Genomic DNA, 140,501 nt, shown 5'->3' with positions numbered 1-140,501 from the left:
GTAGTTCTGTGACCTTCCCAGATAGCAAAAACAGAAAGAAACATAGAACAAACTTAATTTCATAGCCAGTAGTCTCAAAATTTATTTTATTAAGTGATGGACAAATAACTTGGAAACATTTTGCCCCTAAAACTTGTTTAAAACAAAGGACTATATAAGAGCTTATATTCTTCAGGGTCTTTAGGAGTTCTATTCAAAAATAATCATTAGAAAGCTTAACTGAAGGAATGGGGAAGGAATGTAATAGGCTTCAACTGTACTGGCTTTAATTTTTAGACCAAGTGGTGAACAAATGGTATTCCCTATACTGTATTTCATGGATGCACATTTTACCATATCTAAAATTGGCATGTGCCCTGCAATCATGTCATAGTTTCAATGGTCGGACTTCCTTCTTTGTGAGACATGAAATAAGGATTCCCCTCACAATCCATGGCATCTTACATGTATGTGGAATATGGTATTATTCATTACATCCTCTGTATTCCTTTATATTGCAAAATAAAGTAAAAACTCATGTACTTGTATTCCAACAAAACACAGATCCTAAATGATTTAATAAAATAACCAATTTATCTGAGAATTTCAGGCTGTGGAGAACATAAGGGCTCAAAGATTAAAAATAAAAAGGTTAAAAAATGTTAAAATTGGATCTGGGCCTTTAAAAATTTAAGGCTTCAGCCTGGACCCATCCTGGCGTATTTTAGATAAAGGGGAATAGTCGCGCAAAGGTAAAATTACTAGTGAAAATGATACTCGGAGAACTGTGGAAGGCTCTGTTTGTTGTTATTAAAAGATAATGTGTTATGTGTATTAAGACTACATCAGTCAGCAATATATATAACTGGAAGGGGGAAAATAGAGATAAAAATAACAGCCACCTAGAAGATAATATATTTCACATGGCAGATAATGAAAGCTTGGACCAGAGTGACAGCAATGAGAATAAAAAAGAAAAAGAGAGATTTCTGTTGAATATATATAATTTTCAAGAAGCCTGAGGCAACAGATTTAAGAATAGTTTCACCTCAACCACCTCAAAACATTTAAAGAGAATAAAATAGTATAAAATAATTAGACTGGACCAGTGGGTGTCAACCCAGATGCATATAAAAAATACCCACGGAGAGAACCAGCGGTATAAGGGGACATATGTGTGCAAGTATCAAGGCTGGATCTGAAAACCACTGTCCTAGGCATTTGATGACCTTATGGATGCATTTGCTGCATCAAATGCCCAAAGGAATAAGCTGTTTAACGAGTTCCTGAGAGACCAGAGGAGAGAGCCTTCTTCAAATTCACCAGGAATGGAACTCAGGTGGAGTATGAAGATTTACCACTACTTCTTTTACCCAGTCCTAGATAGTATTAAAATAAACAATTCCATCACCTTCAGGGATGGCACCTAGCAGTAATACTGAATCCCAACAATCATTACTTCATGTGACAAATGTCTCTGACAGAAAAACTGATACAGTCCTTTCTTTATAGAAACACCAGTCTAGAAGGAGTGACAGACAATATTAGGCCCCAACTGAGAGGTGGAAGCAATCAGTTAGTTGTCCAAGGAGCTAAATCTTATTGAAAAGATCAATTTGGGGTGGAAGGATACATAGAAATTCCAAGAAAGGGAATCATCATGTATAAAAAGAAGTATTTCATTTTATACTATCCACAGTGTTTTTCAATATGTACTCCAGAAACATTGTATATCATTGTATATCAAATATCATTTAATACTACTGTCCTAGAGGGTGGATCACAAATCTACAACATAGGTAGATGTTGAGGACTTAAAACTTAATGTTGATCAATAAATTTTCAGATACTATCGCATTTAAGTAGTACTATTTATTTCCCCAGAGAAATTCATATACTCCCATTCTTACAAATTACACAGATGATTAACTCCATAATGGAAATATAAGTTTACAAAGTCAAATGCAAAAAAATCTTTCACTTTCACTGTAAACCAAAAGTGCAAAAAATACCAAAATAAATGAGATAAAAAACTTGCTTAAAATAGGACAATTTTACTTTCAATGGGATTCTTTAACTGTTCCTATCTAACTTGTGAGCTAGTTCTGTACAAAGGATTACAGCAGTCAGAAAACATTTCTAGCTTTAGTATTAATAAAAATAGTGAAATGTAAAGAAATCAGGACATTATTAACAGGAGACTTCCTTGATTCCAAATTAGTCACTCAGAAAACCCATCCAGCTTGCTGGCATTGTGGAGGATTACCTTACCTTCTAGACCAATTAAAAGCAGACACCACAGCAGGGATCCACCCAATTTTGGGGGGAGTTCAGTGCATGATGGGATATGCAGTTTTTAGGGAAGCACATGCAACAATTTAAAGCAGGAAAGAATACCTTTAATGGGGGGGGGGGACTGCTTCAAACAAATAGTCTAGCCCATTAGTCTCCAGGGACTGACTTTATGTTGACCCCTATAGTCACAAAAGCACCACCCAGTTTTGATACAACCCCATCCAGACACTCTAAGTACAGTTACACCCCTTCAAAGTTAACAGTGAGGTTATATGATTGGGAAGTTGCTTCTAAGATGGAATGTGACTTCTGAAGATACATAACGAAAGACCACCTATGATGTGTAATCAATACTACCAGCTGCCCACAGGAATGCCCTGCTGTAAAATCCATCACAAGCTGAAAACAAAATCTCTTGCCCCTAACACATCTTTCCGGTTCAGGTGGTCTTCATCACCAGACTTCTAGTATTACCCCCAGCAAATCTGCTGAACCCTTGCTGAGTGAAGACAGAGTTAGAAGCAAGTAAAAGTTATACACCAACTTTTACTGATACTTTTAAATTCAAACCGTTTTTCATTAAAGGTATTGCACCAAGAGTTAAAAAATTAAGTACTGTGGGACGCCTGGGTGGCTCAGTTGGTTAAGCAGCTGCCTTCAGCTCAGGTCATGATCCCAGCGTCCTGGGATCGAGTCCCACATCGGGCTCCTTGCTCAGCAGGGAGCCTGCTTCTCCCTCTGCCTCTGCCTGCCATTCTGTCTGCCTGTGCTCGCTCTCTCCCCCTCTCTCTGATAAATAAATAAAATCTTTAAAAAAAAAAAAAAAAAAAAATTAAGTACTGTAATCAGCATGAATACATTGAGCCATCCCAGGCCTGAAAATAATCACGGCTCTCTGTGGTAAAGATTAGGGGCTTTAAAAAAAAAAAAAAAAAAAATCAGGTCTACTGAGTCAGAAATCCTATTTGCTCTCACGCCCCCACCCCCAACTTTTTGAGTTAGCTGTATCCTAAAAAATTCACACACCTGTTCAGCGATTATAGCATTTAAGCTATAATGAAGCTAACTATTTCTCCCCATAATGGTTACTTTCTCACTGGAATCTTTCTGGACATTTTTCAGAAATCCTAATTAAAACCGACACTTGAGACAGATTTCTGACGGCATTACGGTTTTCACCCACTCTTTCTGAAGGGATTCTGTTGGTGCTGAAATGTGATCAGCTTAATGGAGAAAGTGTGCACCATGCGATGGGACAAAATAATTGTCGGCCTCAAGAAAGCACTTACTACCATTCTGCAGCCACTGAGTGACCTTGGCTAGAAACCAATGGCTGCGGGGCGTGGGGCAAATAGAAAGGAAGTACTCTGGGGGCCCAGGGCCTCTGCATCTGGCGAAACATTCGCTTCTGATATAAGGCCTTGGGACGCCTCGTTTGCAGGATGGAAAGTATTAAACATTGACTCAGCCAGAAACTGTAAAGACACCGTTCGGAAGATGGAGAGCATTAACACTGACTCAGCCAGGAAAAAGATACCAATCTAAGCCGGGTAGGGGGTGGTTAAACCCTTTGCAAATAGGAAGTGCCGCAAAAGCAACGAGGTAAAGATGTGGCCCTGCGTGAGCAGGGCCTTGGGGTTTTCTTCCCGGATCTCGTTCCCAGGCAGTCCCGACTTGTCCGCTCTCGGCGAGGCAGCTCGGCTCCCCGGGGGTGGGAAATCTGCCGGCTGCAGCCGGGCCTGCTGAAATGGTGGAGGGCGCTGGCGCTGCGCAGGCCCAACGGTTCCCGCGCCTTCGCCCCCGGCCCGGGCCTCCCGCCCTCCCTCCCTCGCCCCGGCTGAGTGGCCTCACCAAGGGGCGAAGAACTCGACGAGCATGAGGCCCGCAGAGCCCGTGTCGGAGATGCGACTCTCGAAGTTGTCGTCAGTGAGTTCCAGCACGTCGGAGGCAGAAGCGAGACCGGCCGCGGCGAAAAGCAGCGCCACGCCGGGGAACAGCGCTCGGCAGCGGGGGCGCATGGCTACGAGGTGAGGTTAGGGGCGGCCGGGAGGGTCGGGGCTCGGCGGGGACTGCGAAGGCCGGCCGCGACCACGGACCCTGTGCCTGCGCTCGCGCGTCTGGCCCAGGCGGACCTGCAGCCGGAGGTCCCAACCCCCCAGCCGGGCTCCGGCCGCAGTGTGGCAGCCGCCGATTGGCTGTGAGGCGCCTGCGTCGGGCGGGCGGGCCCAGCTGGTAACCGCCGAGTGGCCGGAGCGCGGGGCGGGGCCGAGGCGGCAGGCGCCCGGGCGAGCAGGGCTGGGAGGGGTCCTGGGCCAGAGGTTGGGGCTGGGGCTGTGCCCGCCTGCGAGCCGGAACCCAGGGAGCGAGTGAGGTGGAGTGGGGCGGGGCGGACTGGGGCGGACTGGGGCGGACTGGGGCGGGGCCGAGCTAGAGATGGGGCGCCGAGGCGCTGGGACCCGACGGTGAGCTCATCTTTCGTGGGGAGAGCTGAGTTCTGGGGGCGCCAGAGCGGAGGCGGAGACGGAGACGTGAAGGCGGGGCTGAGTGGGCGGAAGAGAGCCTTGGCTGAGGTGAGGCCCAGAAGCGGGAATTGAGAGATGGAGGCTGCACCTGAGGGACATAGTTGGGACAGGACCTGTTTTCCAAATGCCAGACTGCTACAATTTGTCCAGTTCCTCTTGGTTTGTCTTTTGGGGGCAGCCTTAAGTCGTCCCACTGCTCCTCCTCATTACACTGCCCAGTTACCTCAGGTCCAGGTGCTGCTCCGATTTCCTCTTTGTCCAGCCCTGGGATACCTGCCCTGTGGTCACACAAGTGAAAGTGCTTGGCCACTTAGTCTACTGTGCAATGTCTCTCTTACGACTCTTTGCTCTTTTTGTTTCAGAAAACCTTGAGTCTTGGTACAATGTGTTTGACTTCTTTAAGGGCAGAAAGGGTGGGAGAAGGAGAAGTAAACCTCTAATCTTTGGTCCTCTCCAAGAATGAAATGACACTTGGTTTTTCCATTATTTTACAGACATGGCCACCAGTCACCCTGTAGGACACGTGCAACTGCCCCGAGCGGATGCCATTCGTTCACGTCTCATTGATACTTTCTCTCTCATCGAGCATCTGCAAGGCTTGAGCCAAGCTGTGCCACGACACACTATCCGAGAGATAGTTGGTCAGCAGCCTGTTTCTTAACTACCATAGATTTAAGTCTCCTCACCACACCCTCCAAAGTGTAGAAAGCAGCGACCATTTTAAGGGTGAAAAATTCAGGGAAGATTGGCTTGCTTGCTAGTTTGTAAATGATATCAAACTTGATAAATCAAAGGCTTTGTAAAGAAAGCTTTGAGCCCAGGAGATCGCTCACTTTTAGGCTTAGGATAACTACTAGCCCTGGCCAACTTGGAAGTTTCTATTTCCAAGACACTAAAAATTCTGAGGGTTGAACCTGCTGCCTTTATTCTTGGGCATGGACAGTGTTGGTCGTAAGTGATAAATTAGCTGGTATTCCAAACTAATGTTAATTGCAGTGAGAAAGAACAGCAAGGCAAGCCTCTGCACTAGGGGACCCATGATGTAACCAGTATCCCTGGCCCTGGTCCTGCCTGTTCTTCATATCCCCCAGAGACTTCTCTTTATATGTATCCACTGTCCCTTTTAATTTTTGGTCTAGATCCTTCCCGTCAAAAGAAGGTTATGTTGGGAGATCAACACCAGCTGGTGCGATTCTCCATAAAGCCTCGACATACAGGACAAATTACACACGGCCGGAGGCTGATGAGCAGGCTTCGAGTGCGCTGCAGTCAGAGGCCACCTCTTTCCTTGTGGGCTGGATGGGTCCTTGAGTGTATCCTTTTGTGCCCCTCATTTTTAATCGTATGCCTTTACTGCCTCTCTTGCCTTATCATCTGCCCTTAGACTTATTTTCCCTTTTCCAAACTCCCATTTTCTTCTAATCCTCACTGGTTCTCTTCTTGCCCTTATGATACCACCTGTATAAGAAAGAATTCCACTCTGTATGTTTCCTTAAGAGAAAACAGGTCCTCTCTTCACAAACTTCATCATCTTTCTCATCTTTTTGAATACGATTGTACTGATGGTTGAAATAGGTGAGAACTGAGAACTGACATTGGATGGAAGAGGAAGTGGCTGTGGGTAATTTTTCCTATAAATTGATCATTTTTAAATTTTTGAATGTTATTTGAATTGTGATAGAGACAATTATATTAAGTCTTGGAGTAGGATTTATGCAACTGCTAAGATGTTGAAATATTTGAAGGGCTCTCTAGAGTGGTAGATATAAAGTAATCTAGACACAGAGTATAATAGACTTATGGGCAACCAAAGATGTGAAGACCAGTTATATTTCTTATGTCAGTTTAGTTTAATAGTTGTTTAAATTAGCCTTTTGTATTAGAGATATTAGTGCCTATCAGTGAGTGATGCAACATTTACATTTTTTACAAGTATATTCAATGTTAAGTCCAAATAAGCTCACAAAGAATGTAAAGTTAGCTACAACTAAAATATTAGATGAGCCAAAAAATGATTAAAGAGTAAATGATTCTAAAATCAGTCCTAGGGGCACCTGGGTGGCTCAGTGGGTTAAAGCCTCTGCCTTTGACTCGGGTCATGATCCCATGGTCCTGGGATCGAGCCCCGCATCGGACTCTCTGCTTGGTGGGGAGCCTGCTTCCTCCTCTCTCTCTGCCTGCCTCTCTGCCTACTTGTCTTTTCTGTCTGTCAAATAAATAAATAAAATCTTTTTAAAATTTTTAAAAAATGAAATGTATTAAAAGCAAAAGAACATCTGAAAAATCAATGGCTCATTTGATTATCATCTCAAACTGCTCAGAATTGATGAAAAGGGAGCTCCTGGGTGGCTCAGATGGTTAGGTGTTTGCCTTCAGCTCAGGTAATGATTTCCAGGTCCCGGGATCGAGGCCCACGTTGGGCTTCCAGCTCAGCAGGGAGTCTGCTTCTTCCTCTCCCTCTGCCTCTCCTTCTGCTTGTGCTCTGTCTCGTTCTCTCTCAAATGAATAAATAAAATATGTATTAAAAAAATGATGAAAAGGACAGTAGAAATACTTACTCCTTGTTTCATCCTCATTGTTTCAGGGAATTTTCCCACTTTAAGGTTTTTTGTTTTTTTGTTTTAGACTTATTAAAAAATATATATATATATTTTTTTGACAGACAGAGATCACAAGTAGGCAGAGAGACAGAGAGAGAAAGGGAAACAGGCCCCCTGCTGAGCAGAGAGCCCAATGCAGGCCTCTGTGGGGCTCAACCCTAGAACCCTGAGATCATTATCTTAGCCAAAGGCAGAGGCTTAACCCACTGAGCCACCCAGGCACCCTGGAGTTTTCCTATTTTAAAATGGTCTTTTAATGCAATCAGCTCAAAGATATTTAAATATATACAATAGTACTTGATACCCACTACAGTGTGCTATATACTTTGAAGTACTTATTCTTTTTAGAGAGAGGGAGAAAGAGTGTGCATGCGTGTGGAGAGGGGAATGACAGAGGGAGAGGGAGAGAATCTCAAGCAGCCTCCATTCCTCAGCGATGGCTTGCAGCATGGTGTGCGGCTTGATCTCACAACCCCGAGATAATGACCTGATCAAAAGTCAGATGTTTAACCAACTGAGCCACGCAGGCACACCTGTATCTTGACGTATTTTATTTTCTCCCCATTGTGGTGAGGATTTTGAAGTAAGTCACCCTTATTTCCTATTTCTTGTATAATAACTGGCATGTATTTGTGGTGTTAAGGGTATAGTCTTAAGCCTTGGAATAAAGTAAACAACCATAAATGTCAGGATTTCCTGGATCTAATGGACAAATAAAAATAGAATAGCACTAACCATTCTAGTTGGTAAAACAGTTGGATATGAAACGTGATCACTGTGCTACAGGATAGGTAGATTCCTTGAGTGGCCATTATCTGACAAGTTCAGCAAAATTGTATCTTATTAAATACATTCTCATGGTAGAAAGGCAGTAGGGATTTTGCAAAGGCAAAGAATTTGTGACTAACAGATGTCTTTGAACAGACCAATTCATGTGATAAACATTGAGACTGTTTAAGTTTTTTTAAAAAAACAATTTTCCAGATCATAGAGAATGTTGTTATAGATAGGGGAAAAAATAGTAATTAACAAACAGTTCTATAGATCAAAGCTCCCCATCCTTTTCTTTTCTTTTCTTTTCTTTTTTTTTTAAGAGAGAGTATACATGCTGGTGGGAGTTGGAAGGTTATTAAGCAGGCTCCAAGCCCAGCCCAGGGCCTGAACATGGGACTCCATCTCATGACTCTGAGATCATGACCTGAGCTAAAATCAAAAGAGTTAGGTGCTTAACCAACTAAACCACCCAGGTGCCCCATCCCCAGTATTTATGGTCTTGTGATTTTGTTTCCCAGTAATACAACTATAAACTTGTAAACCTCCTTAGGAGTTTAATCATTCCATTAGTTCTCTATGAGAAAAAGAAGCAAGTTGAAGTAGAAGTAATATTTCAGACTAGCATATTATTAAATATTGTATTCTAAAGTGTATAATATACTTTAAAAAATTATAACGTTAGCACATTTTTACATTTGCCATTTTGTAAGTGATTCCTGCTGTTTTTAAATATATGAAAAAAATAAAGGAAATATATGATTTATCCATAAGTGAATTTTTTAAAAAAGATTTATTTATTTGACAGACAGAGATCACAGAAGGAGAGAGAGAGAGAGAGAGAGGAGGACGCAGGCTCCCTGCTGAGCAGAGAGCCCAATGTGGGGCTCTATCCCAGGACCCTGGGATCATGACCCGAGTGGAAGGCAGAGGCTTAACCCACTGAGCCACCCAGGCGCCCCCAAAGTGAATTTTTAAAGGCCATTATATATTGTTTGGCTCAGGGATCAGATATATTTATTTTATATATTATATGTTTTTTAATTTAAGTTTTCGTTCTTTTTAAAACATTGAGATATAATTGACATATAACATTAATTTCAGGTTTACAGCATTATGTATTATATGTTAAGTACATCTTATATGTTAAGGTGTGGAGAAAATTTAATTATGTTTTACGGTATAAAAAAAATTTACTTTTACAATGATATTGGTAATTCTACTATTCACTTTAAACATCAGTTGGCTTATTTTTATTATTTTCACATTTTGTTTCCAAATGATGAGAGGGAGAAAAGAAAGATTTGACTCATTTGCAATCCATTTTCTGAAAATAACACATTGCAAGTGTGAATAGTCCTTATTTCCAACAACAACAAAAAAATTCATGTATAACGTCATTATAATTTTTTACATTGATTTTGAGGTTTTAGAGATATCTTGATGTGCTATATATAAGAATAATTCTGCAAGTTTATCTCAAGATGGTCTTCATCAGAGTCTATAAATTGCATTCATCTGATCAAATACTTTATATAGCGTTAGTGTTCCTTACTTCATAATGAGCCAAATCTTCTTTCTTTTCTCCTCTCATCATTTAAAAAAAATATAATATTTGTGCACAAATGAATTTTTAAGTGACATTATTTGTTGTTTGGTGTGGGGATCAAATGTGTTTTATGTATTATGTTTTTTTTAATTTTTTTTATTTTTTTTTAAAGATTTTATTTATTTATTTGACAGAGAGAGATCACAAGTAGGTAGAGAGGCAGGCAGAGAGAGAGAGAGAGGGAAGCAGGCTTCCTGCGGAGCAGGGAGCCCGATGCGGGGCTCGATCCCAGGACCCTGAGATCATGACCCAAGCCAAAGGCAGCAGCCCAAACCACTGAGCCACCCAGGCGCCCCTGTTTTTATTTTTTTTGTATTGTATGTTTTTAAATTTAATATTATGGATATAACCAGCCAAAAAACGGTTACAATTTCAAACTATTTGACTGTCAAAATTGACAGCAGTTTGTGTTGTTCAGAGTGATTGAATATGTTCTTGTAATCTCCATTAACTGCCAAGGATATCAGTCATAGTGTACTTGGAGGCTCTCAGATTGTTCTGTTTTAAAGGGAAACATATTAGGGGTACCTGGATGGCTCAGCCATTAAGCATCTGCCTTTGGCTCTGGTCATGATCCCAGGGTCTTAGGATGGAGCCCCACATGGGGCTCCTTGCTCGGTGGGAAGACTGCTTCTCCCTCTCCTACTCCCCCTGCTTGTGTTCCCTCTCTCCCTGTCTCCCTCTGTCAAATAAATAAATACAATCTTTAAAAAAAGAGAGAGAAACATATTAAATTATTATTTAACTTTTAAGCCTATTTTGATTTCAGTGTTTTTTTTTTCCCTACCGCGTGGTATACATCCATTAAATGCATAAAAGAAATGAAGAGGGTTGAAAGATGAAGGCAGTAAACTGAGGAATAGCAATTAGCAGATAATAGGGTTTTAGAGAGAATGTATAGGATTTAATTTTCTTCCCAGGACAAAATCAGTTTTAGAGAAGAATGGGAAAGTTTTAAAAACTAACAAATAGGGCGCCTGGGTGGCTCAGTTAGTTAGTTAAGCGACTGCCTTTGGCTCAGGTTACGATCCTGGAGTCCCGCATTGGGCTCCCAGCTCCATGGGGAGTCTGCTTCTCCCTCTGATCTTCTCCCCTCTCACGCATTCTCACTCTCTCTCTCTCTCTCTCAAACAAATAAATAAAATCTTAAAAAAAAAAAAAAACTAACAAAGAACCAAATAATTTTTTAAAAGATTTTATTTATTTATTTGCCAGAGAGAGCACCAGCAGGGGGAGCAGCAGGCAGAGGGAGAGGCAGGCTCCTCGCTGTGCAGGCAAACCTATATGGGACTCCATCTCAGGGCCCTGGGATCATGACCTGAGCCAAGGCAAAGGTTAACTGACTGAGCCACCCAGGCATCCTAAGAACCAAATAATTTCTTGTTATAGCTCAGTATGTCTCATGAATCTGGCTTCTTGTTCATACTTCCTTATCAAAGACTTTTTACATATCATGGCCCTACATTTTCATTCTTTTCTTAAGGCCCATAGCTTCTTTGTGAAGTTTGGGACTGTAGTGCCAGTGTAGCAGAAGAGTGGTGGTAGTGAAGAGAGCAATCCCTTGGTTACTGTCTGACCCCCGAGTGGAAAGGCAGTGACTTGCAGCTGTTAGGCATATTGATACCAGCAGGGAGAAGAGTTGTAGCTGTTTTTCATGGTCCATTCTTTCCTTTCCTGTATTTCACAGGTTGAAAAAAAATCAATGTTAAGAAAAACAAGGAAAAATGGAACAGCAATGGGCACACTGTGGTTTATAATAGTTTCTGATCATTCTGTACCCTTTGGTTTCCCAGTTCCTTAACCTTTATTCATCCTTTGCTCTACTCTCACAGAATTGCTTGAATCCTCAAATACCAAATTGTGGTCGCTCAAGCTGACTCTGGAGGTGGCAGCTTGGTTCATCTTGCTTATTTTCATCTTGGAGATCCTTCTTATGTGGATATCCAGCTTTTTCCTCTTCTGGAAGAATGCCTGGAATGTCTTTGACTTTGTTGTCACCATATTGGTAAAGATAAATATCCTGAGGATTAGTTTGGTGGGTTAAGGAATGAGCCTAGGTCAATCAAAATGACAAGGAAAGTTAATTAGATCACAAGAAGAATGTCATTATTTTGATATTTTTTAAAAAATTTCAGTCAGTCTTTGCAGGAGTTGTTGGTAGTAGTAGCAAGACAGAATTTAACCACAACATTACCCCAGCAAGAACAGCTACCAGTTACTAAGCACTTATTAAGTGCCAGGCACCATTCTAAGTGTTTTTCATGTTCTAAGTATTTTCTCACCACTTGAGCTCCACAACAACCCAATGAGATAAGCACTGTGCTTATCCCCTTTGAAGTGCAGGGTTTTAAGTAATTTAGTAGAGGAAGGCTTAATTGGAAATAGTCCTCAGAGAATGCTGTTCAAGGGATAATGCCCAAGGAACTATGAAGAAGATGAGATAGGGGTAACTGTGAAGAAGAAGGGGTAACTGTGCATGGGTGCTTTGGGTACATTTTACTCATAATCTGTGTGTTTCCCACAGTCCCTGCTTCCGGAAGTTGTGGTGCTGGTGGGGGTAACAGGCCAGTCTGTGTGGCTCCAGTTGCTGAGGATCTGCCGGGTGCTAAGGTCTCTCAAACTCTTTGCACGATTCCGTCAAATTCGAGTCATTATTTTGGCCCTGGTGAGGGCTCTCAAGGTGATTTGACTGTTGCAGCTAAACCAACTGGGCAGGGTGGATAAATATGGGAATTTAACATAAAACAAGGCTGGGTGGATCAAAGAGGGATGTATGAAATGTCACTGGATGAGAAAGGGCTGGGGACAGGTGCTGTGGTATAGAGATAACTGGACTTGGGAGTGGAAGTGAGGGTTTTTTTTGGGGGGGGGATTTCCAGGGTGGGCTTAACTCTGCTGTAGGTAGAATCAGCCTAGTTTGGCCTGCCTCTGACTCAAGGTCATGGCCTCTAGAGCATGACCTTCCTCCTGATGTTGCTGCTCATCTTCTTCTACATTTTTGCTGTGACTGGTGTCTACTTCTTTGAGGATTACACCCGTTCAACTCGCCAGGACCTGGAGTACCCCATGTTCTTCTCGTAGGCAGGACGGGGGTGGGGGAGAATTGAGGGTGGGGGGAAAGAGTTTGGGCAAGAGACTGGAAAGCTAGTCCAAAGTAAGTAATACAAAAAGTATGGTCTATTGTAAGGAACTGGAATAGAACACAGTAAGGAGAAAAAAGAAAGCAAAGGAATACTGAGTAATAGTAGCCCTGATTTTGAGGAAAGGGTGACTAGTTCCAGGTTTGCTCTGGATTTTGAAATTGAAACATCCCCTCCTCAGCCATTTTTAGATAGTAGTATACTCCAGTGCCTAAGCTCTGGTTTCTATACTCACTTACCTCTTGAAAAGTGGAAATAATAGTAGCACTACCTCATCGGAGTATAGGAATAAGAGTAATGCATTTTTGCACTTAGCACAGATTTTGACACAATGTAAGTGATACACAGGCTACTATGACTCTGAAGTCACTGGTTTTACCTCAAAGGCTAGGTGTGGTTACACGTGCACACACCTAGATTAATTCAAAAGTAAAATCCTGATAAGATCTTTGTCTAGAGAAGGGGTGATTGCCAGTAGATAGTCAGTTGGATTTAGATGAAATAATGTTATTCATGAATTGGAATCCAATCTTGTCAGCACCTCTTAGGTATCAGACTAAGAGGTAGCTTTGTAAGAGTATTGAGTTGGGAGAGTCCTAAATTTTCATCTAATGCAGGCTCTGATATTTTCAATAAATTGTATATGGAAGACTAGGAAGGAGGGACGCCTGGGTGGCTCAGTTGGTTAAGCAGCTGCCTTCGGCTCAGGTCATGATCCCAGCGTCCTGGGATGGAGTCCCACATCGGGCTCCTTGCTCAGCAGGGAGCCTGCTTCTCCCTCTGCCTCTGCCTCTGCCTGCCATTCTGTCTGCCTGTGCTTGCTCTCTCCCCCTCTCTCTCTCTGATAAATAAATAAAATTAAAAAAAAAAAAAAGACTAGGAAGGAAAGAAGGAAAATTCAGATACCTTCCTGAGATCTTTTGTGGCACATTCATTATTATTCATTATTTGGGATCACATGTTTATGTCACATACCTATCCATTTACTTAAGAATGACTTCATACCAAGGAACTAAATAGGAACAATGTTTGCTAAATTTTTTTTTCCTTAAGATTTATTTGACAGAGAGAGAGAGAGATCACAGGTAGGCAGAGAGGCAGGCACAGAGAGAGGGGGAAGCAGGCTCCCCGCTGAGCAGAGAGCCTGATGCGGGACTCGATCCCAGGACCCTGAGATCATGACATGAGCGGAAGGCAGAGGCTTAACCCACTGAGCCACCCAGGCACCCCGATGTTTGCTAAATTTTTAAGTGATCTTCTGTTCGATGAAGTCCATAGGACAGTGAAGAATGAACTTAGAAAAAACATATGTAGCTGGTGATTCATTCAATCTTTAAAAATTCAGCCAGTACCTATTTACTAAGCACCTTCTATGTTCCAGGCAATAATGGAATAGTGAGAGATATTTATGGATTATTCAGGATAAAGGAAAACCTAACAAAACAACTGCAAACTGAAGAATGCTTAGCTAAAAAGTTGTTAGAAAAGAAGCCAAAGTCAGAGCAAACTACAAAGAAATGTTCTTATGCTGCTTTAAGAGTAAGAAAATACTGTTTCTTAGAGATTTAGATCTCTGTTCTGTCTGTACTCATACCTCCTTTCTCTATAGGGACCTGCTGAATTCCCTCGTGACAGTGTTCATCCTCTTCACCATGGACCATTGGTATGCACTGCTTCAGGATATCTGGAAGGTTCCTGAAGTCAGCCGTGCCTTCAGCAGCATCTATGTCATCCTTTGGTTGTTACTTGGTTCCATTATCTTTCGAAACATTATAGTAGCCATGATGGGTAAGCACAGAAGAGAGGAAACTTGGTTGTGAGGGGTGGCTAGGAAGAAATTAGGATGAAAGGTAGGATTGGGAGATTATGCATAGAGAGAACCTGAGGTAGCAGGAAGGCTTGGGGCCTGAAATGGATATTTCACTTGGTTTCTCCCCACCCAAGCCCTCTCTCCAGGTCTAGTCACCACAATCTCCCAACTCCTAATGGCCCTTTGGGGCAGTTACTAACTTCCAGAATATCAGGAATGAGCTGAACGAGGAGATCACACATCTGGAGGTTCAGCATAAAGCTGACATATTCAAGCGGCAGATTATCCAAAGGTCTGCTGCCCCATTTTCAAACTCAAGTTTAGTTCTGAAGGGTATCCTAACCTCATTCCCTGTTTCCATTCCTTGGCCTTGAACCCATTATTCCCTTCTCTTCCACAGAAGATTTGCCCCAGGGTTAGAATTCCCCAGCTCTCAAATATTGCCTGATTCTTTATCCACTCTTGGGACTTTCCTACTCTTTTTCACCTCTTACATCAATGTGTTCTCCTCAGTTTTCTTCACTTTATGGTCTGAATTGTTTTCTTTTTCCCTTCCATGCTCCTGCATCAGTATAACTCTCTTCACTCTTCTGTGTTTTTTGCTTTGCAGGAGACAAAACCTGTCCCCTGAGGTAATGAGGTCAAGCATAAGCAAAGTGGATACCAGGTTAGGAGTGTAAATGTGAACTGGGATGGACAAATGTGAAGGAAGAGAGGGTAGAAAACCAAAGACAAAGGTTGACTTTGAGAGATAATCCATTTATTCAATAACTATTTATTGTAGTAGGTTAAGTGGTGGCCCCCCAAAAGAAATATCCATGTTCTAACCTCTGAACCTGTGAACATGATTTTATTTGGTAAAGGGGTCTTTACAGATGCAATTAAGGATCTTGAGATGCAATCATCCTGGAATATCCAGGTAGGCCTTAAATGCAGTGAAAAAGTCCTTTATAAAAGACAGAAGAGGAGAAGACATAGACATTGAAGAAGAGAAGATGTGAAGATGGACATAGAAATTAGAGAATTGGAGTCATGCAACCACAAGCCAAAGGAAGCCAATGAATGCTAGGCAACTGCCAGAAGCTAAAGGAAGTAAGGAATCATCTCCCCTAGTAGTTCCAGAGGGAGTATGGTCCTGAAGACAACTTGATATCAGACTTCTGTCTCCCAGAATTGTGAGAGAATAAGTTTCTGTTATTTTAAGCTACCAAGTTTGTGGTAATTTATTACAGCAGTGATAGGAAACTAATACAAATACCTTCTATGAAACAGATGTTATTCTAGACCCTGAGTGCTCAGCAGTGGACGATAGCAGTGGACAAAAGCAGAAAGAAAAACAAGAAATTCATTCAAGAAATAATTATTTTAGGGGCACCTGGCTGACTCACTTGGCAGGGTGTGTGACTCTTGATCTTGGGGTCATGAGTTCAAACCCCACATTGAGCAATAATAATTATTATTTATATAAGCTTTTTTTAATTAAGTAAACTCTGCACACAATGTGGAGCTTCATCTCATGACCCCAAGATTGAGTCAAATGCTCTACTAACTGAGCCAATTAGGCGCCCCAAGAAATAAATATTGAATACCCATTAGGAGCTTGGGCTATATCAGTGAACAAAATAGGCAATAATGCCTGTTATGGAGCTTACATACCGTGGGGTGGGGGGAGATGAGACAATAAACAATATATAAATGAGTAAGTTAATATATTAAAATATGATAAGCATTATGAAAAAAATAGAATAGGTGAAAAGGGATTGGAATATAGGGTGGGGATTGCAGATGGGTTATAATTTTTTTTTAAGATTTTATTTATTTGACAGACAGAAGTCACAAGTGGGCAGAGAGAGAGAGAGAGAGAGGAGGAAGCAGGTTCTCCACTGAGCAGAGAGCCTGATGTGGGGATCGATCCCAGGACCCTGGGATCATGACCTGAGCTGAAGGCAGAGACCTAACCCACTGAACCACCCAGATGCCCCATGGGTTATAATTTTAAACAAGGTAGTCAGTATGGCTGCATTTAAAAGGTGACATTTGGGGGCGCCTGGGTGGCTCAGTGGATTAAGCCGCTGCCTTTGGCTCAGGTCGTGATCTCGGTGTCCTGGGATCGAGCCCCGTATCGGGCTCTTTGCTCAGCGGGAGCCTGCTTCTCTCTCTCTCTCTCTGCCTGACTCTCCACCTACTTGTGATCTCTCTCTCTGTCAAATAAATAAATAAAATCTTTAAAAGGTGACATTTGGTCTATGCTACCTAAAGCAATCTACATATTTAATGCAATTCCTATCAAAATACCATCCATTTTTTTCAAAGAAAGGGAACAACCCTAAAATTTATATGGAACCAGAAAAGACCTTGAATAGCCAAAGGAATATTGAAAAAGAAAGCCAGAGTTGGTAGCATCACAATTCTGGACTTCAAGCTCTATTACAAATCTGTTATCATCAAGACAGCATGGTACTGGCACAAAAAGAGACAAATAGATCAATGGAACAGAATAGAGAGCCCAGAAATAGACCCTCAACTCTATGGTCAACTAATCTTTGACAAAGCAGGAAAGAATGTCCAATGGAAAAAACACAGCCTCTTCAATAAATGGTGTTGGAAAAATTGCAGCCACATGTAGAAAATGAAATTGGACCATTTCCTTACACCACACACAAAAATAGACTCAAAATGGATAAAGGACCTCAATGTGAGAAAGGAATCAATCAAAATCCTTGAGGAGAACACAGGCAGCAACCTCTTTGACCTCAACCGCAGCAACATCTTCCTAGGAACATCGCCAAAGGCAGGGGAAGCAAGGACAAAAAATGAACTATTGGGATTTCATCAAGATCAAAAGCTTTTGCACAGCAAAGAAAACAGTTAACAAAATCAAAAGACAACTGACAGAATGGGAGAAGATGTTTGCAAAGGACATATCAGATAAAGGGCTAGTGTCCAAAATCTATAAAGAGCTTAGCAAACTCACCACCCAAAGAACAAATAATCCAATCAAGAAATGGGCAGAAGACATGAACAGACATTTCTGCAAAGAAGACATCCAGATGGCCAACAGACACATGAAAAAGTGCTCCACATCACTCGGTATCAGGGAAATACAAATCAAAACCACAATGAGGTATCACCTCACACCAGTCAGAATGGCTAAAATTAACAAGTTAGGAAATGACAGATGCTGGCGAGGATGTGGAGAAAGGGGAACCCTCCTACACTGTTGGTGAGAATGCAAGCTGGTGCAACACTCTGGAAAACAGCTTGGAGGTTCCTCAAAATGTTGACAATAGAACTACCCTATGACCCAGCAATTGCACTACTGGGTATTTACCCTAAAGATACAAACGTAGTGATCCAAAGGGGCACGTGCACCCGAATGTTTATAGCAGCAATGTCTACAATAGCCAAACTATGGAAAGAACCTAGATGTCCATCAACAGATGAATAGATAAAGAAGATGTGGTATATACACAATGGAGTACTATGCAGCCATCAAAAGAAATGAAATCTTGCCATTTGTGATGACATGGATAGAACTAGAGGGTATCATGCTTAGCAAAATAAGTCAATCGGAGAAAGACAACTATCATATGATCTCCCTGATATGAGGAAGTGGAGATGCACATGGGGGGGTTAAGGGGGTAGGAGAAGAATAAATGGAATAAGATGGGATTGGGAGGGAGACAAACCATAAGTGACTCTTAATCTCACAAAACAAACTGAGGGTTGCTCGGGGGAGGGGGGTTTTGAAAGGGGGGTGGGGTTATGGACATTGGGGAGGGTATGTGCTATGGTGAGTGCTGTGAAGTGTTAAACCTGGCGATTCCCAGACATGTACCCCTGGGGATAAAAATACATTATATGTTTATAAAAAAATAAAAATTAAAAAATTAAAAATAAAATAAAAATAAAAGGTGACATTTGAACAAAGACATGGAAGAGGGAAGGGGATTACTGTGTTGAAATCTGTGGGAAGAGTGTTATAGGCAGAGGGAATAGCTGATGTGTTTGAAAAACAGCAAAAAAACCACTGACAATAGTAGGGTTACCAGTGGGGGAGAGTGACAGAAGATGAGGTCAGAGAGATAATGGGCACCTGATCTTATAGGGCTATGAGGGCCACTGTGGAGACTTAGACTTTCACTCTAAGTGGAATGGAGAGCCACAAAGTAGAGCAGTGATATGAAGACAGATTAAGACAGATTACTCTCTCTCAGGTGCCTGGGTGGCTCAGTTAAGTTGCTGCCTTCGGCCCAGATCATGAACCCAGGGTCCTGGGATCAAGCCCCGCATTGGTCTCCTTGCTCAGTGGGGAGCCTGCTTCACCCTTTCCTACCGACTCATGATCTCTCTTACAAATAAATAAATTAAAAAAAAATAAGAAGAAGGACTACTCTGGTTGCTATGCTGATGATGCACAGTAGAAGAATGGGAAGAAGCAGAGAGATGAGTTAGAAGGCTAAAGCTATCCAGGCAAGAGGTGATGATGGCTCAGATAAGAGTGATACCAGTGAGAAAAGATGTATTTTTAAGGTAGAATCAAGAGGATTTCTTGGTGAATTGGATGGAGTATAAGAGAAGAGTTGAGAATGACTCCAAAGTTTTGGCCAGAGTAGTTAGAAGGATAGATTAGCTGAGATGGGGAAGATGTGAGTAGAAGAGGTTTGATAGGCAAAGAGTTCATTCTGGCTTGAATTTGAGATGTCTATTAGACATTCAGGTGCTGATATGTGAGTAAAAGTTGAATATTCAAGTCAAGATTGAGGAGCGAAATCTGGACTAGAGGTTTAAATTTGCATTTAGAAGACATTTAAACTCAGAAGAGATCACCAAGGAGTGACTGTAGATGAGGAAGATAAAAAGTCCAAGAGCTATGGCTTGGGGCCTCTCAAGAGATAGAACCAAGGGGGCAAAGCTATAGTTGTGGTTAAATGGGCATAGACCTGGGCACCTGGGTGGCTCAGTGGGTTAAAACCTCTGCCTTTGGCTCGGGTCATGGTCTCAGGGTCCTGGGTTCCAGCCCCACACTGGGTTCTCTGCTCAGCAGGGAGCCTGCTTCCCTTCCTCTCTTTCTGCCTGCCTCTCTGCCTACTTGTGATCTCTGTCTGTCAAATGAATAAATTAAAAAAAAAAATCTTAGAAAAAAAAAAAAGAAATGGGCATAGACCTACAGAGCAAGGAGTTAAAACTTAGCAAAATAAGGTGGAGTGTAGAATGTGGAAGCCTGAGTAAAATGGAACACAGAAGCTATGTGGTGAGGGGCACTAATAGATACTACACGGGATCGTTGAAGTCAGAGGTGCTTAAAAGCTCGAATTTTGGGAGTGGTTGGGCCCTCATGACCTTAAGTCCCAGCTTCAGGGGATGGCAAGGGTCATGGCCAGCATAATGAAAGAACTAGCCACATCTCATAAACGTATTTGAAGGAATAAAATTTCTCCTTTCACTTATAGAGATCCCAATCAACAAAGGAAATCTTTGGTCTTACCAGCAGCTTTTGAAGAAGAGTCTAAACACAGTGCTGATGAAGAGGGTTCAAGAACATCTGCACTGAAAATAGAAAAGTTTTCATCAAAAATGAAAAAGTCCCCATCTTCCTCCTCCTCCTCCTCTTCCTACTCATCTTCATCTTCCTATTATTCCTCCTCTTCTGAATCCAGACATCTAGACCCCATCGGTAAGCAGAGTCTCTTTCATTTGAATTCAGACTCCTCGAGGAGACATCCCAGTCTTAATAGGAGTTCTCCCACTGTATCTACTCCCAGTTTTCTCCACTAGTCTGATTTTCTGGTCTTAATTGCTTTCTTTGTGCTTTTGTTCATTTCCCCTGTACTTCCACTTCACTTTGGGTAAGTGTGGCTGTGGCTGTCTTTGCTTACTATAAAAAGCAGTCTCTTGGTGATGTTCCCTTTTCCTTCCCTGATTCCTGTTTACTCTTGCATCCCTGCTTTCCCCCCACATGATAGGATCTATTAGCTCTTACCCAACTTCCACAGATCTAGACATGTGTTTAAGAAGCATTCCTCCCTCCAGGTCAGTTGGACTGGGAGACTCATGTGCACCAGAATCTGCCTGGACTAATGGAAATGGATCAGGATGACCGTGTTGTTTGGCCCAGAGATTCACTCTTCCGATATTTTGAGTTGCTAGAAAAGCTTCAGTATAACTTAGAGGAGCGTAAACGATTGCAGCAGTTTGCAGGTATGGATTTAGAGCAGTCATGGGACCCAGGGGTTAAGTACATTAGAGTAGCATGGTGGAATAACATATAACTGGGGAGAAGGAGAAGGGTGTCCACTATTTCAGCATTTCAGCCTGTGAATTTCCACCTCACGCTTAAAAATGTGATTCCTTGGTTTGATATGTCACATTCTTATGTCCTGATTTTTTATAATCTAGAGAGAACCTGAAGCTTTGCTTCTCCAGTAGGGAAAACCTAAATGCTATGAGGTCTGAGAGTTTGTTTCCCAATTGCAGTTGTTGGATGCTAGGATAAGGTGGGCTCTTGCTCCATTTGTGCAGTCCACTACCTTTTGGACCTGTTTCTGCTCTCTCAAGGGCATATTTCAGACCTGAGTGGTAGGGCCTCAACCTCAAATTGGGTAGCAATGGGGATTAGACAGTGAGCAGAGAGCTCACAAGTGCCCACTGCTCCCAGCTCCCAAAAGAGGTTTATGAATTAAATATTTTTCTTCTTATCAGCCCCTTCTAGTGTCAGCCTAGGCAAAGAGAAGTATGTACATTATTTAAATAGTAGAGTTAATTTAAGTGGAAAACTACTTGCTCAAAATTCTTTCCCCTAAAGTTTACCACTGAGAGATGAATTGGGGTTAATAAATTCTCCCTCTAAAAATACAAAAACTGGAAAAGTTAAGGGTCATTTTTTATAACTTAACAGAGAGTATTGTTGTCTTACTCATATCTAATTGAAATTAGCTCAATGTGAAAGTAACAATAAGGGAAGAAGAATGTGTGCGTGATAGGCACAGGAGGGCAATTAGAGGAATTTACACCAGTGAAATATGGAATTTAGAGCAGGATGTCACTGACAGGCTTTGCCTGCTTCAGGTTAATCCTACTCGTTCCAATTGTCCAACCCACTTGTTCTCTGGGTAGAAACAGGGTGAAAGAGAGGAGAAGGAGCAAAGTAGCTTCTTTAATCTGGGTTAATTCATCTATGGCAAAGAGTACTGACTCATAGAGCTTAATGAAAGTAAAAGGTTTTCTGTGGGGACCTAGAACCCAGAGAAGCAGGGTCTACAGGCATTTGGATGTCCTGAAGACTGCCTCACAGTCTTATTTCTTTACAGTGCAAGCACTGATGAACTTTGAAGACAAGTAAAGCTGACAATGGATGGCTTCAATTTCTTTGGCAAAAAATTAATGAAAAGAAGAGTTGGAAGTGGAGAATTCAAAGTATACCTGTCTAATAAATACTGTTGGTAATTAGTGGTCTGTTTCTGAGATGAAAGGGATACTGTAAGGTATAAAGTCAGGCTGCAAAGGTTAGTTCAGGTGCCAGTGGGGCTCATGATGCTTGGTTTTCTACTCTTTGCACAGCTCCTGAATCTCATTTTTTTCTTGACTTTGTTCTTGTAACCCCCACCCTTCCTGCAACCTCTACTTCTGGACAGAGTCCTAATTTTACCATCTCCTTCCCTGACGGGTATGGGCCTCTGGGGGTGGGAGGGTAAAGAGATCCCAGGAGCTATAGGGTAAGTAATGGAGAACTATTGTTTCCATTGTGCACTATGATCATTGCTTCTCCTATGCATCATTAACTTTCATCAAATATTGGGGCACTTAGGTGGCTCAGTTGGTTAAGTCTCTGATTCTTTGGTTAAGTCTCTGCTGAGCAGAGAGCCCGATGCAGGACTCGATCCCAGGACCCTGAGATCATGACCTGAGCCGAAGGCAGCGGCTTAACCCACTGAGCCACCCAGGTGCCCCAGCCTCTGATTCTTGATTTTTGTTCAGGTCATGATCTCAGGGTTGTGGGATCAAGCCCCTTGTCAGACTCAGCACTCAGCACTCAGCACAGTCTGCTTGTCCCTCTTCCTCTGGTCCTCCCTGCCACTCATGTGTGCTCTCTCGCTTTCTCTCTTTTTCAAAAAAATAAAATAAAAATAAAATCTAAAATAAAACCCCATTAATCAAATATCATTTCATTAAAGGGTCCCTTTATGGGACACCTTGGTGGCTCAGTCAGTTGAGCATCTGGCTCTTGATTTGAGCATCCAGGTTAAGCTCGGGTCATGACCTCATGGGTCATGAGATCCAGCCCCAGATTGGGTTCCTTGCTCTGTGGACGGCAGCAGGGGAGTCAGCTCTGCTTGAAATTCTGTCCCTCTGCCCCTCCCCCAACTCACTCACACGTGAGGTCTCTCTCTCTCTCTCTCCCAAATATTTTTTTTTAGCAATTTTTATTTTTAAAATATTTTTATTTATTCGACAGAGAGAGAGAGATCACAAGTAGGCAGAGAAGCAGACAGAGAGAGAAGGGAAGCAGGCTCCCTATAGAGCAGAGAGCCCAATGTGGGGCTCCATCCCAGGACCCTGAGATCATGCCTTGAGCTGAAGGCAGAGGCTTAACCCCCTGAGCCACCCAGGTGCCCCTCCCAAATAAATATTTTTTATTTTTAAAGATTTTATTTATTTATTTGACAGAGAGCACAAGTAGGCAAAGAGGCAGGCAGAGAGAGAGAGAGGGAAGCAGGCTCCCTGTTGAGCAGAGAGCCCAATTTGGGGCTCGATCCCAGGACCCTGAGATCACAACCTGAGCCGAAGGCAATGACATAAACCACTGAGCCACTCACGCGTCCCCAACTAAATATTTTTAAAAGATTTGCTCTCAGAGAGAGAAAGCATGGGGAGGGGGATAAAGGGAGAATGGACTCCCCTCTGAGTAGAGAGCAGAACCCTGGAATCATGACCTAAGCTACAGGGAGACACTTAACCGACTGAGCCACCCAGGCACCCCTAAATAAATAAATCTTTTTTTAAAGATTTTATTTATTTTTAAAAAGATTTTATTTATTTATTTGACAGAGAGAGATCACAGTAGTCAGAGAGGCAGGCAGAGAGAGAGAGAGAGAGAGGGAAGCAGGCTCCCTGCTGAGCAGAGAGCCTGATGCGGGACTCGATCCCAGGACCCTGAGATCATGACCTGAGCTGAAGGCAGCGGCTTCACCCACTGAGCCACCCAGGCGCCCCTTAAAGATTTTATTTATTTGACACAGAGAGAGAGAGATCACAAGTAGGCAGAGAAAGAGGATGAAGCAGGCTCCCTGCTGAGCAGAGAGCCTGATGTGGGGCTTGATCCCTCTCAGCCTCTCAGGTGCCCCAATAAATCTTTTTTTAAGAAAGGGTCCTTTTATTCCAGTTCCTTGCCATTGCTCCAGACAATGATTCCACTTTGTAGGAGTGTTCAAATCAGTAACTGTCCCATAGATTTTTAGTGTTAGAAGAGGGACTTCAGAGTTCATTTATCTCCCATCAAATCAGGAACATCACTGAAAGGGGTGGGGGATACCCAATTTATGCTTACATTTGATAACATTTCTAGTTACTGAGGATTTATTATCTAGACAGGATTCCAGTCCACTGTTGGATGACTCGTCTTTACAGATATTTATTAGACATCCTGTCATTTATTCAGTGCTTAACATGAATGAAGATATATATCATATGTATATATATATTCATACATAAAAAACACTGAGTTGGGGGCATCTGGGTAGCTCAGGCAGTTAAGCATCTGCCTTCAGATCAGGTCATGAATCCAGAGTCCTGGGACAGAGTCCCCCATGGGGAAATCCCTGCTCAGTAGGGAGTCTGCTTTTCCCTCTGCCCCTCTCCCTACTTGTTCTCTCTCTCTCCCTCTGTCAAATAAATAAAATCTTTAAAAAAAAAAAAACCCACTGAATTGTACACTTTAAAATGGTGAATTTTATATTATGTGGATTAGATCTCAATTTTTTAAAAGATTTTATTTTTTAGGAATCGCTACACGCAATGTGGGGCTCAAACTCATGACCCCAAAATCAAAAGCCACATGCTCCACCAACTGAGCCACCCAGGCACCTCTAGATCTCAATTTTTAAAATGAAGTAAAGAGGGGCACCTGGTCGGTTAAGCGTCTTCCTTCAGCTCAGGTCATGATCCTAGGGTCCTCCTCCCTACTCAGCTATAAGTCTTCTCTCCCTTCCCTCTACCTGCTGCTCCCTCTGCTGGGCTTTCTCTCTGTCAAGTAAATAAAATCTTTTATTTATTTATTTATGTATTTTTAAAAGATTTTATTATTTACTTGACAGACAGAGATCACAAGTAGGTAGAGAGGCAGGCAGAGGGTGGGGGGAAGCAGGCTCCCCGCTGAGCAGAAAGCCTGATGCGGGGCTCGATTCCAGGACCTTCAGACCATGACCTGAACTGAAGGCAGAGGCCCAACCCTCTGAGCCACCCAGGCATCCTATAAATAAAATATTTTAAGAAATAAAGTAAAAATTGTCTAAAACCAAGAACCAACATTGTTACAAGGAAAACCATTTTAGGCATTCTCCATAAAATGAGAAACAAAAATGTTTCAAAATAAACATCAACATATAATATTGTATTAAAAATTCTATCATAAGAAATAGGGTATAACTATTTGGAAAGAAGAGAGGGATGCATGAAATATGTGAAAAAGATTAAGAGTACACTTATTGTGACAAGCACTGAGTAATGTGTAGAATTGTTGAATCATTATATCGTACACCTAAAACTAATATAACACTGTTAATTATACTCAAACTAAAAAAAAAAATCTAAACAGGAATTTAAAAAACCCAAAAATTTATTTGGAAATTAAAACTAGAGGGGTTCCTGTATGGCTCAGTCAAATGTCTGACTCTTGATTTCCGCAGCTCAGGTCATGATCATGATCTCAGGGTCTTAAAATTTAGCCCTGCATGGGGCTCCTCGCTCAGCAGAGTCTGCTTGAGATTATCTCTTCCTCTGCTCTTCCCCTGCTCTCTTGCTTTCTTTCAAATAAAAGTCTTTAGAAAAACTAGAAATACCATTTTTATTTTTTTTAAAGATTTTATTTATTTATTTGACAGACAGAGATTACAAGTAGGCAGAGAGGCAGGCAGGGAGAGAGGAAGAAGCAGGCTCCCCACTGAGCAGAGAGCTGATGCGGGGCTTGACCCCAGGACCCTGGGATCATGACCTGAGCCAAAGACAGAGGCTTTAACCCACTGAGCCACCTAGGCATCCCTAGAAATGTTGTTTTTAGACATGACTGTATACCTAGAAGCCCCAAAAGAATCAACTAGAATTAGAGATAACAGAAGGATTTCTGTTGAATACAAACAGAAGAGGATTGGAGACAGAAACCGGGGAAACAGGTACATTTAAGGGATAGAAGGAGGAAAAGGAGCTGGAAGAGACTGAGAGGAAAAACCTGAAGAGACAGAGGATAATCATTGTGCAGTACTGTTCTAAGAGCCAAGATAGACTTTCAAGGAAGAAATGGTCCAGTCAGATCTGGATTAGAGAGCATCCATTGAGCCTGGTAATCAGAATTCAACAAACCTAAAAAACAGAGTAAGGAAATATTATTATTATTAAAGATTTTATTTATTTATTTGACAGACAGAGATCACAAGTAGGCAGAGAGGCAGGCAGAGAGAGAGGAGGAAGCAGGCTCCCCGCTAAGAAGAGAGCCCGATGTGGGGGCTCGATCCCAAGACCCTGGGATTACGACCCGAGCCGAAGCCAGAGGCTTTAACCCACTGAGCCCCAGGAAATATTATTTAATAAATCTTACATATGCTATCCACAAAGTAGGTGCTCACTGAGTATTTTTGAGTAGCTTTGCTCAAAGTGAATCTGAGGACCAGCAGAAGTTGTTTCATCTGGGAACTTGGTGGAAGTGCAAAATCAAGTTCCTGTCCTTACAGCCTATTGAATCAAGTGTTACTTATGCATGTTAAAGTTTCCAAAAACACTTCTTTATAGGTATTTAATGACATTCCCTCTTGGCATTCTACAGTTGACTCACTCTTTCTTTCTTTCTTTTTAAGATTTTATTTATTTGACACACAGAAAGAAAGCACTCACATAAGCAGGGGGAGAAGAAGGCAGAGGGAAAAGCAGGCTCCCCACTGAGCAGGGAGCCTGATGTGGGACTCAGTCTGGAGGTTTCAGGATGATGACCTGAGCCAAAGGCATGCTTAACCAACTGAGCCACCCAGGCGTCCCTAGAGCTTACTCTTTCAAATGAGTGGTCTATGCAGGCTGCCTCATTCTTTAACTTCTTAATGAAAATGATCTGGTTTCAATTCTACCAGAATGGAACTTTATTCAACAAATATTTGTTGAGTTCCTATGTTCCATACACTGTTCTAGCATTAGTATACATCAACGAATGAACAGGACAGAAATCCCTGCCCATCCTAACTGGGTCCTCGTAAGATCACTGGTAATAAATGAAGACTGACTTTACTTCTTCTCATTTCCCCCCAAATTATCCTTCTAGCAGCCCAGAGCCATGTGATAATAGCTGCACAAAACCAAAAACAAGCAAAATCTTTTCTGACTAAAGACAAATATTCTTAGGTTGAAAAACCAAGCCCAATGGTAATGAAGCCATTACTCCTCTCCCTCCCTTTTTATCCTCGCCCTGAGTATCCCTTCTGTAGGAATACCCTGCTATTCCAAAGGAAGAGATTGAAGCTCTATGCCAAATAATAATGAGCATTCATCAGTAACATTTTGCAAGTGAAGTTACAACTTAGATATTGCTGTGATATAACAAAATTAAAATTTTTTCATATATGGTTTGTATTAAGCTTTTATTTTATAACATAGTTTCTCCCTTTGATCTCTTAAATCTTCAAATACCATATTGGAACTCAAGCCAATGCATTGCCACTTGGAAACAGAAAAATTAATATTTGCTTTATTTTATCATAAGGTATATAAAAATAAATCAAGGAAAGAAAAGTTTATAATAACAGTATAGCTTCTATCTACTGTATTACTGTAATAACTTTGACTTTCACTTTTTTAATGTTCAACGTGGATTTTTAGTTATGAACCTACATTAATTTTGTTTTATTATAATTCTCTGTATATTGTCACTGTGTCTTAAATTTAATATGAATGTTTAAAATTAAAAAAAAATTTTATTATACTTTCAAGGGTTTAAAACGTCAGAAAATCAGTAGGTCTCAATCCATCTCTTTCTTGTGACTTTGTACTAGTTGGCCTAATGTTCACAAAAGCTTTCATTTATTTTTTCAACAAGTGTTTTTTAAATATTTTTTCTTTAAAGATTTTATTTATTTATTTGTCAGAGAGAGGGGGAGAGAGCACAAGCAGGCAGAGTGGCAGGCAAAGGCAGAGAGAGAAGCAAGCTCCCCACCAAGCAAGGAGCCTGATGCAGGACTCGATCCCAGAACCCTGGGATCATGACCCAAGCCAAAGGTAGCTGTCCGACCAACTGAACCTCCCAGGCATCCCATCAACAAAAGTTTTAAATTTCCTTATGTCCCGGCCATGATGCTCAGTTTTAAGAATAGAAAAACTGTTCAGGGGGCACCTGAGTGGCTCAGTGGGTTAAAGCCTCTGCCTTCAGCTCAGGTCATGATCCCAGGGTCCTGGGATCAAGCCCCACATCTGGCTCTCTGCTCAGCAGGGAGACTGCTTCCCTTCCTCTCTCTCTCTCTGCCTGCCTCTCTGCCTACTTGTGATCTCTGTCTATCAAATAAAGAAATAAAATCTAAAAAAAAAAACTGTACAGTATATGAATGCAAACCTTTTTATAAGTCACTTTTGGAGAGATTTCTGTTTTTTACTATGACAAGTAGAACTCTTCACAATGTTTTACAGTTGTATTTTTCCTATTTAGGTGACTTACGGTAGAATAAACATTTTTAACTTTTTTATATTTTATTTTAAAGAAAGATTGAGAGAGCACACACTCATGAGCTGGAGTGGGGGCAGGAGAGGGCTAAGGGAGAGGGAGAGAGAGAATCTTAAGCAGACTCCACACTCAGTGCAAAGCCTAACACAAGGCTTGATCTCACAACCTTGAGATCATGACCTGAGCCAAAATCAAGAGTTGGATACTTAACTGACTGAGCCACCCAGGTGTCCCAAACATTTTTAACTTTTTATTTTAAAGTAATTTGAGATTCACAGAAGAGATGTGAAGATATTTCCTAGGTACCTGTCACCCAGCTTTCTCTAATATTAACACCTTACATAACCAAGATATAATGGTCAAAATTAATAAATTAACATTGGTAATATGCTATCAATTTAGGTACAGACTTTACCAGGATTTAATCAGTTTTTCCACTAATGTCTTTTTTCTGTTCTCAGTTCCAGACCAAGATTCAACATTGCATTTAGTTGTCATATCTCCTTAATCTCCTCTGGTTTCAATAGTTACCTTAGTCTCTTCTTATCTTTCAAGACCTTGATATATTTGAGGAATTCTGGTCAGGTATTTTGTAGAATGGGTTCTTCTGATGTTTTCTCATGATTATATTGAGGTTATGAACTTTTAGGGAAATACCAGTGAGATGAAGTGGCCTTGCCAGACCACATCAGGAGGTACATCATAGTGATATAGGTCATAACTGGTGATGCTAACCTTGATCGTTTAGTTAAGGTGATGGCAACCAGCCTTCTCCACTGTGAAGTTAACTCTTTTCCCCCTTCATCAGTAATAAATACTTGGAAGGAGATACTGTGTGGTTATGCAAATTTCTCATTTCTTCTTAAAACTTTACCCCAATAATTATAGCTCATCAGTGAATCTTGTTTGCAGTAATTACTAAAGTGGTGTTCTATTTCTCTTGTTCCTTCTATATTTGTTAGTTGGAATTCTTTTTTTTTTAAAGAATTTTCCCTACTCTGAGGTGAACATTTTAAGTCTTTATCTCAGTGGAAGTAGCAATCTCATCACCATGGTAGCCCCTATAATATAGGTCAGGAATGTGTGTGGTAGAATGAATTTATATATTTAACTATATATATATATATAACAAATATTGTTATAAATAAAAAATTGTTATAATAAAAAATTATTAAATATTGTTTCATATATATATATAAAACAATATTTAACAATTGCTTAATACTATGTGCCAGTAACTGTTAGGCATTTGGGGTACAATAGGTGTAGTCTCTGCTCAAGACTTTATATTCTAGTCTAGCATAAGATGATACTTAGATTTCTGTATTAAAGACTGGTTTCCACTGAGCATATAACATATGACCCCACAAAAGCCTCCATAGGACCAAATAATACTTTATCTGACTGACTGATGTCCTTATTTTTCATATTCTCTTCATTGAGGACAAAACTGGACTTCCTCCCTTCAACCTTTGTGTCTCCCCCTCAACACTTCTAAATGAAAGTCTTCACTGCTTCACCTCCCCCACCTGAATCTCATACAAGTTTCTCTTGTTGGCTAACCATCACATGGAGCCATACAAGGAAAGGAATTCTGGGAAATCAGTTCCAGTTTAGCTAAACTGACAAAGTTCAAAGCTACTATAGATCATTTGACCATTGTACCTTCATTGAAAATTTCTCCTCCTTTGGCTTCCTGACAGCACTCCCTTCAGGTTTTCCTTTGGATTTCTTCCCTTCCATTTTTGTTGCTAGCCATCTTCTTCCCAAGCTTTAAATGTGTGGTCCGCTGTTTTTGCTTCAAACTCCACAAATTCTCACTTACTAGTTTTGTCCACTTTTATGGTTTCCACTACTGTTTGTATGCTAATGACGTCTAATTCCATTTCAACCCAGACCTCTCTTAGAAACTCCAGGAAAAATAATCATTTGTCTATCCTTAGGCATTTCATTTGTCTATTCTTTGGAGCTTCATTTCTAATATGTTCAAAATTGAATTATTACCATCCCTTCAAATCTGTTCTTCCTCTTCTAACCCCAATAAGGCCTGCCAAGCAATTTTCTTGGATTGGGGGATCCCCAATGACCCCCTCCCTGCTTTACTCAACTAGTTCTCTTAAAACACTGCTTCTTGGGACACCTGGGTGGCTCAGTCAGTTGGGCATCTGCCTTCATCTCTGGTCATGATCCCATGGTTCTGGGATCAAGCCCCAGGGATCCATTCCTGTGGAGGACCCTGCTTCTCTCTCTGCCTCTGCAGCTCACCCTGCTGTGCTCTCTCTCTGTATCTCTCAAATAAATAAAATCTTAAAGAAAAAAAAGCACTGCTTCTCATACCAATTTTGGCATTAAGATTCTTAGTGGCAAAAAAATTTATTTTAAGCTAGTCTAATCGTAGTAGTAGTAACATTTAGTGGATTTGTACCAGTGCCTGGTACATTATAGGCACTTTAAAATGCAAGAGCACCTGGGTGGCTCAGTTTGGTTAGGTGTCTGACTCTTGGTTTCAGCTTGGGTCCTGGTCTTGGGGTTGTGGGATCAAGCCCCTCCCCCCATCCAGCACTGTGCTCAGAGCAGAATCTGCCTGAGATTCCCCCTCTCCCTCTTCCCCTCCTCCTGCTCATGCATGCACATGCTCACTTGCTTTCTCTCTCTCAAATAAGTAAATAAATCTTTAAAATGCAAGGGAATTAACATAATTGGATTGATGAGTAATATCTCCATTTTACAGATGGGTGAATTATATAGACACTTCTGATTACAGGGGTAATAAATATCAAATTGCAAACATAATTTAAAAAAGTATCTTAATCAAGAGAAGCCTGGGTGGCTCAGTCGGTTAAGTATCTGCCTTCGACTCAGGTCATGATCCCAGGGTGCTGGGATGGAGTCTCTCATCAGGCTCTCTTCTCAGCAAGGAATCTGCTCCCCCACTTCTCCCTCTGCCTGCTGCTCTTGCGGCTTGTGCTATCTCTCTCTCTCTCTGGCAAATAAATAAATAAAATCTTTTAAAAAAAAGTGTCTTTATCAGGAAAGTCAAAGACTATACTGCAAAAACAAATTAATCCCCAAACCTTAGTGGCTTAACACAAGAAAGGTTTATTTCTCACTCACTGGGCAACTAACTCTTCAAAACAACTACTGTTGATTTTTATTACTTGCAATAGTTATGTTCTATAAAGAAACTCTGAATTAACAAATACTAAACCATTGCTCTTAGGGAAGATATGAGGTTAGGTTCCTACAAACCTCTGGTCACAGCATTTTCCTCAGTAGATGGATATATAACCTTGCTTTGTATATTGTGTTTTATATAAGGTGTTTCTGTTTGAGGACTCCTTATTTAATGTATGTTGTTGATTCATTAGCACTGGCTTCTTTTTGTCAGCAGCACTGCAACTCACGCCTGAATAAAGTTCATATTTTCTCTGTAAGTCACATCACAGGTTTCCTGTGCTTAGGAGCACTAGAAAGAACCTGAACATTAAGCGTGAGGGCCATTTTAAACAGCAAAATCACCAACAAAAAGAACAAAAATGCAAAACTTGTGGCTCTAAACAGATCATGAAAAGGACATGGATTTCTAGTATGAGAAGGCAGTGGAGTATTGCCTTGAGTAATCTCAGCTGGGAACACACACATCAGGGGACTCAAAGTTTTTACCACTCTGCCTACATCTGTGAGTGATTATGAAAAAACCCAGAAGTTTTGATTTAGGTTCACAAATTTTAATGAGTAGGCTAATTCACAAATACAGAACTCATAAATAATGAGAGTTGATTATACATGTTCTGTGATAATTTGGAGTTTAAGGCTAGTTGGTCTTGTGACACTGCCATCTCAGCCTGCAGTTTCTAGGAAGAGATTACCAGAGTAACATTCACTAACTCTTAAGTTCTTTGGTCATTTACTAGTCACTGGCCAAAACTAGTCACCTGCCCCTACCCAACTGAAAGACATCTGGAAAATGTGGGTGGGAACTTCTTGGATATCTGGTGAACAACATATAACTCAGTTACAAAAGGCAAATCAAAAAGGGAGAAAAATAATTGTAATTTTCAAAGGGAGGAATGTGTTTTTATCAGACAGAGTACCATAGGACAGGTTTGGGGCAGTGAGGATGTTTCAGATTTCCCAACTTCTCTGGTTCCTTCTGGGTACCTCCATTTCAGTTGCCAGATTACAAAGCATTCCAGTCATCCCCACCAATCTTATCCATTTCACTTTAGCAAGAAATGTTAATTTCCTATTCTGGACCTCTGTAATTTCAGTTTGTTTCCATTTTTCTCTCTTTCTGTTTGATCATTCATAGATTGGAACTCTTCTCACTCTTGTCACCAGAACACAGCTGACTGCGTTTGAACTGTGCAGTCTACCTACATACCATTGTTTGGTTTGTTTGTTTGGTTAGATAAATATAGTACTGTAAGTGTATTTTCTCTTCCTCATTATTTTGTTAATAATATTTTCTTTGCTCTAGCTTATTAGAATAATATGGTATATTATATATACAATATATAAAATATACATTAATTGATGGTTTATGTCATTGGTAAGGCTTCCAGTTAACAGTGGGCTATTAGTAGTTAAGTTTAGGGGTAGTTAAGATTTTTAACTGCACGGTGGGGTTGGGTGGTCAACCAAGGGCAGAAATTCAGATGGATTGCGGGATGGGCTGGAACCAGGAGATAGAAAGCTATTGGGAATCCAGGTCTTATTCTTTGATTCTCCTCTCTGCTTTCCAGACTGGATGTGGTAACTTTGATGGGTAAAGGGAAAATATCAGCTAAGGGGTACAATAGATCATTTCACTAATCCTGAATTTTTATTTGTCTTGGAAAATTGTAGCACTATCCTCAACTTTGGAGGCCTGCCCAAGTCATTCCATTCTGTGTGTGGGGGAGGGAGGGGTCTCAATTTCCTCATTTACAGAATGAGAAGTTTTTGCCACAGGATTCCCTCAGGTCCCTTCCAGTTCTAAAATTCTATGATCCTAAGTGAACCTCCTAGGGCAGAAGCTCATTAATAATAGATTTGAATGTGTGGGTTTGGGGGATAGAATAGAGGAGGGTTCTGAGGAAAGAGGGACAGAATAATTGTTTAAGTGGAGCCTCAGTGTTGAATTACTATTTAGAGTTGGTATCAGGTAAAAGCCTTCGGGCTTTTAAATGGAGGACAGAAAAGACTTCTCGTCTTGACCAGACCCAGTTATTCTGAATGGGATCTCTCTGATCTATGAGCAGTACTCTCTCTTTCTGTGTGTGTGAGCCTGTGTGAGTGTGTGCATTCCTGTATGTGTGAGCGTGTGAAGTAGCCCCCTTGCACACTGATGTAATCTGGCTTATATCTCTTTTCTCAGCTCAGAATTTTCTAGGGGCTTTCACCTAAGCCACAGGAAGAGAGCCAGAAGGCAAACCCAAACAGTTGAATGGCCCCTTGAGCAAGTCGTACATCCATAAAATGAGAGGTTTTGTCTACGTAACCTCTGAAGTCCTGCCCCATTCTGAGCATTTTGTGGTTCTTGCACTGAATTGAAAGCAGCTTTCCTTTTCCTAAATGTTATGTCCTTGGACCAAACCTTGGTCTTTATTCCTCTTCTCTGTTTATACCTGGCTGCCCGGTTTCTTTTTCTGGGTCCCCTTTCTTCCTTGACTCCTCCGAATCCTACTTGCTTTTTTTTTTTTTTTTTTTAAGTTTTTTTTTTTTTATTTGACAGACAGAGATCACAAGCAGGCAGAGAGGCAGGCAGAGAGAGAGGGGAGGAAGCAGGCTCTCTGCGGAGCAGAGAGCCCGATGCGGGGCTCGATCCCAAGACCCTGGGATCATGGCCTGATCCGAAGGCAGAGGCTTTAACCCACTGAGCCACCCAGGCGCCCCTCCTACTTGCTTTTTAACTCCTTTGGATCTTCTTTGTTTTCTTACATTTTTCTGCAGAATGCCACCCCCCTACAAGATTACACCCTTATCTGTATCCTGGCTCTTAACTGAGGCTGTCTCCTTAGGCTCCACCAAGGGCCCCCTGGGATCCCCTATAACTGGTCCCTTTCACAGAAGCACACCTTTTTCCAAAGCCAGAGGATCAGGTATTCAGAGGCTCAGGTGACAAACCTGTCAGGTTACAGATATTGTTTCCTGAAAGACCACACTATAGTGTCAGTGGCAACTCTGGCTGCCTGTGGTGCTCTGCCCTTACCTGGCTATCCCACGCAAAGTGAGAATAACCAGAACTCACCTCTTACCGGTGCTCACCTGGAAACATGGCTCTGAGCCTCTGGCCTCTGCTGTTGCCGCTATCCTGTGCAGGTGAGAGGAACAGCGAGCAGGGCTGGGGATGAGAGGGATGGTTGCTAAAAAGAGACTTAAGAATGCAGAGATTAACTGGTTTCTATAAAAGACAAAGGAAGGCGTACCTGGGAGGCTCGGTCAGTTAAGCATCTGCCTTCTGCTCAGGTCATGATCCCAGGGTCCTGGGATGGAGTCTGCATTGGCATTGGCAATTGCTAACTAAGCAAGGAAGCCTGCTTCCCCTTCTCCCCTTCCCCACTCCCCCTGCTTGTGCTATCCTGTTTTTTCTCTGTCAAATAAATACTAAAATCTTAAAAAAAAAAAAAAAAAAGATAAAGGAAGATGGGCAGAGACTGGAGCTAGGGAGAAAGCGAAGGTTAAGAAAGCAGGTCAAGGGGAACCGGGGTGGTTCAGTTGGTTAAGCAGCTGCCTTTGGCTCAGGTCATGATCTCAGGGTCCTGGGATTGAGCCCAGGCTCCCTGCTCAGTGGAGAGCCTGCTTCTCCCTCTTCCTCTGCCTGCCACTCTGCCTACTTGTATTCTCTATCTCTGTGTCAAATAAATAAAACCTTTAAAAAAAAAAAGAAGAAGAAGAAGAAGAAAAGGAAGCAGGTCAAGACTTCCTGTAGGCTGATTCAGTAAAGGGACTCAGCTCACCAAACCCTGAGCTTCATCTTCAGATCTAAGCTAGGGCTGGCTTCCAGGGCAAGGCTGAATTGGGTTCTAGGCTCTTCCCCTTGAGTGAGCTCCTGTTTCTCTCTTTACAGTGACTCTGGTCCCTACTGGGATTCAGTCCCTGGACCCTGGGCTCTCCCTCCTGAAGTCATTGCTCTCCACCATGGACCAGGCTCCCCCCGGGTCCCTCAGCCGCTCACAGTTCTCTGCACTCCTAGCCAACATTTCTTCTTCCTTTGAGCCTGGGAGAATGGGGGAGGGACCCGTGGGGGAGCCCCCACCTCTCCAGCCCCCTGCCCTCCGGCTCCACGATTTCCTAGTGACACTGAGAGGCAGCCCAGACTGGGAGCCAATGCTAGGGCTGCTAGGGGATGTGCTGGCACTGCTGGGACAGGAGCAGACCCCCCGGGACTTCCTGGGGCACCAGGCAGGTGTGCTGGGTGGACTCGCAGAGGCGCTGCTAGGAGCCTTAGTTCCTGTGGGACCCCCTACCCCTACCCGCCCCCCATGCACCCGTGATGGGCCCTCTGACTGTGTCCTCGTGGCTGACTGGTTGCCTTCTCTGCTGCTGCTGTTAGAAGGTACACGCTGGCAGACCCTGGTGCAGGTGCAGCCCAGCGTAGACCCCACCAATGCCACAGGCCTTGATGGGAGGGAGCAAGCCCCCCACTTTTTGCAGGGTCTGTTGGGTTTGCTCACCCCAGTGGGGGAACTAGGCTCTGAGGAGGCTCTTTGGGGAGGCCTGCTGCGCACAGTGGGGGCCCCCCTCTATGCTGCCTTCCAGGAGGGGCTGCTCCGTGTCACCGACTCCCTACAGGATGAGGTTTTTTCTATCCTGGGGCAACCAGAGCCTGATGCCAATGGGCAGTGCCAGGGAGGTGAGTGCTGCCAGGTCTGCTGGGCTGTGGCAGGGCAAAGAAGGGGTGAGACTGGGAGAGTCCTCTTCCTTATTGTTTCCCTCCTAGGCAACCTTCAGCAGCTGCTTTTATGGTAAGTAACTCTCTTGCCAGGAAAGGAGTTCTGACTGGGCCTGGGAAGTCATCAGTCTCCAGGGTGGAGGAGAGAACTGACAGGAGGGGTGTTGTTTAGTGGCTTTAGAGCGTGACTGACTAGGTTGGTGTCCCAACTCTACCTTTACCTAGCCATGTGACCTTGGGGAGATTACATTCTCATTCTATGCCTCAGTTTCCCTACTTATAAAATATAGATAGTATTAGCCCCCATAGAGTGAGATTGAATGGGTTAATACTGTACATATAAGCCACTTAGAACTGTGCCTCGCACACGTTTCATAAATTTTACCCGGTAGAGATGGGATATGGGAAGAAAGGACAAGACTGGATTCCTCCATCGCTTACTATTTCAGCACAACAATGCCAGAGCATGGTCAGATTTCCTCAATTGCTCGGCAGACTTCCTGAAATGAGGCCAACCAAGGGTTGGCCCTAAGCTACCTAAAAGCATATGAAGAAAGGAGAAAGAAAGGAACCAGGTGGACAGAAGGGACTCCAACTGGGGCTCCTCCTAGATGATTTCGTGCCTTGGCAGGACAGATCTCTCTCCCATTTCCACCTAAACCAGTAACATCTATGGTCCCTGGGACCTTTTGGAAAAGCCTATGCTTGCTGCCCCCCTTGCAGGGCTCTGGGCCAGGGTCAGAATGTTCAACTGGAGGAAATGTAAACTGACCAGATGCTGCCTGCTCCTCCCTCTACACTCAGGGGCATCCGGCACAACCTTTCCTGGGATGTCCAGGCGCTGGGGTTTCTGTCTGGATCACCACCCCCACCCCCTGCCCTCCTCCACTGCCTGAGCACGGGTGTGCCTCTGCCCAGGGCTTCCCAGCCCTCAGCCCACATCAGCCCTCGCCAACGGCGAGCCATCTCTGTGGAGGCCCTCTGCGAGAACCACTCGGGCCCAGCACCACCCTACAGCATTTCCAACTTCTCCATCCACTTGCTCTGCCAGCATGCCAAGCCGGCCACCCCGCGGCCCCCTCCCAGCCCCGCTGCCATCTGCCAGACAGCTGTGTGGTATGCAGTCTCGTGGGCACCAGGTGCCCAAGCTTGGCTCCAGGCTTGCCATGACCAGCTTCCCGATCAGTTCCTGGAGGCAATATGTAGCAACCTCTCCTTTTCAGCCCTGTCTGGCCCCAACCGCCGCCTGGTGAAGCAGCTATGTGCTGGCCTGCTCCCACCCCCCACCAGCTGTCCTGAAGGCCTGCCCCCTGTACCCCTCACCCCAGAGATCTTCTGGGGCTGCTTCTTGGAGAACGAGACTCTGTGGGCTGAGCGGCTGTGTGGAGAGGCAGGTCTGCAGGCTGTCCCCCCCAGCAATCAGGCCTGGGTTCAGCATGTGTGCCAGGGCCCCACCCCAGATGTCACTGCCTTCCCACCCTGCCACGTTGGACCTTGTGGGGAGCGCTGCCCAGATGGGGGAAGCTTCCTGATGATGGTCTGTGTCAACGACACCATGTATGAAGCCCTGGCACCCTTCTGGCCTTGGCTCGCAGGCCAGTGCAGGATAAGTCGTGGGGGTAATGACACTTGCTTCCTAGAGGGGCTCCTGGGCCCTCTTCTACCCTCCCTGCCGCCACTGGGACCATCCCCATTGTGCCTGGCCCCAGCTCCCTTCCTGCTTGGCATGCTATCCCAGTTGCCACGCTGTCAGTCCTCTGTACCAGCCCTTGCCCATTCCACACGCCTACACTATCTCCTGCGCCTGCTGACCTTTCTCCTGGGTCCAGGGGCTGGGGGCACTGAGGCCCAGGGAATGCTGGGGCAGGCCCTGATGCTCTCCAGTCTCCCAGACAACTGTTCCTTCTGGGATGCCTTCCGCCCAGAGGGCCGGCGCAGCGTGCTGCGGACGGTCGGGAAGTACCTGGAAGAGGAGGAACTGCCAACCCCGCTGGGCTTCGAACCCACTGAAAGCGCCAGCTCTGTTACAAACAAGATGGAGCTGCTGGCTTGCTTCAGTGTGAGTGATCTGCCAAGGTGAAAGCCCTGGGAACAGAGGGAAGGACCTCCAAATGATTTCTCTAATGCTGAGAGGATAATAGTATAGTATACTCTAGTGGTTTAAGCACATAGCTCTGGAGTCAGACAGGCTTGGGTTCACATCTTAGTTCTATGATCGACCTTGGACAAGTTACTTAACCTCTCTGGGCAATACTTTTTTTTTTTTTAAATCTATAAATGAGGGTTAATACTCATGCCAATTTTTTGGTAGGGTGGCTGTAAGGATTACATAAGATAAGACATGTTGTGGGTTATGTATATAGCAAGATACAGAAACATGCGATGAATGTTATTTCATTATTCTGACTCTTTGACTCTCGCCCTTTCTGCTCCAGAAGGGAAAGGGATCAAGTTGGAGGGCCCTAATTCTGTCCCTAGAGAGTGAGACTGGCAAAATAGAGGAAGATTAGGCAGAAATGAGAAAAATTCAGGGCAACTACAAATCGGAAGACTTGGGTTCTGGGGTCAACTATGTTACAAATTAGGGTGGTGTTAGGCAAATAATTTAATTTAGGTTTTCTGGGCTTCTGTTTCTTCTCTGTAGAGTGAGGGGACTAGAATACATAAATACCATAAGTCATTCATTGGTTCCCTGTTTTATGAAAGGCACTTTGCTAGGTTCTGCAGGGTATGTAAAAATTCCTTACTCCACGCTGGGGTCCACCTTTCTCAAGCCGTGCATCCAGTGAAATGATTTTAGACAGATTCATAGCAATTTGGTTCCGATCTCCAAGTATTTATTTATTTATTGAGCCAGCAATGAGCCTGGCATGGAAAGGGATACAGGAGAAGTTAGAGACATTGTCCCTGGCCTAAAAGAATTTAATATCTGAGGAGACACACATCCTAGCTTCAGACAAAGAACAAGCATCCTAGGAAGAGGAGTTGGAGTGACTGGGGAAGCTTCAGGAGGGACAGAGGAAATATCTCTTGGCATCCTATCTGTCTCCCCACCAGCCTGTTCTATGGGATCTGCTCCAGAGGGAGAAGAGTGTTTGGGCCTTGCAGATTCTAGTGCAGGTAACTGTTGGAGAGGCACATGGGTGGGCTGGGTCACAACCCCATGAGGCTGTGTCTACCATAACCTCCCACTCCTAGGCATACCTGCACATGCCGCCGGAAAATCTCCAGCAGCTGGTGCTTTCAGCAGAGAGGGAGGCTGCTCAGGGCTTCCTGACACTCATGCACCGTTCCTGGGCCCAGCTGCAGGTGGGTATTGAGAGAGGGGGAACCAGGGTGGAGGGAGAAATCTAGGAATCAAGGGCACTTAGGACCCGGTGTGCAGCGGGCTTGCCCAGTGGAAGGAGGATCTTGAGAGGAGATCGCAAGGATACTGAGCATTTCCAGAGCCAGCATCCATTCCTGTGCCCCCCACAGGTACCACCATCGGAGGAGCAGGCCCTGGGTCGCCTGACAGCCTTGCTACTCCAGCGGTACCCACGACTCACCTCCCAACTCTTCATTGACCTGTCACCACTCATTCCCTTCTTGGCTGTCTCTGACCTGATGCGCTTCCCACCATCCTTGTTGGCCAACGACAGTGTGTGAGGACCCCGCACCACCCCTCCTGATCCTGCTGGGGTCAAGCTGACCCCACCGGCCTAGGGCAACCCCTTTCTGAGATCCTCTCTGTTAAAATTAGGGAGAGTCTCCTTCTTGCCTATGATTGTAGGGCTGCAGAGAACTAGGGGACAACTGTTTGGAACAGGGCCAAGGGTTGAGAGCCATTTCTCTCCCCAGCCTGGCTGCCATCCGGGATTATAGCCCAGGAATGAAGCCTGAACAGAAGGAGGCTCTTGCAAAACGCCTGCTGGCCCCTGAGCTTTTCGGGGAAGTGCCTGCCTGGTCCCAAGAACTTCTGTGGGCCGTGCTGCCCCTGCTCCCCCACCTCCCTCTGGAAAACTTTCTGCAGCTCAGCCCTCACCAGGTAGGACATGACCCTCTTAACTTGACCAGCCCATCTTGTGCTAGGTGGGACAGGAGTCCTGGTCGGCTCCTCCCCACAAGAGTCCCACATGACCCCAATACAAGCTGCACCTCCTCATCTCAGATCCAGGCCCTGGAGGATAGCTGGCCAGCAGCAGGTCTTGGGCCAGGGCACGCTCGACATGTGCTACGCAGCCTGGTGAACCAAAGCGTCCAGGATGGAGAGGAGCAGGTGCGCAGGTGAGTGGTTGTAGGGTCGGTGATCAAGGTCACATTGGGAGAGCGGCGAGGATGGCTGCTGGATAGGTTGGGGTCCTAGGAAGGCAGGGGCAAGAAAGTAGGCAAGGGACACAGGCAGTATTGGATTCCAGGACAGAGTCCTATCTATGGCACCCATATTTCCTAGTTTAGTGGTCAGAATGCCCACTCGCTGTACCCACGTGGTCCCCACCTTAGTGCCAGCTTCCGTGACCACATGAAGGCCAGCTTCGTGCCCTTCTCAGGCTGGGGTCCCTCGCCTGTTTCCTGAGCCCTGAGGAGCTGCAGAGCCTGGTACCCTTGAGTGATCCAATGGGGCCGGTGGAACGGGGGCTGCTGGAATGTGCGGCCAACGGGACTCTCAGCCCACAAGGACGGGTGAGCCCCTTGGCACAGGCCTACAAGACCCCAGGCTCTTCTTGAGTCAGTGTGGAGGGCTCGCCCAGTCATCTCAACCACACGTGAGCACAATAGTGCCAGCCCTCCTGGACCTCTGCCACCTCTGTTCCTTTATCCATGGTCATTCTTATCTGTTTACCACCTCTTCCAGAACTATGCCATTTGGTTTATGAGACCCCACACATACCCTCTGAGATCTTCAACCCAATCTGTTCCTATCCCAGCCCTGGTTCTAAGTCCCAGACCAGGCCCTAGGAAATCCAAATCCGGGATCAGACAGGAAGTTTAAAGTTCACTTATCTTTTCTCTCCAGTCCCAAAACTTCTTTGGTTACAGGTGGCATATGAGCTTCTGGGAGTGTTGCGCTCTTCCGGAGGGGCTGTGCTGAGCCCTGGGGAGCTGCGAGTCTGGGCCCCTCTCTTCCCTCAGCTGGGCCTCCGCTTCCTGCAGGAGCTGTCAGAGCCCCAGCTAAGAGCCATGCTTCCTGCCCTGCAGGGAACCAGTGTCACACCCGCCCAGGTGGGCCTGTCTTGCTCTCTGGTGTCTACCCTCCAGCCCTGGGAACACCAGTCAAGAGAATTACGGTCAGGGATACCATTAGTTCCTCTAGAGCCTCCTCCTTTTTCTCTGTCCCAAGGAGGGACCCCTCATACCCCCTTCTTCAGATCAAGAAGATCCATGGCCAGGCTAGTCAGTAGGAGTGGTAGAGAGGGAGCTACAAGTTTTAGAGAGTAGGCCCTCGGGACTTGTTTCAAACCTGGCCGCCAGGACCTGAAAAGCTGCTGTTTCCTGTCTACTCCCACCTTAGGCTGTTTTACTGCTCGGTCGGCTCCTCCCCAGACATGATGTGAGTAGCAGCCCCTTCTCAACATCCTCCAGAGGTCCTTGTCTCCCTTTCCCTGCCTCCTGCATCTGCCCCTTTCTTCCCTCCATGCTTCCTCACCTGCCACTTACTGTTCTGGGTTTGCTGCTCTTCTTCAGGACTCTTGTCTCTCTTGCTCCCCAGCTGTCCCTGGAGGAACTCTGCTCCTTGCACCCTCTGCTGCCAGGTCTCAGCTCCCAGACACTCCAGGCCATCCCTAGGCGAGTTCTGATTGGGGCCTGCTCCTGCCTAGCCCCCGAACTATCACGCCTCTCAGCCTGCCAGACCGCAGCATTGTTGCAGACATTTCGGGTATGAGAGTGGCAGGGAGGATGAGGCCCTTAAGGATGTGGGCTCTGGGGAAGGAGCAGGGAATCTTCCCTTTGGCCAGGGAAGGTCTCCCACACTTCCCCACTTTCTTACACACACACACACACACACACACACACACACACACACTGCCAATTCTCACGCAGGGGAAAGATGGAGTTAAAAACATAGGTACGACAGGTGCCGGTGCAGCTGTGTGTATCCCTGGTCAGGTACGTGTGGCATCTCCCAACTAAACTCTTCTCCCCATCCAAGGGCGGTTTCATACGGCTGGTGCTGCTTCACACACTCCCCCCAAGAGTCCAGGCTGGCTCTGTGCCCCCCCCCCCAAGACATTAGTTGCCCTCCCCAGTTCCAGAGAACAGGAAAGCATGATCCACACTGGCCTAGAATGTCAAGGCCAACCACCCTGCTTTCAGATAAAGAGACCAAAGCTCAGAGAGGACTTTAGTCCACCAGGTGCCCAAATAGCAGCAAGACTTGCCCGCAGCCGCCTTGAGGGCCCTCAGGCGTGCACCGCTCTAGTGGCACAGATCATCCAGTCTTATCCTAGCTGTGGTCCTTTCCTGCCCCCATGGCTCCCTTTACCTACTGCTGCACTGCGACACTCACATGGCCACTGGCAGCCTATCCCCACCACCTGGCCAGACTGCCTGCTTCCCCTACTCCCGCTGAAGCTGCTGCAGCTGGACACCACGGCTCTTCTGGCTAACCGGAGGCGCTACCGCCAGCTGCCCTGGTCTGAGCAGCAGGTAATTCTCTCCACTTAGCCTAGGACTACCCACTGTGTCCCACCTCTTTTACCCAGCAGCCCTACATTGGGCACTTTAGCCTGAGCATCCTTTATATTTTATAATATGACTTGCTTGGCTCATTTCTTCTCCCTCCTCCCTAATCCTCCATTTCTCTGTCTCTGTCTCTGTCTCTCTGTCGGAGAGGAATGTGCATTTGGGAGAGCAGGAGGCTAATGGGATCTACACGGTGGGGAGGCAAGACTGGGTCCAAAGCATCTTAAGTTCTTAGGCAACTATCTCTGCTGGGGTGCTGCTCCTCTTTTTTCTCTTGTAGGCACAGTTTCTCTGGAAGAAGATGCAGGTGCCCACCAACCTGACACTCAGGAATCTGCAGTGAGTAACCTGTGTTGCGCAGTGAGTTTAATTCAACTAACAATTTTTGAGCACTTACCATGTGCCAGATACCATGTGATGTGTTGGGAGATGTAGGGATGAATGACACATGGTGCCAGCCTGTGGTCTCCCTCTTGGCTCTTTCTCCCTTTACCCTCCTGCCCTCCCACAGGACCACAACTACCCTGATGAGTCTATCTGAATCTACCCAGATTCAGAAAACCTGGGTTCATGTCCCAGCCCTGACATGTATTTGCAATCTTGGGCAAGTCATTTAACCTCTCTAAGCTTCAGTTTTTTCCTTCTATAGAATGAGAATTAAAATGGTACCTACCTCATAGGATGTGGTTATAAAGATTAAATGAGATAAGGCATGTAAGGGACTTAATAGAGTGGCTGGCCCTATGCAAGCTCCCAATAGACATTTGCTGTTGTTAGTTTGATCCGGTTAGTTAATCAGAACCACTGGCCAAGGAGAATAAACAGGAATAAGTAAGTAGAAGAATCATGGTCTTCAGAATCTAAAGATCTAGCTCTAGGCTCAGTTTAGCATGTTTGTAGGAGAATAATGTGGGGAACTTCGCTTGACCTCTGTGAATGTTTATTTTCCTCTCTGATAAACAGTGATGATGTGGGGAGCCAATGAGAACATCCGTGGAAAATCATATCTCAAACTATAAGTTACTGTAAATGAGCATCTGTACTTGTGTTGATACAATGAGCAGACAGACCATGGCATGTGATGAATGAGCATCTGTCCATTCACACACCTACAGGGCTCTGGGCACCCTGGCGGGGGGCATGTCGTGTGAGTTTCTGCAGCAGATCAACTCGATGGCAGACTTCCTTGAAGTTGTGCACATGATCTATCAGCTGCCCACTGGGGTTCGAGGGAGCCTGGTGAGAGGGGGTGCTTAGGCATTAGTTGGAGCAGGGAGGCAAGGACCCTGGATACAGAATCCGGTTCCCAAACTTAAGTCTGTCCTGACATGTTTCCCTACCCTGTCCTACAGAGGGCTTGTATCTGGGCAGAGCTACAGCGGAGGATGACCATGCCAGAGCCAGAGTTGGCAACCCTGGGGCCAGAACTGAGTGGGCTAGATGCAAAGCTACTCCTGGATTTACCGTAAGTGCTCTGACTAGAGAAACTGGCTCCTTAGAAGTCTCAACTTGGGGTAGAAGATCTGCCCTTAGGAAGTGCCCTTAGGTGGTGTTTTTTTGTTTGTTTGTTTGTTTGTTTTTCTTTTTTTTCCTGATGGTTCCCTGATACCAGTTATAGCCCAAAGTGGAGGATTCTATTCAAAGTTGCTCTATGTCTTGACTGGTTCCCAGAACATGGTCCCAACATGGGACAGCTGAGGGTGGGTAACACGATGCTGTGGCCTTCCAAGCAGTCATAATATAATAGGCTACATTAATAGAGATAGACTATCTAAGCTGAGGGGGGCAATGGTCCAATTCTGCCCTAGAGGATTATAGTCTGTTTAAGCAACCATGTTGTCAGTGTGCCAGTGGAGTACAGAAAGAAAACATGTATGAAACATGCATGATAAATGCCTTCAAATACCCCAAAGGCTATCAAATAGAAAATAGATGGGCATGTTTCTGAAGGGCCATATTGGGCATTGCAAGGACAAAGGAATAAAAATCAGAGTCTTGCAAAATATAAGGAAAATTGATGTAGTGAATTCCCAACATCACAATTCAAGAGGTGTTCAAGCCTAGGCTGGATGGTCCCATGGCAGGAATGTTGTACAGCACATTCAAGTATGGGTAAGGGTCGTGGGGAGAGAAAACTCATGAACCTGAGTCCTCCTAACACAGACTCTGGGAGTTTATGAGTATCTCTCATAGGCCTCTTTTTCCATTTTACCCCCATCTCTACCCCACTGCCATCTAAACTGTAAGTCAGGGTAGAAAAAGGCTGGTGTTAGCCTTCCTAGGGATGAGGTGGTGGTCAAAGTGGTTGACTCCATCCTTACATTTTTATAGGTCTTTCCACAGATTTTGGCCCTTGTGCTACACAGCCTAGTTCCAGATTTGGCAGCCCTAGAGTATACAATATCACTCCCAATTTGGGGGCAAGAGGGCTTAAAAATAAAGCCATTCAAATCTTTTTAATTTAGATAATTTTAGAATTCCAAGGACCTAGATAAGGTGAAAGATCCTAGACCATGAGCTGGAAGACCTGAGTCCCTCATCTGTGAAAGAGTAAGAAAAATACCTTTCTTACCTCAAAATCTTGTCATAAGGATCAAATGAGAGAACACCCAAAAGAACTTGGTAAACTGTGTAGCATGATACAAATGAGAGAGGACCCCCTCCCAACAGGTAGAGGAAGGGTGATGCTGTAGAAGAGAGGAACTGGGAGTAAGATCCCACCACCTCTGGGAACCCGTCTCCTAATCTATCAATGGGGTTGATAACTAAAGATAGTTGATATTTGGTGTTTTGGGTTCCATTAGATGGTAGGATCATTGGTCATTTCTTTTCGGGAATACTAGAAGTATGTCATTCCTTTTGTTCCCTCCCTTTAAACACTATGATGGGAATTGCATCTGGGGCAATTTAATATCAGATCCTGTCAGGGACATAAGGTTTATTCTGATGTTACCTCTTTTGTCTGGGCAATGTGGTGTTCTGTGGTCTCTTTTCAACAGGGCTCATTTCTGAGGGCCCCTGTTGTCAAATTGTTATAGGGTCCGGTTGATGGAGAGACTGTCCAATGAATCTATTATGTTGGTGGTGGAGCTGGTACGAGGAGCTCCAGAGCAGCTGCTGGCACTGACCCCACTCCACCGTATAGCCCTGGCAGAGAGGGCCCTACAAAACTTGGTAAGAGTCCAACCTACCAGACTCAGAGTTGCTGGCTGGATCATTTTTACCTCTCAGACAATGCTCTCTGTCTTCTAGGCCCAGCCCCACACTTTTGATGCCAAACAGGTTCTTGTCCACAAGGCCCTAGCCCCTAGATCTACCTCCAGGTTCTATTCCTTGAGAACCTGCTTCCTATTTCCTATCCACATTCACTGGAGTCCCAGAAATCCTTTGGATTCCATCGCTTAGCCTTTCTGCCTCCACCTATCTGGGCTCCTGATTTAAGAAAGTAAACAATGGCAGTGAACATTATAGGGTTTTGAGTTGGGAGCTTGGAGGGAGAGAAGAATCAAAGATTTTGGTGTCTTGATCAAAGAGTCTGGTCGTCTGAGTCAGAGATGCATTGTCCCAAGGCCTGATGCCCCTCTCTAGGCTCCAAAGGAGACAACAGTCTCAAGGGAAGTGCTGGAGACATTGGGCCCCTTGGTTGGATTCCTGGGGATAGAGAGTACACGACGGATCCCCCTACCGATCCTCCTGGCCCATCTCAATCAGCTGCAGGGCTTCTGCCTAGGAGAGCCATTTGCCACAGAGCTGGGATGGCTCCTGTCGCAGGAGCCTGTTCTTGGGTATGAACCTTCGGAAACTTCCAATTCTAACTCATCCTACACCCACCCTCTTAACCACCATCATCAGTGGCAGCTCATTTAATACACTCAAGGGTCCTTGGAGCCCTGAGTCCCCAATCCTAGCATGTCCTCTTTCCCCCTTCCTTTCCATCACAGTTCTCTCAGCATCCCAGCCCCTGATCTTCTTCCTGTCCCCCAGGAAGCCAGAGTTGTGGAGCCAGGGTGAAGTAGAACAAGCTGGACGCCTAGTACTCACTCTGTCTACCGAAGCTATTTCCTTGATCCCCAGGGTGAGGTGAAGGAACAAGGGAGGGAGTAAGGGCAGAGAGGGGACTGGTGAGCTAGTTCTGGGGAGCTAAGGCCAAGGAGGTGTGGGGCAAGGGTTGTAAAGCCTGAATCTGGGGAAATTGCTAAAAAGAGAAAAGACTTTAGAATTAGAGCTGCAGCAGCTGGCCCTGACCTTCCTAGATCTCTGCACTCTCCATATCACTTCTCACACAGGAAGCCTTGGGACCAGAGACCCTGGAGCGGCTCCTAGAGAAGCAGCGGAGCTGGGAGCAGAGCAGAGTTGGACAGCTATGTGGCGGTCCACAGCTTGCGCCCAAGAAAGCCGCCTTGGTAGCTGGGATTGTACGGCCTACTGCAGAAGATCTCCCAGGTGAAACTACCCAAATATTCTTAAGTCTATTAGAGTGTATAGAAAAGAATATTCAGCAATGGAATCAGAATTTTAGGCTTTAGGTATGATGTGCCCTTTGGGAAGATTTACACACTTTCTGTTCTCTGGGCTTGGTTTTCTAATCTATAAACCAAAGTGGTTAGCGGGATGATCTTCAAGGTCTTTTCTAGTTCTAGGGTTCTATAGCCCTAGAAATTTAGAACCCATTGCACTTTGAGCCCAGGATTTCCCTTTTCCTATTGTCTTATCCCTGTTAACAGTGACCCAGCTTGTAGGCTCGGCTCTGTGCTAGAGTATGGAGCTGACTGCTGGGAAGATGCTTAGGATGTAGGCAGGGGACCCTCTGGGACCTGAGACCTGGGTTCTGATCTAGACCTGCCATTAAATCCCTAGGCAACCTCTTTCAGTCTTCCATTTATATAATGTGGAGCTTGTCCTCTCTAATCACTTACTTCTTCTAATGTCCTTTGAGTCCTGTAATTCTCACACTATAGTAATCCTTTGGCCCATAGTGTCCACATTGCCCTTTCCAAAGGTTGGAGGGGTCATTCCATCTGTAGATATCTCTCGGGGCGTAGTTTAGTTCCACACTGACTCCCTGTGCCTGCCTTACCTCTTCAGAACCTGTGCCAAATTGTGCAGATGTACGGGGGACATTCCCAGCAGCCTGGTCAGCAACCCAGATTGCGGAGATGGAGCTCTCAGACTTTGAGGACTGCCTGGCATTATTTGCGGGAGACCCAGGTCTTGGGCCTGAAGAACTACGGGCAGCGATGGGCAAGGCAAAACAGGTTAGGGATGGAGAGGCCAACATGAGGAAGCTGGTTGGGTGCAGTGTGGAACACAAGGAAATGGATAGCCGGGTAAGAAGTGGGAGAAACAGAAGATTAAAGAATTAGAGAGTTTGGATCCTGAGTAGGGAGTCAGAGGAAAGGAAGCTAGTTCAATGGGTAGAGGGAAGAAAGCAGTGGTTACCAAACTTTACTGTGTATCAAAATTATCCAGGGAGTAGGTTTTTAAAATGCTGATGCAAGGGTCCCATGCCGCTCACTGAAGAATCATCTTAATGCTATAGGGATCTACATTTTAACAGGCATTCCCAGTGAATCTGGTGCACATAAACGTTTAGAAATCATGGACTAAGAGTGTGCTATTCTTCCCTACTGAGACTCTAGCATCTTTCAGTAATGGCCTAGTCAGAGGAACCTTAAACCATCCTCATTTTACAGCTGAGGAAGCTAAAGACCTAGAGATGCAAGTGACAGCTAAGGTCAGAGGCATGACTAAGACCCAGCATTCTGACTCCTAGAGCAATGCTTTTCCATTCACATTGTTCTTCTCTTTCTCCTAGTTGTGGGGTCCTCCCCGGGGATTCCGTCCTGAGCAGATCCTGCAGCTGGGTCGGCTCTTAATAGGTCTAGGAGAGCGGGAACTACAGGAGCTGACCCTAGCGGACTGGGGAGTGCTGAGCACCCTGGGACAGATAGATGGCTGGAGCTCTGTCCAGGTAACACCTTCCCTTTTTCTACTACCTTCCAAACATCCATTCCACAGGTCCAGGCTTCTAGGTCACCTAACGCCCAAGGAATGTTTTCCTGTCACCCTCCCTGGCCATTCTTTCTATTTTTAAATACCCCATATTTGCGGCACTAGAAACTCTGTGATTTATTCACTTCGAGCCCCTGCACAGGTAAAACTCCCTCCTGCCTATTTTCCCTGGCCTAGTTTTGGATCCTCAACCTTCCCCATGCCTAGTGGAACTTCTGGTCTTAAGAATAGAAGTATATAGTCCAGTAGCACTTGTCACTTCCCTAATCACTTCCTCTTCCAAGAATTCCCCATGATTTCTCTCCTTATTCTCTGCCCTCCATCCCCATATCAGCTCCGGGTTGTGGTCTCCAGTTTCTTGCGGCAGAGTGGCCGGCACGTGAGCCACCTGGACTTCCTTCACCTGACTGCCCTGGGTTATACGCTCTGCGGACTTCGGCCAGAGGAGCTACAGCATATCAGCAGTTGGGAATTTAGGTCACCTGTGGAGGGGGGTTGTGGGTGGTGGTGCTGAGGTAAAGGTGGACTCACTGGGGTTGGAAGGCTCATGAAGGAGTGGCCCCAGGGAGGAAGGGACCTCACTTGAAGCAGTCTCTACTCCCATCTCACAACCATGCGCCCTATCACCGTGGCTGAATCTTCCTCCCTCCCACCCCACTCTTCCACAGCCAAGCAGCTCTCTTCCTGGGCAATCTGCATCTCCGGTGTTCTGAGCAGCAGCTGGAAGTTCTGGCCCAGCTCCTTGTGCTGCCTGGTGGTTTTGGTCCCATCAGTAACTGGGGGCCTGAGATCTTCACTGAAATCGGCACCATAGCAGGTAGGGAGGCCGGACCACTGCTGGTTCTGGTTGTCATGGGTTGGTTTCTGTACCATGGCTGGACTGGGTGGAGTACTGCTCTGGAATTCTTCAAGGTGGGAGTCTGAGAAGATATTTAGGTAAGAGGTTGAAGATGTGTTGGGGAAGGTGTATGGTACTTTGGGAGAGGTTGGAGAAGGTCTGTAGGTTTGAAGAGAAGGGGGGAGGGAGGTATACAACAGTGTTTGAATGTCCATCCCACTTGCTTTAACAGCAGGGATCCCAGACCTGGCTCTTTCAGCACTGCTGCAGGAACAGATCCAGGGCCTTACCCCTCTTGCTATTTCTGTCATCCCTGCTCCTAAATTTGCTGTAAGTATTGATGGGCTGGCGTTTGGGGTGACCATGAAGAGCCAGGGCCCAACAGGGGCTACAGTGGATGCACTGATTCCTGTCCCCACCCCCAGGTGGTGTTCAGCCCCACCCAGCTATCTAGTCTCACAAGTGTTCAGGCTGTGGCTGTCACTCCTGAACAAATGGCCTTTCTGAGTCCTGAGCAGCGACGAGCTGTGGCATGGGCCCAGCACGAGGGGAAGGAGAATCCAGAACAGCAGGGTGAGTTCCCAAATGCACAGCCTGACCTCCAACTCCTGACCCAGAATCTGACCCTGGACTTAGTTCTCTCTGGCTCGTAAGACTCACTCAGGGAGATCCCTGGAATAAAGGGATCTAGGCAGATAGCTGCCATCTATTAGTGGTTCCTGGGGAACAGAGGTATAATATTCCTCCCATTCTCTGTCTCATTATAGGTCGAAGCACAGCCCGGGGCCTTCAAGACTGGTCACAACCCTCCTGGGCCATGGCGTTGACCATCTGCTTCCTTGGCAACCTGCTACAAACCTGTCTCTACAGTTAAAGAGAGAGATTGTTGGGAAAGAAACTTTAATAAAGTGCAAATGGAAATGCATTCTAATTATCTTCAGGAAGCCGATGAGGAATATGGGTAAAATGCTAATGCCTTCCACCCACCTGAGAATCAGTGTTCCTGGCATGCCATATCTGGAGACTTCTTTCCATCATAAATAACCCCACTGCTTCTTTTCCTTTCCTGGAGGCTAGTCCCTCTTTACCCCACCCATGAGAAATAACACAGACAGCTAGAGCACAGCAAGGAGTCTTTACTAGGACAGAAGGGAGTTGGGGGCATCCAAGGCAAGTAGAATGGGCCACATTAGAACAAGCAGAAGTCTTGGGGATCTTGAGTCATCTTCTGGGGAGGGGGATTTAATGCTTATTGTGGACAAGAGGAGGAGGGATGCGGATATCCTGGCCTCTCTCCAGACGCCGTTCACAATCAATCAAATAGTTCACGCCATCGATGACCAGCTGCACCAGCTCCACCTGAAGGACACTAACCCTTGATCTCTGCTTCCCATAACTTGAGTTTCCTTCTTCAGCACTGATTTGCCTGCTCTAGGAACTCCTTTCCAGTTGCCTCCCCACTCAACCTGAATTTCATTTCAGATTCCTAGGGCCCATTCACCACCATATTTCAACCCCCACAGACCTATACCTCTCCTCACCCTAATCCCTAAGGATCTCACCTCTGACTTGCCCAGTCGGTCCAAATTAGAGATGTCAAAGACGCTGCCTGTGGCAGCTGTGTCCACTCCTCCAGTACCACGTTTCTGGAGCCTTAAGTTCTCCAGGATCTTTGGGAAGCGGCTATCCTAGAGGGGAAGATATAGGGGTTGGGGGCAGGGTCAATAGGGGCAGAGACTGGTTATGACTGGAACGAGCTCAGAGCCCTTTCCCCTGACATTTCTAGCCACAATATGTCTGGCACCTTTCCAAAATGCTCACCCCCTCCCAACCACACACAGCCACTGTCCTCACTCATGCTCCACTCTAACCCCACAATTCCTTTACTTTGCTTAGCAGAGGCAGTTTGATGTGCACTCCTGCCCGAAGTCCAGTGCCCAGGTTAGACGGACAGGTCAAGATGTATCCCAAACGCTCATTCCACATGAACTCCCAGCCACGTTCCTGGATCAGCCGCTCCACCTGAGTCCATAAAGGCTCTGTTAGTGAAAAGTCAGGGATATGTGAACCCTCCCTTAGCCAGACCTACAGGAATTCTATAAGTATATCTAGAACCAGAAACTTGGGCTGTGAGAGAATGACACTGTGGGGTGTGTGTGTGTTTGTGTGTAAATGGTTTGTCATTATCATGCATACAAGGTAATTTTGATGTTGCAAGCCCATAATGGTGTGATTACAGCAAAATATCTTACATGTGAAAGAGGAGAAACTTGGGAGAATGATGCATTTGGGATGATCTAGGGAAATGAGTGGGGGTGGTAGACTGAACTGAGAAAGGGATGATTATTCAATGAGCTCAGCATACATGGATTATCTTTGCTTTGCTAATGAGCCTAGAGTTTGGAAGGGTTCTTTCACACATAAAATGAGGGTGTAGGCTTTGCAACAGGAAGAGGCAAGAAAGCCTTCTGTTAGCTGTGGAAAAAGCACATGTGAGAAGGCAGAGAGAAAGGTGCAAACAGTCCAGAAGAGCCGGACTCATAGTTAAGGGTGTGCGTGAGGGGGTTTGGAGGGAAGTAAGAGAAGGGTATTTTGTTTCACTTGAGCATCCTAATCATGGAGATGGCCATTAGAGTTCAAGACACAGGGGATCTGCCAGAGTACTGGACATGAAAACTACCTGAGTAAAGGGGACTCTATTCATAGTTCAAAAACAAAACAAAACAAAACAAAACTATGGTATAGGGGGCATATTTAACAGGCTGGCCAAGGGGAAACCCTTCCATCTAAAAAAATAATAATAGGAGCTAACATTTACTGAACATTTATTATGGGCCAAGCATTTCACATGCATTATCTCACTTAATCACCACAATAACATAAAAATGTAGGAAGCCTTATTATCCCAATTTTACAGATGAGACACCTGAGGCATATCATTTGAAAAGTACTTCCCTACCCACTGAAAGAATATGTTATCTGTTATTTGCCAAAAATAATAAAAACTTCCCAGCTAGAATCTAAAAGAAGAGGAGCTGTCTTTACAAGTTCAAAATAGAATTGAATATAGGAAAACATACAATAAGAACTGGGTTTATAGGGATTTCTAATCTAGAATAGAATATGGAGACCTAATCCATATAAGACTAAGGAATTCAGTAGAGCCACACATTCTGGAACTTATGCCATTCCATCTTCCATTTTCCCCAGTCTTCCTCCTGCTCTCAGCTTAAAATCTAGACATGATACTTTAGTGAAAATGACAGAATCCAGAGCCAAGACCTACCTTGGCTCAGAACTGGGTGGTTACATTGGAATCATGGACACGCCAATCTTTTACTCCCTACCATGATCCAGGCTCAAACTTTTCCTTATTTGAACACTCCACAAATCCCAGGCACTGGGTTACTCCTTTGTTTATATGGCAACTGCTTTATTTACTACCTTGTACTCATGACATTCTTTCTCTCTTTCTATTCTTGTGTGACCATATATCCTGGTTTTCCCTCGAGAGAGTCCTGATATATTGTCCTGGAGTGACTGATGATAATCCCCTTTGCTATCAAAAGTGTCCTGAGTTGGTTGATAAATTATATAGTCTAGTCTTTGGTTTTTCCTTATGTCCTCCCACATAGTTCCCTTATACACTCTTCTCCAACCTCTTTGAGGCCTCGACAGAATCTTTCAAACACTTTCTTCATGTTGCCACCCTTCTCCATAGAGATGACCCTTGTATGATCCTCCTCATTCACCCAGATCAAGAAGCTCTTCTCGTTGTTGTGCCTGAGAACGGAAAAGAAGAAAAGACAGGGATCAAGAGGCAGGTCCAGAACTGGAGGAGATAAGAGGGGAAAAAAGGCACTTAAGGGACATGGGGACAAAAGAGGTAAGGTAAACCTCATACCAGATCCCACGAGCATCTGGCCAGTCTCGAGCCATTCCTGCTGCAGTCAACAATGGGGACACAGGCTTATCAAATAGGAAGTGATCCTGAGGCAAGTAAAAGGACTTGGTTTAAGAATCTTCACAGTAGCCCCTAGGCCCTCTGGTCCACCCTCCCCCTGGTTCTTCTTTCCATCTGCTTCTCAACCCTGCTCCTTCTCAAGGCCCCTCACATCAATTAGCTGCTGCTGTTCAGCCTCAGTCATCTCACTGAGCCGATAGTAACGTCCAGCCAGGTCACCCTTCAGGCCACTCAGTGCATCTACTACAACACGTTCCACCTCTCGTCGCTCTGCCCGAGTGCAGGCTGGAGGAAGACTGAGTCCGCGGATACTTCGGCCAGTTCTGACTCTTGAGGACAATACATACCTCTCATCAAAGTAGCCAGAACGTATCTAGGGAATAAGAGGAATTAAAGTCACAGGAGCACAGTGGGAACTGAGGGCCTTGGGGAAGGAGAGACCTTCAACTGTAAGGATTCTGCATGCATTGGTAGGAGTCCAGTCAGCAAGTACTCCAACGGAAGGGGAAGGGGGCATTAGGAACCCTCCCTCAAACCCCCTACTTTGGGGTATGGTCATTCTCATTTTATACAATTCCTCCCTGCCCCCCCACCAAGACAAAAATCTCAACAGTTTAATGACTCCAAGTCAGGAAATGATTAAGGTGAAGGGATTAGAAAACAGAGTGTTTTACATAAGGCAAAGCAAATCAGAAGGGGAAATGTCTGACCTACCTTGCTGGCATCCAGGTCAGTGGTATGTTTCATTGTTCGGGGGTCATATCCATTGTGTCGCTCTTGTATCACAGGATCAAACAGCTCCGCAAATACCTGATGAGGAATTAAGAGGGAGAGGGTGGTTAAAGAGAGGGGATCCCTTTCCAGGCTTTAGCTATGGACTCATTTCACTGGGTCAGAAAACGTGCGTATGGAAGTGGTCCAGCCTTAAGGGAAAGTGAAGGGTCTGTAGGGGGAAGGTGCTGGGATTACTGGGAAGATGAGTTGGGTCACCAGGGAGACTCTGGGGGCCCCCTACCTCATAGGTCTCCTCATCTCCAGCTACCATGCCCACAGTCTTGATGAAGGGGTGGCCGGGGTTGTCCACGCCAGTCTGGATACACTGATCTAGCGTCCAACCAGTGGGTGTGGTCTTGTCGCAGAGCCGGGCATAGACTGCTGGGGTCAGGTGACTGGCCATGCAGTTGTTGTGCTTTCGGAGGTCTGGGTACTCAGCGCTAGGGAGGGGGCACCCAGTAACCATGGAGGGAGAGCACAGGGGGCCTAGACCCAGGGCAGTCAGCAGGGAGCTATCCAGTTAGCCATGACTGGCTTTGCTCCTTGGGAGGAGGGGAGATTAGAGGGAGCCTAAACCTTGGTAATCTCTTTACGGACTTTCAGGGTCTATTCTTTCCCAACAGTTCTAGCTTCCTCTTGCTAACCAGCTCAATTCCCCCAGATTTGCTCAGTTCTTTCCTACCATTAACACAACATTAGGGATGGGGGAGGGGAAAGCCCATGGAGGGGAATTCAGGAAATGGTGGGAAACAGCAGGAAAGCGAAAAGGATAGTTCCTGGTTTCTCAATTAGTGATTTGGGCAGAGTGGGTGCAGCCAGAACTCACAGGGCCTGAGCGGGTCTTGGGGGCGGGGACTGCGGGTTACAGGTCCCCAGGAATGCGTTTAACCTCACGGTTTTGGCCTCAATCCCTAACCCACTGAGGTCTCCAGACTGTACAGCACTCCACTCCAGAGCCTTCGTGATTATAACCCTTCTCTGTTGCCGGGGTCCTCATTTCCATCCCCATCTACGTTCCCGTCACCACCTACCCCCCCCCCCACCCGACACCCCTGCGCCTCAGACACTGATACCTCGGGGGATACAGCCTTCGTCGTTCACTGGCGGCTCTTACAGGTTCCGGGCGGAGCAGAAACCCAGCGGCTAGAGACCCAGCTCCAGCCAAAGCCAGGAGCCTGAGCCCCGGGCGGGCGGACAGCAGACGAGAGAAGGGACCAGCCATGCCTTGAGGGTCCGGCTACTCAATCCCGGAGCGGGAGCTGGCGGAGGGCAGGAACGGGAGGGAGGATGCAACCCGGAGGATTGAGGACCAGAACTCGATGCGAGGCTGGAGCCGAAATGGGGGCCGGAGTGGAGGCTGGAGCGGGAGATGGAGCGAGTTCCAACCAGACTGCAGGAGAGGCGCAATGAGCGAGCGGCGGGTGGTGGAAGAGAGGGAGGCCCCAGCCGCAGTCTCCAGGGGTGGGGCTCACGCAGGCTCCGCCTTTCCGCCTGCGACCCGGCTAGGTGTGCGGGGGCAGAGGAGGTAAGCTCCGCCAGGTAGATTAGGGGACCGGAGCTCCCCAACTCTAGGCCGGGGATGCGGGCCCACTTGAGAGGAGGTCGCCCAGATTTCAGCACCAAGTACAGGACAGCAGCCGAGGGGACCCGAGAAAGCCGAACACCCTTCCCCCAAGCTTCTCCACTTAATCGGGAACCCGATTCGTCGCTCTGGGTGTGAAGGGGTGACATTGCACAACCTCTTCTCTAGTTTTTGGCCTTCCCCAGTAACCTCTTCATATCCTCAGGGGAGGCGGCCGCCAGGAGAAACCGCAGAATAAGTACAGATACCAGAGAAAGACAGGAAGAAAACACACAGAGGCAGACACTGGAAAAGACGCTGGTGGCTCAAGGTCACCTTTTCCTTAGAACCAGGAAGAGGACTAAGGAGCCCTTCTGCCACCCCTGTGCTATTCTTACAAGATTGTGAAAGCATTCCCTAAGAGGAACCAGAGAAACATTAACTCTTGCCCATTTATATTGTGTTTCCTACCCCCACTCAGCCCCCAAGCCTGAAGCCCTGTCCTGCCTCCACTTCTCAAGATCTCCCGCTTTTCTCCATACACCCCCCCCCCTCTCCTCCCCAACCTCTACTTCACCTTTGATCTTTTAATTCTTCATGCTTTATTCAGGTTCAGAAGTGTTTGCTGCCCACGGGGCTCCCTCTGAGTATTCTCTGCAAGCTTGCCTACCTGTTCGTTGTACTGGATATGGAGCTTGGGGTTGGGCTGGGAATCCTTAGTTTCCTCTTTCTCTTCTCCCTTCTCTTCCTTCTTTGTAGCTTCAGTTCCTGGGACGGAGGAGAGTGTAAGGTGAAGTGAAGGGTGTGGTGAGATGACGAGGTGTAGGAATGGAACAGGCAGGCACAGGTCTCCAATCACCACAAGTGTTACTTTCTTGGCTTCCTAAGGCTATTTAATACAGTGTGTAAAGGGGAGTGGTGTTTAAGGGCCTAAGGTTGCCAGGGAATCTCTCCCTTCCTACTGGTCCTCTGTCTTCTCTTCTCAAAAGGTGTATATTCTGATTTGAGAGGGTGTGTTCCCACAGTTCAAAGTGTGACTTGTTGACTTAGGTGTAACTTGACCTTTGATCTGGCAGGAAAGAGAATGAATGCTGGAGCCAAAATAGAGGTGTGGGGCTTCAGTATGGAAGTCAGGTAAGGTGGGGTGGGTATGGTGGTGTTAGTCCCTTATCTCAGCTATCTTGGTGTGCCCACAAGATAGCAAGATACTTGGAAATCTTATTTGAGAAAGAGAAATTCCCTTCACATGGTCCTCTGGCCCCACTGAAGAGGCCCTACTGAGTGAGATTCCCTTCATTTCTCTCAGACTTTCCTTGTGTTCCTTTTTCTCCCCTTCTCATTTGTGGGTATCTTTAGAAGCCATCCACCTTTCTTTTGTGTCTGTCATTTAATTTTTTCTTCTGGTAAGAGAGCAAGTATCGGAGAACAGATAGAGTTCTACAGTTAAGAGTCTCTTTTGGAGAGATGGAAAATGTTACCTGTGGGCTCATTGTCTAGGTTAAGGAGTAGTCATGAGCAAGCAAATATAATTACTTGGAATGGTGTATATTTACCCAGATAAAGAAGGGACATAATTTTCCAGAGTAGTAGGGTTGTTATTTGATTGAGAGGGTGGTTACTATGATTAAAGAGGTAGGAAACAAGAAGAGAGAATTACAGAAGGAAAAATACGACTTGCCCAGAAGAATAGAGAAAGCACTCAAGTTTGGAGACTAGCCGTTCAAATTTGAATACTAGCTCCACTGAGAAAAGACATGATGTGTGTACTTTTCTTATTCCCTGTGAGCCTCTAACAGCCACATTAAAGCTCACTTTAAAAAATTATCCTATGGCATGCAGGAGGTAATTGATATATATGTATTTGATTTCTTTAATGATAATGATACCAATACTACTTAACATTTATAAGGCACTTTACAATTATAAAGAACTCTTGTAAGTGTTATTTCATTAAATTGGATTGTTCCAATGGATAACCAGGGACTCAGCCTACATTTTTCAGGGTGGGGTGAGAAAGACAAGTTAATTACCTAGAAGATGGTTTAATAACTTGATTGAAGGGTTGGAGTGGTGGAGAGAACACGAGCCTGAGTAGAACTCGGGAGGATTCTATTTCCCTTAGGGATGGTCCTTAGAATCATCCCATTTTCATTCAGGATGCCTTGGGGGTCAATATAATGAGGCACCTGACTGAAAAAGTGGTAGGTGAGGTTGCAGAAGAGAAACAGGGAACTTGGAATTGTCTTGGCCAAGGAAGCCCAAGTAAGGACGAAAAGATAAGAATAAAAATGCAAACACATACAAAATGCTTTCATATAATCAGTACTGTATGATTAGTTGTTTTTGTTTGTTTTTTTAAGATTTTATTTATTTCACAGAGCAAGAGAGAGTGTGAGCACAAGCAGTGGGAGTGGCAGACATAAGGAGAGAGAGAAGCAGGCTCCCCATGGAGCAGGGAGCCTGCTGTGCTCCATCCTAGGGTCCTGGGATCATGACCTGAGCCAAAGAAGACACTTAACTGATGGAGCCACCTAGGCGCCCCTGATTAGGTTTTTAAGCCACTCTCTTTCAGATGAAGAAATGGAGGCTGTTAGAAGTTCCGTGGCTTGTCCAAAGCTGCACAGCTATTAAAGGCAAGGCCAGGATTCAAACCCAGGTTTGTCTGGTTCCAAGGCTGGAGGAGGGGTAAAGAACGAGCCCAGTGTGGAGATCAGAACTATCTTGTCCAGTCTTCTCTGTCCATCCATTTTCTTGTCTCCTCCATAATAAGTCTCTTTGTTCCTTTCCTTAACTTTCTGATTTGTTTTTCTCTTTGTCTCTTTTTGTCTCCAGTCTACTCCTCTATATCTGTTAACATTTATCGGCTAAGTATGTCATACTCCTTTTGTTTAAACAAACAAACAGAAAACCTGGTTTTGTTTTCAAGGACGTGCAGTGGCACAAAATGTACCTCTTCCTCTGCATCTTGCTTCTTTCCTGCTCTTGGTCTCCCTGTAAAGTTTCTGTCAAAAACCAAGCATCCGGGCTGTGCCGTGCCAACGCAGTTAGAAATCGGAGGAAGGGGAGCATCAGGTTGCATTCCCTCCCCACTGCCGCTAGGGGCCACCCTCCTCCACGCAGAAGTGCGGGCCAACGCAGCCTGACTCTGTTGCCGGTGCGCGCCCTCCGCTGATTGGTGACACCGCAGGGAAGCCGCGCTTTGATTGGGCTGCTGTCAGGTGTCGCTGACGGCAGGTTTGGCTGCGCGAGCGCAGGGAGGCGGGTGAGCGAGGGCCGGGGGCGGTGGGGGAGTGGCTGGGGGCTGGGGGCGGTATCTGAGGGGGTGGGCTGGGTAAAGTGGGCTCGGTTGGTGCTGAGGGCAGTGTTTAGTACCCGCTGGGGGCAGCTTCGGAAAGAGGCCGGGCGGAGAGGCCTCAATGTCAGCGTAGGGAGAGTAAGGCGGGGGCGGGCGAAGGCTGGTGGAGTCGCATCGGAGGGCGGTATTCGTGACCGGGACCTGTGTGAGGAGAGACACCCGAGGGGGTCAGCGAGAGAAGAGCCGGGTTTGAGGATTTGCGGGAGGAAGAGGGAGTCCTGCGTGAGGAGCGGAGGCAGCAGTGGAGCGGGTCAGGGTGGGGAGGTCTGCGTGAGGAAGGGTGGAATGGAGTCGACGCGGGAGAGGATCGCTAGAGGCAGGGGTTGTTGCAGAGAAGAGGGGACCCTGGAGAAAGCTAGTGTGAGGACGGAACGGATCGTAGGCATTCTTGGTGGGGAATCACTGAGCGTTCGATATAGATATGTTACCAAGTGTAGTGACGACTCTGCGGGTTTCGAGGGCTGCTTAATGCTGGAGAATGACGGAGTGAGAGAGGATTAGTTGGATTATTAATTGGATTAGTTGGTCAGTGGTGGGGGAGGGGCAGCAGTGTTGTGAGTGGTTGGGGAGGGTCAATGGAGAGTCATTTTTAGCAAATTAGGGGAAGAAAGAAGTATGGTTGGGTTGATAGAACAAGGGCATCGGCACAGTACATCAGTGTCAGAATATGGGTATGTATGAAGGAGTAAGCATTGCAGCTATAGGGAATTTAGGTGGGAAGAAGATCGTGTTGGTGGCCTGAGGAGTTTTACCTTGTTGGAAATATTCTGCCTGAACTGTGTATTAATGTTTCCCCCTTTAGCACTAATGGTGCCCTGTATTAAGTGCGTGTTGATTAAGGAAATTAGAGGACTCCTGCAAACAACCCCGAATTCTAAGGGATAAAGAAGTTAGACAGTTTACCCTCTCTTCTGCCTTTTTAGATCTGATTTAACATCCGTGTTTCTGAGATTACCCATCCGCCTCACCCTTTCTCCTTACCTACCTACCTTCTCCCCACCTCTGACCCTCCCTTTTTTTCCGTCCATTTGCATTTATTCAAGCGGGCGTTAGACTGCCCTTTAGCCCTTTTGTAGAGCTTGAAGTTTTCTTTTGTTTCGCAACAAAGTATTGAAGGAGAGGGGGATGGGGAGAAGGGCCCAGAAAACGGGAATAGCTCTTGGAATACCACATCAAATCCCAGCCTCTCAGAGGTACATCTAAATAAATCCTGGCTTATATCATAGCTATTTCTGTCAGGCTTCTATCTTTGCTTTGTTAACTATAAATTTAGGCCTTTCCATTTCTCTTTAGCCCCATGCTTGTGAACAGACTCTTTCCCATTCTATTACACTCCACCCTGCCCAACCCCATTTTAAAGTTATAATAGAATTTCAGGAAAATGACTATACATTCAGTAGAAAACCAGGAAGGACTTAATGGGAAAAAAGGGTGAAGGATTAGGACTCTTAGACATGAGGGAAAACCCCTGCTTCAGATAAAGGATAAAGGGTGCAAAAAAATTCAGCTTACTTAAACTATACAGGGACCTTGGGAATGCCACAGAGCATGGAAGTTGGGTCAGTTCACTAAAAAGGAGTTCAAGGAAATAGTGTATTAATCAGGAGGGGGAAGTGTATGTGTAAGACCTGCAAGAGACAACTGGAAATGTGGCGGTGGTGGTGTTTCTTTTAAGATTTTGTTTACCTGAGACAGTGAGTGAGAGAGCATAAGCTGGGTGAGGGAGAGGGAGAAGATGATTCTCCACAAAGCAGGGATCCCTATGTGGGGCTCAGTCCCAGACCCTGGGATCATGACATAGGGCTTGGTCCCAGAATCCTGGGATCATGACCTGAGCTGAAAGCAAACGCTTCACTGACAGCCACCCAGCCTCCCAAGTCCTGGAAATGTTAAGTCCTGGAAATGTTAAGTCGAAGGAGCATGTTGTAGTTGAGTAGTGGAGTTAAGCAGATGGTAAAGACTAGAAAGGTCAAGGTCTGCGTAAAGGTTAGCTCTAACTTTCTAATTGCAATGGAAGGATTTAAAATAAAAATACAAAGTAATTGTTAAAGACTATTTTAAAAGTCCATAAGATGAAATCCATTTACTTATGGTGTTTGTGGCTTTCATTAGAGTCATTGTTTAGTATTTCTGAGAACTTTTAGAGAATGTGAAAAATTGCTGCTGGGTGACTCAATTATATTTTTGGAAAAAAGCAGCATATACTTATCCCTGCAAGTTAGTATTAACAAATGTTAACCTTTTGTGTATTTGCCTTAGATTTTTTTGACATATTTCAAAAAATTGAAGTAAACATTACAGATAAATTTGTAAAGTTCCATTCAGATCCTTCTCACTTCATTTTCCCCTCTCAGAGGTAACTATTACCATGACTTTAATGTCTTTCTTTTCCAGTCCATATTTTTAGGCTTTTACTAATTATGCATACAGTCCTAAATTTATGTAATATTTTTTACTTATGCAAACTGAATTGTACTGCATGTGTATTTCTGCAGTTTGCATTTGGAAATTGTCCATATTGTTACAGCTTTGATTCATTTTTAAAAACTGCTGTTTTAAAAATTGCTGTTATCATTTGTATTACCACACTGTATTTATCCATTCTACTTGTGACCTCTGAATTTTCAGTTCTTCCTGTTACCAGCAGTAAGGTTATGAACATCTTTGCCCATGCCTTGTTATGTGGAAGAGTTTTTTACTGCAGAAATTCTCAGCCTCGACACTACTAACATTTTGGACTGGATAATTCTTTGGTGTGAGGGAATATCCTATGCATTTTAAACTGTTAAGCAGCATCCTTGGCCTCTACTCATTAGATGTCAATAGCACTAGTTGTGACAACCAAAAATGCTTCCAATCAAATGTCCCCTGACCAGCATAATCACAATTAGTTAAGAACCACTGTGGTAGGTGTATGTATGGAGAAGTGGAGCTACCAGATTGTTCTAACTCAAGTGTAAGTTATAAGAATCTCTACTGATAATGGCTCTAGACAAAATTTTATCCTACTTGAGCTTCTGGTGTAAGGAACTTGGCTTAGAACAGATTTGGGTCTGTAGTACCAGGACATGGTAGAGAGAAAACTGATGTTTCGGTCTAATAATGGGTTAGAGGCTATTGTATGGATACCTGTATCCTCAACCTCCCAGTCAGCACTAGACCTCTTTCCTTGGCAGATTTTTCTGGACTTGGGCATTTGTCTTTTAAAGTAGAACACGTGAGGGAGGGACAGAGGTTATAGAGGATTTTAATGTTCTGATATAATGCTAAGGACATAAGGTTCCCTCAATAAATCTTTTTTGAGTTAATCCTTGGTAGGAATGAAGATGGGGCTTAAGGTCAAAAGCAGTAGAGCGCTCACATTCCCTCTGCCCTTTAATTAAATTTCTGAGTTCAACACTACTGTGGGGAGATGGTAAAGGGATAGGGACATTTTGGAATGAATCCAAAATGTGAAATGTCACTCTAATCTTTTCTTCTGGTAGGAATCAACAGTAGCCTTCCATGAGGAACTGCCTTTTCCACTTGCTGCTGGAGTTAATGGTGTTTCCTGCTGGCAGAATCGGGGACATGCCAGCACTGTAAGGGTTAACCTGCTTATTCTCTCACCAGTCTCATGGTTGGGAAAAGGAAAACCTTCCTTTTCTCTTAGGCATCTTTAGTCATGTAAAGTCATAGTCTGTCAAGTCATAACTCATGTGCCTCCTTTCCTGTTGCTCCTTCCTTTTTTTTTTTATTTTTAAAATTTATTTGACAGAGAGAGAGATCACAAATAGAGAGGGGCGGGGGGAAGCAGACTCCTTGCTGAACAGAGAGCTCAATGTGGGGCTCAATCCCAGGACCCTGAGATCATGACCTGAGCCAAAGGCAGAGGCTTAACCCACTGAGCCACCTAAGCAACCCCCTGTTTCTCCTTCCTATCATAGTTTTGTTTCGTTTCCCCTAGTCTCCTTGTGGTTCCCTCTTTATCACTCCACATGCCCCATTCCCACCACTATAATAGTGTTTGGATTCTGAGCTAATGGGATACCCTCCATTGCAGAGCGGGATGAGTGGGTGCTCCGGCGGGGATGTGGTCACTGCCGGCCAGTGAGGGCGAGAGTGCCACAGCCCACTTCTTCTTGGGAGCTGGAGATGAGGGCCTGGGCACCCGTGGAATAGGCATGAGGACAGAAGAGAGTGACAGCGAGCTCCTTGAGGATGAGGAGGATGAAGTGGTAAGACTAAGGAAAATGATATAACTTGGTGTTGGGACCCTTTTCATAGAGAGTTGAGATTCCATTGGTTGGAGACACTTCTCTGCTCTCTTGAGATGCATAGGTTTCCTGTTATAAACAGACCTTATCCCGATTAAGTGGAGAGGCAGTAGAAATTGGTTAGATTACCTCTCTTTCAATCCCCTGCCATTATGCTCTCATCCTGTTGTATCATTGTTATTGGTTCTCTGGCCCTTTTGCCTGACCACATATTTCCTGCCATGGAAAGACTCCTATTCTTTAGGCAGTAGGAATCCCTACATGCACTCCATTCTAGACTGAGTTAGGAGACAAAATTTACTCCATAGTTAATGTTACTACAAAGTCCTGACAAGGAACTCTGTGCCCAGAGGAGATGAGATGGGGTTTCTTAATAAAGATGGTCTCAGTGGAAAGTTCTTAAGTTCCTGACAATACTTCTTCTCTATAGCCTCCTGAACCTCAGATCATTGTTGGCATCTGCGCCATGACCAAGAAATCCAAGTCCAAGCCAATGACCCAAATCCTAGAACGACTCTGCAGGTTTGACTACCTAACTGTTATCATACTGGGAGAAGATGTGATCCTCAATGAACCTGTGGAAAACTGGCCATCTTGCCACTGCCTCATCTCTTTCCACTCCAAAGGTTGGAGTCTGGAGGAAAATAGGAGGGAATAGAGTTGGGAATGGTGGACTGGGAAATTACTGTCAAATAGTACAGAGGTCATCAGCTCTTCCTGACCTACTGGAGAACAGTGCGGAGAGGTTTGCTTTCCCAATATCATGGAAGAGTTGCTGGAGGTGGTTTAAAGGTCTCATGTGAAGCTCAGAATCTAAGTCTCTGAACATCTCTGACTGCACTGTGTCTCTGGAAGGACTCTAAAAATAATATCTTTTTCACTTTTTCCTGATTGATATTCTAGACTTGGGAAGTTGGGCAGAAGGACAAGTAGTTGGTTGGATGGGTGGAGGAGTTTAGTGGGAACTTTAATACATCTATTTCTCTTGATCTTTTCTCTCTCTCTTTCACATTTTTTCTTTGATCTATTTCTTTTGTCTATCCCAGGATTTCCTCTGGACAAAGCTGTTGCTTACTCCAAGCTTCGAAACCCCTTTCTTATCAATGACCTGGCTATGCAGTATTACATCCAGGATAGGTATAGCTTTCTGTTGATTGGTGGGATGGTTGGCCCTGAGATCATATCCGTTTATAGAGCCCTCTCTGGGAGGAGCAAAGTCAAACAAACATGCCTAATTTTTGTATCATGCCCTCTTGAGTTCTCTACCCTGATATCTACCAGTTCCTCAGCAAATGAAATCCTTAGCCTCTTCCCTTGGTCACCATTGCCCACCTCTCCCAGCTAATTTATTTGGGGGCAACAGGAGGGAGGTTTACCGGATCCTGCAGGAGGAAGGCATTGATCTGCCTCGGTATGCTGTGCTCAACCGGGACCCTGCCCGGCCTGAGGGTGAGTACTTGGCTTTGTCCAGTCCTGCCCTGCCTTGCATTCTATGACTTAACCCAGTTGTCCATCCTCTAGACATCTCCATATACTACTTATCTCAGTGAGCCTTTGGTTATTGGGTTATGTGAGAGTTAGAGCTATGGGTCTTTTAACAGAGCCTTGGACTTCTTATGTAGGTACTACTATATTTATATGCCACATAAATATTGCTGTACCCATTACTAACATGGTCATAGAAATTGGGGGATTATGGAGATTAAAACTCAGAGAAATGGGAGTTGGAGGTATTCTACAATTCTCAACCCTGGAAATGACCACATACCTTTCAGAATGCAACCTGATAGAAGGTGAAGACCAGGTAGAGGTAAATGGAGCTGTCTTCCCTAAGCCATTTGTGGAGAAGCCAGTGAGTGCAGAGGACCATAATGTTTACATCTACTATCCCAGTTCAGCTGGAGGAGGAAGTCAGCGCCTCTTCCGTAAGGTATGGGAGACATTTGAGCATTTGGGGAAGTCAGATAGGTAGAAGGACAAGAATGTGGTTGTGGGGAGGGAAGCTGGAGGATGTGAGGACAATGTGGAGGCAACACTTTTTTCTTCCTTTTCTTCCTGAAGATTGGCAGCCGAAGCAGCGTTTACTCTCCTGAGAGCAGTGTCCGAAAGACAGGATCATACATCTATGAGGAGTTTATGCCAACAGATGGCACAGATGTCAAGGTTATGGTGGATATAGGGATTTAAGAAGTCATAAATGTCTGGGTGGGATGGGGTGCTTGGGAAGCAAGTAGAGGTGTATGGAGAGAGTCATAGAAAATAAAGCGTGAATGTGATTTGCTTTTGTATTCGGGTGAAGATAGTGACAGAAGTGGACCTTTACATGTTACTATCAGAACAAGGGCAAGGGTAGTATGGAAAATGGTATAATGTTGGTAAGTTATTTCTTAACGAGGACTAGATAATAGATCTGGAGGCCCAAAGAGAAACTTTCATAAAGATATTTTGGTGGGACTCAGTGAGAAAAATGTTGGTCTCCTTGTTCTTTGTACTCAGGGTTTTTTATTTTTGTTTTTACTCTTAAAACTAGTTTTCAGACCTAGTGCTCATATTATCTTCTCATATGCAGGATGAGCAGTGGGCATACTCAGTGATGCTATGTACCTGCAGGTATATACAGTGGGGCCTGATTATGCCCATGCTGAAGCCAGAAAATCTCCAGCTCTGGATGGGAAGGTCGAGCGAGACAGTGAAGGGAAAGAGATTCGATATCCAGTCATGTTGACTGCCATGGAAAAGCTGGTGGCCAGGAAAGTCTGCGTAGCTTTTAAGGTGGAGGAAGGCCCATGGTGGGTGGTGCTGTGGAATGAGGGCACGAGACAGGAGCAGGGGTCTGGGAAGAAAGAGTGGCTCTCTTGTTTTCATCTTGCCTCTTTCCACTGCAGCAAACAGTTTGTGGTTTTGACCTTCTTCGTGCCAATGGTCACTCCTTTGTGTGTGATGTCAATGGCTTCAGTTTTGTCAAGAATTCAATGAAATACTATGATGACTGTGCCAAGATTCTTGGGTAAGGGGCACAGTGGTCTGGACCGGGCAGAATGGGCTTAGAGAAGAGAGTTAGAAAGCTTTTGTTTTATTTTAAATATTGTAAAAAGGACTTACGAGTGAGAAAGGAAAACAGGAAAAGGGCTCCTTACCTTCTTGCCTTCCTAACGTTGCACTCCCCAGTTAAAACTGTTAACAATTTTATACATACCAGTGTGTCTTCTTCTCCCATATATAAGCAACTATATTTATTATACTAAATGTGATCATACTGTAATACTGTTTTGAAACTTTTTTTTAAAATTTACCACAAGTTATTTAAAAATGTGGAAAGAATGATGAATATGGTGAGTATTCATGTGTTCACTGTCAAGCTTTAGAAATAGAATATTAAGAATTGGGGTACCTGGGTGGCTCAGTTGGTTGAGTGGCTGACTCTTGATTTCTGCTCAGGTCATGATCTCAGGGTCCTGGGGATCGAGCCCTGTTTTGGGCTCCACGCTCTGTGGAGAGTCTGCTTAAGGATTCTCCCTCTCTCTGTGCCCCTCCCCCGTTACATTCTTTGTCTCTAAAATAAATAAATAGACCTTTTTTTTTTAATGAGATTTTATTTTATTTTGTTTGATAGAGAGAGACACAGTGAGAGAGGGAACACAAGCAGGGGGATGGTGGGAGAAGGGAGAAGCAGGCTTCCTGCCAAGCAGGGAGCCCAATGTGGGGCTCGATCCCAGGACACCAGGATCACGACCTGTGCCAAAGGCAGCCATCTAACAACTGAGCCACCCAGGCACCCCTAAATAAATAGATCTTAAAAAAAAAAAGAATATAGTTGAGGCCCCTACCGTCCCCTTGCTAGTTACATCCCTTTCCTTCCCACCCAGATATAACCACAATCCTTAATTTGGTGTTTGTCATTCCCATGCAATTTTTTTTTTAAAGATTTATTTAATTTAGAGAAAGCGAGAGTGTGGGAGAGAGAAAGTGGGGGAAGGGACAGAGGGAGAGAATCTCAAGCAGACTCCCCAGTAAGCACAGAGCCTAATGTGAGGCTCAGTCTCAAGACCCATGAGATCATGACCTGAGCCAAAAGTGTCAGAAACTTAACCAAAGAAACTGTCCCTATCATTCCCATGCATTTGTTAATACTTTACTACATCTTTGGGGAGTTTGGGGGGCATGTTTTTAGACTTTATATAACGTATTCTTCTATAACTTGCTAATTTTGTGAGCTTTATTCACATGTGTGGTGCCAGTTCATTCATGCAATTCTTCATGTTTCTCCTAGGAACACCATCATGAGGGAGCTTGCTCCACAGTTCCAGATCCCATGGTCCATCCCCACAGAGGCTGAGGACATTCCCATTGTCCCTACCACATCTGGCACTATGTGAGCAAAAGTATAAAATCTGGAGTAACCTACTTAAGGCACCTGAGTCAGACCAGTGGTTACTTTCTGACATTACCATCTGACTAGTGGAGCCTGGATATCTTCCAGGCATTTTCCTTGACTTTGCCTATATGCCTAATCTCAGATAGTTTTTCCTCTGTTCTTTGACATGTTGAATAAGATGAAATGATGGGAGTTGGCATGAGGTGGGTTAGAGGAGAGGCTCTAACAACATTCCCTATCTTAGGATGGAACTTCGTTGTGTCATTGCAATTATCCGTCATGGGGATCGTACCCCCAAACAGAAAATGAAGATGGAGGTGACACATCCAAGGTAGGAAGAATGTCCTAATTTAGACAGATACATTCTTGTGAAGGAGATGGGGATGGGGCAGCTCCCCAAGGTTTTAACTGTCTCACTCCATACTGAAGCTTTTCCTTATTTCTTCAGATTTTTCAGTCTGTTTGAAAAACATGGTGGCTACAAGACGGGTAAATTAAAGCTGAAGCGGCCTGAGCAGCTACAGGTAATGTGGTGACTCTAGATGAGAAGGAGCAGAAAAGATCGAGAAAATAGGATTGGGTGCCTCAATGAGAGGCCAGGATGGAAGAGTAACTTGCCAGGATTTGGGCTCCAGCATGGATGTCCTGTCATTTCCTCTAGGAGGTGCTGGATATCACAAGGCTGTTACTGGCTGAATTGGAGAAAGAACCAGGTGGTGAGATCGAGGAGAAGACTGGGAAACTAGAGCAGCTGAAGTCTGTGCTGGAGATGTGAGAAAGGGAATAGGAAAGGGGAGCCAATGACAGTGAGAACTGGATACTGGGGTACAGAGTAAACTGTGAGTTTATCTTACAGGTATGGTCATTTCTCTGGGATCAACCGGAAGGTGCAGTTGACCTACTATCCTCATGGAGTAAAAGCTACTAATGAGGGGCAAGGTAAGATATAATACCCCCTTCCCATTACCATTCAAGTCTCCTCTTATTCTTAAACCTTTAGATGACTTCTACCTCAAATCACCTTTCTGGGCTCCTCAGAAGTCCTGACATTTAGATATCTCCACTATTTTCTTTAGATGAGACCTATTCTTTGCCCCTTATTCCTGCAGACCCACAGCAGGAGGCCCTGGCCCCATCTCTACTGCTGGTACTGAAGTGGGGGGGAGAACTGACTCCTGATGGCCGTGTTCAGGCTGAGGAGCTGGGGCGAGCTTTTCGCTGCATGTACCCTGGAGGACAGGGTGAGTATTTTGGAGGTAAATAGCAGGGCCTGGGTAAGATGGTTAGAGAATAAGTTGATGGAATGAACATTTAGAGGCAATGGGGAAGTTAATGGGGGAAAGAGCATTCTTTCTTCCATGTGGGTATTTATAGCAGTCCATTGCTGTTCCTCCCCTTTACCCTCAGGTGATTATGCTGGCTTCCCCGGTTGTGGGCTACTTCGTCTCCATAGCACTTTCCGCCACGATCTCAAGATCTATGCCTCTGATGAAGGCCGTGTCCAGATGACTGCTGCTGCCTTTGCCAAGGTGAACACTTAACAGTTCTCCCACAGTCCCAGCTTCCATTAGGTAGAGGAACCAAGAGTTTGGAGATGTAGTTGGAAAATGTTAGGATGTTTATGTGCTGTCTCAGAGAAGTTTCTGCTTGTGTCTAACACATTTTGTACTACTGAGAATAAGCTGAGAATAATTAGTGGGGATAGGCCCTTGACCTATAACCCTCCTCTCCAAGCCAGCTCCCATTTGATCTCTGGGATCTAGGCCTTCTAGGCCTAGAGGAAGTAGACTGGAAGGAAAACTAATAGATGTCATGCTTCCTCTCCAGGGCCTTCTGGCTCTAGAAGGAGAGCTAACACCCATTTTGGTACAAATGGTGAAGAGTGCCAACATGAATGGGCTCCTAGACAGCGATGGTGATTCCTTGAGCAGCTGCCAGCATCGGGTGAAGGCTCGACTGCACCATATTTTGCAGCAGGATGCACCTTTTGGTCCTGAGGACTACGATCAGGTCAGGCTCTCCCTATTTTTGTGCCCAACCTACCCCCATCCCAAATTCCTAGAATTCTAAGTAGTAGTGATCGATAATGGTAGGCACTGCTTTCTGTACAATATCTCCTTTAATCCTTACCCTTTGAGGTAAGTATAGGTCTATAATCTCTTATCTACAATTTCAGAAACAAAAGATTGGGCACCAAAACCTGACATGATAAGACTATTTCTAATTCCTGTTTATTTTGTTTAGTGTAAATAGTCATATATTGTGCTGCAGAAATATAAATGTGTTTAGTTATGCCCTAAGGCCTGTTGGAGGTATTATATAATATGTGGCATATGTACTGTATTAATTTCCTGAAGTTTGAAAATTCTCAGTTCTGAAACTCAGCAGGTCACAAAGTTTCTGAATGAAATAATGTTTCAGTTGTTTATTGATGCATAAAAGACTATCCAACTCACTGACTTAAAATAATATCCATTCTATTATCTTACTCATAATCCTAGGCTCAGCTGGTCTTGACTGGGGTGTCCCCTTAAGGGACAATTTTAATTGCCCTGCTTCTGGCCAGGTTTTGGGGCTGAAACCATCTGAAGGCTCGACTGGATTGCTAAGATGGCTGGACTATCTCCTTCTTGTTCTCCCTATAGTCTTCTCCTCCTGCTTGCTCTCCCTATAGTCCCTATAGGGGATCAAGCCCCTGCGCTGGGCTCCCTGCTCAGCAGGAAGCCTCTTCTCCCTCTCCCACTCCCTCTGCTTGTGTTCCCTCTCTCACTGTCTCTCTCTGTCAAAGAAAAAATCTTAAAAAAAAAAAGATTTTATTAATTTGTCAGAGAGACAGTACAAGCAGGGGGAGCAACAGGCAGAGGAAGAAGTAGGCTCCTCACTGCACAAGGAGCCTGATGTGGGACTCAATCCTAGGACCCTAGAATCATGCCCTGAGCCAAAGGCAGAGGCTTAACCGACTGAAAAACCCAGGCATCCCATAGCCAGACTTCTTAAATGGTGGTGTAGGACAGACACCACAGAAGCAGAAGCTTCCGAGCTGGTTTTTTTTTTTTTAAGGATTTTATTTTTTTAATATTATTTTTAAAATTGTATTTATTTATTTGAGAGAGAAAGCACACATGCACATACTTGGAGGGAGGGGCAGAGGGAGAGGGAGAAAGAGATTTTTAAGCAGATTCTGTGCTGAATGTGGGGCTCAAGCTCACAACCCTGAGATCATGACCCAGCCAGAACCAAGAGTCAGATGCTTAACTGACTCTGCCACCCAGGCGCCCCTATTTTTTTTTTTTTAAAGATTTTATTTATTTATTTGACAGATAGAGATCACAAGTAGACAGAGAAGCAGGCAAAGGGGGAAGGAAGCAGGCTCCCTGGTGAGCAGAGAGCGCAATGCAGGGCTTGATCCCAGGACCCTGAGATCATGATCTTAGCTGAAGGCAGAGGCTTAAAACCGAGCCACCCAGGCATCCCGGTGCCCCTATTTTTAAGGTTGTGATCTCATGTTTGTGAGATTGAGCCCCACATCAGGCCACCCTCACTAGGGAGTCTGCTTGAGATTTTCTCTCCCTCTCCACATGCCCCTCCTGCTCATGCTCGCTCTCTCTCTCAAATAAATTTCAAAAAATACTTTATTTTTAAGTAACCTCTACACCAAATGGGCTTGAACTCACAGCCTCGAAATCAAAGAGCTGTATGCTCCACCAACTGAGCCAGCTAGGTGCCCCTTCCAAACTCTTTTAAAAAAGTGTAGGCCCAGAATTAATTAATATAATGTAACTTTGTGGTTCTGTTGTTGTTGTTGTTTATTGGTTGCAAGCAGTCACAGGGCCTGTGCAGATTCTAGGCAAGGGAAGGTGACAAAGAATTAATGACTGTATTTAATCCACCATAAGAACTGTGGACTTGTACTACTTTTCTCCCATTTTGCAGATGAGAAAACCTAGGCTCAGAAGAATTGAAGGAACCTTTCCAAGGTCACTCAGCTAGTATGAACCCAAGAAGTCTAACCTGAGAGCCCAGGCTGTTAGCCATTATAGTACATTGCCTCACAGTATTAATCACAGTGGGTGCCATTACCCAGTGTCATCTTTTTTCTATCTATCCAGCCATGATTGACTAGAGATCACATGCCAGACAGTGATTTTATGCCATCCTACTACTGGTATCTTATTTCTCATGAGTTCTTTTTTTAAAGAAAATACCTTTTTTTTTTTTTTTTTAAGATTTTATATATTTATTTGACAGACAGATCACAAATAGGCAGAGAGAGAGCAGGAAACAGACTCCCCGCTGAGCAGAGACCCTGATGTGGGGCTCGATCCCAGGACCCTGGTATCATGACCTGAGCCGAAGGCAGAGGTTTTAACCCACTGAGCCACCCAGGCATCCCAAGAAAATACCTTTTTAAAATTGTAGTACCACTTGAATCATTTTTTTAAACGATTCTTTTTTAATTTTTTTTTTTAAAGTACTCTTTACACTTAACATGAGGCTTGAAATCACAACCTTGAGATCAGGAGTTGCATGCTCTTTGAGCCAGAGGAATAATTTTTAAGCATACAGTTCAGTGACATTAAGTATATTCAGAGTATTACGTAACCATTTCTGATAGGTTCTTCAGTGAGCTAATAGCTGTGCACATTGCCTGGAGAATGTCATCTTTTGTGTTTTTCTCTGAGCAAGACTTGATAAGGGCAGGACCTTGCTCTCTTATGTTCCAATCCATTGCTCAATGTCAAACTCAAAAAGCTAAATCTCCCTTGCTTCTTTTTGTTAGCAAAAAGGACCTGGGTTGAATATGTGCATTCTACCCACAAGCCTCTTGTCCCTTCCCCATTCTTCATGGACTATTACTGTCCTGAAAGCTTGAGCTGGAGCCTCACTCTGAAGCAGGGCCTTTGCTCTAGGTCAGGCTAGCATTTCGTTAAGAGGAATAAGATTTTATTATCTCTGTTACCCATTAATGAAACATTCTGTGGGGATTTTTTTTTTTTTTTTTAATTTATCAGAGAGAGAGGGGGAGAGAGTGAGTACAGGCAGACAGAATGGCAGGCAGAGGCAGAGGGAGAAGCAGGCTCCCTGCTGAGCAAGGAGCCCGATGTGGGACTCGATCCCAGGACGCTGGAATCATGACCTGAGCCGAAGGCAGCCGCTTAACCAACTGGGCCACCCAGGCGTCCCCATTCTGTGGGGATTTTAAAGGGTTTTGGTTTAATCTTTATTCCCCAGCACTTCCCTTCCTTCCTTCCTTCTTTCCTTCCATTCTTTTTTTTAAAAGATTTTATTTATTTATTTGACAGACAGAGATCACAAGTAGGCAGAGAGGCAGGCAGAGAGAGAGGAGGAAGCAGGCTCCCCGCCAAGCAGAGAGCCCAATGCGGGACTTGATCCCAGGACCCTGAGACCATGACCCTAGCCAAAGGCAGAGGCTCAGCCCACTGAACCACCCAGGCGCCCCTTTCCTTCCATTCTTAATTCCTTCCTTCCTTCCTTCCTTTCTTTCTTTCTTTCTTTCTTCTTGAGAGAAAGAGAGTGCATACAAGCAGGGTTCAGGAGAGGGGCCAAGGGAAAGCAGAGGAAGAATCTCAACCAGACTCCATGCTCCATGCAGGGCCTCACGTGGAGCTCAGTCTCAAGAACCTGAGATCATAACCTGAGCTGAATTCCAGAGTTGGACACTTAACTGACTGAGCCGCCCAGGTGGCCCTCCCAAGTATTTTCCATGTATATATTTTAAATTATTTATATATATGGGGCTCCTGGGTAGCTCAGTGGATTAAAGCCTCTGCCTTCAGCTCGGGTCATGATCGCAGGGTCCTGGGATCAAGCCCCACCAGTCCCCTCATCCTAGAACTGATAGTATGCCCTGTAGCCTAGGAATCTTCATTAGAGTGAACCTACAAAATGGATCTTACTTGTGGGTAGTTTCTGTAATAACCTCACAGGATTCTGGTCAATTTATTACCAGTTTATACAGAGCCTATCTTGCTTTTCATCTCCCTGTGCCCGTAGCTGGCTCCTACTGGAAGCACTTCCCTCCTCAACTCCATGGCTGTCATCCAGAATCCTGTGAAGGTCTGTGATCAGGTATTTGCCCTGATTGAAAACCTCACTCACCAGATCCGGGAACGGATGCAGGACCCCAAATCTGTAGGTGGGTATTAATAGTACTATCTTCCCTTCAAGGTTTCAGGTATGGATGGGTTCCTCAGGCACTCCTGTGTCCTCTCCTAAATGTCTGAGACAAGGCAGTCTCATCCCTCTGATTTGACTGCAGATTTTTTAGGGTCTTTTTTTTTTTTTTTTTAAGATTTTATTTATTTGGGACACAGAGAGATATAGAGGGCACAAGCAGGGAGGAAGGGCAGAGGGAGAGGGAGAAGCAGACTCCCCACTGAGTGGGGAGCCTGATGTGGGGCTCAGTTCCAGAACCCTGGGATCATGATCTGAGCCAAAGGCAGATGCTCAACTGATTGAGCCACCCAGGCTCCCAGGGTCGTTTGTTAAGAAATAAAATCTTTAGTTCATTCTGACTGTCCATCTTCCTTCCAGACCTGCAACTCTACCACAGTGAGACACTAGAGCTTATGCTACAGCGTTGGAGCAAACTGGAGCGTGACTTCCGACAGAAGAGTGGGCGCTATGATATCAGTAAGATCCCTGACATCTATGACTGTGTGAAGTATGATGTGCAGCACAATGGGAGTCTGGGACTACAAGGCACAGCAGAGTTGCTCCGTCTCTCTAAGGCATTGGCTGATGTGGTCATTCCCCAGGTGTGTGTCCTAGCCTAGGGGTACGGGCACTGGGAAAGGAAGGGGAGAAAAGCAGAAAGGAGGGATGGTGCGCGGCCCAGGGGAAAGAAACTTAAAGAAAGAATAAGTTGAGTTGCTGTAATTCTCAGTCTCTCTCTGGCTCTGAGTAAGTCCAAGAGGCTAGCTGAGAAACTTGGAAGAGGGGGAATGTGGTGGATTTGAAAGAAACCCTAGACCTGAGGTGAAGAAAAACATCATCTTGGGCCTAGGAATATGAGGCAAGAGAGACACAAGATTCACTGAGGTACTTATTCCTGGCCTGTGGCCCTTAGGAATACGGGATCAGTCGGGAGGAGAAACTGGAAATTGCTGTGGGCTTCTGTCTTCCACTGTTGCGGAAGATACTACTTGACCTGCAGAGAACCCACGAGGATGAGTCTGTCAACAAGCTGCATCCCCTGTGAGGGAGGGCTGGGAGGGGTGCTGGATGGAGGGAGGGGTGTGTCAGGGAGCCCTTGGGGGAATATAGGTTGGGACAGCTTGGGGAAGGAACCAAGAATAGAAGAGATCCTGGGGCGGAAAGGAGAGAAGTATTTGAGATGGGAGGAAGGAGTTTGTGGAAGGGTGGGAAGAGGATTATGTGATGGTGTGAATGACTTAGCTCTTATCTCAGGTACTCCCGAGGGGTGCTCTCCCCAGGCCGCCATGTTCGAACACGTCTCTATTTCACCAGTGAAAGCCATGTCCACTCCCTACTCAGTGTCTTCCGTTATGGGGGTCTTCTTGATGTAAGGATCTTTTCTCCTCCAATCTATGAACGCTTTTTCCAGCATTTTTTTACTCTCCTCATGTTTCTCTTTTACTGCAAGCTTTCTGTATTCTCTTTGTCTCCCCGCCCCTTCCTTAACTCCCTTGTCCTTGGGCATTAGTTTTCCTCTTCTTGTGTTCTGTAGGAGACCCAGGATGCACAATGGCAGAGAGCTTTGGCTTATCTCAGTGCCATCTCAGAGCTCAACTATATGACCCAGATTGTCATTATGCTTTATGAGGACAACACACAGGTGAGGAGCTAACAGGGTGGGGTGAGGAGGGTACCCCCTCTTTCTCCTCCTTCCCATTTTAGAAAGAAACTTTCAAATCCTTATAACTTGTAGAATTCAGCGATGTTTGATACGGAAGCACAGCATGTCACAGAGAGGAACCTGGAGATTCCTACTGGAACAAAAAGTATTTGGGGATGTTGAGTTAATATCCATCAATATCCATGAGCCAGAGAGATAACATAGAGCATAACTCTGCATTAGGGAGGGTATAGAATTTGGGTTGATGTTATAATGAGTCTTTTTCTCTCAAACATTAACACCTTTTTTAATCTGGCTCCACAAAGATAAGTGTGGTGTTGTATGGATGTGTATGTTGTATGTATGTATTAAGTGGGCTATTGTGTGTACTGTAGCAAAGCTGAATGACTGTGGGAGATGGATGGAAAGAGTTGTGGAACTGGGGTTTAGAAAGTCTTCTGGAGTGGTGGATCTCAAATGGTGGAGGTGAGGGAATGAGGATCCTTTAACACTAGACTATAATTAAGGGGAAGATATAATAGATCAGCCCCAGAATGGAGTAAGACATTGAAACATCAGCCCTGGGAGGATATATCCTCTGAGTTCCTTTCTGTTGTCCCTGCTTGGTCTTCCACCACCATATCCAACTTTTCCCACTGCCCCTTCATCTGTTGATGCCCCATAGGATCCCTTATCAGAGGAGCGGTTCCATGTGGAGCTACACTTCAGCCCTGGAGTAAAAGGTGTTGAGGAAGAAGGCAGTGCCCCAACTGGCTGTGGATTCCGTCCAGCTTCTTCTGAGGTGGGTCCAAGTGCTGGGATTTCAAATTAAAGGACTTAGGAACCAAGTGATGGGAAACTTGGAAACAGTGTAAGGAAGTAAAAGGATCGGGGGGTCTGGGATTAGGAGGCTAGAGGCCATAAACACCTTCCTGATCTGTTCCTGATTTTGGGTAGAATGAAGAGATGAAAACAGACCAAGGCAGCATGGAGAACCTGTGCCCAGGGAAGGCGTCAGATGAACCAGACCGGGCATTGCAGACTTCACCCCAGCCCCCTGAGGGCCCTGGGCTTCCAAGGAGATCACCCCTCATTCGTAACCGAAAAGCCGGCTCCATGGAGGTAATGGGAGGGGCTTGAGAGAAAGAAGTGGTGGAATTGCTCATAGGGCAATATCCATGAATCCTCTGAATGCCCTTGGGGGATTCTTGGGACCTTAAGCAGAGTCCTCCTGTCCCTGGTAGACATGTTTTACTTCATTTCTCTTTCACAGCTGGTCTCCCAGTAAGTAAAGCTCCTTAAACTGGCTGCTACTTCTGAGATTAAAGAGATGCTAGTGAGTGGTACTTGAGATTAGGATTTTAAAAGATGAGATTGAGGAGGAGGCATCTGGATGAATGTGAAAATGCTGTTCTTTAAAAGGAAATATAGTAGAAACAGCATGAACTCTGGGCTGAACTCCCAGTCTGATACTTATAAGCTGTGTGACCTTGGACAGGTAACTTCTCCAAGCTTCAGTTTTTCATCTATGAAACACAAGCAATATCTATCATATAGATGCTTAGTAAACAGTAACTATAATAATAAATCAGTAGCTATTAAAGACCAGGCTGTCTCCATCTCTTTGTTGCCTTGAGTAAAATTATAGCTCAGATAGGAGCAATTACATGACACTTTAATATCATCCTTTTAGGGTTATCTGTACTCATCCCAGAAAGGGAAGCAAGTCTGAAGGGTTCTTTGTCTTCCCTCTGTTCTGAGGAGGATGGTTATGGGCCTGGACCTATGTCCACTGTTTTTGGTGTCTGTCTCTAAGACTTGATTCTAGTTCTCTAGCCTAGAAGGAGGAACTATTATAATGTCACATTGTGTCTAGCTAACTCTGCTGATATTTTTGTTCAGGTCTTTTTTCTTGGAAAGATTTTTTTTACCCTCTTTGACTCAGTGACACTCTTTTTGACCCCATGATTTATCCCTGTCTCGGGAAATTTGTCTGATTGGGGTCCTGCTTTGACAGATAAATCTATTCACCTGGCTCTGTACCAGCTCTCTGTCTTAAAGGAATTGGTCTTTCATTTAGGAGTATCTCAGAAGAATCTGTAACTAGCTTATATAGGTTCAGCCAGGTTTACAGTTCAGATTTTGGAGAAAGCTAAGAAGATAAACTATGGTCTGTTTATTCTTTTCTTTCTGATTATTTTACTGTAGGTTTGATGTTATGAATACTTGGAGCTTCTTTAGTAGGGGTTGGCATTGTTTTCTCTTTGAGGTGTAAGTTAACTTAGTATCTGCAGTTCACTAGTCCCCTACTGACTAATGTGGATCAATCAAGTGGACAAGAATGACGTGTAATCTTCCATCAGTAAGCTGCTTCTCCACATCTAAATGTCTGCCAGTCTCTCTGGCACGGTTGTGCTTAACCCTTTTTCTTCCTCTGGTTTAATGAGTCGAGAGACAGGCAAAGCAGAGCTCTCAGACTTGGTGAGTTGGCTTTTGTTCTTTGAAGCCTACAGAAAGCTTCCTATTGTAATCACATTTCTTCGTCTTAGTTCCTTGTGTTGCTTCTACTATGGCTTATCCAGGATGGTGGTTGCCCAAGACATGCTCCTCAGCTTTGCAAGAAAATCTCCTCTCTACTCCTTGGTCACACAGCCTTTTAATATTAATATTTCCTTTTCTTATTCTATAGGTATAGGCATTGCTGTTCTTATCCTTATCAACTATAACCCTCCCCCACGCATCCTTTCTCCTTCAAATTTTTGGACAGTTTTAGAATACAGAATCTGTGCCTTCAGTTCAGCTGTGCCCTAGGTGATCATCCTCTCCAGACTTAGAACTAGCTCTGCCCAATGGGCACTGGGGCTTTTGGGAGCCTGGGAGTTAAAGGAGCTGTGACCGGCTTTCCACCCGGTCTGATTGCAGGTCATGAACATGCAGTGCACGGGGAACCTGGACCTGATCCCCTTGCGGGGACGGCGCCGCAGGAGGTCAGGAGACCTCCCCAGGCCTTCCCCAGCCATCGGCCTACAGCCCCGGGCTGTGTCCACCACTCACCTGGCATCCTGCACACAGGTGTCCTCCCCCCTACTTCATCTTCCTTTCCTACCTCTGTCTTTGCCTTTTGGGACCTAGGAATTCCGAACACTATCTGGGGGTGGTGGGGTATGTGTGTGTTGTGTTTTGTGTGATTAGGCCCTTGTAGCCTTTTTAGAAATGTCTCCAGACATGGAAGGGAGGGTTTCCTGGTACAGATAGGAAACCGAGTGTGGTTGCCATAACCACAACTGTCCCATGGAAAGAGGAGAAGGTAGCCAGACTTTCCTTCTTATCACGGCTCATTTATTGTGATTGGCTTTCTGAGTCCTGTGGAGGGATACATAAGATTAAGGAACCCTTCTCTGCTGACACCTGAGAATGGTTGAATAATCATTTCTCAGATTTGGGATAGAAGGGCTGTGGGGACAGGCATCTTGGAAATACAAGTGCCATCTGGTATATAGGATTCCCTGGACAGTTCCATCTGCAAAGTACGCTCTACATTCCCTTTCCATTCTTTCTCCCCATTAAAAAACCTTTGGTTCGTCCAGATTTTCTGACATTGCTTGGCTTTATAGGGGCAGGAATTCGGGACCTGGGTTTTAGACGTCTTGGTTGAGGTGGCAAAATGATAATATAGAGTCCTTTTTCTCCAGGTGCTTTCTGAGACTTCATCTTCGAGGCCTGGTGGCTACCGGCTCTTTTCGTCTGCACGGCCACCAACAGAGATGAAGCAGAGTGGCCTAGGTATGGTTTTCCAGCATTTCAACTGTAGTTGGGAAAGGGTGTCTGTCTGTTCTAAAAGGTTCTATTGTGGGAAACCTTAGTTACCGGTGTTGGGGTCATCTAGTCAATGAATTGTTGGGTGGGGCTAGGGAGGATGAATTGGGAGAAGCCATGTTTAGGTGTGAACTTTGATCCCAGGTGATTGTTTCCATTCCAGGAAGTTGTTTGTCTTTCGGTTTTTTACACCCACCCCCATTTCTCTGGCTCAAGGGCATTTTTCTGGCTTCCCCTCTCACTCCTTATCTGTCCTCCCGGTCTAGCCCAGACCTTAAGGGACCATGGAGACTCTGAAACTTCAGAGTTATCAGAGACAAAACTATAGAGGTACTTGTGACCTCCTCATAAGTGTCCTGTTGTTCATTTGGAGAACTTGTGCCATGTCTTCCTCTGAGACCTATGTTTATTATATCCCTGCTCTGGCCCCTCCTACCTCCATGCCCTCTCCTTCATCCTCTCCTAATTCTGTAATTTTTTTTCCTTCCTTCCTGAAATTTGAGGGACATATCTGAGACTGGTGTAGTGGCAGAGGCTTCTCTCAGGACTTTGAGGGAATGTCTCTTGATTTTTTTGATTCCTGGAGAGGGGTGGAGAACATCATTCAACCTTTCCTAAGAACACAGACTGCAGGAAGGACCAAGCCTCAGAGGGTATTGTATTCTTTGGGGGTGGGGAGTGGTCCTTGGGAGGGGCTATCTTTGAATACAGGGCCTTGTGAGCCAGTAAGTAAAACTGGCAGTTTGAGACAATTGTGTGGGGTCTGGACTTGGTCCTCTGGCTTCTATCTTGTCCTATTATTCTTTATCTCCTTTCATTTTTCTGTTACTTTTGTCCTTGACACCCAATTTCCTGGCTGCAAAATAGTTAGCTTTTACCAGCAAGGGGGAAAAAGGTTTTTGTAACTTTCCTGGCTAATTATATGGGAGTAGGTTGCCTTCTGGATCCCTGAAATGAGGTAGATGGATTGGGGCATGAAAAATAAATGACAAATATATAGATCTGTGACATGGACTTCTCTTCCCAGAAGTTTCAGTAAAGAATTGGTTTCAGGTAAGCTGAAAATGAGAATAGTTGTGTCTGGTCCAGTTAAGTAGGAATGCTGTCAAGAACGAGACCAAAGTATGAACGTGGGACTGGTTGACAGAGGTGGTAGTAAGGTAGACACTACTGTCTGAGATGATCCTAGGCCTGGACAGGGCAGGATTGGCAGGACTGCACCAGAAAATTATTTAGTGAAGGAAGTAAATGTAGAACAAAGCTTTGGTCGTCTGAGATAAAGCCAGTTAGTTTCAGCTTCTCTGAAGAAAAGTAGACATATTTAACAGTCTTTATTACTCTCTGGAACCCCATTCTAGAGCCAATTTACATATGAAAGGTAGGAAAAGTTGCTGCATAGTGCAGCAATCTTGAATTCCAGATAATTAGCCATCAAAGTTTTATTGATTTCTATAGTGGTCTTGAAATGCTGAGACCCCTGAAACCATGACCTGCCCCTTGTGGGCTCAAAGGAATTTGACCTTCTTTCCATTCTGACCATCTCTGCTATGTTAAGTTCCCAAGCCACACCCAGGTTCTTGGCTAAGATGGATTTGGAAGTAGAGGGCCAAGTCCCATAAACTTGGGTATCAGTCTCATCTCTTCCTCCCACTCTGTCCTCATGACCTAGAGTAGAAGAGAGGACTATAGAGTCCCAACCCTGTTCTCAGTCGTATTTGGAGCATTGACTAGTTTATTTGCTTCAGAGATTTTTAAAGTTTTATTTACTCCTCTGATTGGCAGTATACTCACTTTGCTTTCTTTGAACTTAATGTGTAGGCTTTGAGCACAGGGCTTATAAGGCTTATAACTTTTGAAAGTAGAAAAAACATGGCTTTTTTTTATTGTTTCCTATTTACCAGGTCTTCCTCCTTATTAATAGGGCCCTCAGCACATAGTAGGCATGCTCTCCATGTAATCTCTGGACTCCTCACATGTCTTCAATTTGTGTCTGTCTTCACTTCTTTCTTTTTGATGAAAAAATAGTTGTTTCTTTTCTGACTGAACACAATTGATCTTCAGAATCAGGAGACCTGAATTCCAATCTAGTTTAGCTTCTGGGAAACTGTATGAACTTGAGCAAATGAGATCCCTTTTGAATCTCAGTTTCTTTACCTCTAAAATGAGGAAACTGTACTGGATGATCTTTGAGTCCCTTCCAGCTTTAAAAATTCAGTGAGTCTCATACATACTTCTTTTCTTGAGAAAAGTGAAAAAGGCCTGAAGAGAGATAGAAGGAAGGGAATGGAAGGACTTAGGAGGAATTGGAACTTACGTGAATTTGGAATTTGAGCTGAGTGCTCAAAACCTAGTCTCTAGTTTCAATTAAAGTTCTTTCCTTTTAAGTCTATAAGGGGACTATAATTCTGGCTTCTTCAAAATCTATATCCAGGTTAAGGAGCACTGAATTAAATCTAGAGAGATCTACCTATTCTTTTCGTATTCCTAAGTTGTACCTGGAGAGCAGAGTCTACCCCTTTCAGTAACTTTGACTCCCCTAATATGACTAACCCTGTATTTGTAGTAACCTCTTGTATCTACCATGTAGATCTTCAGCAGAATCCCTACCTTGCTTGCCCAGTGTAGCTATGGACAGTAGTGAAATCTGTTTGTGGTTATGCGTAGTGGCCACATATGGGTGGTTCTGAGTGACTATGTGTGTGTGTCTTCATGTTGGCATGTGAAGTTATGTGTACTTCTGTGTGGTAATTGCAGCTTTGTGTGGCTACTAATGCACTCCCGGCCTTGCAGGCTCACAGTGCACAGGGCTGTTCAGCACCACAGTGCTGGGCGGCTCCTCCAGCGCCCCGAATCTTCAGGACTACGCCCGCAGCCATGGCAAAAAGCTACCACCTGCCAGTCTGAAGCACCGAGATGGTATGTGGGTGGGTTTTGGGGGGCAGCTCTTTTCTTCGTTTGTCCCCCAGCACAGATACAGCTCAAGAACCATTCATACTTAAGATGGCACTGACACTGGCCTTATAACAAGTTGCTTCATCAATTATAGAGGGGAGAAGGAACCAAGACCCCATCCACCCCTCCATTTGCATTCCCTCTCAGTGCAATAAATACTACTTATTTACGCTTACCCCTTCATAATCTCCCACATACAGCCCTGCTACATCAATTTACTCCACCTCTATATTCTTTCCTGGATTCTGGCCTGTAGGAGTAAGGACCAAGGATGATGATGATCCATGGTCAGGAAAAATGCAGTGGAGTCTTGACTCAAATCTAGGAAATCAGGGATGGGGAAGTTTCAGTCAAGGCAGGAAAGATGATACGGAAAGAGAGTGGGGGAAGGGATGAAAGGTTTTGCACAGATTTTATTTCCAAATGACCAGAAAGAGGATGTGGTGGTGAAATTAGGGTTGTCTGTGGAGCCATATTGTGGTAGAGATGACACACAGATTCCTACAAGAAGATTATTCCAAAGGAGAAGATTGAAATGTGGTAGTCAGGAATCCGAGGGGGGTGTTGGAGCAGGTCATACACTAACTGTAAAGAAAAGAGTATATTGCGGGCAGATTCCAGAGCAGAGGGTGGGGCCAGGGGTGGGTATAATCCCCATGATGTCTTTTCTCCCCAGAGCTCTTGTTTGTCCCGGCCGTAAAACGATTTTCTGTGTCGTTTGCAAAGCATCCGACTAACGGTACGTTTGCTTCTGACTCAATGTCATTTCCCCTCATCATGTCACCTCCAGACACTTAACCTCTGAGTTCTGACACTGACTTTGCCTCTGCCTTCCACTATGTTGACAACATGCTGTCTCTGAATGAACCGCTCACTAAGTGTCCCTCTTGGGGCATACCCTTTGTTGTGACAAACTTTAGTCTTGGCTGCAGCCTGGCTGCCCTATCTATGTGGCAACTCAGGGACTTATGTCCATGGTCACCATCATCACCATTCTGTCACTTTTTTTAGCATCATCCCCAAAACATTAATTAAACCCTTCCCTTTCCCATCACATGACTGCTGGGTTTTATACAAATTAAACAATGGTTCTCCTTCATAGAAAGAGAATAGTATTTTCTTTATCATCTCCATGTCTTCTTTTTTCCCCTTACTCCTCAGCTTATACAATTTTGATCTTTCTGTTTTTTTCTCCAACTCCTTGTTGGAGTGAATGACTCATTTGTTTCTCTTAAATGGAGCAGTGCTGCTGTAGTTCCCCATTCCCAAACATACCCCTATGGGTACTGGTCTTGAATTTATGGTTTTCCATCACCATATTCTTAACCACCTATCATTGTGTGTATTTTATGTGGCTCTTGTGCTCCCAACATCTACTTTATGTTACTACTAACTTAGGGTCTGGACCTAGAAAATAGTAGCCCAGATTGATTTGGGATAAAGAAAGACGGGAGTAGGAGGCAGTAGGTAAAGGAAAAAGGGATTGTAACCTGAATTATACAGCCTAAATTACCATACAGTTTCCCTGTAGACCCAGCCTACCTAAGACACTGGTATTTCAGAGAAGCTTGAAGTGCAAGTTGAAATGTCTCCTGGGAATTCGGGGTGGGGGGTGCTTGGAAATGAATAATATTTCAAAAATATTGAAGAATTGGTCTAGCCGTACTAAGGTGTAAGAGTTTAGAGATCTGTGTAAACTAAAGGGCAGTGGTCTCTTTGTAGGGTGTGGCAGGGCTTACTCCCTGTTTTATCCTTTATATTCTTAGTTTCTCTTTGCCTTGTATCTTGTTTTCAAGGTAAATCCAGTTTTCTTATACATGGTTTTCTTCTGTCCAAGTACTAAGTTTCTCGAAAGGAGGTAAAATTAGCTTGGCTTCCTGGCTGGAAAAAACTCCTTAGCCAGTGGCAACTGCTAGATTTTAGCCCAGTCAGGCCATACCTCTCCACTAGGCACTGCCAAATTTTAAGTTGCCTAACCCCACCCCCTATCCCAGCTCCCATTTGTGCCTCTAATAGGAGCTCCCCTTTCAGAGTGGTGTGGCTGTGCCTCCAGATATAGTTTCAAATTCTTCTGGCCTTCATGTGCCCCAGTCATCGCCAGAGTAGAACCTCATGCACCAGCCCCAGCCCCACAGCTTGGGACTTGGACTTAGGAGAAGTGTTACTTAGAGTATAGAATCTAGTACTGGGAACTTGGGCTCCTGAAATCAGAGTTAAATCACTGATCTCCTAGTTCTTAGGCTTTGTGAGAAAAGATCCAGATTCATAAAACAGATCCTCAAACCTATTTATCTCCAGTTCCCTGAGGCCTTGATTAGCAGCCTCACCGATTAAAGAAGAGATGAATTAATTCTACCAAAAGGAAGAGAAGAAGAAAGACCTGGATAATTCAGTAGAGTACAGGAGAGTAAATTCAAGATCTCCTCCAACACCCTGCACACTTCCTCAGGGGACTTTTGGCCATTCTTCTCCTTGTACTTGAGTTTGGAAGCTAAAGTGCTTGAGAAGCCAGAATCTGGGATCTCCCTGCTGGTATCAGGAGAAATGTGGAGCTATTCTGTCGCTTGCTGAAGATTACCTAGACTTAATTTGTTCCTAAGGACATTATGAGGGCTCTATCGCATGGTCAAATCTTGCTTGACTGACCTAGCAGTTACAGAGGGGATGTTCTGTCTGCAAATACTTATGGCACATTAGTGACAACAATATGCACCCTACTGTCCCATTGTCATCATCTCTTTGCTGTGCTGTCTCGCTTTGAAAGAGCAGCTGGAAAACCTGGACCTAGCTTTGGAAAGGAAGCAAGGCAGTGCTGTCTCCTTACCTTAATGACAGAACATCTCTCAGCCATCCCTGCTTCAGTAGTGGATACAGAGTCCCCCGAATCCTGAGATTTATATGAACATTTCTTTAAAATCTGTATATTTGGACAAGAGTAAAGGCTGATTAGTCAGTATCTTCATTTTCACATACTGATTCTGTTTTTTACATACTCTGTTTTAAAGGACCTTTATACCTGGTGTCTTGTCAATCTCCTTTGCCATTTGCTTAACACCAGCCCTGTTTATGGCTATTGTAGAATCTCCTCCAGAAGACCTGGTCTGAGCCTTTTCAGCTTCAAACTTGACCTTAATACCCGATACCATTCTTGACCCTCTTCTCTAAGTGACTTTGAATCTTTGTATCTCTATACCAACTTTATAAATACATTGGTTTGTGAAGCAGGTCATAAGTAGGGTTTCTCTAGGAATGAACAGGGGCTCTAGAGCGCTAATCAAGACTCCAGCTACAAAACTGCCCGCTTACCCCCATCCAGAATGATGTGATTGCTGTCTGTAAGCACTGACTTAATTATGCACAGTGAAAGAGGGGAGGGCCTCGCTGTATGATGATGTCTCACTAGTCCCTTCTTTTAGACTCATTGTGATGCCGATACTCTTCTTCCCTGTAAGAGATACCCAGTTGTTCTGACCATCTCTGCTTCTCTCTTAGCTCACCTTGGAGCTGAGTGGTCCTACCTCCCAGTAATGCTTGTGCCACTCAGTGCCCCCCTCATTGTCTCTCCCTCTTCTCTTTCTTTATCTTTGTGCTTCCTGCCGTGGTCCTCCCCCATCCCCTCCAGAGCTGCTGGATGACCAGCACCCTGTGGTCCGGTTGCTGCGCAGTTTTTCCTCTGACTGTCCAGGGGGCCGGCCAGTCTCCTTGGATGCCACGCTGGCGCATCACCTGCACCAGTGCTCCTACCACCTGCGCCTCTTCCGGAACTGGCTGCGCTCAGGCCAGGATGACCCCGAGTGCCTCTACGGTACCCCCTGCCACCAAGCTGGCTGCTGTCACTGCCCTGGCTGGGACTGACTGCTTTGCTTATTGCACTTCTGGCAGGAGAGCCCACCTATTCCTTTCTCCTATTTACCCTAAGGTTATGTGACTTGCATTTAGTTGCTTGGATATGGGATTGGAGCCAGACTGCCTGGTAGCTGTAGCATTGGCTGCTCTTCCCCTTACTGTTTTCCTTCGTTATTGCCTCCTAATGTTACCCATTCCCAATTCTGTTCGGTATAGGAGTAGTCTCTTGCCCTGAAATCTGTTCTTGTCTCTATAACCCACTGCTAATTACCATCCTCAGATGCAAACGTTTTTCTAGTAGCCATGCTGAGGAGCTAGAGACTGTATTCCTCTGACGCTCCTGCCACAAGAGTACGGGGGGGGGGGGGGGGGGGGGCACGGAATTGAGGCACAAAGGTCTTAATTGAATCTTTGAAGCAAACAAGGGCCAGAGTTAGAAGATGGTCAAGTATAATCCTTTCTAATGATAGGTTTTACTCGTTAGTGAACAGGAGGCTATGTCTTACATAGATATTGCTGTCCTGCCTACTATTAGTTTCTTTAAGGAGTTATAAAGAAACATAAGAAAGATTGCAGGCTGAAACAATGCTTAAGATGACAATGCTTCTTGATCCTCCCATGGAAACATTTTTTTTCATCAACACGCTCTGGGATTAGGGTTATATTTAGGTTTACCCTTTACCCTAACCAGACTGGTGAACCTACATTGGGATTGTTAGGTTCAGATAGAGAATCAGAATTTATTCTTCTTCCTAGAGATTTTCCTCGTTTTCCTGATGGAATAGAGAAATCCTAGCAAGTCGGGGGTTTTCCAGTGAGAGCAGAAGGGAGAAGCTTTGATGTGATGGAAATGACCAAGAAAGAACTTCCATCCCCCAGCCTGTTCATGCATGTTTTTTCCCTTGGCTGAGCTTCATGTGTATTGCATGCTCTCCAGCTTGCTTCCAGATATTCTAGCCTTTCTACCCATATCCCAAATCTGCATGAATCCTTCTTCAGATTCCATGCCTTCCTCCTTAATCCGGTTCTCTTTACACAATTCCTAAAATCTGCTGTTTCTTCCCAGCTCCATGACCTCCCTGCCTCATTTAGACCTTCAGTTTCACCCCTTACCTCTGGACTTTTGTTTTATTCCCCTAGAAAGAGCAAAAGCAATATAGGTGCTTACCCTATTGGAATTCTGTTCGTTTTTCCATGGGTCATTACAGGCTCTCCATGGGTAGGATGAGAGGTGATTTGATTCACTTGGAGGCCTTAGCAGCTAGATTTCTTAGAATTCTGGAGGTGAGAAACAGACACCTGTAGGGGCTCTAAAGAGTTCCCTCTTCTGAAATCTTGGATACCCCATACTCCAAAAGCCACGGATTCTTCTGATGGCTCTCAGGGACTCTCCATGCTGCCTTGGACAGTTGGGGTGTATCTGGCAGGAATAACATTGACTTTGCCCATCTCTTTTCTAATAGGATTTGAAGGGTGTTCCATGGTGCCTACCATCTACCCCCTGGAAACACTGCATAATGCCCTTTCCCTGCGTCAAGTGAGTGAATTCCTAAGTAGAGTCTGCCAGCGCCATACTGATGCTCAAGCACAGGCATCTGCAGGTATGGAGAATACTCTTCTTATCTTGTAGCCCTGTCTCTGTCCCTACTCCTGTCCTTCCTAGAATGTGAGTAGTAAATTAAAAAGATAGGTGCTCCAAAAAGACACAGAACTAGCCTTGAAAAATTATTTAATTGCATAGGCCAGTTCAACATCATAACTTCCCAAGTTAATTTATAAATTTAACATGATTCCAACAAAAATGCTGTTTTTCTAAAGTCAGACAAATTGAAAAGTTTTGAAAAGGTGTTTTTTTATATATGTTTTTTCATTTGAGAGAGAGAGAGAGAGTGTGTGTGTGTGTGTGTGTGTGTGTGCACATGCGCGTGTGCACAAGCTGGGGGGAGGGGCAGAGGAAGAGGGAGAAGCAGCCTCCCTGCTCAGAGAAGGGACCCAGGAACTGGGTCGATCCCACATGGGGCTCTATCCCAGGACCCTTGGATCATGACCTGAGCTGAAGGCAGGCACTTAAGCAACTGAGCCACTCGGGCACCCCAGAGTAATGAAAAGCTACTAGCCCTATCAGATTTTATAACATTCCATAAAAATTCTATAACGAGGGGTGCCTGGGCGGTTCAGTGGGTTAAGCCTCTGCCTTCAGCTCAGGTCATGATCTCAGGGTCATGGGATCGAGTCCCACATTGGGCTCTTTGCTCGGCAGGGAGCCTGCTTCCTCCTCTCTCTCTGCCTGCCTCTCTGCCTACTTGTGATTCCTGTCTGTCAAATAAATAAATAATCTTAAAAAAATAGAAGACCTAGAAGTAGATGAAGTTAGCATTTCAAAATATTGGGGGAAAGACAGACTTTTTTTTTTTTAAGATTTTATTTGTTTATTTGAGAGAGAGGGAGTGAGCACGAGGGACAGACCGAGAGGGAGAAGCAGGGTCCCCACTGAGCAGAAATCCTGATGCAGCGCTCAATCCCAGGACCCTGCGATCATGACCTGAGCTGAAGGCAGACACTTAACCAACTGAGCTACCCAGGTACCCCAAAATTTTTCAGTAAGTAAAGTTGGCACAGCTAAGTGGTCATTTGACAAAAATTAAAATTGAATTCATACTTCATGCTATATATTAAGATATTTGTTCATATATATGGAGTTCATATGTTTCAGAAATCTAAATGTAAAAATTAAGCAATAGGTTGCTCCAAGGGTTTGTCCTTCACAGAAACACCAAAAAAGTCAGTCAAAAACTACCAGAATCTGTTTTGTCAGACCTCTGGAAAATAATCAAAAGTTTGCAGCAACCAGAAAAATGCTAAATCAAGAAAGAGGCACCCTAAGAATGGCAGGAAGCTTCCTATCATTTTTCTTTCTCTTATCCTACCCTCTCCCCCACCTCAACAGCAGTCTTACAGATAGCAGAGCATAGTGTCAGTGTGAAGCTCTGGTCCCTATTTCCTAAAGGAGCAGAACAGATTTTATTCTCAAAGAATTGTGTTTATCTAACTTAGCTACTCTAACTTGTCTGACTTGAAGAACTGTCACAAGGTGCTTACCTTTGTTTCATTGAATCAGGGCAGGAAAGTAGCTATGCAGAAAGTGTTCCCTGAAAACATTGTAAGGCAAATGAACAACATAATGCTGCCTGGGACAAAAATTATAATTGAGGCAGACAATAAGTGTGCTGAAAGCCTGGGGTGAAAACTTAGGTAGAGAGTTTCTTTGGAAAATTAAGGCATTCAGTGGATGCCTGGGTGGCTCAGTCAGTTAAGCGTCTGCCTTCAGCTCAGGTCATGATCCTAGGATGAAGTCCCTCATCTGGCTCGTTGATCACTGAGGAGCCTGCTTCTCCCTCTGCCTTCTGCTCTCCCTGCTTGTGCTCACTCTCACTTGCTCTCTCTCTGACAAAAAAATAAATAAAATACATTAAAAAAAGGAAAATTAAGGCATTCAAAAGCCCCCACATATACTAGGGAAGTTAGAAGCCATGTGCATGCCTAGGGAGAGACACAGGAGCAGAAAACACAAGAGACTACCCTAAGATTTTTCCTCTGCCTGAACTCTAGACACAGCACAGGCAAGAATTGAAGGCTAAGAGGGATTTATAAACAGTCTAGCTAAATGTTGAAGGAATACCTCAACAAAGAACCAATCTGCAAAGACAGAGAATTCCCCTCCCCTCCCTTCGCCTCCTTTCCCCCCATCTTCCTCTTCCCTTCTTTTGGTTCTTGGCAGTCAAGGAAATTCTTGTCAGAATACTAGCTGTGGGGCACCTGGGTGGCTCAGTTGATTAAATGTCTGACTTCAGCTCAGTTCGTGATCTTGGGGTCCTGGGATCAAGCCCCGTGTCAGGGAGTCTTTGGGGAATCTGCCTTTCACTTTCTCCCTCTCTCTGCCCCTCTCTCCCTGCTTGTTCTCTCTCTCTCTGTCTCAAATAAATAAAATCTTGAAAAAAAAAAAAACTAAAAAAACAAAAAAACACTAGCTGTGAAATAAGCTAAAGGAACAGAGATTTCAGAGTCTACATATGACAAAGACAGACTTAACAAAAATAGCTTAGAAAAGTCAATAAACAGCCACAGCCCACAGCAAACAAGCCCTGGCGGGGGGTGGGGAGAATACTCTGATATTCAGAGTTAGCAAAATTACAATGTTCAAAATGTCCAGTTTTCAATAAAATATGCAAAGATACAGTACAGTATGGTTCATTTTCAGAAGAAATGAATAGAAACAGTTGGTAAAGAAGCACCAATGTTAGACTTACTGGGACAAGGAATTTAAATCAGCTATCTTAAATATGTTTAAAGAGCTAAGGGGAATGATAGAGAACTGAATGAAATCAGGAGAATGATGTCTCAGCAAATACAGAATATCATTAAAGATACAGAAAATATAAAAAGAAACCAAACAAATTCTGAGAGTGAAAAGTATAACAGAAATGCAAAATTCACTAGAAGGTGTCTTGGAAGATATGAACAGGCGAAAGAAAGAGTCAGCAAAATTAAAGATAAGTCATTTGAAAATGTCTAGTCTGAAGAGGAGAAAGAAAAAAAGATCAAGAAAAAAATTAACAGAGCTAAAGAGATCTGTGGGACACCATCAAGAATATGAACATACACAGGTGCCTGGGTAGCTCAGTCAGTTAAGCATATGCCTTTAGCTCAGGTCATGATCCTTGGGTCCTGGAATCAAGCCCCACATCAGGCTCCCTGCTCCTCGGGGCACCTGCTTCTTCCTCTCCCTCTGCTGCTCCCCCCAGCTCGTGCTCCCTCTCTTTCTCTGTCCAAAAAAAAAAAACCAACCCAGCATATGCATGATCAGAGTCTCAGAAGGAGAACACAGAAAGAGGCAGAAGAAATATTTGAAGAAATAAGGGCTCTGAAGAGCTCTTTCTCAACTTGGATAAAGACAGAAATCTATACATCCAAATAGTTCAAACACCAACAAGGATAAATTGAAAGAGATCCGCACTAAGATATACTATAATCAGATTGTTAAAAGACAGAAAATCTTGAAAGTAGCAAAAGAAAAGCAACTTATCACATACAAGGGATCTTTAATAAGATTAACAATGAATTTTTTTAAAAGATTTTATTTATTTATTTGACAGGCAGAGTGAGAAGCATGCTCCCTGCTGAGCAAGGAGCCCCATGTGGGGGCTTAATCCCAGGACTCTGGGATCATGAACTGAGCCAGAGGCAGATGCTTAACCCACTGAGCCACCCAGGTGCCCCTAACAACCAATTTCTCATCAGAAATCACAGAGGTGGGGTGCCTGAGTGGCTTAGTGGGTTAAAGCCTCTGCCTTCGGCTCAGTTCATGATTGGGATCAAGCCCCGCATCAGGCTCTCTGCTCAACAGGGAGCCTGCTTCTCTTCCTCTCTCTCTGCCTGCCTCTCTGCTTACCTGTGATCTGTATCTGTCAAATAAATAAATAAAAATCTTAAAAAAAAAAAATCACATAGGCCAGAAAGCAGTGGGATGACGTATATAAAGTGCTAAAAGAAAAAAAAAATGTCAACCAAGAATTCTTTGTCTAACCAAACTGTTCAGAAATGAAGAAGAAATTAAGACATTACCAGGTAAACAAAAGTTGAAGTTTTTCACAAGTAAAACTGGCTTACAAGAAATGCTGAGGGGCGCCTGGGTGGCTCAGTGGGTTAAGCCGCTGCCTTCGGCTTGGGTCATGATCTCAGGGTCCTGGGATCGAGTCCCACATCGGGCTCTCTGCTCGGCAGGGAGCCTGCTTCCCTCTCTCTCTCTCTCTCTGCACCAGCCTCTCTACCTACCTGTGATCTCTCTCTGTCAAATAAATAAATAAAATCTTTTTTAAAAATAAATTAATTAATTAAAAAAAAAAAAAAGAAGAAATGCTGAAAGCTTTTTGGGATGAAATAAAACGATACTAGATAGTTACTTGATACCATACCAAAAAATGAAGAACCCTGGTAAAGGTAATTATATTGGTAAATATAAAAGTCAGCATTTCTGTATTTTTGGTTTGTAACTCCTTTTTTTGTTTCATGTATAACTTAACACACAAATGAATAAAATAGTCATTATAAGTCTGTATTAATGGGCATGCAATGCATAACGGTATAATAATTTGTGACAATAACATAAGGTGAGGACTGAGCTTTATAGGAGCAGAGTTTTTATGTTACTGAAGCTAAATTTGCCATCCATTCAAACAAGATTGTTATAAATTCAGGATATTAATTGTATCTCCATAGTAACCACTATGAAATATCTAAAAAATGTACAGAAAAAGAAATAAGGGAATCAAAATGATACACTACAAACATCATTTAAACACAAGATGAGGGGTGCCTGGATGGCTCAGTCAGCTGGGTGTTTGCCTTCAGCTTAGGTCATAATATCCAGATCCTGGGGTTGAACCTATGTTGGCCTTCCTACTCAGCAAGGAGTCTGCTTCTCTCTTTCTCCCTCTGCTCCTCCCCACTACTTGCTCTCTGTCTCAAATAAATAAAATCTTTTTTTTTTTTTTTAAAGATTTTATTTATTTATTTGACAGAGAGAAATTACAAGTACACTGAGAGGCAGGCAGAGAGAAAAGAGAAGGAAGCAGGCTCCCTGCCGAGCAGAGAGCCCGACGCGGGACTCGATCCCAGGACCCTGAGATCATGACCTGAGCCGAAGGCAGCGGTTTAACCCACTGAGCCACCCAGGCGCCCCTCAAATAAATAAAATCTTAAAAAAAAAAAAAAACCACAAAGATGTTAGTAATGGAGGAAATGAACAAAATTTAGTCTAAGATGTATAAAAAAATAGTGAAATGATAGAATTAAGCCCCTTCTTATCATTGATTAGTCTACATTGTAAATGAATAAAACTCTCCAATTAAAAGGCAGAGATTAGCAGAATGGATGGTTTTTTAAGAATGGATTTTTTTAAAGATTTATTTATTTATTTTAGAGACAGAGAAAAACTGAAGATGGGGAGTGGGGAGGGACAGAGGGAGGAGAGAAGTCCCAAGCAGACTTCCCACTGAGGGTAGAGCCTGATGCAGGGCTCAATCCCACCACCCTGAGACCACAACCTGAGCTGAAACCAAGAGCAGGATGCCCAACTGACTACCCCCCAGGCACCCCAGCAGGATGGATTTTTTAAAAAACCATCCAACTGTATGTTGTCTACATAAAACTCACTTTAGATCCAACAGTACAAATAGGTTGAAAATGAAAGAATAGAAAAAGATATTCCATGCAAATAATAACCAAATGAGAGCTGGGGTAACTATACTAATGTCAGACAAAATAATCTTTAAGTCAAAAATTGTTCTAAGAGACAGATGTCATTATATATTGATTAAAAGGTTAATTCATCAAGAGCATACAAAAATTATAAACATACCCACCAAACAACAGAGCCCCCAAATATATGAAGCAAACATTGACAGAATTAAAGGGATAAGTAGATAGTTCTACAATAACAGTTGTAGACTTTAATATCTCACCTTTAGTAATAGATAAAACAACCAGACAGAAGATCAGTAAGGAAACAGAGTTTCAGTAACACTCTAAACCAGCTAAACCTAAGAGACATATAGAACATCCTACCACCAACAAAATACAGATTCTTCTTAAGTGCACATGATACACCATATGGTAGGTCACAAAAAAATGTTAAATAATTTTAAAAGATTGAAATTATACAAAATACCCTCTCTGGCACAGTGGAGAATGGCGCTAGAAATCATTAATGGAAGGAAAATGAAAATTCACAAATATGTTGAAATTAAACACATTCTTAACCTTCTTCAGGTCAAGGAAGAAATCACATGGGAAATTAGAATATACTTTGAGATGAATGAAAATGAAAATGCAACATTCCAGAAGTTATGGAATACAGCAAAATCCATGCTGAGAGAGAAATTTACAGCTGTAAACACCTACATTTAAACCCAGGAAAGATCATATGGGGCACCTGGGTGGCTCAGTGGGTTAAAGCCTCTGCCTTCAGCTCGGGTCATGATCCCAGGGTCCTGGGATCAAGCCCCATATCGGGCTCTCTGCTCAGCGGGAAGCCTGCTTCTCCCTCTCTCTGCCTGCCTCTCTGCCTACTTGTGATCTCTCTCTCTCTCTCTGTCAAATAAATAAATAAAATCTTTAAAAAAAAATAAAAAAATAAGCCCAGGAAAGATCATAAACCAAAAACCTAACTGTATACCTTAAGGAAGTAAGAAAAGAACAAACTAAACCCAAAGCTAATAGAAAGATTGAAATAATAAGGATTAGAATAGAAAACAGAATCAGCAAAACCAAAAGTTGGTTCTTTGAAAAAAAAAATCAACAAAATTGACAAACCTTTAGCAGATTAAGGAAAATTGAGTGTTGATGCAAAATAACCAAAATAGGAATAAAAGTGGAGACATTGCTACTGACCTTACAGAAATAAAAAGAATTATAAGAGAGCACTACGGGGGCACCTGGGTAGCTCAGTCAGTTAAGAATTTGCCTTCAGTTCAGGTCATGTTCCACACATCTGGCTCCCTGCTCAGTGAGGAATCTGCTTCTCCCTCTCCCACCACCCCGCCCCCACTCATGGACGCATGTGCTCATTTTCACTCTCTCAAATAAATAAATAGAATTTTTTTTAAAAAAGAACACTATGAACAGTTACATGCCAATGAATTACATAACCTAGATAAACAAATTTCTAGAAGCACATAAACTATAAAAATTGACCCAAGAAGAAGTGGAAAATCTGAACATAATCTATAACACAGAAAAAGACTGAATCAGTAGAAAAACTTTTAACAAAGAAAAGTCCAGGATAAGATAGCTTCACTGGTGAAATCTACCAAACAGTTCTATGAAGCCAGCATTACCTTGATATGAAAGCCAGACAAAGACACCATAAGAAAACAATAATTCCTTATGAATATTGAAGCAAAAATTTCCTGTATTTTTTTGGGTAGGTGCCATGCCCAGTGAGGGGTTTGAGCTCATGACACTGAGTTGAAGACCTGAGTTGAGGTCAAGAATCAGATTTTTATCAGACTGAGCCAGCCAGGTGGCCCAGAAGCAAAAGCTCCCAATAAAATACTAGCAAACCAAATCTAACAGCAAGTTGACAAAGTGAGATTTATCTCAAGAATGCAAGGGTAGGGGCGCCTGGGTGGCTAAGTGGGTTAAAGCCTCTGCCTTCAGCTCAGGTCATGATCTCAGGGTCCTGGGATCGAGCCCCGCTTCAGGCTCTCTGCTCAGTGGGGAGCCCGCTTCCTCCTCTCTCTCTCTCTGCCTGCCTCTCTGTCTACTTGTGATCTCTCTATCTGTCAAATAAATAAATAAAATCTTAAAAAAAAAAAAAGAATGCAAGGGTGATTCAAAATAAGAAAACCACTCAGTGTAATATACTATATTAAAAGAACAAAGGGAAAAACTCAAAATCTTCTTAATTTGGTAAAATTAAGATTTGATAAAATCTATCACCTTTAATTTGATAAAATCCACTACCCTTTCATGATAAAAACAACCAGCAAACTAGAAATGGAAGGGAACTTCCTCAACATAATAAAGGGCATTTATGAACAACCCATAGTGCACATCATACTCACTGGTGAAAGACTGAAAGTTTTTCCTCTATGATAGGAACAAGACAAGGATGCCCACATTCACCACTGCTGTTCAACATTGTACTGGTAATTTAGGCAGAACAATTAGGCAAGAAAAAAATTGGCATAGAAATTGGAAAGGAGAAGGTAAAGCTATCTCTATTTGCAGAGGTCATGGTCCTATGTAGAAAAATGCAGAGAATCCTCAAAAAAACTTCCAGAACTAATGAACAAGTTCAGCACAGTTTGCAGGGACAAGATCAACTCACAAAAGTCAATTTTGTGTCCCTATACTAGCAATGAAAAGTCCAAAAAGGAAATTAAGAAACAACATGGGGCGCCTGGGTGGCTCAGAGGGTTAAGCCTCTGCCTTCGGCTCCGGTCATGATCTCAGGGTCCTGGGATCGAGTCCCGCATTGGGCTCTCTGCTCAGCAGGGAGCCTGTTTCCTCCTCTCTCTCTCTCTGCCTGCCTCTCTACCTGCTTGTGATCTCTGTCTGTCAAATAAATAAATAAGATCTAAAAAAAAAAAAAAGAAACAATATAATTTATAATAGCATCCATAAAATAAAATACCTGGGAACAAATTTAACCAATAAGTTTATTTAAAGACTTGGACACTGAAAACTACAAACCATTGCTGAAATAAAGATGATCTAAATAAGTAGAAAGACATCCAATGTTCACACCACCCTTCAGTCTTTTTAGACATTCTTTTCCTTAGTAACCTTCCCACAGGAAATTTTAATACCACAAATATACAATATATGTCTGTTTATGGTCCATGGCCATGTGATGGACCACAAACCAATGGAATACCTAAAAAATTTTTTTGCCCTCACCAAGAACCAAGTTTGTTGAGAATACATGGTCTAGGGCAAGGAAAGTACAAGGTCATCCTGAGGCATGTTGTAACAGAAGCAAAGAAGCAGTCAAGCCTGAAGAGGCTCTTACTGACCACAAATGGAATATTTTACACTTGATCTTAGCCAAAAGGCCAAGAAGTGATACAACTAGAACATTATAGCATTCAAAATAATAAGTTACTATAATTGACTAAAGGACACTGAAATATAAAAATCCACAAGCTCATAATAAATAATAAGTAAATAATTCTACAAAAAAGAAAGCAAAAATAAAATAATAAAAAATTAATTAATTAACTAATTAATTAAAAATGAATTTAAAAAATCTGCTACACCTGGAAAATACTTTTCACCACCTCTTTTCTCTGAAAACTAATTAAAAGGAAATAAACACTTATTCTACCTTTTCAGTAGGAACTGCATTTCAGTGTAATCAAATAGCCCCAGAGGGAAAGCTCTTTTTTACAGAAAATATACCAGCTAATAAATGTTGGAGGATTGATAGAATTAGAAAATCACCACTTGGGGTGCCTGGGTGGCTCAGTTGTTGGGTGTCTGCCTTTGGCTCGGTTCATGGTCCCAGGGTTCTGGGATTGAGCCCCATATCAGGCTCTCTGCTAAGCCGGAGGCATGCTTCTTCTCTCCCACCCACCCTGCTTGTGTTCCCTCTCTCCCTCTCTCTTTCTGTCAAATAAATAAGTGGAATCTTTTTAAAAAATAGAAAATCATGACAAACCATAAGAGATTCTTAATCTCACAAAACAAACTGAAGGTTGCTGGGGGGAGGGCATAGGGAGAGGGTGGTTGGGTTATGGACATTGGGGAGGGTATGCGATATGGTAAGTGCTGTGTAATGTATAAGCCTGACAATTCACAGACCTGTACCCCTGGGGGAAATAATATATTATATGTTAATAAAAATAATTTTTTAAAAAATAGAAAATTACCACTTAAATACTAACGGATACTAACACAATTAGGCAAGATGGTGGGATTGCATGGTGCCGAAGGATTACCTCTAATCAGAAGGGGAAAACTTTGTGGTAAGATCTTGTGGCTACCACTTTAACCCAGTTTGTAAACTTAGCTTTACTTAATGGGACAGTGAGACATTATGTCCTTCTAATGTGATGTAAAAGTACATGGGATCACCTATTTGGTATTTTTACCAAAGTTATTTAAATTGAATCATCCAATCACAACTTTTATGTATACCTTCCAGTTTGTAAGAAATATAAGCAATAGTGAAACAAGTTAAATGATTCTATGAGGGAGCAATCAGATAAATCCAGAATGTGAGACATGATAGTTCTATGAGACAACTGATCTGTTCTTTTCAAAAAGTCACTCTGAGGGGCATCTGGGTGACTCAGTTGGTTAAGCATTCAACTCTTGATTTTGGCTCAGGTCATGATCTCAGGGTCATGGGACCAAGCCCAGCATCAGCTCCATGCTCAGCAGGGAGTCTGCTTGAGATTCTCCCCCTTCTCCCTCTGCCCCTCCCCCTGCTCATGTGCATATGCTTGCTCGCTCTCTCTCTGTTTTTTTAAAGATTTTATTTATTTGACAGAGATCACAAGTAGGCAGAGAGGCAGGCAGAAAGAGAGAGAGGAGGAAGCAGGCTCCCTGCAGAACAAAGAGGCCAATATAGGACTCAATCCCAGGACCCTGAGATCATGACCTGAGCTGAAGGCAGCGGCTTAACCCACAGAGCCACCCAGGCATCCCATGCTTGCTCTCTCTCTTAAATAAATAAATCTTTAAAAAAATCACTTTGAAAAAAAAAATCACTTTGAGGAAAATAAATGGTGCTGGGAGAAATAATATTCTAGATTAAAAGAGACTTTGGAGATGTGACAAAATACAATGCATGGTTCATATTTGGATATTACTATAAAAGACATTTGTTGGGGGGGCACCTGGGTGGCTCAGTCCGTTAAGTGTCTGCCTGCAGCTCAGGTCATGATCCCGGGGTCCTGGGATCAAGCCCCATATGGGGCTCCCTGCTCAGCGGGAAGCCTGCTTCTCTCTCTCCCTCTGCTGCTTCCCCTGCTTGTTCTCTCTCTCTGTCAAATAAACAGATAAAATCTTTTTAAAAATAAAAAATAAGGGCACCTGGGTGGCTCAGTGGGTTAAGCCGCTGCCTTCGGCTCAGGTCATGATCTCAGGGTCCTGGGATCGAGTCCCGCATCGGGCTCTCTGCTCAGCAGGGAGTCTGCTTCCCTCTCTCTCTCTCTCTGCCTGCCTCTCCATCTACTTGTGATTTCTCTCTGTCAAATAAATAAATAAAATCTTTAAAAAAAAAAATAAATAAATAAAAATTAAAAAAAATAAAAAATAAAAGACATTTGGGGAATAATTGTAGGAGATTTAAATATGAATTGGGCATTAGATGATATTAGGGTATTATTTTTTAATTTTGTAACGTTTGTTAATGGTGTGTGGCTATGTAGGAAAAATTCCTTATATTTTAGAGATGCATATTGATGTGTTTCAAGGTAAAATGTTTCATAATGTCTGTCATTTTTTAAAAAGAACTTCCTCATGAAGAAATGGGTGAAACAAATATGGCAAAATGTTAATACACTGATGTGGTAAATATAGGAGATGAAGATATCAGTATGGATTGTACTGGTCTTCCAACAACTTTTTTTAAAAAGGGGGAATGGGGAGAGAACAAAAATTGTTTGAAAATATTCATAATATAAATTTTAAAATATTAAAAACAGTTTATATGAAGGGTCCTTAGGAAATGCTACTTTTCAGCCTGAGAATGTGTAAGTTCGCTTTGACTTATGTTGAGAACGGTGACTCTTGAATGCTTCCTCAAACTTTTTTTCCTTCCTTATTTCTCCCCTGTCTATCCAGCCCTCTTTGACTCTATGCACAGCAACCAAGCCTCAGATAGCCTATTTTCCCCACCCCGTACTCTTCATTCACCCACCCTACAACTCCGGCAGCGCTCCGAGAAGCCCCCTTGGTGTAAGTAATCCTTTTGGAACTGCCTGGAGAAAGGCCAAGAGGGATGGAGGGATTGGTGAGTGAGAGACCTGTCTCATGAGGGAAATGAAGATGAGGGTTGAAAGACCAAGAATAACCAGTAGGGAAACCAGTCTCATCTGTTTCCAAAGTGAGGGAGGATTTGTTTAGTCTGTCTCATTATCTCCATTCTCCATGACCCCTCTGTTTCATTGGAGAGGCTCCTTAAAGGTAGTGTCCCAGAGGGTACTTTGGGGGAACAAAGGACAGAAACTTCATTCTCCTCAGATTCCCATTTGGTCTCTATACCTTTCTCAAGTACAGATGACTTGAGAGGATACCTTAGTGTATAGAAAAGCTGGGAGAGGGGCACCTGGGTGGCTCAGTGGGTTAAAGCCTCTGCCTTCAGCTCAGGTCATGATCCCAGGGTCCTGGGATCGAGCCCCATATCGGGCTCTCTGCCTGCCTCTCTGCCTACTTGTGATCTCTTTCCATCAAATGAATAAACTAAAAAATTAAAAAAAAAAAGAAAAGAAAAGCTGGGAGAAGGAAACTAGAATTTGCTACTACTTTCTACATATCCCTTTTCTCAACTTGTCTGTTCTCAGCTGTTAGTTCAAATTGAAGTGCTGCTTTTTCTCATCTCTTCTTTATAACCTCTAGCCTATCACAAGGTCCCCCTGGGTGGCACAGTTGGTTAAGTACTTGACTCTTGTATTAGGCGCAGGTCATGATCTCAGGGTTGTGAGATAGAGTCTGCTTCAGAGTCTCTCTCTCTCTACCTCTGCCCTTCCCACTGGTGCTCTCTAAATAAATAAATAAATAAACAAACAAACAAATGAACAAATAAAATCTCTAGCCTATCACTAATTTTCCTTGGTAACAGTGTGAATAGTGGAGTCACAGGGACTTCCTAGTGTAATTGTAGGAGATCCTGGTGATAGAGAGAGCATAAGGACCAGAGACACCAGTGATGGAAGAATCCTTTCCTTATTCAACCTGCCTCCAGAAAATAACCAAAATCAAACATGGCTTTTATTACTTCATTGGATAGGAGTGAAGCAAAGATTCATATTTCAGCATTGGGTTAAACAGTTGCAGATCGGCACCCTGTATGCAGAAGAAACATTCCGTTCCGACACCAAGAGCTCTTCTGCTGAATTTCATATTATCTTACATTCACCTTGTCATTGCTCCTTTTATCTCTCTCTCTCTCCCGGAATGTTTATAGGTTTTGTGCCCCTGGAAATCATTTTTTAAAATAATATATACATTTTAAAATTTGAGTATAGTTGATATGCAGTGTTATACAACATACTAGTTCAACAAGACTATACATTATGCTGTGATCACCACAAGTGTAGCTACCATCTGTCATAATACAATGCTAGTACATTAGCATTTACTCTATTCCCTGTGCTGTACCTTTTGTTCCTGTGACTTACTCATTTCATAACTGGAAGCCTGTATCTCCCACTCCCCTTCACCCATTTTGCCCAGCCTCTCACCACCCCTTCACATCAGCTTGTTCTCTGTATTTTAGGTCTAATTCTGCTTTTTATTTGTTTGTTTATTCTTTTTTTTTTCTTTTTGGAGTCTGCATATAAGTGAAACCAGTGGTGTTGGTCTTCCTTTATTTCACTTAGCATAATATCTTCGAGGTCCATCCATATGGTCACAGATGGTAAAATCTTATCCTTTTCATGGTTGAGTTATATTCCTCTGTGTGTGTGTGTGTGTGTATGTGTATGTGCGTGTATCTTCTTCTTCTCCTTCTGTTTTTTTTTTTTTAATGCATCTGCTTTATCCATTCATCTGTTGGTGAACACTTGGGATATTTCCATAACTTTCCATTATTGTAAATAATGCTACAATAAACATAGGGATGCATGTATCTTTTGAAGTTAGAGTTTTCATTTTCTTTGGGCAAATACTCAGTAGTGGAATTATTGGATCATATGGCAATTCTATCTTAATTTTTTGAGGAACCTCCATACTGTTTTCTGCAGTGGCTACATCAATTTACATTCCCACCAGCAGTGCACAGACTTTCCTTTTTTTACACATGCTCTCCAGCACTTGCTATTTCTTGTCTTTTTTTTTTTTAGTTTTTATTTTAATTCTAGTTAGTTAACATAAAGCGTTCTATGTTATTTCTTGTCTTTCTGATTCTAGCTGTTCTGACAAGTGTGAGGTGATTTCTCACTGTGGTCTTGATTTGCATTTCCCTGATGATTAGTGATATTGAACATCTTTGCATGTGTCTGTTGGCCATCTGTATGTCATCTTTGGATATCTGTTCAGGTCCTCTACCCAGTTTTTAGTTGGATTATTTGGGGTCTTTTGGTGTTGAGTTGTGTAAGTTCTTTATATATTTTAGATGCTAACCCTTTATTGGATATAACATTTGCAAATATCTTTTATCATTCATTACGTTGCCTTTTTGTTTTGTTGGTGGTTTCCTTTGTTGTGCAAAAGCTTTTTTTTTTTTTTTAAGATTTTATTTATTTATTTGAGATAGAGAGAGCGAGAACACAAGTAGGCAGAGAGGCAGGCAGAGAGAGGGGTAAGCAGGCTCTCTGCTGAACAAAGAGCCTGATGTGGGGCTTGATCTCAAGACCCTGAGATCATGACCTGAGCCGAAGGCGAAGGCGGAGGCTTAACCCACTGAGCCACCCAGGTGCCCCTCCTTTGTTGTGCAAAAGCTTTTTATTTGAATATAGCCCAGTAGTTTATTTTTGCTTTTGTTTCCCTTAGCCTCAGAAGACATGTCTAAAAAAATGTTGCTACAGCTGATGTCAGAGAGATTACTGCCTGTGCTTGCTTCTAGGATTTTTATGGTTTCAAGTCTCACATTTAGGTCCTTGATCCATTTTGAGTTTATTTTTGTATATGGTGTCAGAAAGTGGTTCCGTTTCATTCTTTTGCATGTAGCTATCCAGTTTTTCCAGCACCATTTACTAAAGACTGCTTTTCCCCCTGCTATATTCTTGTCTCCTTTGTCATAGATGAACTGACCATATGAGCATGGGTTTCTATTCTGTTCCATTGATCTATGAGTCTGTTTTTGTGTCAGTACTGTTTGATTACTACAGTTTTGTAGTATATCTTGAAATCTGGAATTGTGATACCTCCAGCTTTGTTCTTCCTTCTCAAGATTGCTTTGACTGCCTCTGGAAACTTTATATTTCTCCTGCTTCTGCTTTTTTCTTTCTTTGAGAGGGAGAGAGAGAGAAAGCATGAGGTGGGAGAGGCAGAGGGAGAAGCAGACCCCCTGCTGAGCAGGGAGTCCCATGTGGTGCTCCATCCCAGGACCTGAGATCATGACCTGAGCAAGAGGCAGATACTTAACTGACTGAGGCACCCAGGTGCCCTTCCTGCTTCTGCTTCTGTCTGACCTCTTTGATTTGCCTGAATCAAACCACTAAGTGAATATTAAGGCTACTTCTATCCTTGGGTAACTCTTTCTTTTTCTTCTTGTTTTTAATCTACTATCACATCTTTGACTCAGTATGAGGTATGAAGCTTCATTGGTAAATATTTTCTTTAGAGTTTGTCTGCCGTAAATAGGCCCTGTTGGCCCAAACCATGTTCCTCTTTCTTCTGCTTGAAGCATGCCACCTGTGGCTCTTTATAGAAAAGAGAAAACTGGCATGCCCTAAACTCAATGGCTGATTCAGCCTTTTCAGGCTCAGGCTTGCCAGCTTTCCCAGGTTCTCTTTGATGACAAGATAATCAGGTGCCCCCTATATCCAAATTCAATCATTATTTATATTAGAATACTTTGAATATAAAATTAGAATACCATTAATAAATATATTTACAAAATGAAACGTAGATTAGTCCCCTGCTAGAGGTCAGTGAAGTAGTAGAGATTGGGGTAGGAATTGTCCCCCAGTGTAATTGAGCCCTTCGTTTTATTACTTTCAATATGGGATAATTAATTTTTGTGTTGTATATATCTTTTTTTTTTAAAGATTTTATTTGTTTATTTGACAGAGAGAAATCACAAGTAGATGGAGAGGCAGGCAGAGAGAGAGAGAGAGGGAAGCAGGCTCTCTGCTGAGCAGAGAGCCCGATGCGGGACTCGATCCCAGGACTCTGAGATCATGACCTGAGCCGAAGGCAGCGGCTTAACCCACTGAGCCACCCAGGCGCCCCGTGTGTTGTATATATCTGTAACATCCACAAGCCTCTAACATTGTGTGTCCCAAGACTTAGAAGGTTCTTGACCTTGGATCCATGGATGGATTTCAGGGTTAAGTCTTTGAGCCCCAGGAATTATTTGTGAAGATTAGTACGAATATCCATATGTATATTTTTCTGGTAAGATTGCCCATGAGTTTCAAAGGGTTCAGTGACCACCCCCCAGGAAGATTAATTAAGAAACTTTGCTGTTTAGAGATTCCATGGAAGTCTTCAATCTTCAGGTAATTTTCCTTCCTGCTGTTTTCATTCACAAAATTTTTCTACATTCTCCTGCATAACTGCCTCTTGGGCTATAAACAATGATTACCTTTGCCCCAGAAATACATCGATTGCTTTAAAAAAATAATTCTTTACAAAAGATGTACCTAGGATGTAATTGGGAGTATTTCAACATAATTTAATTGGGAGTATCTCAACAAAAAACAAAAGGCCATTAGACCTCATTCCCTCTCCACCCCACATGTTTACCCTAAACCTACAGAATTAGAATCTCTAAAGATGGAACCTTGAAATTCGTATTTTTAAAAATTACCTCATTATAAACCACTGGGATACAGCTTGGTATGCTTCCAAAGTAGGAAGTAGACCATGTGAATTCAGAGTTGGGTTGGGGGTATATTTTTGAAAAAACTGGACGAAGTGGGCCTCATCACTCTCTCCTGAAGTCTTAGATGTACCTTAGCGCTCCTGTGTACTCCTGTAGTGTACATTAGGTCAGAGTAACAGTTCCTGAGCTGGGCTAATTGAGCAATCTTTGCATAGCTTGGGAAGAATTCAGACTCTAGCATTTGAACTGCATTCACAGAATAGAGCCTACTCTTCCAAGTTGCCTGACTTGGTCTCCTGACTTTGTTTTACAGACAGCAGTGGCCCTTCCAGCACTGTGTCAAGTGCTGGTCCTTCCTCCCCCACTGCAGTGGATGGTAACTGCCCTTTTGGCTTTAGTGATCAACCTTCTGTAAGTTCACACATGATTGAAGAACATCAAAGCCTTGGGATGCTCCCTAGGAATGGAGAACAAGAGTTCCCCATCGAAGGGGTGCAAGAGCCTTTTGAACCAAACCAGTCTTCACAGGAATCACCTGTGGAAACCAGCCAGCCATGCCAGGAGGTTGCTGAGGTGATCAGCCAGCCCTGCCAGGAGGTTCCTGACATCAGCCAGCCATGGCAGGAGAGCCATGACAACGTTGACCAGATATGTCAGAAGGTTCCTCAGATCCACCAGCCATGCCAAAAGGCGAGCCACTTGTGCCAGAAAATCTCTGATGAAGCTTGCCAGCTTTGCCTGGAGAACCCTGAGGTCAGCCATCCATCCCAAGAGGTCCCTGTGGAAGTTGGCAGGCTGGCCCATGGGTTCCCTCGAGGGGTTGGTGACCTAGTCCAGGAAATCCGTATGGAAGTTGGCAATCCAACCCAAGAGACCCCTGAGGAGCTCAGCCAGCCATGCCAAGAGTTCTTTGCAGAGGTTAGCAGGCTGACCCAAGAGGCTTCTGCAATCAATCTGTTGTCTCAGGACATTCTTGAGGCTGATAAACCATCCCAAGAGTTCCCTGGTGAGGGTGATCTGCAGGTCCAGGAAGTCCCTGAGGTTAATCGGGAGTCCTGGGTGGCCTCTGAGGTGATTGACCAGCTGCCTGGAGAGGATATTCCCCAAGCCCAGTATCCATCTCGTGATCCAAACCCTCAGAGCCAGTCTTTAGCCCATGACCAGTACTCACCCCTCCCACCAGCAACATGTGATTAATCATGTTCTCATTAATGGTATCACACTATACCAGCTATTTGAGCTAGCAACTTCTTCTGTTGGCTAACTCGCCTGCCAGTATAAGACCTTGGATCTCACCAGAGGTGTCTGAGGAAGCAGCCCTCTTGGCATGAAGCCAAGAACTGTGCCCGAGCTGGGCTTGAGAAGGAGTCGGTTTGATGCTCAAAGCAGCCATTGACTCCTCACTTGACCGTTAGACTGGAATAGGATTTCCGTCAAGGGGTGGGCTGATCTATCATTACCCAACCTCCTCTGAGCATCCCAGGAAATTTCAGCTTGTTAAAGGAAATGCCATTTAACTGCTGAAGACACCATCCAGGGACAGCAAGTGCAAAAGAGGGCTTCAAGGTCTCCACTTTTCTGGGGAAATATTCACAACTTCACAAGGTACCCTTAGACCATATGTGCATTCAGGAGGACTCTTGTGTTTGCTAGCACTCCTCTGGTGGGCCCAGCACGTCTGTCTGAAATGTCTGGGAAAAAAGAGAGGCCCCTTCCCAACAAACATCCACTGTGGCCACTAATCTTTAGATTGGGCTTATGGGTGTTTTGTTTATCATCCCAAATTCCCCCTCTGCCCCAGACCTGTCCCAATAGCTCCAGGGAATAGTAGGTATTAGATTCCTGTGAAAATTTAAGAATAACTACTTAAAATGCTCTGGGGGTTCTTGGCCAATCTGTGAAGCTGGGCCTCTTTTTGTTGTGGGGCTACTTGGCTTAAAAGATGATGTAGTAGAGAAAATCAGGTTCTATTTTGAGCAATCTGCAGAGATCAATATTGTACAGACATGAGCAAAGATTATATATATATTTCTGTAGTGGTGCCAGGGACAGACTGGCCAAAGACCAAACACTCCAGGGTCCCCAAGAGGTATTTCCTTTTGTCATTGTGTCTTTAGGGTCAGGTGTGATTATGAAGCTTTTCCCAAAGATATGGGGATGGGAATGGGTGTGGGTAGGAGGGGTAATGCAGTCACTGGAGTGGGATGGCCGGAACATTATGAGTGCTCAATAAATATGAAATAATAAGAGTGGTGATGGTGGTGATATGTCCTTTTGAGTTCAAGAATATAAATCCATCCTGTCTGTGACTGAATTAATTAGAACCACTCAAAAGCTATTGTAGTTGAGTGGAAAGGGACCATAAGATAAAGAGATCAGGCATCCTAGAACATCCAGGGCAGTCATCCTGTGGCAGTCAGCCCACCATCCCAAAATGTTATCTGAGTGGTGGTGTCAGGGAGACTTTCTATCTCTGTGAAGCACCACTGAGTACTTGCCTTCTCACCAGACCCTTGGAATCACCCTCTTAGTTTTTCACTCTGATGCTTTGGAGTGTCTGGAGGAGTTGATATAAAGGGGTTATGGTCTTTCTGTGCCTCCTTGAAATACTTATATTGGGAGAGCCCAGAACACTGGGAGGACTGCAATATCCCCTTTCCCATATATTTACGTTCTCAACCTGGCCTCTCCTGACATACCCAGGACTATGAAGGGTTTCCCTGCAGGGCAAAATTCAGCCTTTACTCAGTACAAGTCCTAACTGCATAGGTAAGTGCTCTTTTCAACCTCATTAGACTCTGGATCTCTTAGGGCTTCTCAACTGTTTGCCTGTTTGGTGTTCCCTTATCCAGGGTATTTAATGGTGGTTATTCAGTCCTTGGCTCTTGACCCCAAAGTAGGTAGATCCTCTTCCTAGAATCCCTGCCCCTCTTCCCTCCCCCAAACCAAATGTATCTCCCCATCCTAGGCCCCTCTTACTCATACTCTGGTGATCTCATTTTCAGAAATTAGCTGGCTCCCGTATCTTTTTCTCCCTTTATCTACCCTATGTTCTCTGGTCTCCCTGGGTCCTGGAGCTGCTTTCAGTTATCAAAGACATTGAGATAAATGACAGTGGTGGGAGAAGCAGAGAGGTAGAAGCCAAGGGCTAGCAACTAAGCAATGTATACAGTCAGAAAAAGCCTAAGCAGCACTACAGCATCTGTAATGAACTTGATTTTATTGTTAGAATTGGAGGTGGCTCCATTACAGCAGCTGGGAACTATAGCAGGGAAGTGTGGGGAGGAGCAGAGCACAGCAGCACAGGGAGGGCGGGAGCTAGGAAGAACACAGGCCGGCTCATTTTGGTTTCCACACAGTCCTTTGGCAGAGAGCGCCCTGGCAAGTGTCTGGATTTCTCAGTCCGGCAGTAGTCTGGCAGGGCTGCTCATTGGCTTGCTTGGGGAGAGGTCCTCTCCTGGGGTGTTTTGTGTTTTCTTTTTTTTTTTTTTTAAGCCAGTTTTCACCTTACTCAGTAGGAGTTCAGCTTTAGCTCAGCTTCGTCTCCTTCCCTTCCTCCCTCTCATCTTCCCCAAGTTCTCTGGCATGGCCTCAACCTCCCAGATCCTCTGTTCAAGAGTTTGGGGCTGGAAAGGCAACCAGTGTTCCCATTTCAGCTGCAGGATGGTATAGTGGAATGTTGGGGGAGTCACACATTGCTGGGGTGTCAAATGTTGGGATGTCAGGCAGTGGCTTATTTTTAACCCATTACACACCAGGCCACAGCAGATGACCACATGCAGAGAAGCCAAGCAGGGGACGAAAAGGGATGAGGATAACTGGAATGGGTGGGTGAAAACTTCAAAAGGTCAGGGAGCTTGGACGAATTCAGGGATTGGGGCTGGGCTCTCCTTGCCCCTTTGTGCTGCCCAATAGGCCTGGTCTGAGCACAGCTCTGGGATGTGAATGGTATGAAGCAGGGACTGGGAGGATAAGCAACTTTCTTCTCTCACCAGTCTATTGGTCAAAAGAGCTTCAAGTTTTGGACTGAGACATTCAGATACGGAGGGAAGCAGTGGGATAGTGTAGCAGTGGTGGACCCCTGAACCCCTGCTGGAACCTAGACCCTGGTGGGTAAGGGAATGGGAGATGGAGGAGAGAGCGCAGCTCTGGGCACCTCACTGACAGAATCCTGCCCCCCCCCCAGGTCACATACATTACTACTGGAGATCCTTCCTTAAGATGCTAAATAAATAGAGATAAAGAGGTCCCCGGGTCTGGGGATATGATCTCGCTCTATGAAGGAGGAGGTTGCTGAGATCCACCCTTCCTCCCCCCGCAATACAAACTTTTGGTAGTGTTAAGAGAAGGGGTACTCTGGGGTTCTCAGGCATCAGATGACTTCCTATCCTAATTTTTACCCTCCTTCTACCCTCTCCCTGTTGCCTTTGGTTTTGAAATTCCTTTCAGGTATGGATGAGGGGGAGGGACAACCCTTCCACTTAGCCCAGCCCAAGTTCCCACAATAAGACATCCTGTCCCATCTCTCCCACCCCAGCTCCCACGTCCCTCAACCCCAAAGGACTCAGCAATAGCCATTCTCTAAGGGAGCTGGGGGAGCAGATCCTTGGGGAAAGGAGAGTAGTTCTCTCAGAACTCAATCTTGCAGGCTGGGAAGGACTCATCCTGCATGACCACGGTGCTGCTGCTAGCCAGGACCAGGACGTTCAATTGTTGCTGCTGCTCATGAGTCTGCTGGTACCACTCACGAGTCACCTCTGTGTCATGAGTAGGGATCAGAGTCACCTAGGAAGGAGACAAGAAGTGCCTGATGTGACAATGTGAAGAGAAGTGAGGAGGATGGGTCATCATGCCTGATGGTCTAGGAAGTAGTCCCACCGTCCACAGAAAGGGCTCAGTCCTTTTATGAATAGAGACTGTGTTCCACTATTGCCTCTGAGTAAGCTTCGACCAGACCTCCTCTTCAGCATCCCTTGCCACTCACCTGAAGATTCTCCCCCCACTGGGCCTTGCCCTCCAGCAACGCATCCAGCACAGCCCGGCTCGGCTCTCCATTGACAGGGTCATTCCCACTGACCACATAGTAGGATGCACGCACTCGACGGAAGAAGTCAAGGTCAGCAGTCTTGCCACTGCAATGATTTGGGATATAGGCGAGATCCACGTACACAGGGGGGCCAGAGCCTCCTTTGGAACCCAATGCGGCTGTAGAGATAAGCCAGGACTCATTGGAGAGGTAAAGTAGAAAACTTTTAGCAATCTTCTTCTTCCCACAGTCCCTCTACTCCTGGAGTTTTTGACCAGCCACACCCAACCCCAACCCACCAACTCTCCCACCTTTTATTTTATACTTACATGATCCTGTTTTGAGTCCATTGACTAGGCCTTTGGACATGGGGCTGTGTCCATCCTTTTCCTCTGCTGGGGTGACCTGGCTTGGAGTGCTGCGTGGTCGAGGTGGGACCCGGGATGCTCGATCTGCAGGCCCTTTACCAGGGGTGGGTGAGCGTTTTCCCCGAAGATCCAGACGCCGGGCAGGAGATGCTGGCTTGGCCCTGCCTGGGGCCCTGCGCCCTACTCTCCCCTGTGCCTTCTCCTTCTCCCGTAGCTTTTCTACCCTCCCAGATTCTGAGCTGAGCCCCTCAGGGTCAGCCATGCACACATCAGGGCGAGGAGGGGATGGGCGGGGGTCTGGTTGAGGGATAGGGGGTGGGTCATGGCCAGGCCTGGGATGGTGAGTTCCACTGACCCCCCCAGCTTTGTCCACAGGCAGGAAGTCCCCATCTTCATCTGAGTCGAGGGCTGCCTCAGCTGTGATGGACGGACACTCCTCAGTTTCTGGTGGAACATCAGAATCTGATTGTGAGGAGCCTGAGTCACTGGCTGATGTTGGGGGTGTCTCATCAGCCACAGGGCATGGGCCCCCTGTGGCCCCTGGGCCCCCTGCCCGGCGCCGTCCCCCTCTCCCTACTAGCCGAGCTTCTTCACTTGAGAGGTCACCTTCATCAGTGGATTGGGGCAGAGATGGGTTCAGAAAGGATGGGGAGAGTTCCCCACAGTGTGGCCGAGGCTCAGCAGCACATCCCTGGGGCCCAGCCTCAACCTCAGGGGAGACACTCCTGGGTTGACCTCCAGAAGCCCCTCCAGGGCACAGTGGCTGCTCAGGGGAGAGTAGCGCCTCAGGCCGGGAACTCCTCTCCGCTCCCTCAGGCCAGTCCCCACGTTCCCAGGCAGGGCAGGTCTCAGCTGCTGCTTTCTCAGCCTTGGCCAGGGCAGGGCCTGGGGGATTGGGGCTGGTTTCAGTTGGGCCATTGGTGGCACAATCGCCAGAGGGACTCTCGGAGGGGCTTGACTTCTTGGTGGGGGTCCCTGTGCACTCCAGGTGGCAGGGCAGAGTGCTATCATCCGTGTCTCCAGGCAAGCTTGGAGCTGGAGCTGGGGCCAAGTCCAGTGAAGGTGGGGGTGCTGGGCTCAGAGAAGGGAGATCCCAGATGCTGTGGGCAGCTGGTTCCATTCCTGGGATCAGCTCTCCGGACCCCCGTTCCGCAGCCTCCAGGCCAGGAGGGAAGCGCTCAGCCACACTTGAAATCACAGGTGTGGTGGCCTCTGAGGAGGAGCCTTCAGACAGGGCTGGTGAAGCAGGTCGTGGCAGACTGGAAAGGAGAGGAGCCTCGGGAGAGCTGGGTGATGGAAGCTGGGGCAGCGAGGAGTCCAAGCTGGGGGCCTTGGTCACTTCTAGATATTCATCATGCCGGGCTCTGGTCGGGGGCCCCGGAGCCAGAGCCAGAGCTCGGTCCCTGGAGAAGGCGAGGGAGCCACAGGGTGCCGAGCGGGGTTCAGCAGGAGAGGGCAGCTGTGGAGGAGCTGGCTGCAATGAGGAGAAGCCAAAGGCTGAAGCAGGGAAGTCCAGGCTGGGTCGGGCAGGACCTAGGTGTGAGTCTGAGGGAGGGCTGGAATGTACCTCACTTTCAGGCCACAATGTGGGGGGCCCTGCAGAGACGGGGTGAGGGGGACTTGGGGACTGGGCCTCTTTCTCTGGCTGTTCCCGAGCCCCCTTCTCCAGCTCCGAGTCACTAGTGCTATCTTCCCAGTGACTGTGGCCTGATTCCTTGGGGGATGGGGTTCTCCTGTCTGGGCTACAGCTCAGGATATTACCATTAAGAGCAGGGCTTGGGCCTTTGCTCAGTGGGATAGGAACACGGGGGGGCACTGCAGGTGGGGTAAGGCTGGGCTCCACACTCGGTCCTGGCTCAGGCTCCTGTCTGGGGGGTAAAGTGGGTCCTGCCAGGGCTGCATAGCTAAAGGTTGGAGTGTCAGATTGGAGACTCTTGGGTGAGACAGGAGATGAAAGCTCCTTCTCTGCAGACGGGTTTCGGCCAGCAGCCTCTTCCTTGGCTGAGATGTGTGGCAGCCAATCCCCAGCTGCCCCAAGCGGAGGCTCTCTGGTGGGGCATGCAGGACCAAGCCCAGTGAGCATCATCTGCTCATAGATGTCTGCATACTGAAAACTTCTCTCATCAGGATAGGGTGTGGGCTCTCTCTCCTCGGGCTCCATCTGCTCAGGCTCCTTGGTGGCATGGCTCTCGCTGGCCGCTGGGACCTTTGAGTTTTGAGGGCTGCTGCCAGGAGCACCAGTTCCACCTTCTTCTTCCCTTTCTCCTTCAGCCTTGCGGTAGTCCTTCCCCAAGGGGGAGTATGGCCCACCTTCCAACTCCGCTGCTGCCTCTTGCACTGCCGTCACCACACTGTCATACTCAGCTGTGCCCCAGAAGGGCGCAGGAGTGTGTGGCTCTGGGGCAGGTGTCGGGGGAGCTGGAGCTGGGGAGAGGGGTGCAGGGGGCAGGGGTCTGTCCTTGGGCACCCATGGTGGGATGTCAGCCAGCCACGAGGGGGTGGTGGGTTCGTTCCTCACAGGAGGCATGGGCTCAGGCTCTGGGATAGGGCTTTCCTGTCCTGGGGCTGGAGGAACCCTCTGTCCAACCATCTCAGGTGGGGAGGCTGGAGGAGAAATGATCTCAAAAGGAGAACGGGTCAGCTTGTCCTCTTCCTCTGGTGGCAGCCCAACTGGTGACTCAGCAAGCCAGCGCTCCACCTCCAGCCCCTTCTGTGGTGAGGGATCCTGGAAACCCTTGAAGTCTGAGGCCCAGGGGCTCTGGGGCGCATGTTCCAGTGGGGGCACTTCTTGTTCATCATCCGGCCCTTCATCGAGGAAAGTGCTTTCCCTCTCTTCTGTGTACCGTGGCCGGGCCCCCTGGCCATCCAGCTCATGAGGAAACCATACCTTGCGCTCACAGCTCAGCTCCCTCCAGTATGTGTCCTGTTCCAGGCCCACATCCTCTCTGCCCCTCCAGTACCTGCCCTCCTGCTCAGGAGAGGTGTCCTCCCATGTCCGAGCAGCCTCTTTCTGTTCTCCAACTGGCTCCACTCTGGACAGGGATGTTTCTTGCCACTCCTGGACCACATCCTGCTCCTTCCCATGCTTTTCTCCCTGATCCTGGGCCTTGTCCCCCTGCACTGGGCTCTCTTCCAGACCCAGAGCTCTGGTATTTTCTAGCAGAGCTTCTTCCTTCTGCTGTATGGCCTCAACTTTTTCTCGAGATTTTTCCTCTAGGATCTTCTCCTTCTGTTTCATGGTTTTATCCTCCTGCACTGGGCTCTCCTGCTCCTGAGTTTTGTCCTTGTCTTCCAGAGCCCTGTCTTTCTCTTCAGCAGCCTTATTGTTTTGTTCCAGAGCTTCAGCCTTCTGTCCCAAGGCCCAGTATTTTTGTTCTAAGGCCTCAACCTTCTTTTCCCAGGCCTCGTCCTCCTGTTTTAGAGTCTTGTCTTTTTGTTCCAAGTCAATGTCTTTTTGTTCTAAGGTCTTATCCTTCTGTCCATGAGCCTTGTCCTTCTGTTCAGGGGCTTTGTCTGTCTGTCCTAAGGCTTTGCCCTTCAGTTCAGGGACCTTGTCCTCTGGAGCCTTGTCTTTATGTTCAGTGTCTTTGACTTTTTGTTCTAAGGTTTCATCTTTTTCTTCTAGGATCTTGTCCTCCTGTTCTAGAATTTTGTCTTTTTGTTCTATGTCTTTGTCTTTTGTTTCCAGGGCCTTGTCCTGGAGTCCTAGGACTGTGATCTTTTTTTCTAAGTCTCTGCCTTTTTGTTCTAGACACTTATCTTGCTGTTCTACAGCCTTGTTCTTTTCTTCCAGAGCCTTATCTTTCTGACCAATGGCTGTATCCTTTTGCTCCACAATATCCCTCTGTTCCAGAGTTTTGTCCTGCTCTAAGACTTCATATTTTGGTTCAGGCCCCTTGTCCCTCTGCTCTGGGGTTCTGTCTTTCAACTCTGAAACTTTACCTTCCCATTCCATGGCAATGCCTTCCATGGCAGGGCTTGGCAAAGACTCAGGACTCTTGGTGAGGGAGCTCTCAGGTGTCAGAATGTGTTCACTCGGGCTGCTGATCACACCAGGTGAATGCTTCCCATCTCCCAACAATGTAGAATGGAAGAAGGGGCTGGCAGGTAATTTCCTATCAGGGCTCTCATCTGTGGTGTCTGCCAGAGCAGGGTATGCAGTGGTTCCATCTGGGAGAGGCGACACTGGGGCTGCATGGGGTTCTGGAATAGATGCAGGCACTAGATTGTGAGAAGTGTCCTCAGCCTGCATTAGAGGCCCCTTTTCTTCCTTTCCAAGGCTTAGTTCCCCAAACTGGAGGGTGCCGAGATTTTCTGGAGAGAGCTGCTTAGAAGAGATATCCAGAGAGGTCTCCTTGCTGGGACTCTCTTCTGAGAGAGAAAGTGACTGGGTTTCTTCTGGAGATACCTCTGGCCAAAGGTCTTTGTGTAGCTGCTGCTCTGTCAGGCCAAAGGGAGACCTGGGGATGGCTTGTTGGTGGGCTGTATCTGGGGAGACCACACTGAGTATAGATACGGACTCTGCATCTTCAGGGGAGAGGCTTTGGTCAGGAAATTGGAGCACTTCATCTTTCTGAGTTTCACCAGGTTCTTGGAGTGATGTTCTCAAATCTCTGGGAAGGGCTTCTGTTCCCAGAATTAGGCCTGGGGGCTCTCTTGCCTCCACAGTCTCAAAGACTATTGCTTTGTCCTGTTCTGGCAACAGCTGGATAGTGCAGCCTGTATGTCCCCCAACAATGTTGACAGGTGCTTCCTGGGCAGGGGGATTCCTGGGAGAAGGCAACTTTCCCTCCTCCTCTAGTGCGACCTCTTCAGGCCCTGGCTTAACTACCTGCTCTATAGCATCTTCCTTGCCCACACCTGGTATACGCCTAGTTCCTCCCCAGGAGCCTGCTTCCTGGAAGTCTTGGGGCTCAGACTTTTCTTCCACTGGGGACTGATGAAAGGGTGTGTGGGTGGCACTGGGTGGGCCAGATGGTGGAGGAGAGGCCATCTTCACTGTGCTATCATCTGGGCTGAGGCAGCGCTCCTCCACTTCTCCAAGGATTGGTTCCCCTGGATGTAGGGTATGCCCAGGGGCACCAAACATCGGAGCTCCAAATTGACTAGAAATTTTCTCAGACTTCTCTGCATTTGTGGTCTCCTCCTCTTCCTCTTCCACAGCTTTCTCTCCAGGCAACCCTCTCCCTGCAATCTCTCCTTTCTTCTCTGACTCCCCAGTCACAGAGAAATCCTCATAGGGTGGTGATTTGAAGCCCTTGTCTTCTTCCAGTGAGGAGGTGGGTGAGATGGTTCCAGCCGATGGCACATAGTCCAAGCCCTGAGTGGCTTCAGTGCGGGATGAGGGGATGCTTGTGACCGTGTCAAGCAGCAGGGAGCTCTTGCCTGTCTCCTCTGTCTGGGGAGCTGTGAGCGACGCCACAGACTGGTCCTCAGCCACAGATGTGGCAAAGGAAGAAAGCTTGTCACACTCAGTGATTGAGGTGGCCGAGGACACATGCTCCTCTTCAGCCAAAGGGGCGGCCACCATGTTGGGGGGGTAGGTGAGTTCAGTCTCTGGCACTCCGTAGCCTTTGCTGGAGGCAGTAGGAACAGCACTGTCTGTAGGCTGGCTAGCTTCAAAGGGGCCAGTAGCTTCAGCCCCAGGTAGGTCATACGTACTTATAGGAAATCTAGGTGGAGCTGGGCGCTCTTCTGGCTCGTCATGAATCTCCTCATCTGAGATGGTCTGCTCTGTCTCTGAGTAGCCAGGGATTGTTTCATCCTGGATGTAAGAGACATGCTCAGTGGCTCCTGCAGGTGTGGCCAGGCTACTTAGGAAGGACGAGGTCTCCTTCTCAGGAGCTTTGCCTTGGAGTCCTACATCCCGGCCCCCGAGGGCCTCCCTGCCCCTTGGAGTTACCTTCAAGGCTTCCTGCATATGTTTTTGGTAAAAACCCTCAGCCTTTGTCTCTTCTTCTTCCTCCTCATCTGAAGGGTGCAACTCCTCCATTTCTTCTAACTCAGCCTTCTCTATCACATCCTCCTTTACCTCGGGTTCACTTTCCTCTCTGGCTTCTGTTCTATCAGGGAGCCTCTCTGTTTCCTTCTGCTTCTTTTCCTCCCAGGTCTCTTTCTCTTCCTCTGTTTCAGCCCCAGAGTCTGGGCCTCTATCCTTGCTTCCTTGTTCTTCAGGGACATCTGAGACAACCTCTTTCTCCTTCATCATCATAGGTTCTTCGTGTTCCAGCCGTGGGACAGAGGGTGGTATCCCCTGGCCATTTGTGCTCGGAGGTCTCTCCTCTGCAGTGTCTGGAGGGAATGGTTTCTCTCCTAGTCTTGTGTCCCTTTGTTCAGCCAGCAACCCCCTCTCCTCACGCTTCAGCTCCTCAAAGTCCTGTGTGAGGTCCTCTGGTGAAGACAGAGCCAATTCCCTGTGCCCACTGACTACTGGGGGTGGTACAGCCCCCTTCTGGGCTGGGGGTGTCCGGGGCTCAGAAGACAGCTCCTTCTCTGCACGAGCAGCCCGACTCTTGTCCATTTTGACCCTGCCAGGGGCCTTGGCTTTGTAGAGGGTCTTACGAACCTCAGGGGTAAAGGGCTTAAGGTCTGGCTTGGAAATTTTCTTGACCTCAGGTTTGGTATCTTTCCTCTTCTCCTCCTTTTTGGCATCCTTCTTCTCCTCCTTCCTTCCTTCATCCTTCTTGAGCTCCTTTCTCTCCTTCTTGATCTCTTTTTTCTCTTTGTCTTTTTTTTCTTCCAGCTTTGATATCTTTTCTTTCAGGTGCTTCTTCCCCACCTTGTCTTTGATCAGCTTTCGCTTCTCTGCCTTCAGGGCCTCACTCGACTCTGTCTTCACCCTCTCGGGCTTCATAGGCTTCTCTGGGGGCTTCTCAGATGACTCCTTTATTTTTTTCTCTGTCTTGGCTAACTCCTTGGCCAGTTCTGAGCGAGCTTCCTTGGCTCCCTCTTCAGCCACCTCCTCCCGTTTGGCCAGCTTGCTTACAGCTGGTTTGGCAGTGGCCTTGAGGCTCTCCTTGCTGTCAGCCCGCTGTTTGATTTTGCTGGGTTTGAGGTTGGTAGGCACTGCACCAGAGGCCAAGTCCTTCTGTGTAGCCACAGGGTACCGCAGGAAGTCCAGGTGCCTCAGCTTTTCCAGGCCTTCCAAGATCTTATTCTGGGGAGCATTCCCTGGAAAAAGCACACGTACAATCTTCTCAGTGGGGTTGGCTGGTAGCCAGACTACCAGAGCAGTGATAGAGGTCAGGTAGGGCACCGAGATCTCAGCCTCCTTCCCGTTAGCCAGCACAATGCCTGTCTTAGCTTTACTGTTGCCTGCCCACTTTTGCATGAGGAACTGCATCTCCTTGCTGTCCTTGACAGGGTTGAGAACATACATGTCCAGCCGGCCCACACCCATTTTGTGAAAGAGGGTCAGTGGCTCAATGGTGTTGCTGACCACACGGTAGAGAGGTTCGGCCTGGATGCCCAGGCGGTTTAGGTGTTGCAGAGTGAGGCAGGCCTCCTCAATGCTGCGCTTGGCTTTCCGGGAGGCATCAGGCAACCGCAGTTTATCTGGCACGTTGAAGAACACAACTCCAAGCTCAGGGGAGATAAGATTCTTCACCCAGTCGCTGTAGCTACTAGAGCCCTGGGACTGCTCCTCTTCCAGTTCTGCCACTTTGCGCTGCAGGAGTCCATTGATGCCTGGCAGGTTGTCTGCCCCGATGTGTGTGAGCAACACTGAGTCAATGCGGTCCAGGTGCCGCACCAGCTTCCAGAAGCAGGACTTGCGATCAGAACCACCATCCACCAAGATGTTGAAACCATTGACGGCAAAGAGGGCAGAGTCCCCGCGGCCACCAGGGAAGATGTAGCAGCAAGGCTTGGAGAGCTTGAGGAAGCCCCCTGATGTAGGGGGCTCTAGTAGGTCAAAGGGAGATGGCACATCCACAGTCTCAGAGACATACTCGGAGAACTCGGCCACACCATCCATGGTGGGCAGCGTGGGCTCAGGGTTTAGTCGGAGGTGCAGGGTCTCTTGGGAACTGGATAGTCCCAGGTGGCTCCAATCACCCTCCCCTAAGCAGGAAACAGTGAGGAAGGCCTGGATCCCAGGGTCTCTATTGCTGAGCAACTGGGCAATCTAGAAGAATGGGAGACAAAAGGCTGATCAGGTGAGGTAGAGACCTGGGGTTGTCTTAAGCCAACTTAGATTCAATCTGCTAGTCTCCATCGCTTTGTGAGGGGATTTCCTCCTACCTTTCTGCCAGCGTTCCCTCTGGTCAAGCAACCTGAGATTTTCCCATGCTTGGATCCCTCCCCACAGCTCTAGTCCTACCCCATATTCTGTTCCTCCCAGATATGCAGATGTGGAGCTTACCTCTGGGTTGTGAAGGACCTGGGCAAAGTTTTGGTAAGAGTAGGTACCACTCTGAAGGATGAGGTCTCCCCCGGGCTCTAAACTTTGCCCACTCAAGATTAGTAGTTTGTGAGCTGATGGACTGCTAAGGAGATGGTGAACCTGGAAGGGAAAGATGGGAGTGTTCACGGAGGGAGGAAACCCAGGGATGGGCCCTGGTTATTCCTGCTTGCCCTCAGTACTGCTAGGACACATTCCCCACTTGTAGGCCCACAACATCTCTAGTGTGGGGCTGGGGATCATAGGGCAGCTTAGATGGTTCAAAGCCAAGTCTAGGCACTTTGGGCCTTCCAGCAGTAGTACTGGCAGAGGCGGGTTATAACATTTCCAGCGAGCCCTAGTGGCAAAGCTCAGGCCCCGATCTTACCTCAGAGCTGATGCTGTCGGCACTGGGGTTTACCAGGATGATGGTCTCTAGGATCTCACTCTGGTGGGAGAGGGTCCTCTGGCCTGAGGGAGGAGAGATGCAGGATTTTGTATTAAAGAGAGTGGGTATAGACTAAAAGGGAGAGGCATTGTGTGGGGCAAGAGAGAAAAGAATATAGTATCATAAAATGGGACTAAGGGGAAAGAGAAGCCCAGCTAGCCTTAGATCCTGCCACTCTGGAGACTGCTGAGCAAGGTCTAGGAACTGGCTCCTCCAGCCCTTCCCTTTCAGGGTTTCCTCCTCCCCTCTCACACACTGGCAGTCTTCTCACTCCCTTCATCTGCCACACCCCCTCAGCCCGGAACTTCTGCCTCAGGCTAGCCTATTGACAAGAAGCTTTTGTCCCTCTGGAGCACTAAGCTCCTGGTGCTGCCTGGGGATGGGGGGCTCAGCTGGAGGGAGGGCTCCCGGGATCATGATCCTTACTCAGCTCTCTTCTCACTAGCCTGCCTCTGCCCTAGGCTTTCATGCCAGTAGAATCCCTGGAAATAAGGACATAGACACTTCTTTGCAGTGTCTACAGACTCCCCATCCTCCTTTCCATCCCCTATCCAAGGCCAGAACTCCCATTCCAAAAGACTCAGTTTCTATCTCTCCAAACCTTTGGGGTTTTACAATTCAAAAAGGAGAAACAGGACTGTAATTTCTCATTCTGTTTTCTACTTCCTCAGAGGCCAAGCCTGCACTCAAAAACATACACACAATCATACTATTGCCACCACCATTCCCTCTCCCTCCTCACCTCCATATCCTCAGGCACAAGAGAGGCCAGATTCACTGCCCCACAGCCCATCCCCTGTGAACAGTGTCTCCTGTCATCCTTACCCCTCTCCCACGGACCCTTTGCCATGGAGACAGAAAGCCACAAACTGGAGTTAGGGGCCCACCAACAAGAAACAACCAAGGATGGAGAGATTCAGGGTGTTTCCCACGCCATGGAGAAAGACAAGACAGCCTCAACTCCCCTATCTACTTTCCTTCTCCAGACTCAAGGGAAACACCAAGCAGTGCAGCAAAAAGGTGGCGGGTTCGAAGATAAGGGAGGAGGATGTGGCCATCCCCTGCTCTGGGCCTTCCTAGCTGCTGGATGCAGACTTGAACACTTGGCCTGCAAGGGGGCTATCTGGGAGATAAGGGTGGAAGAGCTCATAACCTTCCCCTAGATTATGTGATCCAGCTCTCTCCTCTTTCTGGGGTTTGGATGAGAAAAGCCTGGGGCCAGGGCCTTTGTTAGGAGGACAAGCCCTAGTGCCAGGATCAGGCAGATCTGGCAGCTTGGGGCCAAACTTGCAGCTGCAGGGAAATAAGCTGTGGATGGGGTCAGAAGAACAAACCTCACGTAAGGTGGATGTGGGTAGGGCCCAAAAGGAGTTCAAGGGTTCTTTTCTATTAACTTGGCAACTGAAGGAAGCTTTGATGTCAATTCAGAGGATGAGAAACACGTTAGAGACAGGCTGGGGCAGGGCTTGGCTGGTGAGGGGTATCAAGGTTCAGGAAAGGGCCAGGCTAGCCATGGTCTGGTCATAGGCATAGGCAGTTCCTGCACTCCCCACAACACAGATGCACAGGCCCAAACAGTCAGGCTAGGATGGTCTGAAGAGAAATATCTGTGGTACAGACTGATTTGCTTTCCTCTTCCTCCCCTTAGCAGCCCATTCCTCATAGTCCCCTGTGTATGACCATTAGACTTCTCTGATCCCTGTTCCTCACCCATGTGCTAATTCTGACAGGCAACGAAATGGTCTGTATCCTGTACCCCTCCTTTTGAGGCCTGGGAGAAAACCTGATTTCTCCCTTCTGCTCCCTCAGCAATCCCACCGAAGGGAGTGGACTTGTTTTTCCTTTTTCTTTGGAAGGGACTTCTTGTGAGGCAGGGGCGCTTGCCTCAGCCAAAGCTGGGGTGGAGGCGGGCCCGGGTGCTGAGGCTGAGCAGGCAGGAGGGCAGGTGTCTCCGCAGTGAGGCAGAAGGGGAGGGGGGGCCGCTTGGGCAGCTGCAGTGTGCCGCAGTGTGTGAGTGTATGCGAGTGTGCGCGCTGAGCTCAGACTCCAGCTCCGCCCCCACCCCCCACCCCAGCATGACAAGTCATTTTCTTGGCTGCCTCTGCATGGGGTGGGGGGGTGGGGAGCAGAGAGGGAGAAGAAACTGGCGCCTCTGTTCCAGAGCCCCCATCTTGGGAAGAGAAGCAGAGATGGGGTGGGGGTGGGGCTGAGACTTGGAACCTGTGAGGTTGACAGGACTTGGGAATGCAGGGCAGCTGCTGGGGAGGGAGTGCTCGCAGCCGGAGGGAGCCAGAAGTGGGGGCTTAGAGTCTCAAGCTGGCCGCAGAGAATGGGAGCGGGGAGCCCACTGTGAATAGGTTGGTCTGCGAAGAGGCGAGTGCCACGTCTCTTAATGACCCTTTACTCCCTTTCCTTCCCGCTGCCCCAGTGTCCACCACCTTCCCTTACTTGGCAAAAGCTCGCTATTCTGCTCACCCCCAGCATAGAAGCAGCTGAGCAATCCAGCAGCTGACACCAGAGACCCTCCCATTAGGCGCAGTCCCGTAACATCCGCCTTTCCTTCAGATTCTTCTGCTTCTGCCCAAAGATAGCCCCTAAACTCCTCCAGCACCGCGGGCTGCCAGACAGAGCGAGGGATACCATCCTCTGCTGCTGACCCTTGGGTGATGTCTCCCGCCCCAGCCCAGCCTGAGAAGGGACTGTCACAGTCCCGGGTCCAATGGCCTCCACCTGGTCATGGGTCCAGGCCGACCCCACAGCCAGTAATGTTCATCTTCCCTCTCGGTTTCCCCACTTTGCCCATCGTGCTGGGCTAATTCCAAACAAACCAGATATAGGTATCAACTCCTTTCCCGTTACTCCTACGGCAGCATCCCCCCCCACCCCGCCCCCATGCAAAGCCCTTTGGTTAGGTTCTTACCCTGGGGTGTGGGCGGGAGCCCCTCATGGAGGCTGCAGCTCCGGCCTCTGCCGGCAGCTTCAGGGAAGAGTCTGCCGCACTTGGGGTGGGAGTGGGGGGGGGGGCGCGCTTGATGGGGAGGGCGGCGCCTGGGCGGGACGAGGGGCTGGTCCATGACGAGGCACTGGAGACTTAACTCTTTCTTTGCCTTCATCATGTCATGCTCTGGGGCTTCTCTTTGGCTCTGGGGGGCTGCGGAGCTGTCTAGCAGTTCAAAGAGCCCAGGTGGTTTCCAATGGTCCCAGGGCCCTTCTCCCCCCCGAAGCTGTTTAGTCAAGAAAGACCCTTTTAGCATCAGTCAACAGCCCTGTTCTAGGGCACACCGCAGGGACACAGGAGGTTTGGGCTGCCTGGCCCTCCCCCTTTCCTCAGGAACCATCTGCCACCTCTCCCTTCAGACCCAGGGAATGACCTTCAGTTCCTGGAGGAGCAGGAGACAAAGGGACTAGGGACAGGCAAGAATGAAGAGTGGACCACTTGAGATGAAGGCTGGGGAAGGGTTTGTGCTGAGCTCTGTGGGCTTCTGAGCCACAGCTGCAGAAACCCGGGGAGGGTAGAAATAAGTCTCATTTTAGATTGCAGGGTAGGTTGAAATTCCAGAGTGGACACTTGTCCCTAGCACATCCGGGGTGGGGCACAGGGATTCTGGGAGCTGCTTGTAGTTCTATGTCAGTGCAACACCACACAGTGGCCACACTAGCACTGATACTTGGAATTCTTGGGTCATTGGATCTGAAGAGGCTGGGTGGTTTCTGCCACTCAGTGGCCATTCTGCCACTCACTGCCATTCAGTGAGAGTTAACAGGGACCAAGGAGAATCACCAGGGTCCCAGGCCCAAGCAAGATTTACTTACTATAGGCCAATTATTAAGTGCAGCATAAAGTACGTGTTTGGGTTAAAAAAAAAAAAAGTCTATGACTTTGTAGGGTCTTGTGTCCCTGTACTCTCCTTGTCTCTGTACTTTTTAATTTCTCTCTGATGTCTCTTTCTTATACTATCTTAATCCTTCCAATGTTGGTCCTGTTTCCCTTAGTCTCTACCCCTGACTCAGGAATCAAAAGACTCAAAGGGAGGCTCTTGAGAGCTCTAGCACAAGGTTCCAATCCTGTGATGCTCATGTTCGCACAGAGTCCTTCCTCGCCCTCTCCGCATCCATCAACCATCCCCAGTCCTGGACAACTCCTAATGCCTTCCACACATTGACATCCACCTACTCAAACCCAAGCACCAGCCCCACCCTTGCCCCAGACTGCCAAGAGCTGCTTTTGAAGGTCAGAGAAGCCAAAATAGTCTCTGCTCTCAGCATCTTCCATCCCCCCCTTAACTGTAGCCAGAGGAGAGGAGGAGCTGAGTCACCAGAACTTGGTGGGGGGGGGGGGGGAGAACAGAGGAGGAGGAATCCTTGCTCAGATCCGGAGATGCAAAGCAGCAAGATGGCAACAGCCCCATTTGGATTGAGGAGGCCATCTGCAGAGATACACAACACAAACCAGGCTGAGTTCTGAGCATCACAAAAGGAAAACTCCTCCCTTCTTCAACTTCATATTTCTTATTTCTTCCCACCTCAAACCTTCTACCTTCTACCTGCTTTCTAGGGCTCTCTGGAGTGTGCTAAGAAGGAAACTTAAGTAAACATTTGGCTTGAGAGCAAAATAACATATCCCAGCCCAATGCAGAGCCCATCCTTATTCTCAGCTGCTGCCCCCAAGGGCCACACCCTGGGCATAGTTCCAACTCACACTAGAGTCTTCCTTCAGCCCTCACCCTCTGAACAGCCACCCACCACAACTGACCCTTCACCTGCTGTATTCCTAGGGTCTCGGCAATGAAATGGTGAGATGCCAAAGAGAGAAACGCCTGAGCTCAGACTTAAAATGCGACTACAAGTCCTGGATTTGAGACCTGACTCTACCATTGTATTAACCATGCTGTTAAACAAGCCACTTAACCTCTCCAAAAGCTTGCTTCCTGAACTATAAAATGAGCATAGTGTTAATACCATCTAATAATGCAGGGAAGAATGAACGGCATAAGAGATGAAAAAGTACTTCATTCCTAGAATCCTGAACCTGCAGTGCACAAATGCCCCTGGAAGTCTGTTTCTCTTTCATGGAGAATTTATGACCAGGGAAATCCTAAATCAGAATCTCAGACCAGACCAGCTCTAGAGTATACCCTTAGCTCCCAGGCAAACCCAGAATTGGAGAGGTCTGCAGGAAGGGACTTAAAATACTACTCATGTTTACTGCTTTCCCTTTTCAGACAGCAGTGCAGACCCCCAGTTGTAGGGGTTAATGACCTACTATATTAATATAGAATGGCTTTCATGTTTGCAGAATAACAGAACCAATACCTTCAGAGCACATCCGTGGAGAGTCACACAGAAGGCCTACAAACTGATCCTTCAGTATGTTTCTTAAAGTCTTAAAATATCAATCATGAATTATAAATTTTGAAAGTCTCTTCATTTCCTGTAGGTGCCCAATAGAAGTATCAGAGTGTTGTTTAAACTCAGTTTTCCATGTCTTAATAGTTTCTGGGTTTGTTTTACAATGCTTGGAAGCTCCAGATTATCTGCAGAATTTAGAAAGGAAGGCTCCAAGTCACCCCTGGAGACTTTCTGGTGCAAAATTCACCTTGTAAAGCCTTTACCAGATTTGACCGCTAGAAGGAGCTGGGCCACTGACTGTCCATCAGTGGGTCCTTCCTTGTCTGTGTTCCAGCAGTGAGGAGTGGAGAGTGGATAGGAATGAGTGCACTTGCCCTGATGCTGTAGGATACATGTTTTTCCCTTTCTTGGCCATTTGTCCCAGGGCTGAGGAGAGGTGAGAAGTATGGTGGCCTCGCCTGTGGGGGTGGGGGTGAGGGCAGAAAGGATTAAGTCATAACAGACTAGCATATATCCTTAAGCCCATCCCAGCAGCCTGGTTCCCCTTGCCTCTCTTCTGACGGGAGGCTGAAGGGCGGGACAGTGTCTGCAGCTGCTGTGAGCTGACTGTTGTTTGTGGGGACAGCTGAAAGAGGAGCCAGCAGGGGTGGGGCTGTGGCTGTCTTGAGCCCTGTGGGTTTTTCCAGGAAATTCTCCACTGTTCTCCAGGGACATAGACGGGCCACCATGAAAATGTCCACACCTAAAAAAAATTCAGTATGCTAAAGTGAGCATTGGGACTATTGCCCTATGCTCCTCGGGAACACTATGGTAAAACTCTTTGATTAAAAAAGGTCAAGGGACGCCTGGGTGGCTCAGTTGGTTAAGCAGCTGCCTTCGGCTCAGGTCATGATCCCAGGGTCCTGGGATCGAGTCCCGCATCGGGCTCCTTGCTCCGCAGGGAGCCTGCTTCTCCCTCTGACTCTGCCTTCCACTCTGTCTGCCTGTGCTTGCTCTCACTCTCTCTCTCTCTTACAAATAAATAAATAAAATCTTTAAAAAAAAAAAAAAAAAAAAAAAGGTCAAGTAAGTGTTTATATAGTAGCGCTCATTTCTGAAAGGTGCCTGAGGGTAACTATGCACCTCTCTGTTAAGTTTCTTCCCAAGGATCTCCCAATGTTAATCTGAAGAATGGGTAAACGTTTTGGTTTAAGTTCTGTTCATTCTTACACCATTCCAGAAAGCAGCCTACTTTTAAATTTCTGTTCGGAGGACAAAGTTAGAGAATTCAGTGTAAATTGTCAACATCAGCAGATAACCCCCAAACTTCAATACAGTCATTCATTTCAACTGCTGTCATCTCCTTATCCAGCTTACACCAGAGATCCTAGAAGTAATAAACAGCAAAACTGTAGATTTTCAATCATCAGTGCTAATGGAGGGAGCCATGACATGACTAATTCTAAAGAGAAGGCAGTCTCAAAACAGTGAGTAGCTAGCTTCACAGGAAGCCAGTCACATGAAGGAGATGCCAGCTTCATTTTTTTAAATGCTGCACATACTCCTAGGATAATGGAATGTTAGTCATATTAACCCTCTCATAGCCTCTTTTTAGGAGCATCTCTAGAGGAGTCAGTGATCAGGGAAATGACTAAAGATGGGGCAGTTAGCAGGAGGAGTATGAAGAGAAGGGGAAGTGACTATCCACTACACTGGCTAATTGAGAACTATCTGTATAAGATATGATTTCAGTCATTTGGTGGCAGTGACTTTTGAGTGGTTGGATTTTACATTCCATAAAGGCACTGGCACATGAACTGGTGTGTCAGCATTTACTGATATCATGACCAGATGCCCACCACTTTTATAACGGGATATAGGGCTTTCTGCAGTCACCCTACAGATACTGACATGGAATGATAACTCCTAAAATATTTTCTTAAATCCCTAACCCATTTTTCCCACCCAGCAGAATGGGAAACTGAATCCTGTGAACTTTGATCTCAGAGCCAAATCTGAGTGTGACCAGCTCTTGTGGCAGCAAATCTAGGAGACCCTGCTTCCACCCTGGATTTGATGGTGCTCATCAGCCTTTGGTACCGGGATTCTGCTCTGCTCTGGAGATCTGTTGGCTGAACCAAAGAAGGAACCAGAAATCCTGAAACCATAGGCCGTGCAAACTGAGGGAAAGGCGCTAAACAAGGACCTGGGAAGGTGACTGGGGGACTCACAGTTCTCTATAAAGGGAAGCAAGAAGGCTAGGATATACAGAAAGGGGAACACAAAAAGAGTGGATTTTTGCATGGGGGATGATTGATCACTCAAGAGAAGTACCTCATTCCATTAGTGCATGTCAACAGCTTTCCTTAAACCACCCTCTTCTCAGGTAGACATTCTGTTCTTCAGGCTCCCTCCACCATTATACCATCTGTCTGCAAAGGGTACTGGATATGCAAGGATAGCTTTGGAGCTTTGCAACTTACCCCTCAAGAGTACCTCCCTTCTGCCCAACCCAAACCTCTCACAAAGCCAGCTCTGCCAGAGAGACTGGAACTCTGCTCTTCTATAACCAACCCTCACCCAAAGAACTGAAACAAATGACACTAGTCCTAACCTTTGACCTCTGAGGAGAAGTGAGCTAGGTGCCGGGTGATGAAGAGTCTCAATTGTTGGTTCAAGTCAAAGGATGATAAGTCAATGTTCCAGGAGAGAATCCCTGTGAGAGAGAGAGAGAAAAAAAAAAGAGGGCTCTAGATAAGGTCAGTGGAGGGGGCCTTAGGGGAGTACTTCCAAAGCTCCAGAAGGGGCAAGGACAGCGAGAGGGTAAGGATTGCCATGATCAGCCTCAGTGACGTCTTTAAGAAAGGTGGCTGATACCTATGTCTATTTTCCATCTCGTGCCTTTCTTGAGCTTTGCCTCAGCCAGAGAGAGAAGGGCAGAGTTTAGGCTAAACTTGGTCATTAATGAGTTTGTATATAGTCATTTTCTCGCAGAGTTGCCCAGTTGGGATAGAAGTGACAAGGGCCGGTTCCCAGATATTGGGGGCTCCCTTCCTGGTCTTTACAGTTAAATAATATTCTAGACTCTCCTTCTATGCCCTCTCCTTGCCTCCACCCCTCCCGGGCTTGCTTCCACCCGCAGGTGGCTCCGCAGCACTGCGCCATAGGCAGGCAACTAGAGAGGGAGGTGAGGACTGAGGAGCTTCTGGCCACGAAGGTCACTCTCAGGTTTACCGCTGGCACTGAGAGATTTAAGATTTGTCTGCGGCGTTCAGAAAGCACCTTGTTCCTGTTCAGAGATCCTAAAGAAGAAACTAAGGTAGGAACATGGACTCTGCAGGGGATGGTGAGGACCCTCAAGACATTTGACCCGAGACACTGCTAGTGGGAGGGGTGTGACCAGGGTGGCCCCAGGGGAGCAGAGCTCCCTAGCCTCGGGGAGATTGCAGAACGCCATGGGATGTGCGGCAGGGATGAGGAAGCGAATGTTAGTAGCTAGAGACGATATGGACACACGACATGAAAGATGCAGGTGACCAGGACTGATGATACAGGTTAACAGGGAGAGCAGATCTCAGTCCGTGCAACCTAGGGATGGAGAATGCAGACGTACACAGATGGCGGAGAAGCACGGGATGGAGGATGCCCCAAGCATGGCCAGGACAGCGGCTCACCTTGTTCAAGGTGGGCCCGTACGGCCCTCAGCTGACTTTCTGTACCGATATCACCGATCACGATGAGCAAAGAGTGTTTCCGCAGGTCCCAGCGTGCTGCCGCCACTGCGGCTCCGGCTTCGCACAGTGGCTCCGCGGGGTTCTGAGCCAGGAGAGAGCCGGGGCTTCGGAGCCCCAGCCCGGGACTTGTCTCCATGGCAACGCCGCTAGGCCGCCCAGGCCCAGCCTCGGTCTCCATGGAAACTCCGCTGGAGTGCTAGGCCGGCAACGTCCGCTGCAGGGAGAGTGTGTGCGGTTCTTAAAGGCCGGCGGCAGGACCCGTTCATTGGCTGCTGCCTGTCAGGGGGTGGAGCCCTGGCGCCGCAGGGGCCGGGTTGGGGCAGCGGCGTTCTGGCCCTGCGGACACCCGCGGCGGCAGGGTGGTGGCTGCCCCTGTCTTCCCCATCTCGTTTTTTCCATACAGAGCTCCCACCCCGACTTGGGCAGGGGTGGGGCTCTGAGGGACCGGGTGGAGGGGCGAGTCGATTGCCTCGGCGCCGGAAGAAGCTTCTAGTTAGGATGTTTCCCGAATAAGTACTGTCTGGCAATTCTGCAGCCTCGCCAGAACTGAGGGGAGCCATATTGTCCCTCCTGTCTGTCTCCCAGTTTGTATCGTTGTCTCCATCTGTGCCGGTGTATTATCATTGTCTGGTGCATTTTTTTTTTTCCCCGGTCCTAGATTCCATCCTTAGTTTACTTGTCCTCATCTCCCCAGGCCCGGGGAATGCTCAGGAAGGCTGCGCAGTATTGGAGGGACAGAATGACCTTCCAGCCCTGAGTCCCTGGTGAGTTGTTATTCCGAAGATAGTGGTTGGCTAGTCTCCATCTCTGCTGAGTGCAGGAGTCCAGTGCAATGAGCTCAGACTGCAGCAAGGGGGATTTGAGTAAAACACACCCGACTACGAGTAATGTGACACAGTGAGTCTGGTAACCTTGGGAGACAGTGGTGTTACTTCCCCCAGGGATTTCTCAAAACAGAAGGGGCAATGTTTGAACCGAAGAGGCTGACCAGTCCAAAACCCAAGAACCGGAGATGGGAAAGAGGACTGGGGAGGCTGGCACTGTTAGATGACTGACTAGAACGTCCTTAGGAAAACGGTGTGTGCTGTTTAGTCTTACCTCCCCTGTTCCTCAGTGTGTCCCCATCACTTACTCTGCACTCCAGCATCTTTTACCCAAGAATTGGAATCATTCTGTACATGTATGTGTCAGAGAACCTGTCTTTTGTGCTTGGGCTCCAGCAGCACTTTTGGGGGGTGGGGGGGATTGGGGGATAGTACAGGGTAGAAAGGAGCACAGTTCCTCATTCTAATCCCCCACCTCTCTGGAGGCCCTGAGGAGGACTAGACAGTGCCTGAATATTAAGTACCTCACTGCAGTCCTAGTCCTTATCATGGGGCATGCATGAGAGCAAAACAGCCAGTCTGCTCTGCAGTCTGTTTGGATATGCCCTTACTTGGAACTAATATTACATGTCAATTTTATCTCAATTTGAAAAAAAATGGACATGGCCCTGAAAATCCTTTCCATAGCAGAGAAGGAGAAATAAGAGTACTAGCAAAATATCAGATGATGGTGGTGCTTCACCTTGTGTGACACATGAAACAATGTTCTGCTACATCTCTGCCCCACCATTTGCAGATCTGAATCTGGCAAAGCTTGGAGAAGAGATGTGCAGGCCTCATCTTCTGCAATCAGACAAGAGTGCCACGTGGAGGCAGAAAGCCAGAATAGGTTGTAGGGAGAAGAAGGGGACAGTTTCCATGGCAACTGCAGAGATGAGGCCTTTAGCTAGCGTATAGCCTCAGTATAAGGGTCAGCAGCAGTCAACCACAGGCTCTGCTTCCATCGAGTCTGACAACGAGGTTAGACAATAGACCTGAAAAGTATAGGGAAGGACCACACACTGATCAGATGGATGGTAAGGGCACAGATTCAGGTCTATGATCTCAGGCCCTGCTAGAATTAGGTTTTGTTAATTACAGCTGCAAAGGCAAACTATGATAATACTGAAATTGCACATACATGCTGGATGAGCATTCAGCAGGCTGTTCTTTAAAAGGCAGAAAATGTCCTAGAAAGACTGACTGGGGGTATCTCTTAATTACCCCACTCTTTTCTTGGTTTCGTGGTTTTCTTGGTTAATCCCAGCCATTGGGTGATGATCCCAGTGTCATCATCATATTATCAGAAAATATTTTCAAGCATCAAATGGCACACAGCACTGTGTACACAATGCTCTATAAAGAAAACTATGGTGTTTAGCATCAGTATCTATGTTTCAGAATTTTAAAGCCGAAGACAGAAAACATGCACATATGTAAAAGGCACAGAAAGCTGAATAAAAATATTGAAGAAATAGATGCATGAATTGCAAAGTACATAAAAACCCATTTTGTGGGCGCCTGGGTGGCTCAGTGGGTTAAGCCGCTGCCTTCGGCTCAGGTCATGATCTCAGGGTCCTGGGATCGAGTCCCGCATCGGGCTCTCTGCTCAGCAGGGAGCCTGCTTCCTCCTCTCTCTGCCTGCCTCTCTGCTTACTTGTAATTTCTCTCTGTCAAATAAATAAATAAAATCTTTAAAAAAAAAAAACAAACCCATTTTGTGTTTAGGAAGAGGGTGCTATGGCAGGAGCCTAATAATAAAAGGATCTCACTCAAAGACCAGTCCAAAGGGATTATTGGGCACCTGTGTTATGCATGATTGTGAGGAACACCCATTAGTATGCGGTGGTTATAGAGCCCACTTTGGTATTTCCTTCAACGATGGACTGCTGGAATGACAGAATATGATTTTTTAAAAAACATTTTATTTATTTATTTGTCAGAGAGAACCAGCAGGGGGAGAGGGAATGGGAGAAGCTCCCTACTGATCAGGGAGCTTGACTCGATCCCCAGTCCCTGGGATCATGACCTGAGCCAAAGACAGATGCTTAGCTTACTGAGCCACCCAGGCACCCCAATATGATCTCTTGGGAACTCCCTTATTCTATAGTTTCTTCCACACTCTTGTCGTGTAGAATTAACAGATGTAGTGATTATAACCAATGCTTTTCAAACTGTTTGTGGTGAAGGGCTCTTGAATTGCAGAAGGGGTCTCTAGGGATCTACCATTGAAAGGGGAGGTTAGAGGAGATGCAAAAGGAAGATACTAAAAAAAAAAAAAAAAAAAAAAAAAAAAAAAAAAAAAGGAAGATGCTATAATAGGCTCTTTCCTTGGGTGTGTACTGCAGTGGGCATAAGGCAGAAAACTGTATAAATCTGGAATAGTATGAAAGGTAATTGTAGCTTTGGCTAAGTGTAAGCCAGTTAAAGGATTCTCAGAACTTTACCAATTCATAATATGTAGTGATAAGTTATCAAATGGGTGAATTATGCACATATTTAACAAAGTAGGAGGGCTATATTTAAGTATTTTCTGGAAACAATTTCATATTTGGCATTTAAATTAAATTTAAAAGTTTAGTTGTCCTCTTAAGAAAATTGGAACTTTGTGAAGATTAATTGCACTCATCCTAAATGATGTGTATATGGGAGAGGAGGGCTTTCAATGCTTAAGGTCTCCACAGGACATAAGCCAGCTCTGGTAATTCATAAAGAAGAGACACTGACTCCTCCCTTACTTCTAGCCTGATGAATGTCATTAGTTTTTCTGAGGATCTGAGCTCATTTGGCAGAATTCCAGCCTGCTCTTCTGGATTGCATGGTCTTATCAACTAAAATATCCAAAAGGAGATGCATGCAGCTCAGATTCCCACCCTGTACTCTGTTCTGCCTATAAAGCATTCTTTACACAAAGAGAGGAGTGTTGGATTACAGGATTGCTGTGTCAGAGTTTTATCCTTGGCTTTTGGGGAAAATAATGTGATCATAATGTATACTGGCAGCCATAGGGTCACCTCTTAGCATGAACAGCTGGTTTATCTGCGGAGGCACTGAGTAGAATCATCTCTAAAAAGGTTGAAGTGGGGGAGAAACTTACATTTATTACTATGTCTGGCACACAGAGGAGGTCCACAGTAATTATCTGTTGGATAATTTTCCTAATTGCTATTTTCTAACATTAAATAATGGGAAAAACACAGGCATTGGATTTATCCTCTCCCCAAAGAACATTGCAAAAGGACAATGAAGATATTTACCCCTTTTTCTCCCTTACTTCCCTCATTCTTTTGTTGAAGAAAGTAATTCCCAAGAGTAAAAAAAAGCAACATTTAGAGATACTATTTTCCCTTACCCATTCCTTTAGCCTGTGAGATGGAAGTTAGTGTTGGCCTGTGGTCAGTACTTTTCTTTTGCCTTCTGAGCAAAGCTACCTCTTACTACAGGAACTCTATGGGTTTTCTTGGGGTGGTAGAGATGCTGGTCTTAAAGGTAATCCAAATCTAAGTGTATAACTTAGTTTTGAGGCCATGCCTGTGTGTGAATCAAATTTTACATGATTTTTTAAAGGTATTTGTAGAATAGAGTTCCTTGCCTTGAAGGAGTGCTTGAGTTGAAGAAGTAACATTCCCTTCCAGTATCACAAAACCACAATTACCCTTTCCCTTCCTTCTTAGTTCTTTTCTTAGCTTCCTTCATAATATACCCTAACTTCTCTTTCTAATATTACCTCTTTATTTTTTTAAGATTTTATTTATTTGTTTAACAGAGAGAGAGAGAAAACAAGCAGGAAGAGTGAGAGGGAAAATGGAGCTTGATCCCAGAACTCTGGGGTCATGACCTGAGCCAAAAGCAGATGCTTAACTGACTGAGTCACCTAGGTGCCCCTCTAACATCACCTCTTGCAAATACTTTGCATTAACCCTTAGTCAGTCAATCTGAACCACTTGTGTTTCCTTCACTCTTTCTTTTTTCTTTTTTAAAGATTTTATTTATTTTAGACAGAGATAGAAAGCATGAGTGGGGGTTGGGGGAAGGAAAAGAGGGAGAGAGAATCTCAAGCAGACTTCATGCTCAGCGTGAAGCCCATGGTGGGGCTTGGTCCCACAATCCTGAGATCATGATCTGAGTCAAAACCAAGTGTTAAATGTTTGACCGACTGAGCCACCCAGACGCCTCATCCCTCAGTCATTCCTCAGAACTTTCTGTTCAGGTTGTCTCTTTTTCCTTGGTTGCTTTGGTTCATCCTCATTCTCATTTAGTGATTTATTTACTTTACCCTTTTGATTTGCTTTGTTTATAGAACAAGTCCCATCTCATTCCAAAAAGGATTTAAGGAGTATGACCAAACTCAAACACAGCTGCTTCTATGAAACTAACTTCCACAATTGCCAACTTTGTGAACTTGGGCAAGGTACTTATCCTCTCTGTGCTTTAGCTTCCTCTTCTGTAAAATTATAATAATTGCAAATTATAATAATTGAAAATTATAATAATTATAAAAATTATAATAATTGCAAATAATAATTGAAAATTAAGTGGGACAATCTCTTGAATATGCTCAGAACAATGTCTGGAATTAATTTATTTATTCATTCTTTCAGTAATATTTATTGAGCACTTACCATGCGCTAGTGCACACAATACACAAAGACTCCTGCTCCTGTGGGGCTTACATTCTAGTGGGGGAGACAGATAATTAGTAAAGAGTTAGATGATATAGTCTGTCAGAAGTGATTTGTGCTGTGGCAAAAAAGAAGATAAGGTAAGTGTGACTGAGAATGCTGATGAGGGCTGTGGTCATGGGGAAGAATGGTGAAGGGATAGGAGAGGTTGCAGTGTTTTGTTTTTAAGATTTTATTTATTTATTTATCAGAAGAGAAGGCACAAGCAGGGGAGCAGCAGGCAGAGGGAGAAGTAGGTTCCCGACCAAGCAAGGACCCCGATATGGGACTTGATTCCAGAACCCTGGGATCATGACCCAAGCCAAAGGCAGATGCTCAACCAACTGAGCCACCCAGGCATCTTGAGGTTGCAGTTTTAAATGGGCTAAGTGTTATTGAGAATATGAGACTTGAGCAGATTTGAAGACAATAAGGGAGATAGCCACTTGAATATCTGGCAGAGGAGTCTTGTAGAAAAAGAGGATGGCTAGTACAAAATAGCGGTGTGCCTGGTACATACAAGGAATAGCTGGTGCCCATTGTAGCTGGAATGGAGGAGTAAGAGAAAGAAGAGTAAGAGATGAGATTAGGGGAATAACAGGGACCAGATCACATGGGCTTTCCCTTTTTTTTTTTTTTTTTTCCTTAAAGATTTTATTTATTTATCTATTTGAGCGAGAGGGAGAAGGAGGACAAATGGATGGAGGGGCAGAGGGAGAGGGAGAAGCAGACTCCCTGCTGAGCAGGAATCCTGATGTGGGCTCTATCCCGGGTCCCAGGGATCATGACCTGAATAGAAGGCAGACATTTAACCAACTGAGCAACCCAGGCACCTCTCTTTAAGATTCATTTATTTTAGAGAGAAAGCACTCAAGTGAGCATGGGCGTAGGGGTAGGGGCAGAGGGAGAGAGAGAATCTCAAGCAGACTCCTCACTGAATGTGGAACCTGAGGCGGGGCTTGATCTCACAACCCTGAGTTCATGACCTAAACTGAAATAGAAAGTCAGATGTCTAACTGATTGAGCCAAGCAGGTGCCCTCATAGGGCCTTCCTTATAGGCATTGTTGGACTTTGGTTTTTTTCTCTGAGTGAAATGGGGAACATATGCAAGCTTTTAAACAGAGGGATGAGGGGCACCTGTGTGGCTCAGTTGTCAAGTGCCTTCAGCTCAGGGTCCTGAGATCCAGCCCAACACTGGGCTCCCTGCTCAGCAGGAAGCCTGCTTCTCCCTCTCTCACTCCCCCTGCTTGTGTTCCCTCTCTGGCTCTCTCTCTCTCTCTCTCTCTGTCAAATAAATAAATAAAATCTTTTAAAAAATAAAAATAAACAGAGGAGTGATATGGCTTGACTTAGATTTTTACAAGATCACTTTGGCTGCTGTGTTGAGAATAATAGACTGTAGATATTGTAAGGGTTACAGTGGGAAGTCTCTCAGGGATCTTGCCATGATCTGGGTAAGCAATGATGTAACTCAGACTAGAGCATGTCAGTGGAGATGGTAACAATCAGTGAGATTCTAGACATATAGTATTTTAAAATTTTTAGTATTTTATTATTTCAAAAAATTTTTAAATTTTTATTTATTTGACAGAGATCACAAGTAGGCAGAGAAGCAGGCAGAGAGAAGTGGGGAAGCAAGCTCTCTGCTGAGCAGGGAGCCCAATGCGGGCCTCGATCCCAGGACCCTGAGATCATGACCTGAGCCGAAGGCAGAGGCTTTAACTCACAGAGCCACCCAGGTGCCCTAGACGCATAGTATTTTAAAGGTAGATCCATCCTGATTTCCTGTCTAGTCAAATGAAAAATGAGAGAGAAAGAGAATAATGACTCCAAAGATAAACCAAAAACTTAAAACCTCCTACTCATAGGAGGACAGAAGAAGCAGACTGTGAGGCAGCCAGGGATGGGAAGGTAGACTTTTAAAAATTTAACTTATTTTGTAGATTTGACTTTGAAATAGAAATGTTTTAAAGAAGTATGAGCCAAAATGAACTCAAGAGAAGATGCACACATGGCCAATAAATACAGGAAAAAGTGTTCATCATTAGCCCTAGGGAAAGGCAAAGTAAAACCACAGTGCAGGGGCCCCTGGATGGCTCAGTGGGTTAAGCCTCTGCCTTTGGCTCAAGTCATGATCTCAGGGTCCTGGGATTGAGAGCCACATTAGGCTCTCTGCTCAGCGGGGAGCCTGCTTCCCCCTACCTCCAACCCCTCCTTGCCTCTCTGCCCACTTATGATCTCTGTCTGTCAAATAAATAAATAAAATCTTTTAAAAATTAAAAAAAAAAACACAGTGCACTATCACTTAACACCTACAGAATGGCAAAAGTTAAAAAGACCTATAGCACCAAGTGTTAGCAAGGTTGTAGAACAAATAGAACTCTCATACACTGCTACTAGTAGTATAAAATGATATAACTACTTTAGAAAAGTATTTGTAAGTTTTTTGTAAAATTAAACAAATACCTGTCTTATGACCTAGTAGTTCCATTCCTGGACAGTTACCCAAGAGAAATGAAAACACATGTGTCTGCAAAAAGAGAGTTGTGATGGCTGTTCATAGCAACTTTATTCATAATAGCCCCAAACTGGAAACAATCCAATGTCCATCAGTAGGAGAATGGATAAAAAAATTGTGGTATCTTCATGCAATATAAAGATAAAAAAGAAACTACAAATGTACACAACATAGATAAAAAGTAAAAACATCATTCTGAACAAAAGAAACAAAATACAAAAGAATATTGTTAGTTGGTCTTCTGGGAAAATAATGCCAGGACATAATTAGATGGGCAAAATAGAGGTGCCTCGATGGCTCAGTTGGTTAGGCAGCTGCCTTTGGTTCAGGTCATGATCTCAGGGTCCTGGGATCAAGCCCTGTGTTGGGCTCCCTGCTCAGCAGGGAAACTGCTTCTTTGCTACTCCCCCTGCCTGTGCTCTTTCTCTCTCTATCTTTCTCTTTCTGTCAGATAAATAAATAAAATCTTTTTTTTTTTTGGAATTTAAAAAAATTATTTCTTTTCAGCGTAACAGTATTCATTGTTTTTGCACCACAGCCTGTGCTCCATGCAATACGTGCCCTCCTTAATACCGACCACCTGGTTCCCCCAACTTCCCACCCCCTGCCCCTTCAAAACCCTCAGGTTGTTTTTCAGAGTCCATAGTCTCTCATGGTTCACCTCCCCTTCCAGTTTCCCTCAACTCCCTTCTCCTCTCCATCTCCCCATGTCCTCCATGTTATTTGTTATGCTCCACAAATAAATGAAACCATATGATAATTGACTCTCTCTGCTTGACTGATTTCACTCAGCATAATCTCTTCCAGGCCCATCCATGTTGCTACAAAAGTTGGGTATTCATCCTTTCTGATGGAGGCATAATACTCCATAGTGTATATGAACCACATCTTCCTTATCCATTCGTCCATTGAAGGGCTTCTTGGTTCTTTCCATAGTTTGGCGACCATGGCCATTGCTGCTATAAACATTGGGGTACAGATGGCCCTTCTTTTCACTACATCTGTATCTTTGGGGTAAATACTCAGTAGTGCAATTTCAGGGTCATAGGGAAGCTCTATTTTTAGTTTCTTGAGGAATCTCCACACTGTCCTCCAATGTGGCTGCACCATCTTGCATTCTCACCAACAGTGTAAGAGGGTTTCTCTTTCTCCACATCCTCTCCAACACACATTTCCCGTCTTGCTAATTTTGGCCATTCTAACTGGGGTAAGGTGGTATCTCAATGTGGTTTTAATTTGAATCTCCCTAATGGCTAGTGATGATGAACATTTTTTCATGTATCTGATAGCCATTTGTATGTCTTCATTGGAGAAGTGTCTGTTCATATCTTCTGCCCATTAAATAAATAAGATCTTAAAAAAGATGTGCAAGAGATTTATCTGGGGAGTATATTGGTTATCTATCAATTTGAAACAAATCAACACAAAATGTAGCAGCTTAAAATGGCAAATATTTATCATCTCACATAGTTTTTAAGGATCGGAAACCTAGGAGCAAATTAGTTGAGTTATTTTGGCTTAGGATTTCTCATAAGGTTGTGGTCAAGTTGTTGGTTGAGTTTATAGTAATCTGAAGGCTTGACTGAGGCTGGATATCTCCTTCCAATATGGCTCACTTACATGGCTATTGGCCGGAAATCTTTAGTTCCTTCACCATGTAGGCTTTTCCCTAGGTCTACTTGAGCACCCACATGACATGGCAGCTGGCTTCTCTCAGAGCAAATGAACAAAGAGAAAAGAAGGAGACACAATGCCCTTTTGTGGCATAGTTTTGGAAGTTAGGCACCATTACTTCTGTCTTAGTCTATTTATTAAAAGCAAGTCACTAAGTCTAGTCCACTCTCAAGAGGAGGGAAATAGGCTCTGCCTTTTGAAGAGAATGTCAATGAATTTATGGGCATATCTTAAACCACTATAGGGAAGGATTAGGGAAAGACAGAGAGAGCCTTCAGACCAAGGTACAGGTCTGACATCTGTGGAAGGAGAGAAGGAAGAAATAAATCTTTGAATGGAAGAGTCTTGTCCTACAGCATCATTCCAAGAAAGGTTTGGACTGATGAAGAACCTTTAAGTCAGGCAGGTGAGCAAAATGGTTGAAGGAGATTAATTGAATGGTGATGGATGGTAACACCCACTTATTGATAAGTGAATACTTTGTAATGTGTACAGATATTGAATTATTGAGTTATTGTATTATATTGAGTAACATATACAGATATTGAATTATTGTGGTGCTTGGATGGCTGAGTCAGTAAAGCATGTGACCCTTGAGATAGGCGTTGTGAGTTCAAGCCCCAAGTTGAGTGTAGAGATTACTTAAAGATAAAATTATTTTAGAAACCCCAAATACTGAATTATTATGTTGTATACCTGAAACTAATATGTCATACACCAATTTTACCTTCAAAAATGTGAGCAAATCTATTGGCTTAATGTACCAATTAACCTAAGACCTAATGAATATTAAAATGGCCCTGAAGAACAGGCCCTGGCAAGAAAAAAACAATTCAATAAATATTACATCCTTAAAAAATTACCTTCAAGTCAAAAGCACTTGTTGGAGGCATCTTGCCTATCACAGCATTGGACCTGCTTTTATAGCCCTGCTGTGCTCTGTCATTGGCTGGGATCAGCCTGTGGGAAGTGTGGCTTTGGTGCAAATGCGGTGGTAGATCCCAAAATGCAGCAGGTAGGGTCATTAGTTATTTATGCCCCCAAACGCAGATTTCAGTGGTGCGTTTTCATGGTCACTACAACTACATACTGCATGGTTAAGGTTTTGTGTAATTCCAGAATGGGTGAAACTAATCCACAGTGATAGAAAGTAAGAAAGTGGTGGCTTGGAGCTGGGGAGGGTGTGATAACTGATTGCAGAGGGGCACAAGGGAACTTTTGAGGAAGGTGAAAATGTTCTATGTCTGATTGTAGTGGTGGCTACACACACATACACACCCACACATTTGTCGAACTTATTAAAATGCTACACAAAATGGGCACATTTTGTTGTACATAAATGATATACAAAGTTTGCTAAAAACACAATGAGATAGGACTTTACCATGACAATATCAAATGGTAGTGAGATGTGCAGCACCTAAATTTCTCACGTGTTGTTAGTGGGAGTAAAAAATTATACAGCCTTTTGGAAACTTTGGCAGTTTCTTACAAAGTTAAGCAAATGCCTATCCTGTGACCCAACTGTTCCACTCTTAGATATCTTTGCAAGAGAAATGAATATATATATTCCTGAAAGACCTATTTGTGAATATTGCAAAAGTTTGTTTGTTTATTTATTTATTTATATTAACGTATAATGTGTTATTTGTTTCAGAGGTACAGGTCTGTGATTCATCAGTCTTTTTTTTTTTAATTTGTAAAGATTTTATTTATTTATTTGACAGACAGAGATCACAAGTAGGCAGAGAGGCAGGCAGAGAGAGAGGAGGAAACAGGCTCCCTGCCGAGCAGAGAGCCCGATGTGGGGCTCGATCCCAGGACCCTGGGATCATGACCTGAGCCAAAGACAGAGGCTTTAACCCACTGAACCACCCAGGAGCCCCGTGATTCATCAGTCTTACACAGTTCACAGTACTCACCATAGCACATACCTTCCCCAGTGTCCATCCCCCAGCCACCACTCCCTCCCATCTTCTTCCACTACAACAACCCTCTGTTTGTTTCCTGTGATTAAGAGTCTTATTGTTTGTCTCTCTGGTTTTGTCCCATTTCATTTTTTCCTCTCTTTCTCCATGATCCTTTGTTTTGTTTCTCAAACTCCGCATATCAGCACGATCATATGATAATTGTCTTTCTCTGATTGACTTGTTTCACTTAGCATAATACCCTCTAGTTCCATCCATGTCATTGCAAAAGACAAGATTTCATTTTTTAATGGCTGCATAGTATTCCATTGTATATATTACCACTTCTTCTTTATCCATTCATCTGCTGATGGACATCTAGGCTCTTTCCATAGTTTGGCTATTGTGGACATTGCTGCTATAAACATTCAGGTGCACGTGCCCCTTAGGATAACTACATTTGTATCTTTGGTGTAAATACCCAGTAGTGCAATGCTGGACTGTAGGGTAGCTCTATTTTCAACTTTTTGAGAAACCTCCACACTGTTTTCAGAGTGGCTGCACCAGCTACCAACCCTGTAGGAGGGTTCTCCTTTTCCTGCATCCTCACCAACATCTGTTGTTTACACAC

General features: G+C 45.3%; 6 protein-coding genes across 25 annotated transcripts in view; 3 read left to right on the top strand and 3 right to left on the bottom strand.

The window, feature by feature from the left end:
• Nucleotides 1-4,438, bottom strand: part of PDIA3 (protein disulfide isomerase family A member 3) — a 25,218-nt gene extending 20,780 nt beyond the window's left edge. The window contains exon 1 of the mRNA XM_059372698.1: nt 4,126-4,438. Coding sequence (XP_059228681.1) covers nt 4,126-4,292 — 167 coding nt within the window. The 5' untranslated portion in view covers nt 4,293-4,438. The remainder of the gene's footprint in view (nt 1-4,125) is intronic.
• Nucleotides 4,439-4,553: 115 nt separating this feature from the next.
• CATSPER2 (cation channel sperm associated 2) lies at nt 4,554-22,128 on the top strand. The gene is made up of 13 exons (XM_059372705.1): nt 4,554-4,645; nt 5,291-5,437; nt 5,936-6,109; nt 6,303-6,371; nt 11,609-11,781; nt 12,301-12,456; nt 12,729-12,853; nt 14,526-14,704; nt 14,919-15,018; nt 15,337-15,393; nt 20,180-20,403; nt 20,760-20,927; nt 22,037-22,128. The coding sequence occupies exons 2-13, from the start codon at nt 5,293-5,295 to the stop codon at nt 22,066-22,068; spliced, it is 1,602 nt and encodes a 533-aa protein (XP_059228688.1). The 5' UTR covers nt 4,554-4,645; nt 5,291-5,292; the 3' UTR covers nt 22,069-22,128.
• Nucleotides 22,129-34,892: 12,764 nt separating this feature from the next.
• Nucleotides 34,893-50,898, top strand: STRC (stereocilin). The gene is made up of 29 exons (XM_059372121.1): nt 34,893-34,938; nt 35,687-36,472; nt 36,560-36,584; nt 37,316-38,570; nt 39,569-39,631; nt 39,710-39,820; nt 39,989-40,155; nt 40,352-40,538; nt 40,662-40,777; nt 41,041-41,173; nt 41,531-41,713; nt 42,003-42,041; nt 42,201-42,368; nt 42,533-42,598; nt 43,013-43,138; nt 43,455-43,513; nt 44,290-44,413; nt 44,527-44,639; nt 46,213-46,348; nt 46,763-46,959; nt 47,159-47,249; nt 47,461-47,617; nt 48,260-48,429; nt 48,990-49,145; nt 49,521-49,663; nt 49,855-50,003; nt 50,257-50,354; nt 50,450-50,597; nt 50,792-50,898. The coding sequence occupies exons 1-29, from the start codon at nt 34,893-34,895 to the stop codon at nt 50,896-50,898; spliced, it is 5,319 nt and encodes a 1,772-aa protein (XP_059228104.1).
• Nucleotides 50,899-51,140: 242 nt separating this feature from the next.
• Nucleotides 51,141-56,176, bottom strand: CKMT1A (creatine kinase, mitochondrial 1A). The gene is made up of 9 exons (XM_059372697.1): nt 55,836-56,176; nt 55,004-55,202; nt 54,703-54,798; nt 54,140-54,361; nt 53,929-54,014; nt 53,684-53,807; nt 51,912-52,046; nt 51,587-51,712; nt 51,141-51,383 (listed from the first exon to the last, which is right to left on the bottom strand). Exons 1-9 carry the CDS (start codon nt 55,982-55,984, stop codon nt 51,267-51,269), a joined length of 1,254 nt encoding a protein of 417 aa, XP_059228680.1. The 5' UTR covers nt 55,985-56,176; the 3' UTR covers nt 51,141-51,266.
• A 3,329-nt stretch (nt 56,177-59,505) lies between these two features.
• On the top strand, nt 59,506-107,211 carry PPIP5K1 (diphosphoinositol pentakisphosphate kinase 1). Of its 19 annotated transcripts, none has more exons than XM_059372677.1 (33): nt 59,506-59,585; nt 63,164-63,259; nt 63,721-63,895; nt 64,365-64,560; nt 64,981-65,071; nt 65,298-65,383; nt 65,710-65,864; nt 65,996-66,097; nt 66,545-66,706; nt 66,820-66,941; nt 68,205-68,306; nt 68,554-68,640; nt 68,758-68,833; nt 68,971-69,080; nt 69,166-69,248; nt 69,419-69,550; nt 69,717-69,838; nt 70,137-70,319; nt 74,325-74,466; nt 74,865-75,088; nt 75,400-75,527; nt 75,741-75,855; nt 76,021-76,128; nt 76,814-76,930; nt 77,086-77,250; nt 79,051-79,200; nt 79,821-79,911; nt 82,735-82,860; nt 83,573-83,635; nt 86,519-86,701; nt 88,206-88,343; nt 100,096-100,209; nt 105,276-107,211. In XM_059372677.1, exons 3-33 carry the CDS (start codon nt 63,749-63,751, stop codon nt 106,157-106,159), a joined length of 4,704 nt encoding a protein of 1,567 aa, XP_059228660.1. In that variant the 5' UTR covers nt 59,506-59,585; nt 63,164-63,259; nt 63,721-63,748; the 3' UTR covers nt 106,160-107,211. The 19 variants fall into 19 exon arrangements, with proteins under 19 accessions (XP_059228660.1, XP_059228662.1, XP_059228659.1 ...); XM_059372679.1 differs by lacking the exon at nt 59,506-59,585 and adding an exon at nt 59,753-59,845 and having other exon boundaries at nt 75,400-75,503; XM_059372676.1 differs by lacking the exon at nt 59,506-59,585 and adding an exon at nt 59,753-59,845.
• A 954-nt stretch (nt 107,212-108,165) lies between these two features.
• MAP1A (microtubule associated protein 1A) lies at nt 108,166-128,466 on the bottom strand. 2 transcript variants are annotated; one of them, XM_059372674.1, is made up of 7 exons: nt 128,187-128,466; nt 127,127-127,228; nt 119,125-119,207; nt 118,719-118,859; nt 110,318-118,481; nt 109,947-110,167; nt 108,166-109,747 (listed from the first exon to the last, which is right to left on the bottom strand). In XM_059372674.1, exons 1-7 carry the CDS (start codon nt 128,422-128,424, stop codon nt 109,592-109,594), a joined length of 9,105 nt encoding a protein of 3,034 aa, XP_059228657.1. In that variant the 5' UTR covers nt 128,425-128,466; the 3' UTR covers nt 108,166-109,591. The 2 variants fall into 2 exon arrangements, with proteins under 2 accessions (XP_059228657.1, XP_059228658.1); XM_059372675.1 differs by lacking the exons at nt 127,127-127,228; nt 128,187-128,466 and adding an exon at nt 122,105-122,210.
• Nucleotides 128,467-140,501: the final 12,035 nt, after the last annotated feature.

The sequence above is a fragment of the Mustela nigripes genome, chromosome 13 (genome assembly GCF_022355385.1).
Source record: "Mustela nigripes isolate SB6536 chromosome 13, MUSNIG.SB6536, whole genome shotgun sequence".
Taxonomy (NCBI): domain Eukaryota; kingdom Metazoa; phylum Chordata; class Mammalia; order Carnivora; family Mustelidae; genus Mustela; species Mustela nigripes.
The sequence above is the reverse complement of the archived record's forward strand: the minus strand, read 5'-3'. Positions and strand labels throughout refer to the sequence as shown.

Bases quoted from the DNA above. Each gene is read 5' to 3' on its own strand.
- CATSPER2 (XM_059372705.1), top strand. From the start codon at position 5,293: ATGGCCACCAGTCACCCTGTAGGACACGTGCAACTGCCCCGAGCGGAT. The intron at 5,438-5,935 runs GTCAGCAGCCTG...TTTTTGGTCTAG, and splicing joins CACTATCCGAGAGATAGTTG to ATCCTTCCCGTCAAAAGAAG. The intron at 15,394-20,179 runs GTTAGGAGTGTA...TTTCACTTATAG, and splicing joins ATAAGCAAAGTGGATACCAG to AGATCCCAATCAACAAAGGA.
- STRC (XM_059372121.1), top strand. From the start codon at position 34,893: ATGGCTCTGAGCCTCTGGCCTCTGCTGTTGCCGCTATCCTGTGCAG. The intron at 43,514-44,289 runs GTGAGTAACCTG...ACACACCTACAG, and splicing joins CTGACACTCAGGAATCTGCA to GGCTCTGGGCACCCTGGCGG. The intron at 44,414-44,526 runs GTGAGAGGGGGT...CCTGTCCTACAG, and splicing joins CTGGGGTTCGAGGGAGCCTG to AGGGCTTGTATCTGGGCAGA.
- CKMT1A (XM_059372697.1), bottom strand. From the start codon at position 55,984: ATGGCTGGTCCCTTCTCTCGTCTGCTGTCCGCCCGCCCGGGGCTCAGG. The intron at 55,203-55,835 runs GTATCAGTGTCT...CCCCCTCCCTAG, and splicing joins CGAAGGCTGTATCCCCCGAG to CGCTGAGTACCCAGACCTCC. The intron at 54,015-54,139 runs GTGAGGGGCCTT...TACTTGCCTCAG, and splicing joins AACAGCAGCAGCTAATTGAT to GATCACTTCCTATTTGATAA.
- PPIP5K1 (XM_059372677.1), top strand. From the start codon at position 63,749: ATGTGGTCACTGCCGGCCAGTGAGGGCGAGAGTGCCACAGCCCACTTC. The intron at 66,098-66,544 runs GTTATGGTGGAT...ATGTACCTGCAG, and splicing joins CAGATGGCACAGATGTCAAG to GTATATACAGTGGGGCCTGA. The intron at 75,089-75,399 runs GTGTGTGTCCTA...TGTGGCCCTTAG, and splicing joins CTGATGTGGTCATTCCCCAG to GAATACGGGATCAGTCGGGA.
- MAP1A (XM_059372674.1), bottom strand. From the start codon at position 128,424: ATGGAGACCGAGGCTGGGCCTGGGCGGCCTAGCGGCGTTGCCATGGAG. The intron at 118,482-118,718 runs GTAAGCTCCACA...CCATTCTTCTAG, and splicing joins AGGTCCTTCACAACCCAGAG to ATTGCCCAGTTGCTCAGCAA. The intron at 110,168-110,317 runs GTAAGTATAAAA...TTATCTCTACAG, and splicing joins TGGACTCAAAACAGGATCAT to CCGCATTGGGTTCCAAAGGA.